The 144,179-nt window shown below is 35.9% G+C and overlaps 9 protein-coding genes and 1 long non-coding RNA gene across 14 annotated transcripts in view; 4 read left to right on the top strand and 6 right to left on the bottom strand.

The window, feature by feature from the left end:
* LOC105051574 (monooxygenase 1) overlaps positions 1-7,731 on the bottom strand; it is an 8,462-nt gene extending 731 nt beyond the window's left edge. Inside the window, exons 1-5 of one of the 2 annotated variants that reach the window (XM_010932083.4) lie at positions 7,442-7,727; positions 2,875-3,021; positions 2,325-2,375; positions 1,640-1,808; positions 489-717 (exon numbers count right to left, since the gene is read on the bottom strand). In XM_010932083.4, the coding sequence (XP_010930385.2) occupies positions 489-717; positions 1,640-1,808; positions 2,325-2,375; positions 2,875-3,021; positions 7,442-7,524 (679 nt within the window). In that variant the 5' untranslated portion in view covers positions 7,525-7,727. Of the gene's footprint in view, positions 1-488; positions 718-1,639; positions 1,809-2,324; positions 2,376-2,874; positions 3,022-7,441 lie in introns of both variants that reach the window. The other variant, XM_073243816.1, reaches the window with a different exon arrangement.
* A 3,151-nt stretch (positions 7,732-10,882) lies between these two features.
* LOC105051573 (monooxygenase 1) lies at positions 10,883-18,780 on the bottom strand. The gene is made up of 6 exons (XM_010932082.4): positions 15,329-18,780; positions 13,722-13,868; positions 13,499-13,549; positions 13,173-13,341; positions 12,126-12,354; positions 10,883-11,712 (listed from the first exon to the last, which is right to left on the bottom strand). Exons 1-6 carry the CDS (start codon positions 15,409-15,411, stop codon positions 11,183-11,185), a joined length of 1,209 nt encoding a protein of 402 aa, XP_010930384.2. The 5' UTR covers positions 15,412-18,780; the 3' UTR covers positions 10,883-11,182.
* Positions 18,781-19,255: 475 nt separating this feature from the next.
* LOC105051572 (chlorophyll a-b binding protein CP26, chloroplastic) lies at positions 19,256-24,426 on the bottom strand. Its single transcript, XM_010932081.4, has 6 exons — positions 23,966-24,426; positions 23,739-23,823; positions 20,949-20,999; positions 20,483-20,603; positions 20,080-20,214; positions 19,256-19,677 (listed from the first exon to the last, which is right to left on the bottom strand). The coding sequence occupies exons 1-6, from the start codon at positions 24,189-24,191 to the stop codon at positions 19,417-19,419; spliced, it is 879 nt and encodes a 292-aa protein (XP_010930383.1). The 5' UTR covers positions 24,192-24,426; the 3' UTR covers positions 19,256-19,416.
* A 1,542-nt stretch (positions 24,427-25,968) lies between these two features.
* On the bottom strand, positions 25,969-32,016 carry LOC105051571 (uncharacterized). Its single transcript, XM_010932080.4, has 3 exons — positions 31,776-32,016; positions 27,675-27,849; positions 25,969-26,382 (listed from the first exon to the last, which is right to left on the bottom strand). The coding sequence occupies exons 1-3, from the start codon at positions 31,903-31,905 to the stop codon at positions 26,292-26,294; spliced, it is 396 nt and encodes a 131-aa protein (XP_010930382.1). The 5' UTR covers positions 31,906-32,016; the 3' UTR covers positions 25,969-26,291.
* A 3,809-nt stretch (positions 32,017-35,825) lies between these two features.
* Positions 35,826-43,028, bottom strand: LOC105051570 (peptidyl-tRNA hydrolase, mitochondrial). Its single transcript, XM_010932079.4, has 8 exons — positions 42,704-43,028; positions 42,531-42,615; positions 42,369-42,436; positions 38,121-38,171; positions 37,945-38,018; positions 37,227-37,285; positions 37,062-37,138; positions 35,826-36,440 (listed from the first exon to the last, which is right to left on the bottom strand). The coding sequence occupies exons 1-8, from the start codon at positions 42,836-42,838 to the stop codon at positions 36,309-36,311; spliced, it is 681 nt and encodes a 226-aa protein (XP_010930381.1). The 5' UTR covers positions 42,839-43,028; the 3' UTR covers positions 35,826-36,308.
* A 179-nt stretch (positions 43,029-43,207) lies between these two features.
* LOC105051569 (uncharacterized) lies at positions 43,208-51,048 on the top strand. 2 transcript variants are annotated; one of them, XM_010932077.4, is made up of 6 exons: positions 43,208-43,409; positions 46,564-46,617; positions 48,178-48,251; positions 48,918-49,035; positions 49,134-49,192; positions 50,528-51,048. In XM_010932077.4, the coding sequence occupies exons 1-6, from the start codon at positions 43,275-43,277 to the stop codon at positions 50,604-50,606; spliced, it is 519 nt and encodes a 172-aa protein (XP_010930379.1). In that variant the 5' UTR covers positions 43,208-43,274; the 3' UTR covers positions 50,607-51,048. The 2 variants fall into 2 exon arrangements, with proteins under 2 accessions (XP_010930379.1, XP_029122448.1); XM_029266615.2 differs by lacking the exon at positions 46,564-46,617 and having other exon boundaries at positions 43,224-43,409.
* Positions 51,049-61,058: 10,010 nt separating this feature from the next.
* LOC105051567 (uncharacterized protein ycf45) lies at positions 61,059-81,616 on the top strand. Of its 3 annotated transcripts, XR_012134247.1 has the most exons (11): positions 61,060-61,296; positions 76,546-76,608; positions 76,785-76,862; positions 77,179-77,399; positions 78,103-78,175; positions 78,267-78,551; positions 79,674-79,817; positions 80,645-80,695; positions 80,789-80,922; positions 81,019-81,119; positions 81,220-81,616. XR_012134247.1 is itself a non-coding variant. In XM_010932073.4 (10 exons), exons 1-9 carry the CDS (start codon positions 61,096-61,098, stop codon positions 81,088-81,090), a joined length of 1,188 nt encoding a protein of 395 aa, XP_010930375.1. In that variant the 5' UTR covers positions 61,062-61,095; the 3' UTR covers positions 81,091-81,119; positions 81,220-81,616. The 3 variants fall into 3 exon arrangements, 2 of the variants coding, with proteins under 2 accessions (XP_029122446.1, XP_010930375.1); XM_010932073.4 differs by lacking the exon at positions 80,789-80,922 and having other exon boundaries at positions 61,062-61,296; XM_029266613.2 differs by lacking the exons at positions 76,546-76,608; positions 80,789-80,922 and having other exon boundaries at positions 61,059-61,296.
* A 1,111-nt stretch (positions 81,617-82,727) lies between these two features.
* LOC105051566 (uncharacterized) lies at positions 82,728-89,723 on the top strand. The gene is made up of 2 exons (XM_010932069.4): positions 82,728-83,097; positions 89,331-89,723. Exons 1-2 carry the CDS (start codon positions 82,850-82,852, stop codon positions 89,536-89,538), a joined length of 456 nt encoding a protein of 151 aa, XP_010930371.1. The 5' UTR covers positions 82,728-82,849; the 3' UTR covers positions 89,539-89,723.
* On the top strand, positions 83,104-87,099 carry LOC140851533 (uncharacterized). The gene is made up of 2 exons (XR_012134248.1): positions 83,104-84,811; positions 84,951-87,099. It is a non-coding gene; the product is annotated as an uncharacterized lncRNA (long non-coding RNA).
* A 1,873-nt stretch (positions 89,724-91,596) lies between the features above and the next one.
* On the bottom strand, positions 91,597-112,268 carry LOC105051565 (CLP protease regulatory subunit CLPX3, mitochondrial). The gene is made up of 15 exons (XM_029266611.2): positions 111,411-112,268; positions 109,396-109,457; positions 109,103-109,203; positions 108,865-108,944; positions 106,606-106,656; positions 104,547-104,621; positions 104,385-104,462; positions 101,521-101,577; positions 99,513-99,583; positions 99,322-99,421; positions 99,100-99,204; positions 92,699-92,761; positions 92,502-92,624; positions 92,201-92,359; positions 91,597-91,775 (listed from the first exon to the last, which is right to left on the bottom strand). The coding sequence occupies exons 1-15, from the start codon at positions 112,206-112,208 to the stop codon at positions 91,704-91,706; spliced, it is 1,995 nt and encodes a 664-aa protein (XP_029122444.2). The 5' UTR covers positions 112,209-112,268; the 3' UTR covers positions 91,597-91,703.
* Positions 112,269-144,179: the final 31,911 nt, after the last annotated feature.

Here is a 144,179-nt window from a genome sequence, read left to right on the forward strand (position 1 = left end):
ACGTAAAGTTTTTAAGATACTATCAGATTTAGAAAAGAATTATAAACACGGAATAGGAAAAAAAAGAATAGAATATTGACATGAGATCAAGGTGTCTAATTATTGCCCTAAGTTGTAATAATATCTTCATGTGCATCTGATATTATTATTCACAATTTCACAGTATAATAAGCACTACGCCAACAGATAATTCTCAAAGATCATAGGTTGAAAACAAACCGGTCACATAATAAAAGGCATAAAGGACTAATTTTGGAGAGAAAAATTTAGCATATGGATGCTAATAAGCAGGAAAATGCCTCGGCTATGACCGGTACTTATTTTCTGCTTGGGGTTTCTGCGTTTGATGATGTGATCTCTAACAAAGTTCTGGCTGCTCCTATTTGGGACTCTGCGGCAGTCATGATAGAGTGGTGCAGCTTTGACAAATTGCAGAACTGAAACTGAGGTAAAGACTCATTTAGATGTCACAAATGTAATGTGCTTACCTCTGTTAGGATATGGCCAATCTACAAACCAATGCACTAGGTTGTCATCGATGGGAATTCTTCCAAAAGCCATATAGCCATCCAGATGCCGAAGAAAACGACTTTTGAGGTTGTGACCATTTGGATAATTCGTAAGACCGCGAATCACACAATTTGGTAGCGAATTTAGGGATCCTAGCCCTAACGACTTAGATATGACTGAGTTTGATCCATCACAGCCAATCAGAACCTGCATTAGCCATTACAAAAGTTGATACGAGTCATTTAAGATGCATACCATGAAACAATTAATTCAATACTTGATTATCAGGTGCACATGATGGATGGTAAAGCCTGGTCAGCTGGGCATTATCACAGTAGGCACACCCCTTCTCTCCTTTGTGGAGGTTCTGCATTTGAGTCTTTAGTGATGCATCCTCAAGTATTTGTATTTAAACAACTTATCTCAACTTATCTCAGTTGGATCTCCACTAAAGACTCAAATGCATCAACCCCCCCCCCCCCCCCCCCCCCTCTCTCTCTTCCTTTTTCTCAAAAAGTGAATGTGGAGCCGAAGCTCCTTCGGGAGAATTTAGAATTGGCAATCATGTTCTCTGTTCAATTAATCATTCCCTTTGTTGAACAAGCTCGTGCCAAGGACAAGTGCTGAAATGAAGCATAAATGCAGCTACATAAGATCCAATTCCCTTTTTTTCATTCTTAGTTCCTTTATCTAGTAATGCGACATGGCCTTCTCAGTTATTTCATCAGTTCCTTGTGTTGACATGGCACAAGCACATGATTCATAAGGGATTGATTGAATCACAACATGCCATGTCAGCACCATATTAGATGTAAAGAGCTAATAGAATAATTTAGCCATGCCATGTAAAATTTTTCTTGTTTATTTGCTGGTTTATGTCCAGGTAGTGCAATCTTTTTCTTCAATTTCTGTCAGTGATAAGAGAAGGATCAAGCACACAAGCAGAATTTGTGCACCCGCCTATGCTCCATTTCTTAACTAGAACATTCTGTCTACATCTAGAGTACTTGAGGGAGAAGACTAACTTATGACCGTCTTTTTTCTGAGAAAGAATTTATGACCATCCTTTTTCTGAGAAATTAATCTATGACCATGTACAGGAAGTCAAGCTTTCAAATTTATCAATCACCTTGGCTTTGATGATGATCCCATCATGAACATAAAGAATAGGGAATGACGTTGATGGATCCCTTTCAACTGCTACAATTTGGCACCCAAGTCGGACCGAGTCAACAGGCAAGTTGTCAAACAACGCTTGAATGAGATCAGTTCTCTTTAAGCACCTGAACTCTTCTATCCTGATACAATAATAAACAAATAAATAAGCAAAACAAAAAGACTAAGCAACATGACAATATGATAGATAGGAGACCATACAATCCAATATGCCTATTTCACATTGCAATCATGTTAGTGATATCTAGGAAACATGATGTTACAACTAGCACTTGAATTTTCTTTTCAAGATTGAGAATTTTTCTTCTTCTTCTACTTCTTGTCTCTTTTTTTTTCCTTTTTTTTTTTTTTTGGTAAGACGACAGTTAGGGAGCTCTAACCCAGTTCATTGACACATAGCTTTTCCTTTTCCTGTTTTAATCCCTTCCCCAGCAAAATTGTAGGACCATCAATAATCATAAAGAAATGATTTAAAAACTACTTTTGCTCAAGCTGGGCAACATCACCCAAAATTTGAAGCCAGATTCACCTCCCAATTGAAGGAGGGGTGCAACCCATGGCTGTACTTCCGTAATGATTTTTGTCACAGCATTTTATATCCAAGAAATCAGATGTTTACTGGAATCTTTCAAACATACCTGGTTGATTTTACTTGCATTGCAGACTTGCGATGCCATACTTCTTGAATCCTGGATAGAATTTACATTGAAAAGAAGTAAAGAGGTGTACAAGTCTTTAAGTGAAAGATATACAGAAGTTGGTTCTTAGAAATTCATTATCAGATTAAAAGTAAACATTATGTCAAGTGCATGGACTACATTCTGGATGTCGTTACAAGTTATGCTGGTGATAAAGGTGGTATTGTGTATCGTGTAATTGAAGCATGGCTGAGTGCCCTAAGATGTACTTTGAGAAAAGGTCCACCTGGATTCTTCTTGTGTATCCCAGAAGGTTGGGGTGTTTCTTGAGGTCAAACTGGTTAAGCAAAAAAGTTGGTTCATACTCATATTCAGGTACAATTTGGGATATGTGGAACATTTTCCTTGTGTCAAATATCATATCCTACCCAATATCTTACCCAAAGTATATTTCTGAAGGAGAACTTGATTTGAAAAGGCAATGAAAGTATACTCCAGAAAAGTAGATCTTTGAAAAAAAGACTTGACCTTAAAAGGCTAGAAAACATACTCTGGAATGGGGATAGTTTTATCCCTAAGCACGGCACCTACACCAAGTCTATCAAGTGCACACCAACCATTCATGAAGACACCAATTGCTGCACCAGTAGCTCGTATTCTATCAGATCTCTCTAATACAAGACTTTTTACTCCTTTCCTGGACAAACAATAAGCAAAATGTAATGTAACAAAGATAGCCTTTTATCATCATTCAAAAATTATATCCAAATCTACATTTCAAAATTAGGTGCTATTAATCAATTAAGGCTTTCATCTACTACCAGATATCAGTTTTGTATCACAATGGGGCACCCACTTATAGAATTGATGTAAAACTTGGCTCTTATTATCTTGGCTTGTATAACCCAATTTTTCTCAAGATCTCAGCTTATATAATATCAGCTGATACAAAATCAATATAACAGCCAAGGTTTTTAATCTTTCTTTCTTCATCTTGATTTACAAGTAGTTTAAAAAACAAATATCCAAAATGAAATCATAAAGACAATTGCAGTGATGCAGTCTTGGATTTATTATGTCAACCAAGAAATCAATATCTTGGTTCTCATATATCAGCTGAAATCTTGGTTCTTTCCAAAATTTCCCCCCACCTTCCAAGTTGAGATGAGCCAAGATCTCGATTCGTAGTATTATCCATCACTCAGCAATATGGTTGATATCTTAGCTTTTAAAAAGAACATGGTAAGGGCATTTATCAAGAAAAGTTCCCTCATTATCTTAGATGGCACGTTAATTAAGGATTTGTCTGGTTCAGGGATAAGAATTGGAATAAGCCTTAACCCTATGAAATGTGTTCAAGGAAGCAGAAACAAGGGAGGAATAGTTATTCCAGTAAAGCATGTCTATTCTTGAAGTAACTAGTATGGAGAGGCTGGAATAAATATACTCCTGCAGTAAGGCCCTCTTTTGCTATTTATTTATGGAAAAAAAAAATTGCCCTCAACCAGAGATAATCAGAAATTTCAGCCAAATATAAACAAGAATAACTCGTGCGATAACTATTTCAGGAGGAGCAACTATTCTTATTCCATGTTTTCTTATTAGTGAACCAAACACAGTCTAAAGGTGTAAATATCTGTTATTTGATTAGACTCCTTAAATTTTCAACAACACACTGTTTCTACATATGAATTATGACCTTTAAGGGAACGGCTACATAGCCCATATCCGTTACCACTTACCAAACTTGTTCTGAATCCAATGTGGCAACCCAAGAATGGTCAATTCCCCCCAAGTCCCACCGAACCCATGGTGAGTTGCACAAAACCACAAATCCCTGTCGTGTCATGTGAGATAGTAAACTAATATGGCAACTCCATAGGGCCACATAACAAGGTTATATTTCATATGATAATATGATGAGTAATTCCACCAACTTCATTACAATGACCAGCCCAGATGGGTCAAAATTGGTGCCTGAAAATCCATTTCCGTGATAGTCAAAATATAAGCCACCCAGGAAAAGGGAAACCTAAAACTCTAATGGACCAACCAAGACATCCCCAATGGAATTATGAGTTACAACTTTTATTAAAATCTAATGTTAAAAATTTCTGACAGTAATAATTTCAGACCTTCTCTTCAATCATAACCACAACATATATGATGGCAGAAAGAAAAAGGGCAATTTATGATTGGAAATAAGCATTGGTGAGACAGACCTCTTTTCTTTCCTTTGTTTTGAGAAAGAGTGTGTGAGAGAGAGAGAGAGAGAGAGAGAGAGAGGAGGGAGAATTTCCATTCAGAATTTCAAGCATAATGATTTCACACTCCCCAAAAGCAAAAGAACAACTACTTCAATCGATTAACACCCTTAAAAAATTGACTGCTGCCTAGTCTTTTAAATATAGGAGGAATAAATATGTCCTACCCCCGATCCGAGATCATAAGTTTAGGGATCATAACAACCGCTACATACTTATGAAGAACTCTCTCCACAAGCATGTAAGGTATCTTATCACGATATTACAAAACAACCGTAGAATAAAATTTAAATAATTAATGTTCAATTTTATTTCAAATAACTAAATCAAATGTTTTACAAAATAAAATTTCATAGTCTTGCATCAAATTTCAATAAATCCTAATCTAAAACAAAATGTCAAAGTCTGCATCTAATTCACTCTCCCATATAGAACTCTTAAATCAAACTAGATCTCTGAATACGTAAAAACAGTAAAATAGAATAATAAACTAGACATCCCAGTAAGTAATATACACTTTAGCTAGATAAATTCAACAATAATAATATACTAAAAATAAGCATGCAATATGCATCAATTCAAAACACACAACACTAATAAACCCATGCAAATTCAGTCTTTTCAAAATTTATGTCCAAATTCATAAATCGATTTCCTTCAAAATATCACGTTCGTCTCAACGACCATGAACTAAATCAAAGTACCACTATATAACCTCTAATGACAAAGTATCAAAGTACCAGTACACAATCCCCACTAGCAAGATATCGAAATATCGGTATATAATCCTCAATGGCAGAGTATCAAAGTACCGACGCACATCAAAGTACCGGTGCACAACTTTCACTGACAGGATATCGAAATACCACCATATAACCCCCACTTACAGGGTATCGAAGTGCCAGCGCACAACCCTCACTAGCAGGGTATCGAAATACTAGCGTTTAACCCCCACTGGCGGGGTTCGAAACATAGTCAAGATGCGAGTCGAAATCCATATAAGATCAAACACAAATTCACATTTTAATTCGAAAAATCATAAACCAGACGGCATCAAAATCAAAAGATATAATCGATATTAAAATTAATATGATCAATCACAAATCATTTAACATATCGGAAAAAAAGACATATTCAGTAATCCAAAATATAATGCATCAAATTTATAAACCATGAATAATTCAAGATAGAAAATATTTTATAATTTGTTAATGAATCTAGAAAAAAAGTTGCATTACTTACATCACATGTACTCCAACGAATTCACATAATTTCAAAAATTTATCTTTCAAAACCTAATAACCAAAATCATATTTTTATTAAATCATCATAATTATTTTCAAAATAAAAATCCTAAATCTTCATAAGGCTAGCTGGCTATACGGTAGCACCCAACATTCAGTCGGTCTAATCTAAGGCATCAAATCGATCCACTATAAGTCAAGGATCAAGATAGGATAATATGATATAATCGACATTGAAATCTTATGATGCATGGCCTGATTAAGGTGAGGATCGACAAACTATCTGACAGTCAACGGATTAGATCCCCTCATGAGGATCTATCAGGACTATTAGAGGGTTTTTCTAAAAATCTAGAAAATCTTAGAAGAGAAGCACCATCTGAAAAGATACACTTTCAGAGAGAAAAATTTGTAGAGAAAGAAAGTATTATTTTTCTAGAGAGAAACTAGAGAGAGAAAGTCAGACTTTCTCGAGAAATAAAGTGGACGCCTAGAAAGAGAGAAGGGAAAGAGAGAGAGAAGAGAGAGAATCTCTCTATTTTCTTTTTCTTTTTTTTCTTCCCTTTTCTTATCTTCTTTTTCGTTTTTTTTTTTTTTTTACTCGGAACAGAGGACCCGCGCGTCCTCTTTTTGTTCCTTTTCTTTCACGGAACAGGGGAGCTCTTGCTCCCCTTGTTTGCGGGCTAGAACAGTCTCCCCCCCCCCGCCGGCAACCTTCATGACCAGAAAACCAGGCCACGCCGGCGACAACCGACGACGGAAAAAATCAAAACAACATGGAGAAAACAGGGTATTCGGAAAACAGTGATTTTTCGAGTGATTTTCGACAAATAAATTCAGCAAGAACTTAAGCTTAAATCTTATGGAAGAACAAGGGAAAGATGCTTAAAAAGATTAGTTGGTTTTGGATGAGATTTTATCTAATTTTTGGCAGCCAAAGTGCGTTTAAACCACCGGTAAACAGGAAGAAAAGAGAGAAGAACCAAGCGGTTAAACGGTGATTTTTTTTTTTTTTGGTGATTTTCGGTGAAGAAAAATCAATAGTTTGAGGGCCTTTAAATAGGATCTCTCCTAGAAGAATTTGAGTTCGATTTTAACTCGGATTCTCGAATGTTTTCGGGTTTTCCAATCGGAAGAGAACTCCTTCGGGAGTTCTCCATGTGTTTCATGCGATCCAGCTTTCCTAGCACGTGCTAGCCTTTTTTTTTTTTTTTTTTGAAACCTGCTTTAAGATGCGTCTAGGTGGGGTTGGGGTATCACGAAATATATTCATCATTTTGATGTAATTGGTTGCTAATTTGCCAAAATTCAAATGCAATAAACCCCTTTTCTCCATGATTACTATAAAGTCTTCTGTCTATCGTTAATCCTGTATCACAGAATCCATCCCCATTAAATTCAAACTCATAACCCGACCAAATTTGTTTTTGATTATAATGAAGCTAGGATATTGGCTTTGGTTGTTCCACCAACTCATAGTACAAAGGGGCACAAAACTACTGGGAATCACTTGAATAGTGAGCGATCTACAGACACAAATCTATGGAATCGGACGAGTCTCAAAGAAGGGAAAAATAAGAGGAAACAATGAATGAAAAGAAGGAGAGACCTGTGAAGAGCCAGAGCGGTGGCGAGCCCGCAGATTCCTCCACCCACGATCACTACGTCGTGATGTTCCTTTCCGCTCCTCATGCCTCCTCTTCGCTTCCTTGCTCTCCCTCTCTCTCTCACATGCAAACGCGTTCCACGCCTTGTTGACAAATGCTCTCCGGTAGGATTGATTTTGCATTTTTTTTATGTAAAAATAAAGATTGGTAGCGGCTATTTTTTAGGATTTGAAATTTTTTTTATTCAAAAGAAATTTGGATCGTCTCTTGGGTGTTTGTCTTCTAGCTACGGCTGTTTTTTCTCGGTGGTGGGATGAGGTGGGTAAAGAATAAAGATAAGTGGGTAAGGAATAAGCTTGCACGTGCCACGATAGCCCAGCATGGACGTTAACAAGACAGGAAAGGTGGTGGAGTCATGGGAAAATTCTCTCTCACAGTCTGTTTTAACAAGATGATGTATGCATTTTTTTTTTTATATATATATATAGCGTTTCTATACGACCACTTGTAACAATAATAACAATATTAGATATAAAAATAAAAATATATAATAATAAATTTTAAAAATATGCTCTAAAATCTTACATATCTTAAAAATTTTATGAGAATCTCAAAAATATTCTATGTTAATATTTTAATAAAAAATATATAATAATAAATTATAAAAATATACGAAGTGATAATCGAATCGGATCGGATCATAAACTGATCAGATTAATGTGGATCAGATCAGAAAATCATCAACCTAAATTTGATCTGTTTATTAAACGGATCAAAAATTTAAATTCAAATCTGATCTGATTATTAAACAGATACTCCGATCCGATCCATTTAATTTATTTATTAAATAAATTAAATTAAATTAAATAGATTAAACGGATCGAATTAAATGAATTAGAAACAGATTAAATATATTTTAAACAAATTAAATAGGTCTTAAATGAGTTAAATAAATTAAATAAATTAAATAAATTATCTGATTCAATCCGATATAAATATTAAATAGATTAAATGAATCAGATATCGAAAATTTAAATTTAATTCAATTATTAAATAATTTAAATGAATCGATCTATTTATATTTTAAATTTATTTAATTTAAATTTAAATTTATTTATGATAGACTGAATACAGATTAGATTGATGGATCACATCATATTTTATCAGTTTTAAATATATTTTAAAAAGTCGTAAATGGAGCACGCACCACGTACTGGGCTCTAATCTAAGAGTGAAAAGTCAATGACAGAATAGACCTTTGGTTATTATATTAGCGATCCGCTTTTGAGGGGGGATGAATCTTATATACAATTGATTGAGATCTATTCGTTTGCGAATAAAATGAAGACAATTTCAATATCTTTAGCAAGAATATGAAAATGGGATTGACTGCTAAATAAATTATAATTAAATTGTCACACCAATATACAGGAGAAGAGAGAAGAAATACACTTAACTAATGCAAAAATTGTTAAATCTATATAAGCTCCGCCGTAGCATTAGCCAATCCTTTAAAGTGAAGCTCTATGATAGGGGTCAGGGTGTGCTGCTTGTTTAAGCTCCATGAAATAAGAATAGAGTTGAGTAATATAATATAATGGCTCACAAATCATTGATCATCAAAGTCTTCGGCCCAATTGGGCCACATCTGAATAGGGATGTAAGGCAATCTTAAATAAGTTATTGAGTTTGAGCCCAAAATGAATAGAGTATTTTAAATAATGTAGAATTTGTTTAATGGCATTCCGGTGCTCAGTTGGTGGTCCATGCATGAATTGATATATACCTTATAGCATAAGCAATAACAAGTCGAGTGAGAGTAAGGTATTAACGGGCCCAAACTATATGACGATAATGAGTTAGATATGGATGCATATCACTTGCATGGTCTTGAAATCCTATATGATCTTGAAGATTTTATTAATATACCAAGAATATACTACGATAATTTTTTAATAAAAAATATATAATAATAGATTCCAAGAATATACTATGATAATCCCTTAATGAAAAATATATAATAATAAATTTCAAACATATGTTTTAGTAATTCTTTAAATATTCTTTAGTGATCTTTTGAATATTTGGCCACACAATTTTGCAAATATCTTGAAGATTTATGCTAACTGGGCTAATAGTTAAGTTCCATGAAATGTGCATTTTCTTAAAACTTCACATATAAATGCAGATGAAATGGTAGTCAATGGTCAAATATACAATGACCATAATAATTTTAAAAAATAAATTATATGCACTGCACAAATAATCTTGACATGATCTACCAAAACCTAATCCATAAATGAAAAAGGAAAAGATATATATATATAGTCATAAATTATTAAATATTTTAGCAACAACTAAAAATGGCATCAAACTTAATTCTTGCAAAAAAAAAAATAATCTTGGTATGAGTGCATGATCCTAAGATGTTTCATATACCTCTATGTTCTTCCACTCTCTTCTCATCTACCCAATCATCAACCTCTCTGGAGATGGAAACATATTTACATGATTTATAATCCCAGATCCTTATTGAATAAAAAGTATAGGAATTCACTCAATCAAGATCTGTAAATAACTCCAAATAAAAACTAGTCCAGACAGGAGTTGAGATAACCACCAAACCCTATCAATTTGACATAACAGACATCGTTGTAATTTTTGAAGAGGTCAAATTAAACAGTCACATAGCATCCATTGGTTTCAAAGTCTAATGATCAAAGTCCAAAGCTGAGAAGAAAGTATGAAAAGACAATCTTCGTCTGAACTTTAATCCTCGATATGGAATTATAAGGTAGCATTGTCAATGGATGCCCAACTACTCTATCAACATAAGCAAGACAACATCTGGATACAGAATGCAGTGGCCTGAAGCCTTGATGTCAGCTAAGACACAGGGTGGCATGCACAAAAGATTAGCCCAATTGGAAAGCCTGTTGATCGCTTAATCCAAATCTCTGTAAAGCATTGATCACAATCTTTCAGTTTCATATGGAAGTTAATTCTCCCAACATGAATGTAGTTGGAAACAACAAACTCCAATTTATTCACCGAATAATTTATCTTATATAACATAAACCATTCAATTGGAACATGGAAAACATCTGCAAAACAAAAGCAAAAGCAGAGGATTGAGGGCTAGACTGTGTCAAGTTGAGAAACAGAAGTGTAATGGTGATGACGAAGTCACTCGTCTCCAAACAGAAACTAAAAAGTTGGGAAACAAAAGCCTTGCTAAAAAATACAGGAGCATAGAAGAAACAAATGAAAAATGAAAAACTAGAGGAAACCAGCATGAAATTAGTTACCTATAGTTTCTTGGGATACTTTTTTAGGAAATACAATTTTAGTGTTGTATATTGTATACAATGTGATACGTCATGAATCTTGAAACAACTGACAAAAATTTAAGTACGAAAATCTCCAAATCAATTCAAATTGGATTGAGGGACAAACAATAATTTTATTGTGTCATAAGAACTTTCATTCACAGCTAAAAAAATGTTTGCCAGCATGCCGATTACAAGTGCAAGGCCATCAGCAAAACATGTCACTTCACTGCATCCATGGACCAACAGTTTCTGCCTTCAATCTGCTGAAATGAATCATAAATCTTAACACACAGATATTATGATTTCATAAATAAAGTGATTTGCAGTCCAACAACATATTGGCTACTATTTCTTTAAAAAAAAAACACATTGGCCATTATTTGCAGCGAACAGACATTGATCCTTGACTCCTTAGAGATGGCCACAATCAAACTGAGTATGGCTAAGCGCAGGCCCACCGAAGAAAAGTATTAGGAGAACAAGACTTACGAGCCTTTTCACCTTGGATGGGGAAGACATCAACAGTCCCACAAGCACAGATTGCATTGCCAACCTCAGCACCCTCAGCTTCCGTTCCTTCACATAATTCTTCAGTGCTGTCTCAATTCTCTTTCTCAGCTCCTCATCACTGGCATTGGCTTCAAAGTACCCCATCGGCATCATCTCTGCTAAGCTTCTTGCAAGCACCACTGCATCCTCCAAAGCGGCACCGCCACCTTGGCCAAGAAATGGGCCCATAACATGCATGGCATCCCCGGCAACTGTGATTGTGCCTCGACAGAAGTTTCCAAGCACCAAGTGCCATGGAGTTTGGTATCGAATACGTGTGAAGGTCAGCGAAGCAGGATCACTGTTCTTCACCATCTCGATCATCTCAGCTGGATAGTCCTTGATCTGCCTTATAGCCAACTCAATGATGAACTTTGGATCTTTTGGACCTTCTGTACGTGGCAAAGCCATTCAAGAGGTTGGTGCATTTCACATCGTCAATATCATCTTGTTAGGCCCCAAACAGTAGATAATATAGTGTGATGAACTTGCACATAGGACATAGCCTCATAGACCATTCTACGATACAAAAACTCATGAGATACAACAGTGGTTTCCAATCGATTGGATTCATGGCAGGCTTTGGTTGATCTATGTTTTTGTTCTAAAACAAGAAATGACTAATTTTGTATCGGTTGTTAAATCAGCATTTTCCTTTTAAAATCTCCCTACCAGCAGCTAAATCAGATGGCAATCTACAGTCACACATCCAAATAAAGCCTCCATCTATTCAAACAGTAAGATCATAAAATTACAACTGAACTAGAAACATAACCAGATACCAATAGACTAACAATATACTCACCTTTGTCAGGATATGGCCAATCTACAAACCAATGAACTAGATTGTTGTCGATTGGAATCCTTCCGAAAATCATGCAACCTTCCAAATGCCGAAGAAAATAGTTGCCAATGTTGTGGCCATTTGGATAATTCGTCAGACCTCGTATAACACAATTTGTGAGTGATTTTGGAGGCTTCAGCCCTAATGACTTAGATATAATCGAATTTGATCCATCACAGCCAATTAAAACCTGTAGCAAACCACTTGAAATGTTGGCAGGAGAACTTTGAGTTGCTTCCACAAGACCATTAATTTACTCTTGAACATGAAGTGCAAGGGATGAAAAATAAAATTCTACAACTTTCATTAAACGATCCAGAACCTTATCCAAAAAGACGAGCTAGAAGGGGTTATAAGTACCCAAGATTTTCCCACAACGGTAGACCCCTAGATCTCCCCAACACACAACCATTAGCAGTCGGCCTGTGGTCAGTTCCAAGGAGGTCCATGCTGCAATGTCCAGAAGAAGAAGGAAGATCCAATTTTTCCATGTCAATTATTGATCTTCATCCTAATTAAGTGGATAAAGAGCCTCGAGTACTAGATGAAAATAATTGTAGACATGCAGTACATGTAAGTTATTCCATATGCTACATGTGCCCCAGAGTCATCCAAGTTATTCCATGCAGTAATAAGGGTTCAATAATTAGAGACAATGCTATCTTCCGTATGAAGATACTAGACAATGCTATTTTCTAGATAAAGACAGGTGAACATGCATGATCCACAGATGCACTTTTCCATATCAACTATCGATGTTAATCGTAATTCATACGCCAGCAGCAGAAAGCAATAACACAAGGAATAAACAAAATAAATGGATTATGCCTGCCAATGCACTCCATACATCATATTTTTTCCCATGTCAGTTATTATAGTCTCTTGAATTGGTAAACTTGAACCATCATTAGCAAGACATGCTAAACAGTGACCAAAATACCCTCTCCTAGCAGATCAACACATGTAGTTTTATAAACAAAAGAAATAAACTTCCAAAAACTTCAGTACCTTGGCTTTGATGATAATTCCATCATGAGTATAGAGAATAGGAAATGAAGTCAAGGGATCTGTTCCAACCGCTACAATTTGGCACCCAAAACGAACTGAGTTGACAGGCAAATTGTTATATAATGTTTCAATAAGATCATTTCTTTTTAGGCACCTAAGCTCCTCTTTCCTGGGAAAGGAAAGGAAAAAAAAATGGAAATTGATGGATAAGCTGTGTCATACAAATGATAGCTAGGCAATCGCATCATCCTATATTTGTGTATCTTATACAGAAATCATTTTAGTGATATCCTAGAAGACTTTTGATTAGATTCGGATGAATGTACCTGCAAGAATTAAGTCGTGTTGCATTTTTGTTGCGCCATACATCTTGGTTCCTGGATATAATGTACATTAGAAAGAAGCACACATGCAAAGACACACATAGTCTGGTTCTTGGTGATAATAATAAAAGTGATATATGATGATCCTCTTCCCATAAATTAAAGAAAATCTAAGCCAAAGAATTGAGGCAACAAAAAAAATTATAGGAAGGCAACAAAGGCATACTCTGGTACCAAGACAGCTTTTGTCCTGAGCTCTGCACCAACGCCAAGTTGGTCAAGTGCACGCCAAGCATTAATGAAGACACCAATTGCTGCCCCTGTAGCTCGGATTGTGTTATATTTTTCCAAAACAAGACTTCTTATTCCTTTCCTGTGCATGTGTTGGAGTCCAATTAAATATAATGAAGCTGTAAACCAAGATATAGCCAAATGCTTACACCCTCCTAAATACAGAAGGAGGTTCTATGTTGGAATTTGAGTGTTGTAACCTATGTAATACTAACAAGTACCAGAATGAAGTTAAAACTTATTTCATAATTCAAACCACTGAGAGAAACTTTTTTTTTCTCAAGAAAAAAAAGAGAAACTTTATTTTAACATTTCAAACATGGCAATCCCATAATTTAATTTTCTTGATGTATTTAGTTATTCCACTGTCAAATTTCAGTCACAATGGAACCAACTCCTACTTTAATTCATTCAGCTTTATATTATATCTTTCATATGATGTGCATTGGTTGTCTCTAAGGATTGCCTAGACCAAGCAAACAAATTTGAGTTTTTGAGCATAAACAGAGCTAAATGGAAAAGAAAAGTTGTAAACTTGTCAAATTGATCAACACAGTGGTATTATGCACAAGCCTTTTAACATGTAAGAATACATATGGTGCTAACTCATTGTATAATTAATTGGGACTAGATCCATAAAATTGTCAGGCTTCTCTTCTCATAAAAACACAGCTAGAAATTTGATAAAGAGATTCCCTTTCTTGACTGCTTTTATCCTTTGTCGCCATCCCTCTCCACAAAAAAAAAATATTTGAAAAGGATAAAGCGATGAAGAGAGAAAGTGGCCATTTTAGTTTTGGAGTGCCATTATCTGGCAAGTGTTTCCTTGTGGATAGGGAAGAAGCAGGCTGAGGTTAAAAATCTCTCAAAAAGAAAGGAAATGACGCAGGAGTTTTGGTCTCATAGTATAGCTAAACAATGTGGACAAATATATCATCAATAATCTAGATGAATCAAAATTTCCAACTGACCTTTCGTACATATGAACATTTATTTTATAATAAATAACTAAACTTCAGTAGGACCTTCCAAATTCCAACAGTAGTTAACTTCATTAATACAGAATATGGCTTATGGGCCGGTGTTATACAAGGTGTACTCAGGTAACACAAGCATTTAGAATGTAAAAGGCAAGTATGAGGGTATTTAAGGTGAGAGACATTCTCCGAATTCCATTATCACATAAGTGGAGCTCATAGACAAATCACAATCCATTAAAAAATAAATAATAATTTTCCTGCATAAATTAATGAACTCAAAACAAGCATTTTGTTCTTCTAATCTTAGTTAAATACTTTGGTCATGGTTAGCACAAGAGAGGAGAAAGGATGACTGGAAAAGAATTTTTCTTTCTTTTTTAAGAAAAAAAGTAAGCAACAGTAATTGACATAAAGATATGAATCCTGTTTACAGAAAGCAAGACACATGAATAAAACTTGCCAGCGTTGACATAAAACCAAAGGAAAAACAGATTGAGGAAGAATAAATGATGAAATAAAAGTTGGGGGAAACAAAAAAAAAAAAAAAAATAGAGGATAGGACCTGTGGAGAGCCAGAGCAGTGGCCAGCCCACATATCCCTCCACCCACTATCACAATATCATGGTGCTCCTCCACTGATCCCATATTCACTTCCACCTTGCCCACCTTCTCTTCCCCTTCCCAAAGATATATAGCCGTTGTTGGGCCGGCCGTCTCTGTTCTTCTCTGTGATTTTGAGCTGGTCAGCAAGATTGAGTGATCACGAGCCGTGTCAACGGTGTATACCAGTTGTGGGTCCCGCTCCCACTGCGATTGCGTGCGGGCTATAGAAGGCCAGTATACGTACAATGGGCTAGGTACCTATAATGATATTTATGCGTATTTTCCATGTACACTCACATCAGATTCAAATGAATGTATGCTAATTACTTCTCTCCTTAACTAGGAAAATATCAATTATTAAAATATATATTTTAAAAATGTGAACTATGTATAGAGTGTCTCATACACGAGCAAGTGATGATATTTTCATGCAAACAACAATCTAGATCATAAAAAAAGACTGAAAAATCTTGCAGTATGATAATAAAGATTTATTGAGCAATGTTAGATAACATAAAATTCTCATGAATGTCCTCAAAGAACCCATTCAAAATACCTTAAAAATCATTACTCCTAGGAGAGGATCACCCACCAATGTCGGGTTTTTCGCTGTAAATCTTGAATTTTTTTGGGGGATAATTATTACTAGTTGACATTGAAAATTTTATTCTTATTTTTTGATTTTAACAGAAGCAAGTCTGTATAAAGCACTGATGTAAATATATATAGAATTAAATGTATAAAAGTTGGATGTAAAATGACACTCAACTTAAGTAATGGGTGTTATTTCTTTTTTATTATCTATCAATTTAAAAAATCGGACCCTAATTCTTTTTTTGTACATGTGAGAAATGTATGGTATTATTTTTTGCTGATTATTATCAACAAAACAATGTATTGCCTTGCAAAGTCACATAAAATACATAGATTCAAGCGCATGTATTGATCTAAAAAGCTTTGGCAGCTGACTTTCTATTTGAATTTAAATTTTGAAAAATATTTTATCAGACCTTTCAGGCTATTATAGAATGCTAGTCCGATAAGATAGGCTACCATTGAGTATACTAATATGGCATGAGGAGAAATACTTTGTGCACCACAAGTGGTGCAACTCCGCGCGCATGACCGGCGGTGATTATTGACTCCCGTACGGAATCAGTAAAAAAAAAAAAAAATTTTCGTGCTACGTTCGGCCGCATGAGTGAACCAGTCACTACGGATAATGCGCGCGAGCTACACCGCCTCAGTGCACAAAGTATTTCTCATGGTATGAGATGACTGCTATAGAGCATACTTATTCAACCCCATCAGTGATGGAGTTACGGTCATGTTGTATAATTACAAATACAACAATCAATAAAAAGTTCAATGGGAACCTCTTCCCCAAAGTATTCTCATAAAACAATTACAGTTGTTTACTTGTTTCTAATTAGCAGAGGTCATGATGAGATGCTATCTCCATAAAATATTTAGCATCTTTTTAGGCCTCCCATGAGAGATATCATCTAATGTCCTTCCCACCCTCAGCCAGGGGAGTAGCCAGCTGAGGTGGACCCAAAGCCTTGTACCTTGGATCCCACTTGTCCAGCTAATTAGAGATTGACAACTAAGCTACAAAGGCTACGATTCAATCTAATGGCACTGCGCATGGAAACATCTAACAAAGATTTGATGTTTTACTTGTAACATCAAGACATCATTCACCGGATCACTACCATTTTCGCCTACTTTAGTAAATATCTTATTTGATGAATGCTTGCTACCACCCTTCTTTGTCAATTTAAACAGCCTATACCGGTTACCATTATTTCACAAAGATGAAATATGTGATATAGAGAAAGCCAGAAAGCAAAAATATTTCAATCTGAATGAGTCTATAGAAGTTTTTACAGCTGCATGGTTCTCACTAGCAACAATTGATACAAATACCAAGAGGGAAAAGAGGAATTTATGGTGGGAGTGATGACAGGGGAAATGTCACCCATCTAGTTGCCAAAAAATTTGTCACTTTTAAGCATCACTTTAGCATTTATAAGCAATTCCACATGAATTTTGTCAAGAACAGGAAAAGGATAGGCATGGTCCCAGACTGCAGGTTAACAAAGTAAATGAGTTGCTTTATTTACTTTTTTTTTTTAATCATGTATTATGATAAATTAATTCGAAAAGCATGTCAAGGAACCTCCTACTATACTCTTGAACATTTGGCTACCATATCTCTGATTCCAAAGATTAGGTCCATATAGGAGGCTCTTCAAAAATTAGGATCAACAGTCAATCAATCATGACACATTTTATCATTACCTTGGCAAATCTCTTTGCTGCAAAAATTGCCAGTCTGTAGTCATGTATTTTGATCTAGTTCTCAAAAGTTCTGCTTTTATATTTGAACTCAATCCTCATTGTAATTGTCTTCATCAAGTCCTATGTATTCCAACATATTTTCCCTGCTTGTAGTGCAAATAATTCCCCATTTGCCAATAATATGTATCAATTTGCCAAGCAAGTTCCCAGAATAACATTGATGATACTGTGCAATGAGTTCCTTGCAGTTATAGGTTGATCCATCCTGAACGGTTTTGTTTTTTTAATCTTATCTTTTTTCTGTTGATGGGAAATGAAGTATAAACTTTCCCCAGCTTTTCTGATCATCACTGATTTTAAAAAATTTTATAGTCAAATTAAAATGAGAGTGCTTTCTTTGCATAACCATGTTAGGCTGAACACTTGCTCAATATAAAGTCCATCAAGCAAACAACAAAAATCTTGCACCTCAAGATGGCACATCTGACTTTTTTCTAAGCGCAATGCATAACTATATGCTGCATCACAGGCTTTCAGACCATAACAAGCTTTTGTACCCAGTTTGCATTGTAATACATTGCAGATACATGCCACAAGGGCACGGAGTGAGATCTAATGCCCCTGTTTATCACACCATCCCATGCTCAAGACAACCAAGATTAGCACGATTCTGGGAGGGGCATGATGTCCTAAGGGGCTGGCGGCGATATTTGGCTAGTATTCTAGGACACTACTAAACAACTAGATCTAGCCTTTCTCACAGACTCTGATCTAGGAAAGTTTTCATCTTAATAGCAGAACCAGTAGATGTTCAGCTTGATCTTGTAATATGACCTGACATTAAGAGGATGTTTGATTCACAAATGGAATCAAAATGGGAATGAAAATCAGAATGGCTGAGAATCGGAATGGCCAAATCTCTCAAAACGTTTGGTTCATGATCGGAATCGGAATTGAAATCAAAATTAGAATGAAAAATTAAATCCATATAGGAGAGTAGGGATTGAGTTCTATATAGATTGAGCCATTTCCATCCCATCCCGAAATCAGAATCAAAATAGGACTTCTCCCAATCAAACGGTTAGAATGGGAGTTACTCATTCCGATTCCGATTCCAGACCCCCACTCCCTCCAACTAAACACCCTCTAAGATTTATGTGTTAGTAATTCATATTGAATTATATCAACATGTTTAAGCTCAGGATCGTGCTTTTCAATATACCAGAGGTTAACATGGGCAGAACATAAAGGCCTGAATTGTTAAGCAAACAAGATAAAGCAGTCTGCATGCATTTTTCCGTACGGGTGTTTGACAACCAAGGGGCACGTTTGGACAACTAATCACTCCACACATCTCTCCAGTGTAGCTGAAACTTGCTAAGCAGAGATGGAAAGGGAGAAGTAAGAGAAAATAGCCCTGCTGCACTCGCAATTCTAAGTTTCTCAAACCATATGCAGTTCATCAAAAAAGAAAAAAAATTAAGAAAAAAAGGCTTCAATTCATCCTGATGGCCCCTGTGGAAGATAATTTACCTTGTTACTTAGAATAGAACGGACAAATCAAACAGGACTCCTTAAAAGCTTGATCCAAACCACATGAGATATAAATCATGATCACTGGTGCAAAAGTCTCGTAACATCAAGCATGGTTTAGGAAGTAGATTGACATTTTACAATGCCCTGAATAATGTCATAAATTTACATGGCGTGGAATTCAAGAGTGGGAAGGAGGGTAGGAAGAAGTTACAGGGTTGGAGCTCTTTCAGCAGATCCTGAGATCACAGTAAGCAAATTGTTTCCAAATGGGTCACTTAAGTGCTTGGCAAGATTCTCCACAGGGCCTTCTCCAGTCACATAGGCCTGCAGGAAGAAACCAAGCATCGCAAACATGGCCAGTCGCCCGTTCTTGATTTCCTTCACTTTGAGCAGTGCTGCTTGGTCAGGATCATTAGCTAAACCCAAAGGATCAAATGGACCTCCTGGGTGGAGCTTGTCCTCCAAATTCTACAAAACAACAAGTTAAAAAACAAACAAAATGAGTGATTCAATCTCATTGAAGTACTGTGACAACTAACAAAAGAAAATTGAAAGGTCCCAAATCATTAATAGTGTGATTACATGGTGTTATTCAATCTTATTATCAATGGAAATAACAGCCAGAGGAGGAGCTTAATGGTAAAGAGTAAAGACTAAAAAGTGCTTATTTTGTTGTTAGGAGTTGCAGTGATTTTATTAGTAGTATTAACATGAACTATTTATAATTTTTATTAAATGTGATAGATGTTTCCGTAACTCAGCCAAAACTAGCAATATCTGGAATGAGGTAAGATGTTTAGTCATGATGGTAATACATGAGAGCAGTAACAAGTAACAAGAAGGTGCACTGAAAGATGAAATTTCTCTTACCAGTCCATTGGTAATTCGGTAATATTCAGCACCTCCTACAAGCACAACCTCAGCAATGACAGCAACAACAAGATTGATAGGAATGTTCTTTCCAAAGTAATTCAATGTGTTTCCATCAAGGAGAAGAGCACCAGTCTGAGGACCAGATGAATGCCAAACCAGATTTAGTCGAAGATACGAATATTCACAGGACTAATAAGAATTATGCAAAAAAACTACCTGAAGAACATCATGTAAAAGAACATAAAGACCACATAGCCCGTTTAAACAAACACTCTTCGTAGAGATCATGGGAAAGTCTTTTTTTTACTTTTTATAATATACATGGAGGAATACACTGCAAAAATTCACATGCCAGAGATGAAATTGAATTGCTTAATATCACGAGGCATATTTAGTGTACCTTGAACCAAACAGCCTCAGGTCCACAATTAGCACCAAATTTGTTGAAGGCCTCTGGAATAATGAAACCAGCAGCACCAAGCATGGCCCACCTTGCATGAATCAGCTCGTAAGCTTGGTATCTGCATCACAGTATGCAGCTATCAGTGTATATGTAGATAAAGGGTGTATCATCAAGTTTACACACTGTAATATTAGCAATGGCTTAGCCCAATAGAAAGAAAGCAAAAAGGCATATATGCCACGAGAGAACCAAAATGCCTAGATGCCACAAGAGAGGTTTTCTTCTTCCCAAAAAGAATGTCAAAGAATTTTACTAGTTGGTCTCTCTAAGGAGTTATTACTAAGAAAAGAAATAAAGTAGAACATTTTAATATTTTAAATAGGAAAATATCCAAAATATGCCTACAACAATCTGACGGGGTCTAATTACTGGAAATAAAAAATTTGCAAGATTGTTCACGTACTTGCTGAAATCTTCCGGTTTCTTGCTTAGCCCAAAAGGATCATAGCCATAACTGCAAGGAGAAAACAGCACAAAAGACCATTAGCGTATTTCATAACCTCTACTTTCAACGTGGCAAATTCCAGTGAGTAATTCTCAGCATCCAATTAAGCATATCATGAATTAACACATGGTCTTGGATTTCATGACTCTTCGACAAAAGGAAAAAGCACCTTTGGCTCCTGAAGTAGTGCTTTATATATTACACGTTAATAGCCTTTTGCTTTTGATTTTCCAAAGCATTTCCCAAAGTCTAACAGAGGCGCAGGTTTAGTATTCCTTTAATATTCTCTTTTTCATGGTATTCCACATACTATCTTGACTATTGGAATTGTACACATCTCTAGTATTAAATTACTTTTTCAAACAGCATAGTTGCCCAATTAATTTAAATCACAAATATGTAACAAAACAATGCATATTGATCTAACATAGAGAAGCACAGCAACTTTCAATATCTTCAAGATCATTGGTACATGGAATCTTTTTGATTGACAATTTTAGATTATACAGAAAATCACAGCAAAACAAGCTAAAGTCAGTTTTCGGGCAAGACATGAAAGTTGCATTCCATTTGTTAGACATAAGAGAAAAAGTTATGATATCTCAACTTAATTTACTGAATTAGAATTTATTTCATTATAAGATATGTAAATATATATCTCTTCATGATTGTTTACTAAAGGTTTATCATACAACTATATGAGCATTACTTTTTATCCTTAATTTATATTCCTCCATCCTAAGCAATTATTCCTCATTAATATTAGATTATTCTTCACTTGAGTTATTTCTAGAATGCATTTTCATAAAATTATGGATGTAAGATAAACCTGCACCTCAAGTGATTGCAGTACATATAAAAGGAGTCACATTATAAGCATGATAATATCAAATGCACTGGCCTTCAGCCTTCTTTCTTCTTTCTTTCTTTTCTTTTCTCTTTGATTTTTGAAAAATCCATCTAGGGATGCTGATTCCAAAACAGTTTGGCCAAGGCTTGATAGTTATGATTATAAATCTATCTATAATGGATGGAAGATTTATTTTGGCAAAATCTCACCAGTTCATCAATAGAGGAAAATTAGGTATAAGGCATACCTTAACCATTATCAACTGAGGATCCATATAACAAGCATCTTTAGTTTAAGTTGTTAACATATAAGGTTTATGCAAAAGACAACCTAGCGAAATGTTAACATACTTTCACACTTAACATGGATACTTGACTGCGAAGTATAGACAATGTTATTTGTATTATGTCAGCTTGCCATATATATTTTTTTTGACTTAACTATCCATGAACCTCATATTGATATATATTTAGATTTGGAAGAATTAGTTAAGATAATGATGTCTTTTGATAACGGTTGGAGACAATGAGGGACCCTCTATGTAACACTCTTAATCCTTCAAATCCCAACCAAAGAAGTATTTAATGTTAGGTCACCTACCCAAATACTAAGAATTTTCACTTATATGATGGGATTATTTTCCACTACCCCTCTATCTCTCTTAAAAAAATATATTCATCACCTACAACCCTGGTCAATCTCTATCTTTATCTACTATGATTTTTTTAACCATATAGATTCTATGCAGTCAAAATAACTTTATAATTTATATAATAATATATAAATCAAATGCCATGTATGGAAGCTACCATCCCAATGCCTCTTTCCTAGTCTTCCACTCTTCCCATATGTATATATGAAACATTAGGGGAAGAGAATTGGGATTGGAGGGAGGGGGGTTTGCATCAGGATTTTTGGGGGAGTTGGTGAGGCATGCAGGTGAGGGGAAGCAAGCAAAGGTGGAGAGAGCCCTCCCTCCAATCCCAATTCTCTTCTCCTAATCTTTCTATTAGAGATTCATATGTACATATGGGAAGAGTGGAAGACAAGGAAAGAGGCATTGGGATGGTAGCTTCCATATATGGCATTTGATTTATATATTATTATATAAATTATGAAGTTATTTTGACTGCATAGAATCTATATGGTTAAAAAAATCATAGCAGATAAAGATAGAGATTGACTGGGGTTGTAGGTGATGAATATATTCTTTTAAGAGAGATAGAGGGGTAGTGGAAAAAATCCCATCATAGTGACAATTCTTGGTATTTGGATAGGTGACCTAACATTAAATACTTCTTTGGGATTTGAAGGATTAAGAGTGTTACATAGAGGGTTCCTGTCTCCAACTGTTATCAAAAGACATCATTATCTTAACTAATTTTTCCAAATCTAAATACATATCAATATGAGGTTCATGGATAGTTAAGTCAAAAAAAAAATATAGCAAGCTGGCATAGTACAAATAACATTGTCTATACTTCACGGTCAAGTATCCATGTTAAATGTGAAAGTATGTTAACATTTCGCTAGGTTGTCTTTTGCATAAACCTTATATGTTGCATATGAGAAATCCTTAAAATAGTTTAAGTTGTTTTTCAACAAGAAAACAATGCTTCAAATTTTGCTTGACTATGAATATTTAGAAATGCTAGCAGATGAAACTTAGCGATCGAAATCAAGCATCTTTCAGAACACCAACAGAGCAAACTATCAACTAAAATATGAATCTTTAAACCACTAACAGGGCTTTGATAGTGTTCAACTGATTGATAAACCCAACAGTTCTTAATTGAAATGTGATGAATTAAGTTGTAAGTGAAAAAAATTAGGCCACCAAGTCACTGTACAAGCATGCAACCATTACATATGTAAAGCAGAGGCTAGCAATGACTTACTCTCCTGGTACTTCTCCGGTGAGGTACTCCGGGACCTCCGAGCGATCCAACAGGCCTTCCGGCAAGAAAATTCTTCTGTCAGGACCTGCCAACCATATTACCACATGCACCATAACGAGTATTTTTCCAAGTGTAGTTTCACCAAACAGCTAAAGAAGAGTATGGATTCAGACACCAACGGAACCCAAAACCAAACGTAAGAGAAGGGAAGTTAAAGAGTCACTCACCATACCACTTGGCAAGCTCGTCGCTGGCCGGAGAGACAGCGGCAGGCTTCGTCTTCGGAGGGGGGGCAGCAGCCTTCTTCCCGGAGAAGAGCGCAACAATCTTAGAAGATCCAGCGTTCGATGGTGCCGGAACTGCGCGAGCTGCAGCCTTGGAGTTCAGTGGGGCGCCGAGCATCTCAGACACTCCCAAGAAGGCTGGAGCGGTTGCCGCTGCGATGGATGCCATGGCCTCTTGGCCCAAGATATCTGGCCAGCAAGAACTCAACCAGGAGAACTAATGGCTGTTGAGAAGAATGCAATGTGCGTCGAGAGAATGAGACGGTGGCGAGAGGGACTAAATGGTTGGAATGGTGGATGTGGTAGGGCCACGTGGAAGTTGGACTCCATGGCTACGATTGGTTGGGATTCCAGGGGCGCAATCTATTGTGAGGATTTGATTGGGTTCGCCGTGATGACGTGGTAGATGATGGTGCTGACGTGGAACAATTTTGGCCTCAGGTCTTCCTCCTGTCGGATAGAGTGGAAAGTGATGAGCAAATAGGGAGATAACAGGGAGACGGGCCAGAAAGCATAGTTGAATAACCGCATCGTTGATGTCCTCTATCCAACTCCTAACATGTCATCTGCCCATAGACTAGATAGTATTTCTAGTAGTTTTTGGCTTGTTATCTTTAGTGTCACTGCTACCGCACCCTCTTGCAGTGCTGAATTTTTTCCATTCACCTGCAGACAATACTAATTCTTGTTTTGGTTCATGTTGAATCTTCTGATTTTTAGATAGATAGTTTATGAGTGAGACAGAATACCTCCATTGCAAACCATAAAACCAATTGAAATCAAATAGTTATTTGCTAACTGTTCACCACAACATCAAGAACTCTAGCTTCAGTCAAAAGAGAGAAAAAGAAAACCACCAACGAGTCTTGCTCGTCTGCTGCTAGTCCATGGAAATATTCTATGATGGTCGCCCACATACACATGGTTGTAATCAGAATGAGACCACATGATGAAGTATCAGCAACCCTTTGCAAGATCATATGATAAACTAGCAACACTTAAAAAATTCTAATGGAAACTATATACTTGCTCATTTGGTTAGCTTCCAAGCCATTGGTGTAATAATGTAAAGCAGAATGTTCACTCAAATTTCCTTGCAAATAGCGCCGCAAAATCACCATCTTCCCCTATCTAGTTAGCAAGAAGTAATCCATCTGCTACAACCACAATGGCGCACTTGCATGCAGCACCAAAGCTGATCACTCGACTCAGATACCCTCCGTCAAACAATCTACTGCCCTAATAAATAGAATTTTAAATGCTCCTCTAATAAATTTCATGCAAACAGTACAGCCACCCAAAATATGTTCTTGAAACAATTTGCACACCAGTTATAGCAAAGAATAATAACAGAAGCAAGCACAAGCATCCACATTGTTTAAGACAATACCTCAGTAAATAGTGACATTAATGAATATTAAAAATAATATGGAGCACAACTGACATATATTCACAGGCAATGCATAAAGATATTATCTAGGGCACCTCCGAAAGCAAGTACAGCAATCAATATGCTCCCAAGGATCATCATGTTACAATGGTATTATCATCCTGGAGCTGGTGATCTCAAAAGACTGATAATAGAAATATGGGGTAACATTACTAACCATGGGAAATATTGCTCGGTTGGAATTGATGGTAAAATGCAATTCCGATTTAAATCACTTAAATCTAACCCTTCCAGGAATTAGGAGGAGAAATTAAATGGGCGGAAGCAGAATCAAGAGGCAAAGATGGGATAAGAAATTCATCAAAATGATGCATTTCAGGGCTTCCACTTCAAGTACAATAACCATCGAGCAAACTCTGGATGGATGCTTGCACAGGAATCTTGGGCAACAGGGTCACTTATTTTTCAGATTCATCATTACAGACCCTGTCATGGATGACTAAAGAGGCCAATATATTGAACGTAGATTTAAGAGGTACGATTCTGCTTATCCATAGATTTTATAATATGCGCCCTGCTTCATTAAGAAAAATAATAAGCCAAGCATCAAGTTACTATCTGGTATATGTTCACCAAATTAGGTTTATATGCAGCAGGAACTAAATAAATATACAGGTCATAAATCCTAACCAACCATTAAATGTATCAGCTAATAAGCTAAAAGCTAACTATATAGTGAACTGCAATTAACACATATCTTTGGCAACATAAAGGATCCTAGTGTCTTCAACCCACAGCTGCAGTACATTTGTATGTCCAAGATAAAGCATTAGTTCGAATGCTGGTAACACCTAGATATTCCTTTTCTTCAGAATTGATTCATCTCCACTTCTCAATCTCTCTTGAAGTTGCTTCAATTAGCTTTTTGGTATTTACAACAAGCTCATCAACCAAAGCACCAATATGCTCTCTGAATTTGTAAAGGAAAAGAAAGATGTTACTATAGCTTGAAACACACATGAATGTGATCATGACAACAAGAAATGCTGACAGTTTCATGGAAACTAAAAAAATTACAGCAACAATGTACATGGATAAGATCTACAAAAGATGTAAATCACATAATAAACATGAAAATATGAAATTTGCACTGAGTAATCACACATTGAATCATTGATGATAGAACTAGATGAATGCCTTCACAATGCACTAATACTGAGTGGGAGAAAATTTTTTGACGATGATAATTAGTTAATACAACTTACTGACTTCAGAAAAGTGGTAGAAAGTGGGAACAATATATGTGGAGCAGAGCAGGCATGAGAAAGCAAAAATTTGACCTTCGAACTTGTTGCGGAAGATTCCCGATCGCGTACGGATACCGTTCAAGCGGATTGGAGACCACCAGAGCGGTGTTCCTACAAAACAAATCCTACGTGTGCCCACTATACCTGTGCCTTCTTGTGATTTCCTCTCCTTCTCTTCTGTTGCGCCAGATTCCTGACTTGATCGTTGGAAGATCCTCGCCGGAGCCAATTCCGGTCGAGACTTGCTTTGCAGGAACGCCGCTCTGGTGGTCTCCAATCCGCTCCAGCCGTATCCGTACGCGGTTAAGAATCTTCCGCAACAGAACTCATCTAGGAGTAGCAAGTACCTTGAAAGCATCTTCATAAACTAATATTGGATTTAATCGCACAATGTAAAACCTGTTTTACTGTCTATTATATGAATATAGTTTGACACCAATAAGCCTTGTCCGATCCAATAAGGCTAATTTGACCCAAGTACATGGCATCCCCTTTTCTCCCCATTATTCAGAGTATCTGTTATATCCACAAGAAGGTTAAAGATGAACAAGAAACAAAAAGATTCACAAATGTTGGAGACAACCTATATGGCATCCCAAGTAACAGTGGCATATTAACATAAAAAATCGTAATATTAAACTACATATCATCCAAAATGCAAATTGACTGAATGTAGGAAAGATATAGGTCCATATGCAATTTTTATTCTTGATTGAGTTTACTTTGGATTTTTCAATTGCTGATTTTGTTCAAGATAATTATATATAGCAAGGAGTAACACTAGTACTAGAATCGAACAAAAGTGAAGACAAATAGTGAATAGGTAAATCCAAGTCACAATGTTCTCCTTGGGAAACATGATCATAAATTTGAGAGAAGAAATACACATTAGCCAATAAATGAAAATCATTATGATGCCAAGATAAAATGATTTCCAGGTTAGGACAGTACTTACTGTGCTGGGAGATTTTTCGTCCCTTGAAACAGCTTGCCTACATTTGTGTATCTTTGGTTCTCGTCATAGGCAATTCCTTTTCCCATTCCATAACCAAAACCCAGACCTATTCCACATCCAGCACCAAGTCCAAAGCCAAACTGTAAACCCGGAAATCCAAGCCCTAACCCTGCACCTGGTTTTTCAAATAAATGGAAAAAGGAAAATGGAGCCACCCACATCAATAAATTGAGCAAAATATTGTTACAAAAGCATTTAATCTTATCCAGCTCTCAGACATGATAGTCTGTCAAACCAATTTCATACAAAACTTCCTGAAAAGAATAAAAAGCTCTTCAACTTTACCATATAGTAGAGAATAATCATTTGCATGGATTACCTATATACTTAATTTAAAAAAGAGAATTTGACATTTAATCTACACTTCTTCCTATTGCTTTTAGTCAAGAATCATCTACTTTTTAGCTTGTATTATAGGCTGCAAAAATGCAGCAGAGCAGAAGCAAACATGCAGAAACTAAGCAACACAGGATTTGCAAGAAGACAGTTAGGCTAGGAAAGGGGGAAAGAAAGGTCTTCTCGATGAAACTTTTGTAGTTTATGGTTAATAGGTGGTACTTATGGGAAGACCACTCCAGTGAAAAATCAAGTAGCTCCGAGCCTCAGATAGATGTACCCATGGGAAAAAACAACCAACCAATGCATCATAAGCATGTAGACATCTTAATCACATGCGTGCTCATCCCATGATTAGCTCTACAACTTTTGCTGAATCCTGGGATACAGGGACGATCCCAGTGTTACAGGACATGGTTATGGATAGCAACAAGGAGAAAAACAGCACCAAGTGTCATGATCCCCAGGACAACATCATGAATGTCAGTGCCAGGTGTCATGTCTCAATAAACATACATGTATAAGCACCTATACAGGAATATTAAGGTTTTAAGGAGTTAAATATACAAAAGAAGTAAATGGAGAAACAGAGAAATAATGAAAAAAATAGTATTCCATGTTACCATCTTATAGTAGTCAAACAGTCATGTCAAAGGTATTCGGCATTCCAAGTAATAAACTCTAAAAGCTTTTGAAATGATACCGCAGTATCATGTATGAGCCCAGACAAAATAAATTGTAGATACAAGATATATATGAAGAGCATAAGTTGAAAGACAAACTGATCAGAATGTGATGGTTTATTGGTTTCATCATTTTATGTTGAAATCAAACAAGCATGAATCTAACATCTAGAATCTATATAAAGTTGTTGAAAACTTAACAAAGTTATGCTACATATGGAAATGAGCCAAAAATAGTTAGGAAATGGGTCAGTTTTGTCCTACAAAATTTTTGGGATAGAATTCGCATGTCAATATAAAAGCAACTGCCATCTTTTTTTTTTTTTTTCCTAAGAGTGAATGTTTTCTACTAGAAATGTTTTTTGAGAAAAAAATGATAGAGAACTCAACAAAACAACAACAAGGATAAAATTTCCATACCATCATTTTTATTCCTAATCTAATTTCAGAAAATGGTAAACCATACCATGATGTCCCATAGTGACCCAATTGGCATCGCATCACCTCAGGTTTGAAAAATGAGTGTTATAAGATACCATTAGATGCCAGGGAGAATCATTAAGTGTCTAGGACAAAACTGGGAGTATCTATTCTTTGTTGGTTTTGACTCATCACTCCAAAAGTGTGATAGACTTTACAAAACCAAATGCAATACGACAACACTCAAGAGACAGCAAAATAGATGAGTCATGTATGCTTTTATACTTGAGCAGAAACGGCATTACCCTTTACCAACTTCAAGCTTGAGTTCAACTAAAGATATGTAAAAATGAAAAAGAAAAGATGCCATTTGGAAGCCCCTTGGTTCAATTCTCAAAGAGCTTTTCCTGCAATATAATTAGGGAAACATAGTGCCAAATCCTGTTGGTCTTAGACTTTGGCACTCATAGGATTTTCAGAAGAAGTAAAAGTGACAAATAAATGAAAGAATAACCCTGAAAAAGTGTATCATTTTGGTCAAAAGTGAAGTCTCGCACTTTTTTGCTGATGCATATGAAGTACTCAATGGAGATATGTTCTGATATTATTGGGAGTCAAGAAGAAAACTATAGGTCAAGATTGAAAGTCTAATGATTGAACTAATAAATTTGTGATAAATTGTTTAGATTGTAAGAACCATCACTTGGCATTTATCACATCCATCATGTCACACGGTTAGAGAGTGATCACTTACCGATCTGGAGCACCCACTTCACAAAGAATATAAAGTTTTTTAGGTGCACATGAAGGTGGAGAACAACCCCATGAAGTGGGGAAGCAATTAATATGGCAAAGATCAACTATAAAAAGACAAATGGGTTAAGGTAAATAAAAGTAGCACATCATACCATCTGATGAGCAGTTCAAATGAATTCTTGTTGGTCATTAAAGAGATAGCTTATTCGTTTAATATCAAAAGTATAAAATTAAATGAGATTCAACTGTTGTGCAGCCTAGTAACTTGAACAAGGCTTCAAGCACTCAAACAGCTTTACTGAATAAACATTTGAAATGAGTTCCATTTAAATCTATGCCTGTATTCCTTTTTTTTTTTCAGTGATTTCTTATTGATCATTTCAGAGATGGACTCTTAGTCCAAATCCAAAGTATAAAGATTCATGCCTCATAAATCTGAAGAAACCAGCAAACTGAGTTACATTTGAATCTATGCTTGCATTCCTTTTTATAAAAAACTCGCGATATAGCGCACTAATCTTCAAAAGACGTAGATATTCTTGTCGTTGGAGTCAAACATCAACTAGATCTCGAAAAGCCAGGTTGAAAGAACAAAAGCAGACTGCTGAATACAAACATGTAATGGTGGTTGCAATACAACAAGTGGAATAGCAATATAGGTAAAGGGCATTTGAACAAGAGCTGCTAAGAAAAATTAAGCCTTTTCCCCTCTCCGACTGAGATATAGAAACATAAATGACAAGGAACTGTCTATATAGATTTAGATCATGAGTTAGATATTCAAATGAATAAATTATGAAAAATTATTGTCTAGGGTCTTTGCCCTTTAACTATATTAGACTCACATGACATCCCATACTATATAACACACAGATTCCAGCATGTCGCACTCTAATATATAAGTTCATGGTCTGTTTGGGCGCTCAGCAGTGATGTCACCATGATCTCTCCTTCAACGAATGAGTACAGTAAAATAAGGAAGAAGTTTGAAGGATTAGGGAGGTTGATTGCACCAGCAATCCATACAATTTTTGGAGATTTAAAAAACTGTTCTCTAGGTGGCTCTCAGCATTATCAAAATAGTAAAATATGGATTGCTGATGACCAGCATCACAGTTTCAGATACTTCATCTTTCCTCGGCACGCTCTTCTCAACCATTACCCAATTGTCACAATATGTGGGAGCCATCTTGCGTGCTCAGCTAGTCATGCATCCAAATAAGCCCCATAAAAATCCCAAGATGTAGCATATTGTTTAACTATCTTCTCTCCCTAGCTGATGTAACCTCTATTTCTTGATGAGTCTATGAATTATGATGCACGGAAACCATATAGATGACTTGCCACACTGCATATAATACACACTCGTTAGACGCAAACAAATGTAAAAATCCCAAATTGAAACCCGAAATATCTCCAAAGTCAACTTTAAAGAACAAATCAAACTTGAGTTGTGATCATCCCCTTCTATAGCAATCAATCCTAACAAACTATCTCAGCGATTCCGTAACCACTCTACTTCTTGCACAATCGTCCATTAGGGTTTCTGCAGAAAGCAATCTACAGCTTGCTAATGTTTGAACTACCCAAGTTCGGACGACTAATTTTTCCGTCAATCTCGTGAAATCATGACATGATTACCCTCAAAGCCCATGATCACTGATCAAACCTTTCGACTCCTGAATCCTTTTCAAGAAAAAGCATCAAAAAAATATTTTTTTTCCCCAGAATCCGTACTTAATCCTATCCAAGCATCCGTCAAAAGCAAGAGAGAAAGAGAGGAGGTTATTTTTTCAAGGAAAAAGAAAAAAAGAAAAAGGAGAGGAGAGAGGGGTTGGGAGCGGACCACCGAAGAGGCCAACACCGAAGCCGGCACCGCAGCCGGCGCCGAAACCGAAGGCGGGACCGAGTTTGCCGAGATCCTTCGACTTGACCTCCGGTAGCTTCCACAGGATACCCTTCTCTCCGCCACTCATCTTCGCTTTCCTCCCCCGGCGTCTCCTTCTCGTCGCCTGGCTTCACTTCTGTCGGAGAGAAACAACTAGCAGCCTCGGAACCCACGAAGCACGTTTATTGAAGAGCACGGGCCCTTAAATTTTGGTTAAAGCCAACTCGTTTTAGAAATGGTTTTTGTTTCTTGGGAGGAAAAAAAACGTTTTTTTTTTTTTTAATTTTTTTGATTGTTGGATGATTTGTTTTTTAAGACCTACTAACATAACAACCGCAACGGGGTGGAAATTAGATCCTTGCTAATTTACTAAATAAAATACTAGCGAGAAACAATTAACTAATTATCACGTGAACTTCCTTTTCTAATGAAAAATAAATTCACGTGTGTAGCCAATGAGAAAACCGGATTTTTAATATTTTTCGACATCATTTTGAGGGAAAAAAAAAACCTTGCAGAATGAATTTTAAATATTTTCTATTTAGATGCCATATTTAAAAAAAAATATCATATGGATAATCAAATTTTTTATTTTTTTATTTAAGTATTTTATTCCAAAAAAAATTGTGAAAAATTCAATTTTTTTTTTTAGGCGTCGTTATTCAAGAAAAAAGATGCAATGTAGAAATTTTTTTAATATTTTCTATTTATGCATTATATTTCAAAAAAAATATCGTAAAGAGTTGAATTTTTCCTCTTTAGCCCAATGAAACTTATATTCTTTGAACTATTTTTTTAATAATTCAGATTTAAGCTTTATGTTTCAAAAAAAAAAATTGTAAGGAGTTTAATATTTTTGACGTGTATAGAAAAATTTATATTTCAAAATATTTTCCTTTATTTCTGGATTCATTAGCTGTTTTCTATTTTTTTCTCAAAGATTCGTACGGATTTAAGAAAAAATTTCTTTTTTATACGCCAATCAGGGGGTAAGAAAAAAAAACTCTCCATATTACATACTTGTGCTTGGACTTTTATTTTTTTTTCCTAAAGTCATATATTTTCCTTTATTTGCTTATCTTTTCTATGAGTTTTCCAATTTTTATTAAATTTTGGAGAGGACTTTAGCTTCCTCAATCCTCCCTGTTGAATATACAGAGAGAAACAGAAATAACAGTAGTTAAATGTTGATCATAATATTATATTAGTCAATAATAATACTATCAAAATAGGTTAGCCTAATCCGATCCGGTCTGCCTACAAGGACCTAAAATTTGATGGGCCGAATCGGACTAGACCCAGCCAAAAAATGGAACACAATATAGCTGATCCAGCCCAACCCTTTAAAGGTCGTAGGTCGGATCGGGCCAGCCCATGAATCTTGAACCTCAAATAACTAAAAAGTGAATAGTAGCAGAGAGCCCGAGTGAAGGAGAGCCTCGAGCGGTCGAGCCTAAAGAGTGGAGAGAAATCGGGAGAGCCTGAGAAAAGGCTGGAGGCGGTGCGAATTTGGCTTGGAGAGTGGAGAGATCAAAAGAGCATGAGGAGGAGGAGCCGTGATCGAATTTGACTCGGAGGTGGCGATGCCTCGAGCAATCGAGCTTGGAGAGTGGAGAGAGATCGAGATAACCCGAGGAGAGGCAGCGCGGATCTAACTTGGAGAGTAAAGAGACCGAGAGAGCCCGAGGAGGAGGAGTTGCGATCGGATTTGACTCAGAGGTGGTGGCGCCGACGATGAGAAGGAGAAGGAGGGGTTCGTCCGAAGGTTGGATGGAGGGGCATCCGTCAGCAGAAGAGAAAAAGGGACCAGCATATCTTGATTCGTGATCGGACTCAAAGGCTGGAGGCAGCTGCACCGGCGATGAGGAGGAGGGGGATCTGTAGAGTTGGGAGGTGAAATGGAGAGGAACCGGCAGAGACGGTCATCCTGCTGGTCTGCGGCAGCGGCCGACGATGTGGGGTAGCAGGGCTCATAAGTCAGGGATTAAAAAATAAATATTTTTTTTTTAAATTTTTTTTAAAGTTTTCATGGTTCATCTGGACTAGTCCGGCCCAACTCATATCGGCCCTTGGGCTGATGTGGGGCAGGCCAAACAGGTCTGGTTGTTATTTGGACTATTCATATGGCAGTCCAGCCCATCCTATTTATAGGATTGGATCGGGCTGGCCTTGTGGGCCAAGCTCATTTTGACAGTCCTAGTCAATAACAAAAAATTTTATCAAAAAAGTAATAACAACTTAAGTGCCATCTTAATATAATAATCAGTGTAAAATGAAAGATAATAGTTGATAATTGATATTATATATTTAAAGTAAGTAATGAAAAAAAATATTTAAAGGATGTTTGGTTGGGGTCTGGAATGAGAGTGAGTGATTTTTATTTTAATTGTTCGATCAGAGAATTTTTTTTTCGATTTTGATTTCAAGATAAAATGAGAATGATTCAATTCTCTTAAAATTTAATTTTATTTAATTTTTTAAAATTTAAATTTAAATTTTTATTTTAATTTTAATAAAAAATTAAATAATTTAAAAAATATCATCATTCTAATTTTTATTTTGATTTCAGCCGTGAACTAAATATTTTGAGGTGGCGCCATCATTCTAATTTTTATCCTGATTTCGGTCACGAACGAAGCACCTGTCAAGATTTACAATTTATATTATTGAAAATAATTTTTATCTAACGTGCAGTGGTTAGGACATATGATAACATTATCGTCTATCATTGACCAGTACTCTCCATTATAATAAAAAATAATAATCTCTCTAAAAGTAACTGCTATTATAATAGTTTTTAACATTTTTTAGAGGTTAAAAATTTTTTTTAGACCTATCATATGTGGTAGGCTTTCTAAAATGTCCATCCTTTGCAACTACCCTAGTCCTAAACTTGTAGGAGACTTTTACAATTATCAATTTATATCTTAGAACCACGTCCGGACCTACTCGCTTCTCTTTATCAACCGCCATCCATCTATGAAAACTACATCTGATTTGTAAGACTAACCTACCAACTTATCAAAATCTTCTCTAATTAGATTGTGGAGAATCCATAACCCACAACACTTTCTCAAAAGTACTGATTATCCATCACTCTATTTATAATAAGGTTTGTCTATCATTGCAACATCCAACGCTCGCTTTAAGAGTTGTGCAAGTGGATGAGCAACAAAGTTGAAAGCACTTTGAGATGTGTGTGGTGGCTGATCCGATGGTGGATGGGCACAAAGTTAGGGGAATCCTTCTTTCACATGAAGGATACAACCACAATCCATATATGTGTCAGTTATTAGAGTGGGTTCAGGCTTTGGAAAGAAATATGATATGTGAAAAATAAGCAAGGGAAAGTTAACATGGGCTCAAGATCATCATATCATTTTATTTAGTCATTCTTAGTTCTTACCAATTAACAACATTTAGGTACTAGAAATGTAGAAAAACATGATGACAATGTACCTTCTCCGCATTGCGTTTCTATGTTAAAATTTAATCAATATCTGGACCTATAATAAAGACTAAAGCATCACCCAGTAAGGGAACATCAAAGAAAACATAGACAGAAGACACAAAAATACCTCAAGTTAATGCGTGCCTTTTACTCTTTCTATCAGAGAGAATACAGAATATGAAAATAAGAAGAAAAAAAAAAAGGCTATAAATTGGAACTTTAGAGGTTTTTCTGTTCTTTCCATCTTTAAATTTATCCCACTGCCTCAGAATACCAATTGACAATTTATCTTGCAAGCTAACAACACTGCATGTTACATTATGATGTTTTAAAGCTCGTGTAACCTTCATCATGTTGGAAGAATTTCAAAGACTAGGCAAACACAAGATGACAAAAATCTTCCAGTCAATAAAAACAAAGAATGGTTCATAGACCTCGACTCATCTTGACTAACTCAAACTTGGTATTCAAGAGTATCAAGCAGATGGTAAATGAGATATTTCATTCATTAGCAAAGTGATATGTAGTCAATGAAAGACATTTGATAACACTCCAGGTAATTTGGAACGAGTTTCATTGAACTTTCTAGCATATATAGCAAGCCGATCAGCAAGTTTGTTTGCTCGAGGAGATATAACAGAATAAAGACTTGGCAAATCTCCCACAGATTTTTTCCATTGTACTAAATGGTGCTTCTGATGTGCCATCGTGGAGAGGTTTTGTCACTGATCATGATGCACAGCATATGACTATCAGTAAAGAACATTATATTTTCACTCCTGCGCCTAGCACTACCTTTATGCCATGAAGAATAACTTAGTCTGTTTACAGAGGATACTAAGATATAGCAGGTTCTGCATATCCTTGCACAGTTGCATTTTTTGGGGATGTCATTCTAAGTTTGCATCAGCTGAGCAAAGAGTGAGGCATCAAATATCATGTTGAACAAAGAGAGAACCATGTTTCCTTTGCTTCAAACTTCACAGGAAACAGTGAGGATATTACTGGCAAACATAGCCTGCCTTCTTCTACTGCACTAGTCACTCCTGTAATGTTTGAAGTCTTAAATGCTTGTACTTCTGCTCTATATTGGCAGACCTTGCACATTCTGTTAAGCCTTTGGCTGCAAGTGTCTTCAGGATTTCAACCCCTTCTTGCAGAGCTGAATCAATCTGGCTCAAGCAAGACAATGCATTAAACAAAATAAGACTCCATTAGGTAGCAGAACGAAGAAATCAGTTGTCAAAGTTTACAATCTGGATTTAGCAAAGAGACGCTAGCAGAGAATCTGTGAGACACTGCCAAAGAACTTTTACCATGGATAGAACTCTTGTTTTCACTTGCCAAAGAAGACCATATTTTTAATGTATATTAGATATGAAATATACATCAAAGTTTCATGCGGTAAGAATTATAAAAGGGTATTTCACTAAGCAGATATCGCAGAAAAATTCATTTCATAAATGCAGTTTCAGTTCACATCAATGCAATCCATGAAATTTTATCACTCGAAGCACCAAGAATCATCAGTTTCTGTGAACTAGTGCATGCTTTACACAAAGTAGACTCTAAGTCAAGCCATCCCACAAAATCATGCTTTAGGATCAAATTCTAAAGTCGAATCAAATTAAGGATTTACAATAACATAATTATAAGCTTATTACCACCATGCAAAAAGGTTATACTGGTTGAGGGAGACTTGACATAGAAACTTTTTTTTACAGATAGCAGTAGCAGGATATAAGACCCATTGATCAATGGTATCTAACAAACAAAACTAGTGCTGAACTTACTCTCTCACGGGCTGTTCTGTTGAATTTCTGGAGCAGAAAAGCCTTAGGATCCATTTGTCCTGGTGGTCTTCCAATTCCTTAAACCAATGAGGTACCTGGTAAGTACTCCATCATCAACATAATTTTTTTCAAACAGAAAAGATCATTTGCAACTAGAATACCAACCGATTCTTAATCTCCCAAATTCTCTGTTCCCCCGAAAATGGTAGATGACACTCCTCAGCCTGACAAATGAAAAAATTTATAGGCCGCAATTTTATATATATACTTTCCACAAAAAAATTGTATGGGGGGTGTGAGAGGCTACCATCATTATCAAAGCATTTTACAACTAAATGAAGTTTTATATGTTCAATTATAGAAATAAAAATCAAAATTAATAAAAGGAAGAAAAATAACAAGTTGATCTAAGGGTTCCAAACTGCAGAAATTTTGCTTTTAATCTGCTCTAAACATCACCACTAGTTGTAATGTCAACTCCTCAAGCCTCTGACGGTGAGGCTGCCAAGGAGGCCCTCTTCTTAGATGTCTGTCCCCAAAGAAAAGGTTTACCAGTGCACAATCCATCGCTTTGCTTCTGACCTGACCTAGATACCTGATGTGGATCTGATCTCCTCTCCACTGCATATTTACTAATTGCAACGTGCTTGTTATGGTCATTGCTATCGCTTTTATCACAGGTTGAGAAGATGCATGACCAGTTGTTATATCACACTACCAGAGAACGATGGTGAGGATACAAAATGAGGGAGGATGAGAAAATGATGTCATCTCAATGTCGCAGGTTCAATTCCTCATCTATGTGCGTACCATACAACATCTTGCAGGGAATTGTTTGCAGCATGAATATATGAAAGCAACTAGAAGTTTGCTGTGTTGGTACCCTTTATGGCGTCCATGTCCTCCTCTTGGTTGTATACGTAGCACTCCGCATGGCAAGTCCATATCATCATACATCTACAATTATAGGGCAGAATACATTATTCTTCCGTATAGCATCACAAACATAGATAAGTTAAAACTGAATTTTAAAAAAGTATGTCAAAGTTAGGATATTACCACAATAACACGATTCAGAGGCAGTTTATAATATGCTGCAAGTGGTCCAGTCTGCAATAATTGCAAACAAAATGAAAATTAAAAGTAAGTCACTTTCCTTTTCTTTTGAGGATACAGTGGTTATCACCACCACTCATCTCTGAATCCGAGACCTCTCGCTAGGAGAGATGGGTGCCAACCAGCTGCACTACCAACTGTTGCCCACCTTCAAGAGGTTGTTACAAGCCTAAAAAATATCTTTTTAGGTGATTTAATTATATTTATGTAAATCTAGGATTCTAAATTGCATACATCTAGAATAATTCCAGAGTGATCAAATATTAATTCTCAATCATCTTCAAGCTCTATACATGCCAATTTTATATCAAGAAGGGACAGTATCTCTTATCTCAAGATAAATAATTAAGACAGCCTCCAAGCATGTTCAAAAATAAAAGAACTTGAAAAATAAATGATATAAGAAAAGCATATATCAATTCAGTATCTTTAGAAATTCCACTCGTGATAGAATGAGATATTGACATCCGCATAATAATGTGGACGATGCTCTATGCATAGCTAGTCATGTGAAATTGCTTTTTCCTTCTAATTCACTCATTGCTTATAAAAGGATAACTAGAAGTGTCTTTCATCATGCACCTTGCATTCTATAACTCTCTTATAGGGAGATCAATAATTGCGTTCCACAAGTATATAATTGGAACCAAGGTTTATCGTCTCGATAATGGACCCTGTACCAATACCATGCTAGTACAATATCGATAAGCATGATACAGAGGTTGGCCCTGCATGCCAAGACTTTGTAAAACCTCTATACCAAGGCTCGGTTTTGTACCAGCATGATACACCCAGTACAAGGTGGTCCACACCAGTATAGTGAATTTTGGTTGCAACATTATTGACACTCAACCCAAGGTTGTTAAAAAGGTTTAACAGTCACCTAACACCCTTTACTTCCCAAGTGGTTAGTTATTTTTATGCATTTAAACAGAATACTAAATGTCCGCAGAAAAGTAGTGATGCAAAAAGTAATCACGAACGTAAAAAGTTAAAAACTATTAAATCTAATAACTTGCCTTGTTCGAAACTACTGGATCATCATTATGGGATAACCTTATATCAGCTCAAGAAGTAAATAAGGAATGATAAATTGGTATGTGCAAGGACAAGAAGATAGAGCAGGTGGTAGTGGTGGTTGTGGTTGATGGTGGTGGCCTTAGAAGTTGTTGCAGGGAAGTAAACAAGGAATGATAAATTAGTAGATAGAGGAGGTGGTAGTGATGATTGTGGTTCATCGTGGTGATCTTGGTAGTAGTGGTGGTCATAGAAGAAGAGCTATAGGTTACAAAATAAGGGAAAAAAAAGAAAAAAACCAAGATTTTTCAAAATAGATAGAGAAATGGAAGAAAAGCCTATCTTCGGTCATTTGGACATTGCAATGGCTTGATTATTCTCACAATCTATGTCAGGTTGGATGCAATTCTTAGAATAAGGATCACTTTTTTCATCATCTTCCTGTACTTAGGTGTACTTGCATGGCATATGTTCGAGCTTTCTAGGTTGTGTGACACCTTGAATGAAAACATGTCTACTTAAGCTAAAAGTACATTATAATTCCTAGACCCTGTTTATGCTATATAGATTAATCTCTAAAACTATAATTAGATATGTTAAAATTTTAGATGAAAATTTATCGACATGAATGCTTGATAACTATAGACAAGGTTAAGCAGCAAATTAAGCATTTAAGTATATAAGAGAACATTTAAACAGCTAAGTTGAATAAATAGCCGCTAATAATTTAAATAGGCACCACCAATCAACATCTGCAAAATTGATATCGAGAACAATACTGGCATGTTACTAGTTTAGTATGTTACGGTGTGCATCCTATACTGATATAGGTTCCCAATATTTTTTTTCTCACTCTCAACCATGGTATCGCCCGTAACCAGGCGGTACAGGGTGATTCCGCCCGGTTCAGATTGTTATGCACCAGTTCAACTCATATCCTGAACCAAACCTAAAAATTGTCTCGATCATGCACCAGTATGGTATGCCTAGTAAAGGCAGTTTGAGGCAGTTTGGCAGATCATGTCACAAATACAATTGCCATATGACATTTCCTTTAGGATGAGTTTTGATGCATGAAATGCCACAATGAAAGTTATATGTAATTAAGGTTCACAATGCTCTTTGTCCATCCTCAACATCTTTAATGTATTAAAGCAACAGCAAGGATATGAGCTTTACTTTTATGCTTTTGATACTTTGAGCAGAGATAAGGAGCAAACGACCTATAAATTTTTAAAATGTGACAGTAAAAGTGCTACCTAACAGAGGAACTTGTCTACAAGCACAAGAAGCACAAGCTCTAAAATATACAAAAAGCTAACAGACATTAAGTATATGATCATAGTCAGAGTAGAAGGTAACCTCCTATTAACTGTAGCATACAGTCAGGAATCTGTTTGGTTGTATGGAGGTACACTAAGGTCCACAGTGGTCAGATTTAGGTTTAGGTTTCAATTAGGTCCACAGAGGCCCTTGATGCATCCTCTACACTTTCCAAAATCCAAAGCATCAACAAAGATTGAAGCTTAATCTTTATTTCTTTTGTTTCACATTAAGAGGCTCGAGTGATGTGCACACTTTGCATATTTAAGTTATAATTTTCTTGTAGGAAAAATTACTAGGCTCTGATTATTTCCACATCCACTAGAGAGAAAGATGAATCTTTCTTCCACATATTTGCATGGTAGTGTATGTGAACTCAAATCCCAACATAAGTATGGCAATAAATTTATCTTGGCAATGATAATTGCATATATGGACCAACTGCTTCGGGTTCCACAAGCAATCTGCAACAGTTTGGTAAATTCCTCCTTTTTTGGGAGCCCATATAAAAACAGGGTTCCAGGAGTTAAGTCACCATCATTCACTCACTCACTCTCAATACTCAGTCAGAAATACACATTGTTAACCCTTTTATGAAAGACAACAGGACAAGAAAGCCATGACAGGGGAGAGGCATGAAAACATGCAATAATGCCAAATTTCACCGCACATAGAACAGATTGAAAGACTTTCAGAATATCTCTACGACCTAATAAAATGTATTAACATTCCAAATCCAAATATCACTGCAGGAAGTATTTATTTCTCAGCAGGGCATCCAATATCTTTTTGTGTTTTCCTAGCAACTTAAAGAATCACATGTCCTAAGGCATTCTCATGTGCTTCCATAGAGCATATAACCACCATGGCACAACCTTCCATTAACTTTGATTTGACTTGGCCCTAAAAAAACTAAAAAGTGAGCCTCTCTCTCACATTATGTCCATGCCTCAGACAATACATTCCTGTGGATTATCTCAGTCAGAAAATAGATCAGTAGTAAAGACTAAAGACAATTGATAGATTACAACACAGAAAGAACAATCTACCTACCAACAACAAAGTTCACTTCAAAACAACTAATTTTATTTTTAATTTCTCAGTAATTACAATCAAAATGATGATGTTTAAAAAATGAAAAAGAGGCATTGCAAGGAATTCGTAAAACTTGTCAAACTAGGCACCCTCAATTTAGCGCATTATTTAGCATCCATACATACAAATTTCTTGCAACTTATTGAATACCCATAGTATACAGGCAGCTGAAATATGCATAGCACGCATGCAGTACATTTGTGCACATGGGATTAATATTTTAAAATTATTTTGAAAATAATAGAATTCATCAAATATATAAGAATGTAGTTATTAAACAAAGTGTAAATCTACATATGTTATATATAAAGTCCAGGGAAAAAGCCAAGGATACATTTTGATATGTACTTCAGAGCCTGTTTTGGTACAGCAATGACCTGTTGACTTAGCAAATAACAACATGCCCTAAGAACTATGCTCAGATTTCAAGCATGTATTGCAATGCACAGGTCTACCTGAACAAAATGGATATTCAAAAATACAAGCTATAAATTGCATGGTTTAAAGTGCCTAACTAATAAACAAAAATGTAGTAGTTAAGCTTCTAATATTCAAAATAATTGGGGATGTACTAGCATTATTGATGAATTGAAATGTTATAATCCATAAAAAAGCCTTCAGTAGAGGGATCGACTGGCTTAAAGAAAATGTGTTGCTAATATACACATCTAACAAAAAGAAAGTAATAGAGTATAGAAAATTCAAATCCAATACTTGGTAATAAGTAAACAAATCATCGGTTTTGGAGGTGCTTACGGATTCACCACTGAGATTCATATATGTTTGTGGCTTTACAAGAAGAACTGGCGTGCCTCCCACCATTCCTGAAGAAGGAAGAATAGAAAAAAAAAAAAAAAGGAACTGGTATAAAAAGACAAAATTTTTACTCATCCATCACCCAAAACATGGATGATTTACCTTCGCCGAAGAGGGCTTTGCAGTGGACGGTGGTCATCGGAATGCCCTGTGACTGCGCAAATGCGTCGATCATATCAAATCCAACCTGAAATAGAATCAAAAATACCTCATAGTGGTGCTTATCGTGATAAAAAATTTTCCTTTTTGTTGGAATGCGAGGGAGGAAGAGATACGTTGTGTCGTGTGGACTGGTACTTCTCGCCGGGGTTGCCAAGGCCGATGAAGAGCCATGGCTTGGGGAACGAGGAGGATAACGAAGAGGAGGCCGTGCTGAGGAATCGCCTCAGAAGTCTGGGAGACGAAAGCATGGACCTCCAACTCCCGTGTAGGGCAGGCGGCGATGGCGGTCGTGGTGAAGGGATGGGCGAGAAGTGAAAGAAAGAGAGAACGAGAGAGAAGTGGAGGCGGCGGCGGACGGCTGTCGGAGATCGGCGGTGAGAATTGGTCCGGCGACAGCAGTGGGGCGGGGAACAAGTGAGGAGAACTCTCCGAACCAGAAACGGGTTGAGTTGGATTAGAAGAGGCTCAGTCCGGGTCCGAACGAGCAGAGACCCTCAGATCTGCGTCAGAAGCTGTGTAAGGCACGAATCATGATGTAATACTTCTGGTGTTACACAGATGTCCGTGCGGATCCAACTGTCCTGGATCCGATAACCGTCGGATCTTGATTGCTAATTCGCTACTAGTCCAGGGCCGACTCCACCACCTCTTGCCGCAATCTTGGCTCGTCGAAGGCCGGAAGCCATGGAGAGGATGAGGGGAGCGCTGGAAAAAGCCAAGATGCTCGTCGGCATGGATGTCGACGAGGAGGCCACCCCTCAGCAGGAGCCTTCCTTTTTCGACGACTTCAATCGCGACTGCACCCTCTCCACCCAACAGGTATAACCTTTCTTCTCTCCATCTAGTCTGCCTTCAAATCCATCTCAAAATCGGTTCTTTCTTCAATTATTTCCTTAGATCAGGTATTTTCGGTCAAATATGTGCTTATTTTGTGCAGGGAATCTAGTCGTGAGAAGATTTAGGGAGTGGAGGTATTGTTAGATCATTTGGTGGCTTTTTAGATTGAGATCCGGTGGAGCATTGCATAGATCTAGTGTTTTTCGTAATGGAGTGGTGCATTTGGATGAGTAGATCCACTTTGTGGCACGATTAGTTCCGGCCGGTCTCGTGGATCAGTCATTAATGAAAGAATCGAGCTACATAGGCTGTAAGAAAGAGATCTTGAGCTGTTTAGTCATTACTGTGTGTACCCAATTTGTTTAGAAAATAGTAAAGGATTTTGTTTGGTTTTCAGGGTATTGGAAAGTCCTTTATTTTGTAGCTATGGATTGTTACATGTTGAAGCCTTGGGCTAGCATATTAATAGTCTTTGATTTGATGTTTAAACTTCTTAGTGGGTAGGCCTTTGATTTATTGATGGATGACTAGGGAGATTTTATGCATGAGTTTGTGTGGAGTGGCTAATTGTTGTGTGGTTGCTTTGAGAGGCCTTTTTGAACTGGAGCTGGTAAAGAGCATTGAAATAGTGGTAAACATGCGGGATGTATATTATGTAGGAATAATTTTGTCAGATGGCACCTTTAGTGTGGCATCCTGGAAACATAGGCACATTTTTATGTTCGTTCTGCAGTTACATTGTTTTTGTTTGGAGGTATTGCTTTTTGCAATGTGGTATAGATTGATTGAACTTTTAAAAGGAAAAGAGAAAAAGAAAGAGGAATTCTTGGTCAAGCATATGGGAATGTTGACTTAGTCTGCAATTTTGTTTCTTGGTTTCAAAATCAAGGAATGCCCTTTATTGTAGTTCAAGAGCTCAAAAGTCTAGGGTTTGAATCTCTTTTTTTTTTTTTTTTTTTTAATTTGGATATCCATTGTTTAGAAGGTATTATATTTAGGGCATTTACTTCTTTTCTTAGGGACCGCAGTCTGAAGGATTTGGTGGTCAAATGTGGGGGAAAAATGTGATTTGTCATTAAAAGTGAGGGTTCATTTCTTTAGCAACATAATTCATTTCTTTCCATGAAGATTTTGAGTTGCTTTAAGATGCTGTGGTGGCACTTTTAATATTTCATGTTGGTTGATACTGCTCTCTTGACAGCTTGTGATTTCCATTGATGTCATATGCTATTATCATTAAGAAGTTTTTTCTGCAATGCTTGATGCAAAGTGTTCTAATAAGTACTTATGGTCATTTAGGTGGGACACCCCCCCCCCCCAACTCGTTTTTCCCCCCAACTAAGAATAATCATGACAAATCTTATTCTTTTCTGCTTCCTCCCTCTAAGAATAATGACCACAACAAAAGGCCTGGTTCACAATTAGAATAAAAATTGTTGCAACAGTTTACATGGATGTATGCAATGTGTTTTGGGCCTTTTTAGTGTAATCTGAAAAAAATACAAAATGATTATGTTTGCATGTAATAGTTGATCCATTGGAAGACATCGTTCACTGCAGCTGCCGCATACTGATGATATTGTAGTATGCTTGTGCATTCTTTCAATTCACAGATCTGACAGATGTAGAAACATGTATAAGTAACAATTTATATAAATAAATAATTTAAAGTTGATGTACACAGGAATTTGTGCACACATCCATATGTAAGTGGATACATACATAACTACACACATAACTACATACAATCATCGTATATACATGGTCATGTACTCACCAAACCTATGAGCTTATTCAGAACTTCACACTAACTTGTTTAGACATAAACTGGAAAAGCTAAAAACTTGAAATGATAAAGTTTGAAAGTAAACCATAAAAAATCTGGAGCATTAGCTTCATGATGGAAAAAAAGTCAAGAGAAGTGGCATGGGAGACAAAAAGAAAAGCATTTCGTTACCTCGTAGATGCTTATAACACCTTCAGTAGGGTTCAGATGATTAGCTAGGCTGGATCAAAACTTAAAACTTTATCCAAAAAAAAAAAGAGTTTGAACTCAACTTCAGCAAACAAAACTTTGCTACACATGATCTCTTTAAAATTGATCAAAAGTCATGTCGAGCCAAAAAAAGTCAGACACCATATGAACTTGGCCTGAAATTGGATGACTTGCTAGAACTCAGTTTAAATGCACAACCTAGGCCCAGGGCTGCACCTGTAACCATTATGGGCCAATTGTGGATCATGCCAAACCCATAATTAACCTGAGTGGTTGGCACTCTTAACTGCTTGGTTTTAAATATTGAAGAGATAGAAGCAAAAGGAGAGGGAAATATTAAAGTGGTTCTAGGTAAGTGGAAGAAAAAAACTAGAATAATGAAGTCAATAAATTTCAGTAATATGGTATTGGCATAATTGAGTCAGATAGAAGTAAACAAAACACCTAGTGAATATGCCACACCCAGTCTGGTCAATAACCAAAGTTACTTGTTTTAGACTATTCATTGACAAAAAACAATACTTCTAAAGAGAGCAAGTAAGACTTTACATTTCAAATTGCATAACTTGGTCAAAGTCCGTAACTAACTCAATATCAATTGTTAATAACTTTTGTGATTCTTCCATCATTTTAATAATACTAAAATACAAAGAAAAGATCCTGATTATTTAGATTTAGTTACTAAAATGATGTCTCCAATTGTACATAGTTCATAATTCATTCTCAAGTTAAAGTTCTTGGCAAGTTTAACTAGCTATTTACAATTTCGAATTTACATTATGTAATGTGACAAACTTTCATGCAAATTTATGTGATGCTTATTACATTAGATCTTTGTTTTTTCTGTCTAATAGTGTCTGTTTATTTCTGAACTTTTTTTTCTGAGACAAGATAGTTGATATAATTGGTAACAAGATTGATGAAATTTGTATCTACTTTGATAACTTTCATTTCTATTATCATCAATAGTTTGTTTGCTAGCTGTTGTCCAATATTAGCAGACTCTTAAAGGTTGGGTTAGATTTTTTTCCAAACCAATTGGATAAGCATATAGGAAGTTCATGATTCCTTCTACTGTTTGTACTTAAAGAGATTGTCCTTGTTCTATAACTGATATATGATTTTTATCAATTTGATCAGAGATTATATGGCTTTGTAACATGTTTGGTCGCAGGTTTAGCCTGTACTTTCCTGGTAAGCTCAGCATCTGAATATTTCTCTTCAGGGTTTTTACACAGTATTTGGAATTACTTATTCTAATGCTTTTATAATTGAATTCTGAGTTGCATGTGATGCTGGTCCATGCTTAGATTGACAGAGATTTCTTCAAATTGTTTTTACCCTCATGCACTTCATAATGTATTTGTTCTGTCGGGAGATTTATTACCAAGAAGTATTTTTTTCCTCTTTTATTCATGTTAAACTGTTCCCAATGATTAGGTGTTTGAAGTCATTCTTCTGGAAGCTTTAGCAACATGATTTTCATATGATTTTTAACATGAAAATATTCAGTTAACTATTTCTTCTTTTTAGGGTATTTTCTCTTAATGATCCTATCTATATATTTCTATCAAGACTATTTACTTAGCCATCATGATCTTTTCGAAATCTGTTATCACATCCTTCATCCACTTTTACTAGGTCATCCTAACCTTCCTGAACTCTCCACACAAATACACTGCATTCTTCTTTCTAGAGTCTTTAGTATCAACTTGGCATTCTAATCAGTTCCTTACTGCAATATTGCCAAGCAATGCAAGTATGCAACTTTTGAACTTAATGCTACCTTCCAATATATTTTCCTTAATCTTTTTCTTATATCTTCCATTGAGCTTTCTTATGTCATCCTCTCCTTTTTTTACTAATCCGCTTAAGTTCATCTTTTCCTACTGGGCTTCCTATAGTTTTCACCGTGCATTAACTTAGCATCTGAATCAGTTTTTGACCATTTTATCCTCTGTCATTGTGACTCTTCTCAACACTGCCATTACCACTATATGTACTCAACATTGCCTTACAGAATTTTATGTAATTATAGCTTGAAATTGCACACTTGCTACTTTTTTAGCTTGTTGCAAGTATCTTTACATATGAAAATTTACAAGTAAAACATATAACACATAAATAACTGAAGTGGTCTATTGTCAATCTAATTTTGGTTGGGTTCATTTACATTTCCTACTGGAAATATGTTTCATATATATACAGATACGTACATATTAGTTTGATTCATGCCTTGCATTTTGCTTTGGATCATAACAATATATATATATATATATATTAGTTTGATTCATGCCTTGCATTTTGCTTTGGATCATAACAATAAATCAACCAACTATAGCGCAATATATATCATAGTCAGTTGTCAATGCTTCAACTCTAAGAGCCCCTCCCGTAACTTCATAATGTAAATGATGAACTCTCCATGATAGTTTCAACTATAGTCTATGGCACCTTCTAGATATGTAAATCTATAAATAGAATAAGTAGTCATTGTTCCACTTGTTTTTTTTGAGCCATTTAGTTTTGGTGATGTTGTGGATGATTACTATGATTTTGACATCTCTGTGCTTCTCTGCCATTGTGCATGCAACTTATCTCATTTTACCAAGTGATAGGAAGAATATGTACTTGGAGTGCTTTTTTATACATCTATATATATATATATATATAATATATATATATATATATATTGAATAGTGCTATGATTTATTGATGTTTTCTACTTATTTTTTCTTCATTTTTTTGTGGCAGTCAATGCTTGTTTTCTTCAGGCCAATCAAATTTGGGATAACATTCACTTTTGGGAATCTTCTTGCTCTTGGAAGGTCCACACCCCTTGTTCAGTGAAAGCTCCTTTTCTTTTTTTGATTGTATGATATAAGTTGCTTCTTGTTGTTTGTCTTGTTACATTATATGTGATCGAATGAGAAATATATCTGTCAAAAGAGACACTTGTCTGGTAGGATGATTCCATTCTGTTATTGCTAAATATATCTTCTTTTCTTGCATTTTTTTCGTGCAAAATGGTGAGAAACTACTATTAATTGGAATTCTCTGTATAGGAGGAGACTTTCAGTCAGAACTAGCTTACAAAGAAAAAAAGAATTGTTCATCCATGTTTTCTCAAAAAAAAGGTTCATGCATGTCAGTAGAGTTTACTTTTGTGATTCTAACAATAGATTCAGGGAAGTTTGCTTTAGGTTTCAGAGACAGCTAGAGGTTTCATATTTTATTTGATATATTGTCCTTGAAACATTTTGACCTAGGATCTACTTTGTATTTTTTGAATAGTTGCATCATGTGGTTTTCATTTATCATCCATCCTATGTACGTTAAGAAATTTTCTTTACTCTTTTACCATTGTTTTTTTTCCTGAGTTATTAAAGCTTAAATTTTTGTGTTTAATTCTTTTTCGAGGTGATACCTCAGTTACATTTCCCCCTTAATCTTTTTTTCCCTGGATGCTAAACTTGAAATTTTTTGGATGGCAGCACAGCATTTCTTATAGGCCCCAAACGGCAAGTTGACATGATGCTTGATCCTGTTCGTATATATGCAACTGCTATATACATTGCAAGTATGATAATAGCTTTATTTTGTGCTCTTTATGTAAGTATAGCAGAACCTCTTTGTGAATTGAATTTTCCATTTCATGTTTCACCTGTATGCTGTATCATGTGGTTCACTATACATTTCAAATAACACAGGTCCACAGTAGACTCTTGACACTCCTGGCTATAATTCTAGAGTTTGGTGCTCTTGTGTGGTAAGTTAGTCTTTGACATTCCATACATGATATTTCAGTGTCTTGTTTCATGGATATTCACTCCTTTACTCACTTATTTTGTTAGTTTAATTATCTTTTTTTTTTTTTTAACGGCATACATTCATTGACATGTTTTTAAAAAAAAAAAAAAACTTACAGTTTAAAGATCTTTTTTTGTTTTTTGTTACTTAGATCTTAAGCTCATACATTCCATTATCGGCACATATTTATTTATGCTTTCTATTCTCAAAAAAAAAATAGCTTTTAAGTGATAATTTGTTGTGATATCAATGTCATATTGTGGTTAAGGATTGTTTCCAACTTACCAACAAGCCTTATCCAATCTATATGATCTATAAGGTTTTAGAATGTTTTCTTCCATCTCAATTGGTGCCATTTCTGGCGAAAGCATCTCTGAGAAGGGAGGATCTTTGGGGTAAAATGTGAAAGGCCATTTGGCGGGTAGAGAGACCTGGCTTAGGCACTCTAAACTTATACAACTGGGCAGTAACCCTAAATTTTCCCAAGACTTCAGAGTAGTCAGATGAAGAAGGAAGAAAGCTAGATTATATATGGAAAGGAAGCTTGGTTATGTCTGCAGGGCTCAAAATTGATGGGAGGAAAACCCATGGGACCCATAACATTAGTTGCCAGAAGTTATGAGCAGCTATCCCTGATAAATTATGGAACCCTTGATGATCATGTGCTATGAGGACAGATGCTGTGCTGTCAGTCTCATATGTGTAAGACTTGTCAGATCGCCTATTTGTATGTTACATTCATACATATGTAAAAAGTTATGAATACTGGTCTAGGTGGTATGGTCATGCCAGATGAATGCTAGTGGTGATCCCAATAAGAAGGGGCCACAAGGGGAAGACTAGCGGAACCGGTATATAAGTTAATTTGAAGACTGGATTTGCTATTCATAACAACCTTGGTAGCAATTGGTAATGAATATTTGTGAGACCAGTTTCAAGTGCTGGCGTTGTTCCACCTCATACTTGCTTCTTTATGTGACATCACATGTTCCATACTGTCCGTCATCATGATGGCTGCATTTTCCTCTAAATGATATAATGCACTTGTCATAATACTTCAGTCAGTTAGTTTTGCGACGGCATGTAGAATCATCCTATAGACTCAGAGATACCTAACCTGTTTGCCATCATCAATATGTGATCCTTGTTCAGCTTCACAAAGTCCTCGCTTCCAACTTTTCTTGTCTGTGGTGTGAAAAATCTTAGAATTTCGTTTAGATTCAATAGAAACCTTAGTTTTCTTGTTTATTGCATTTGCTTGATCATGACCCAACAGTTCATTTCATGTTTACAGGTACAGTCTCAGTTACATTCCATTTGCACGATCAATTGTTTCCAAAATTATGGCATCTTGCTTCGACACCGAGTTTTGAGCTTGACTTCACCAACACTGAAAGAGATGGCACCTTGCTCACAGGTTACCTGATAGCTGAAATGTGCGCTCAAACACAGAGATCAGGCTCTTGTTGTAATTCAGAACGTGGTGAACAACTTGTGCAGCTGACGTCAAAAATTGGGCTTTGCCCTGATTGCATGTTGTCTATTGTTGCATCATTCTGTCAACATGGCATACAAAAATTGAGGTATAGGTTAGGGTTCGGCATGGTTTGAGGCATCGGATGACTGTTTCGATAACATATATATGTTGTCGTGCAAGGACACCGTGGTTTGATGGATAATTTCGCAGTGTAATTCACTTGTGGTTTACCTGGTTTTATTTTATTTTTGTCATTGGGGTCAAGTCTGGAAAGAGCTGCTGTAAAGCACTGTGCGGCTTGTTTGTTATAGCAGGGAGCTAGTCCTCCTTTTCTTCTTTCTCCTTTTGCCTGTTGTGTAAATGTGAGATGGTGTATTAAATTCTCAATTTGCCAAGTTAGTTATCTTGCATCCCTCTGATACAAAAGAGGGTCAGGTGCCTTCTTGACACTGCTTGACTGCAGCATGTGGTGTGACCTACAACCTTCAATCTCCAGGTTTAAGAATTTTTCCTGAGACCACCATACAAGGAAGGAAACAAAAAGATTTCACCTGCAGAAAATGGAACAAAATCAACTCCTCCAAGAGTACAATTTTGGATTCTGATAAATGAGTTATTCCTTATTTAAATAAATTGATCCAAGGGCAAAACTGTCAGGTTGCTTCGTTAAAAAAAAGAGAGATCATTTGTCAATTTTACTTTTGTTGGATGATAATCTTATCTAGGTTCATGAAGTTGGTGATATGGTGCAAAAATTGGAGGAATGAATCAAAATAAATATATGATATCATTTTGTTGCATTTTCAATCAACAAGGGAAATTTGCAACCATGACTTTATTCCCTTCTTTTAAGGTGATTTTTTTTTTTTTTTAAATCCTTGCAGGACCGTTCAAATTTGAAATTTTCATGTTTTATTCCCCTAGGTTGCTTGAATAAGCTGCAACTTGAGATGTGCATTGCATGTTTAAGATATGCATATGATTTGGTATTAACAAAAAAACATTTGTAGAAGGAGAAAACGTTAACATTCACCTTCCCTTGAACAAGCACTTCCAGCATATCTGTTGGAATCAGAGACAACCATCCAAAAATTTTACAACAAGGCATTCCTTAAGGTAACAATAAAACGATAAAAGGTTTCCAAAATTCTTAAATGTAAGATTATTTAGTAAGACAAATTGGGAGGAGTTTGTTTGCTCTCTCTAAATCCAACCCCCAAGAATATAATGATGGTATCCTCCTACTTATTAAATTATTTTTTGAATTTACAAATAAAAAATTCTTCTCTCCTACACAAATTATTCTCTATAGTCAGTGGAGAACAACTTATTCCAAAATTATTAAAAATATAACATTTGGTTATTTAGTTGACTGTCATTTTATGCTTGATCTTCCGCAATCAGCATTTAATATCTACTCCGGTGAACCATAATTTGAGAAATTTATAAATATTTCAAACCAATAATATCAAAATTTGTTGGATTTTTTGCTATTATTTATATTATTTTTAATCTTTTATACTTAATTATACATATATATATATATATATATATATATATATATATATATATATATATATATGTGTGTGTGTGTGTGTGTGTGTGTGTGTGTGTTTTAATCTTCTGTACTTAATTATATATATATATATATATATATATATATATATATATATATATATATATATGTGTGTGTGTGTGTGTGTTTCAAAATAAGAGTACTTTTTCAAAATAATATAAAAAAAATTATTTACATAAATAATGTAAATTTGAACTTATTTACTGGTTTGATGCAAAAACTTGAAAACGCCATTCAAAATGGTATTTTATTGTCCACGTCACCCACCTCCAATTTTCATGTAGACCACGCGAAAAAAAAAAAAATAAAAATACCATTTGATATGGCGTTTTTAAAAATGCTATTCCAAATGGCGTTTTTAAAAATGCCGTATCAAATGGCGTTTTTAAATTTTTTTCAAAAAAAAAAATGATCAAAAAATAAAAATTTTAATTTTAAATTTTTAAAAAAATAAAAATTATGATTTTGATAAAAATAAAAATTAACTTTTTATTTCAAATTATCTTTTTAAATTATCTTTTTAAAAAATATATGAAAAAATTTATTATTAAAAAAAATTAAAAATATCATAAAAAAATTAAAAATAAATAAAAATTATAATTCAAAATTTTAAGAAAATAAAAATTTTAATTTTAATTCAAATAAAAATCATCTTTTCAAATTACAATTTTCTTTTCAAATTAATTTTAAAAAAATATCATAAAAGAAGAAAAAAATTAGAAAGAAATAAAATAAATAAAAATATCAATTTTGAATGTATTTTAAAAAATAAAATTTTAAATTTAATTAAAATAAAAAAATAATTTTAAATTATTTTCTTCATTCAAAATTAATTTTTTTAAAAAAATATCTAAAAAAAATCTTAAAAAATTTAAAAAATAAAGAATACCATAAAAAAATAAAAAATGAAAAAAAATAAAAATTATAATTTTGAATATAAAAAAATAAAAATTTTAATTTTAATTCAAATACAAATCATGATTTCAAATTAATTTTTTTTAAAAATATGTAAAAAAATAAATAATTAAAATAAAATAGCATAAAAAGTAAAATATTTTAAAAAATAAAAATTATAAAAATTATAATTTTTAATTTAAAAAAATAATTTTTTTATTTTATTTAAAATAAAAAATATTATTTCAAATTATTTTTTCTATTTCAAATTATTTTTTTAAAAAAAAATTTCAAACAAAGAAGTAAAAAATGAGAAAAAAAAGAGAAAATATCCCTCACTTGAAATAACTTTAGCATAACTTTATATTATAATTTCTATAGCCCTTTTAGCATAACTTTTTTCCTCCTAATGTTCTGAGACACATTCGAGTATGTGTATCCATATCCACAAAGCATAATATCCGATCACTTAAAATTAAATAATATAAAATAAAATTAATATTTAATAATATTAAATAGAATAAAAATGTCAAGGGTATAAAAAATACTACAATAAATGTTACGAAAATACTAAGTACAAATCTAAAAAAGACTAAGTCCCACAAGGACGTCGTGGTGCCCGTGGTCGCTTGGACCTTCTCAGGAAGGTCCTCGCCGGTTGCTCCTGCTCCTGCTGTGATGGCTCCTCCCTTATATCAGTGGAGGAGGTCTGCTGGTCATGCTGCTCAGAAATAACTGATGTTGTCGGATCATCTACGGACTGAATGATCCGCTCAACCCTCTCATCTGGATACACGGATGGGTCTGAAAAGAAAGTATCATACTCATGTGGCCAACTGGTACCCGGTGATGTCATCTGGAGGATGTAGGAAGAAGAAGGCGCTGCCATCTGTGGATCAAAAGGCGGTGGCATCTGTGCAGCATCTAATGATGACATTTGCAGAATATGCAGTGATGGCATATGTGGAACATATAGTGACGACGTATATCTCATATCTGGCGCATCGACTGCTCCATACCAAGACGCACAGCTATATAGATCAACACCAATCGTCATCAATGTTCCAGAACTTATTCTCTCTATCTCATGCAGTATCCGAATCCGTTCGTCCTCATCAGTCATAGATAAAGCACGACAAGCATCCAACACAAGACCCGACATAGAATCAATCTACAAAATAAAAATAAAACAGTCAATATACTATAAAATATAAAATAAAAATATAATACAAACAACATAAACTAATTTTTGTAGTCTTACCAAAAGACGCACAGCAGAACTCTCATCCTCATATCCGAAAATTGCATACCGAGAATGTCCAATGACTCACACTGTAATACTAAAAAATCAAGCCATGTAGTCATCGATATATGAACGGCCTCTCAAAATGGGATCACAATGAACAATGTGATCTCGACGTGCATCCCAAATATCGATATACGCTGCATGTCTGATACGCTAGTCAATACGAGCTCTACCTCGTCGATCAATACGATGAAGTCTCTGATTGGTATCAAACTGCTCTGGGATGCCCTGAATCTGACCAAACTGTCGCAGGATACGATCGAAAAGATACCACTCTACCACATCAAAACAAATAAGTGGCACCCTAGCAGTCCATATATCATATCCAACTGTACACATCTGCGGCAATATAGCCAATATCTCATCTGTATATGGCTCCCACAAAAACTGATAGAGTTAAAATAAAAAAAATTAGTAAGCTAAAATTTTAATAGATTATGACAACTGTAAAATGATATTTATAAAAAATTTAAAATTTATCCATCTATATTTATCAACTAATATATCCAACTGACACCTATAAACCCGTGCCACTCTCGTCGATACGTGATGAACGTTGAATGCAACGTTCCATTTGTTTCACAATCTACTCATGTTAAATAAATTTTATCGAATTTAAAACAGTAAGTTTTAAATAATAAAAATAATATTTTTATATCTATATCCCAATGGTCCGTCTAGTCTGAATGGAACATCAGGATCATGCTACTCTGATGGCATCTCGAGCAACTGATGTCGTAATGGATTGATAGTCGGCATACGCTCCCATACCCAAATCTGTAAATTTCAAAAAAATCATACACGATATACCCAATGTGAAATATGAATATTAAAAATAAAAATTTATAATTCACATACCTGTAATAATACAAGATAACCACCAATCTCGCTTTGATCAGCATAAGAATTCCGACACATAGCTCTGTATAGGCAAGCTAGTACTGCACTACCCCAACTGAGTCTACGAGCGAAATCTAAATCCTCTAATAATGGCAAAAACATCAACTTCATCTTATTCGATGAAGTATCGGGTAACAGGACACCACCTAACAACCATAGCACCTGACCCCTAACATATTGCTGCATCTGATCCTCTGGTGCATTATCCGCAATATGAAAATATCGATAACGATCATCCAAACACTCAATCCTGAGTCGTGAATGATCGAAAAAATATGCGTCGGGCTCAAACCCTAACAATCGCAAGCACAAAGACTGCCACTCTGGAATGGTAAGCGTGGGATCAACTCCGGTAACTGGATCACCATCAACTGGTAGTCCAGTAAGGATGCTGACATCCTGTAAAGTGATGGTTGTCTCACCAAATGGAAGATGTAATGTGTATATCTCTGGACTCCATCTCTCAAGCAAAGCAGTAATAAGACCAACGTCCATCTGTATACGACCGATCCGATATACTTCATAGAATCCAAGATATCATAAATAATCCAGCACTCTATGTGAGATGTCCTATGACCTTCAAAAGTCAGCATCGGATCGTCGTAGACGAAGGTGTCTGGACTCCTGCAATAAAATATAATAATTAGATAATGTATATGACTTTTAAAAAAAAATTAAATAGTAAATAGGATTTGAATGCTTACGCCGCCATCTAAAATAGTCTGTGATCGATGGTGCTCCTGTAATGTAAGAATACTGCTGTCTCGAGGACCGGGATACCGCGGATCGTAAGCCATAATACGCTAATGAATCTAAAATAATGATATTATCACAATTATATTAAAAAATAAGAAATATGATATGATAGCCATTTATTTTATGAGAAATATATTTTAAACACAATATTATCACACAATACAACTTAAACATAAAATTCAGTTCATCTCACAGAAATACATAAAACAATGACGAAAATACATCTTCGGAGCCTTTAATTTCTTCCAATACTTGAAGTTGAAGTGTGTTGAAGTATCCTAGGATAATGGTGGCAGTCATAACCCTGTTCTTTATAAATGCCATAGTGGTTCTCGACTTAACCTCGTAAACAAACAAGTGTGAGGACCCTCATATTTTATGATTTAAAAATATCCATATTTTTTCAATAATACAGCACAAAGCCTCCATTTATAATTTTGAGCATTATCTGATGATGCGCATCGTACAGACCATAATTTTGAATACGACTGAACTACATTGTATGTCCGATGCTTCATAATGTGATAAAGATCAACAGCTCTCCTTACATAATTTTTACTCTCAAACATTAAACCTTTAGAAAATTCAGTCATCGAGGAGTCTCAAAATTGATAGTCAGAGTTCAATCTTCGACCAGCACTAACACAACCACTATTATCTAAATTTATATCATTAAAAAATTATAAGGGTTCGTGCAAACGAGATTGAGGTTCTTCCACATTAATATTAGCCTGAACATCTTCATCATCATTCTCATCTTTACCATCATTATCATTACTACTACTGTCCTCATCCGTCCAATAGTCTTCATCTCTGCTTTCATCTGACTCAAAGCTTAGATTATCAAAATTTATTCCACCGACTATCCAGTCATCGTTTTCTATATGAGTGTCGTCTCCCACACTTACCACTACTTCCAGCAAAGGAGAAGTCACCATAGCAGAAGACACAGGAGAAGTCACCATAGGACTCTGAATAATTGGACAACTAGGACCGACAATAGTGGAATATTGTTCTGCAAATACGGCCTCAACACTATCGGTTTGCACCATAGGAGTTACGAAAGGTGAGGAAGGCCCAACATTATTGTTTGCTTGAGTTAAAAGCCGACTATAGTATCCAAAGCTCGGTACATCTTTCTTTTCAATATATAATTCTAAAAATCGACATTCTGCATATTTCAAAGGAAATGTCAACATTTCTTCGACATCTTCATCGTCATCAATTAGAACTAAGATATAATTGCTCTGTATTAACTGTCCTGACAAATTAGGAGATTTTCATTTCAATTTTATTTCATATTTTTCTTTGTCTATAGGAATACTGTTGTATAAATGGTCCAATAATTCTTGACGTGATAATGATGACGATACTCTAATCATCCAATTTGCAGGATGACTGTACTGCACATCAGTTTCATCATTCTGTATCATGCCATCATAATACAATAATACACGAACTCGAGTACTAGCCATTTTTTCAGAGAAACCTATGACAAAATCAAAATCAAAATATTTAGTATTACTAATTATTTTATTATTTTAAAAGATTTACATGATAAATACATCATATTATCAATAAATAGGTACAGATAGATCTTATCCCATTCGAAAATTGTATTAATTCTATAGGTTAACTACATTAATCAAATGATACACAAAAGGGACTGAAAAAAATTTTGACAGTATTTTTTCTTAGTTCTCCCTACATGACTGAAAATATGTGAGAAGAATTAAAGAAAAATACTGTCCAAAATTTTTCTCGAACCCTCCGCATATCATTCGAATAATGTAATTACCTATAGAATTAAATATAATTCTCAAACTGTCCAAACTGGATAATCAATTGACCAATGTATATATTTTACGGTGTCCATACAAAAATATATAATCAAATATATATTTTATACGAATATCGTAGAATATCCTACATTGCTCAACTGACAGGTCTACGTTTTCATGAAATACTTAAAATTTTTAAATTATGATTGAATCAAATTTTAAAATTAATCTAATGAGATAAAAATAAAAAATAAAAAATAATGAGATAAAAATAAAATTAAAAAGACTGAAATAGAAGGGTGCCGTAGGGCCGCACGGACCCACCGCCGAAGGGCCGTCGGGGCCGGTCGTCGGGGCCCACCACCGGGGCCTGCCATCGCAGATCGAAAGAGAAGGGTGCCGCAGGGCCGCACGGACGCACCGCGGGGCCCGTCGCCGTCGATCAAAAGAGAAGGATGCCGCAGGGCTGCACGCGCCCGCCACCGGGCCTGCCGCCATCGGGGCTTGCCGTCGGGCCCGCCACCGCCGCCAGGCCCCGACCGGCCGTCTGTCGCCGACGGCCAAGGAAAAAGAGGGACAGAGAGAGAGAGGAAGAGGGAGAGGAGGGGCCGGCCAAGGGAAGGGGACCGTCGGAGCCCACCGCGGTGGGCTGCCGTCGGGGCGCGTGGGCCGCCGCCGGCCGTCTGTCGCCGATGGCTAAGGAAAAAGAGGGATAGAGAGAGAGGAAGAGAGAGAGAGGAAGAGGGAGAGGAGGGGGCCGGCCAAGGGAAGGGGAGGGCCGGGGCTCGCCGTCGGGGCGCGCGTCCCGTCACCGGCCCTCTGACGCCGGCGGCCAAGGAAAAAGAGGGAGAGAGAGAGAGGAAGAGGGAGAGGAGGGGCCGGCCAAGGGAAGGGGACCGTCGGGGCCCACCGCGGGGGGTCGCCGCCTGGGCACGTCGGTCGTTGCCGGCTGTCTGTCGTCGGCGGCCAAGGAAAAAGAGGGAGAGAGGAAGAGGGAGAGGAGGGGGCCGGCCAAGGGAAGGGGAGGGCTGGGGCCCACCGTCGGGGCGCGCGGCCTGCCGCCGGCTCTCTGACGCCGGCGGCCAATGAAAAAGAGGGAGAGAGAGAGGAAGAGAGAGAGAGAGGAAGAGGGAGAGGAGGGGCCGGCCAAGGGAAGGGGCCCGCCACGGGGGGCAGCCGCCGGCCGTCTGTCACCGGTGGCCAAGGAAAAAGAGGGAGAGAGAGAGGAAGAGAGAGAGAGGAAGAGGGAGAGGAGGGGGCCGGCCAAGGGAAAGGGAGGGTCAGGGCATGCGGCCCGCCGTCGGGGCGCGCGGCCCACCATCGGCCCTCTGACGCCGGTGGCCAACGAAAAAGAGGGAGAGAGAGAGAGAGGAAGAGAGAGAGAAGAGGGAGAGAGAGAGGAAGAAGAAAGAGAGAAAAGGCAACTCACCGTCGTCGGGAGCTCGCCGTCGTGCCGTCGGAGAGAAGAAAACATCGGAGATTGTCGGAGAAGAGGGAGACGAGGGAGAAGGGAAAAGAGGGAGAAGAGGGGGAAGAAGAGGGAGAAAATGTCATTCTCTTTGGCATTTTCTCCTTTTTTTTCTCTTTTCTTTTTTTAATGGTTTTTTATATATTTTTTAATTTCTTTAGTTATTTTTATGTGATTTTTTAATAAATAAAATTAATTAAAAATATGGATAGTAATTTGAACGATAATTTTTTATTTGAATTAAAATTAATTTTTTAATTTATAATTATAATTTTTATTTTTTACCATTTTTTCCCTTTTATTCACTTCTTTTATGGCATTTTTTTTGGAATTCAAATTAAAATTTTTATAATTTCAAATTTTAATTTTAATTTTTTTCCATTTTTATCTTTTTGACATTTTTTAGGTATTTTTTTCTTTTATTTAGAATATTTTTTAAAAAATTAAATTTAAATTAATTTAATTATTTGAAATGATATTTTTTATTTGAATTATAATTAGAATTTTTATTTCTTAAAATTCAAAATTCAAAGTTTTGTTTTTGAATTAGAATTATAATTTCTATTTTTTTTAATTCTATTCTTTTCCCTTTTTTCTTTTTTTTATGGTGTTTTTTATTTTTTTCCACCAATTTTTTTTCTTTTCTTCAGATATTTTTTTTAAAAAAATAATTTGAAATAAAGAAAGTAATTTGAAATGATATTTTTTATTTGAATTAAAGTTAAAATTCTTATTTTCTTTAAATTTTTAATTTTTAATTTTTTTTCACATTTTTTCTTCTTTTTTTCGCTTTTTTATGGCATTTTTTTCTTTTATCAAAATTAAATTTAAATTAAAATTTAATTTTTTATTTAAAATTATAATTATAAAATTTTTCTATTTTTTCTGTTTTTATGAAAATTTTAATTTTTTTTAAATTCAAATTTATAATTTTTATTTTTTTCATATTTTTTTCTTTTTTTCTTTTTCTATGATATTTTTAATTTTTAAAATTTTAAATATTTTTGTTTAGATATTTTTTTAACAAAATTAATTTGAAAAGAAGAAATTAATTTAAAATTATCTTTTTAATTTGAATTAAAAATTTAAATTTTTATATTTTAAAATTCATTCAAAATTAAAAATTTTATTTATTTATAAATATTTATTTATAAATTTAAAATTATAAATTTTATTTTTTTTATTTTTTTTGAAAAAAATAGAAAACTTCATTTTAAATGGTGTTTTTAAAAGCGCCATTTAAAATGGTGTTTTTAAAAACACCATTTTAAATGGTGCTTTTAAAAATACCGTTGAAAATGACGTTTTCTTTTTTTTTTTTTGATGACGTCTACGTGGAAAATGGAGGGTGACGTGGTCATAGTAAAATGCCATTCAAAATGACGTTTTATTATTTTTGCATTAAACTGATAAATAAGTTAAAATTTAAATTATTTATTTAAATAAAATTTTTTTTGTATTACTTAGGAAAAGAATTTTTCAAAATAAGGTATCTTTTATTTAATTATTTAAAAAGACTTTGACAGAATTACCGGATCTTTTCCAAATTTCGAATCGTTTGACAGAATAGGTTCGCATCCAGCCACGTATTCGAACCATTTCTTGTCGGTGTCGGATGAGTCGGGCCTGAGTCGGCCCCGTCCCGGAAGATGGATCGATAAAATATTATTACACCCCGCAAAATTCTCCGGCCAAGAAGAAAGCATGGGCGTGCTCTCAGTTTATCCTCAGCTTATTCCACCTAAAATCCTTCACCGTTTCCTCTCAGCGAAGCCTCTGAGATCGAGATTGGTTTCCCTCCCTCCTCCAAGGAGAAATCCTCGTCGAGTTCGGTGCTCCTCGTCCTCCGAAGCTACGGAGGATGGGTTCGTCGTCGTGGAGGATGACCTCCACGCGCTTCTTCAAGTCAGTATCTTCACTACTCTACTCCATGTTTCTATTAGCGTTATGCATTCTCTCTATTCTTTTCTTTTCTTTCCTGTATTGCCTCTTTTCCCCTCTTTGAATTGATGCAGCTATTGTTATTTTTTCAAAAACAAAAAGGGTTTTTGATGGACTATATGCTATGACGAGGATGTGGGGGAAAAAAGAGACTTTTTTTACAACATCTAGGTGACATAAAGCCAAAGGCTTTTTTTACCAAATATAGAACAAGATTGGATGTCAAATAGAGTAGGATTATAAGGCGAATTGGAAACAATTACTAGAACTAACACTGGAGCATATAAAGATGCGATTTTTGGTAAAAGATCAAACATCTGTCATTTGACTCTATTGTGTAGCTCGCAGCTCTGAAGTAAAAGCTCATCATTCAAGCGGGCTACGTCGTATCACTAATCATGTGCTGCTCTACAATGTTCTGATATTGTTGGCTGTATTCTGTTAAATTAATTCTGTGCTAGCTAGATGTTATGGCCCAGCCCAATTAGGCCTTAAACCCAGCTCACAAAGCCCGAAAAAAAAAAAAAAAGAAAATCGAAGAAGACTCCTTCCTCCCGACGGACTCTTAATCAGAGTCGGAAATTGCCGCAGAGAGAAGTCAAACTCCTCCCCTCCGGCTCTATTTAAAGGGGAGACCCCTTCTTCCTTTTTTTCACGAAGAAAAATCGGAGCCAAACGGCGAGGATCGTTGGAAATCACTCGCAAGAGCCCGTCACCGTGCTCCCCTCGATTCCTCACCACAGCGGTCACCGGAGCTCAAGGTAAGCCCGATTTCTCTCCCTTTCTTCTCTTCCTTCCTTTCCGTGCCCGTGTGCACGATCGTCGGCGACCGGAGTCGCCGAATTTTGTTGCATAAGAAATCTCTTTTTTTATCCTCTTTTCTTCGGTTTTTTGGGCGCTGATGGTCGTTGTTGGCCACTAGTTTGGGTCCCTCCGAGCCGTCGGTCGTCGCCCTCTTGTCGCCGGCCAGTCTCGTGTCGATCGGCCGTCGGTCGGCCGACTAATCGAGGGGACTGTGAGGTCCCCTATTTCGGCCCAAGGTAAGCCGTGGGAAGAAGAAAAGAAAAAGAAGAAGAAAAAGAAAAGGAAAAGAATAAGAAAAGAAAAAGAGAAAAAAAGAAGAAGAAGAAAGAGAGAGACTTTCTCTCTCTACTTTCTCTCTCTCCCTCTTTTCTTCTCTCTACTTTCTCTTTCTCTCTCTAGTCTCTCTCTACTTTCTCTCTAGATTATTTCTCTCTCCTAAGATTTTTTAGAATTTTGAGAAGAAGGATGATGAATTTAAATGATCTTAGTGATAGATTTTTGATATGTTATCGTCGGACGGTACACCGACACCCACTTTGATCAGATCAGATATTTTTAGATTTTATTTTTCATGATTTTATTGAATTATCCACATTATAATTTCAGCATGATTCGATCTGATCAATCGAATTTGTTAAATCGTATCGTCTAATTAGTACAGATTCATCTTCATGAATTTCTCTCTCTAAAATTTATATCTCTCTAGAAATTTATTTTTTTAGAATTTATTAAGAAAAAAAATTTTTTAGTGATGATGAGTTTGAATGATTCTAGTGAAAGCATCCTGATCCGTGATTGTCAGGTAGTATGCCAGCACCTTGATCAGACCATGACTCTTTAGATTTGATCATCCATTATCTCAATCTAGTCATGATTTGATTAAATCACGTTGATTTCACCAATCGAGATATTGGACTAATCGTAATGATGGGTTGTGTCACCTAATCAATTTGGATTGTACCTCAAGAATTCTCTCTCATCTGATTTTCTCTCTTTACTTGATTTTATGAAATCAATGAAGAAACCTCGGTCCTATCACTTCGAATCCGATTTGATCTGATAGTCAAACTTTAGATCGTTTATGTCCTAATTAGATTTTGAGTAGATGAAATTAGATGATCGGACCCAATCTAAACCGTTGAAATGTGGTATTCGTATTATTTCTGATTATTGAATTTGATCTCGTATAGGTATCGTTGACACCTGATAATCGGATATTATGATATGATTTATGAACTGAAGAATTTTGAAAGAAAATTTATAGAATTATGTGAATTTATTGGAATGCGTTCGAGGTAAGTAATGTTTCACTTTTTCTAGATTTATTGATAAATTATAATGTATTTTTCTTATATGATTTGTGAAACGATGCTTGAATTGGATGAATGATATTTTGTTATGAAAATATCTTATTTGAAATGTTATGATGAAGCATGATTGAACATATTAATTTCATGATGCATTATATTGATTGATTTTGATACTATATGATTATATGTTTTCTTATCGAAATTAGAATATGAAACATGATTTATGAAGAATTCTGATATAAGAACAATATGAATTGACAACCTGACTATATAAAGGACCCCGCCAATAGGGGCATATACGTTGGCAATTGATTTGTCCTTAGGGTTTATGTCGCCAGCGAGATCAGCGACATATCGCCAGAGAGATCAGCGACAAACCGCCAGAGAGACCAACGATTTCGAAGGACTTTGCTGTCAGATGATTCGCAGCTCACGCAAGAAGATACGCGGTATTATGACCCTACCATAGGAAAAATATGGTCATAGCTCATGGTTGATGAAAAGAACTTAAGAATGAAAGAAATTGAAATCTCGAAAGAAACTCGAATTTTTGAAAAAAAAATGAATTTGGCATGAATTATATTGCATAATCAAAATTGATTTCAAATTGATGAACTCTATATGCTTATTTTCTATAAATGATTATTTACTTTAATGCCTGATAAAATCTGTTGAAAGTGATCATTGTTTACTGGACTGTCTAACTCATTACCTTCTATTTTACTGTTTTTACAGATGTTGAGGAATTAAAATGATACAAGATGTGAATGGAAGAGTGATTAGAAGCAGAATCTTCATACTTTTATTTTAGGTTGAAAGTCTTATTGAATTTGATGTAACGCCTATGAAATTTTATTGACTTTATCGAAATATTAGAGTTGAAATTTAGATTGTTATATTTTTTATTTAAATTATTGATTAATTTTTTCGCTGTGAAGCATTGATATCGTGATAAGATGCCTTGCATGCTTATGGGAAGAGTTTCCTATGAGTATGCGGCGGTTGCCATGATCCTCGATTCATAATCTCGGATCGGAGACGTGACAATTAAAGTGGTATCAGAGCATTAGTAGATGAACTAAGATATGTATAGAATGAGTGTCAGTGGATAGACACTGGAGACATTATGGTATAGATCTTTGATGATTGTAGTGGAAAAAATCTTTATAATTTTTGGTTAAACATTGAGATTATGTATGAAAAGATCACAAGAGATTATGACATATAGAATTTGAAATATGATGGATGATCTATTGATCATGATATGATTAGTTAGATTTTGATCGAAAGTAATTACAAAAGGATTGATATGAAATTTTATTGTGCATTGTGGTTATTAATTTGATCATTAGTTATTCAAGTGAATCGTAAGTTCAAATTCGATGTCAGAATAATACTATGATATTACTTCTAGTTGAGAAGTTGACTATTATTGGCAAGATAAAAATTTGATAATAAAATGTTGTTCCAGGATGGACTAAAAAAGTCTTTTATGATGCTTGATTGGAATATTTATCGAAATTGAATTTGGTATGTGAATCATATATAAAGTGGCATATTAGGATGAATGCATATTTGAGGATATTACAAAAAAGCCTATTTCTTATTGATGAAATCGATTATGAGATTATAGGATATTCATTGTACTGGAATTTTTAATCATCATCCTTGGATCTAAATAATAGATTTTATTGTGTCTCTTGGAGACTATATGATGTGTATAAAATTTTAATTTAAAGATTTCGTATCTAAGTTGATCAAAAGATTTTCTGATATTATTGTTGAGGTTGTTAATAAAAAATTGATATCTTTAGATTAAGATAAAAGATCTGATTTATATTTATTCGAGATTATGGGATTCATGTGAATTTGTAATTTAAAATTTTTGGATTTAGAAATTGATATGGAGTTCCTTTATTTTTGTTAATGAGGTCCTTGATTGTATCTATTATTAAATAGAGATTTAATTCTTTGAGGCTTGTATGATTATTATGAGAGGATACTTGATAGATATTAAAGATCTTGATGATAGAAATTTTAAAAAAAATAATGATTTAACATTTTTATATATTCTGATTATGTCCTAATTTGGTGGAGCATCGAAGGATTTTCTCGTTGATTTGACTTATAAAGATTTTGATTTGAAATTTATCGAATTAAATTGATATGAAAATTAAGATTTGATTCATATCGATTATAGTAAACCTATATGATGGTTTTAAATATGATATTGAACTCAAGGGTTAATCAAGATTATTGTACATCAGTAAAAGAATGAATGAGAATCAGAAGTTAATCTTTGACTTCAATTGAAATATAAAATTTTAGATCTTTTCTATTGATAAGATAAAGAAATAATTTGATCAAATTTTTTTGGTGAACCTAAAAAATTTTGATTGTTAGAACAGAGTGCGCAGCGGAAGCATGGTGTTCTGGATTATTTTGAGTAAGTCAGGAATGTTGATTCTTTGAGTTAAAGAATCATAATAGATGATATGGTTTGATACAAGAAATTTATTGATATTAGAAAGAATAATATTTTAAAATTTTAGATTGTTTTAGATATCCTAATGTGATTTTCAAAAGTAGCGCTTCCATCTACTATGCTAAAAAAAATATATTTAGCATCCTAATTCTAGGATGAGTGGATCCTTGATTTTTGATTTTAGATTTAGAATATTTAGAGATAAATTTTTTCTATCCTATAATTGAATTTTATAATTCTCTATTTATTAGAAAGAATTTGAGATTGTTTATCGAATAATGATTTTGATCTTAGATTATTATACTCAAATATTTATCTCCAGGATATAATAAAATTTGAAGTTTGAACTCTTTTGATCGTTATTATTTCTCTGACTGAATGAAAAATATTGAGGTTATCTATTGATATTGACGATTGTTCTACAAAAGATGGATTGAAGTTATTTATAATTTAATTTGATAATAAATTGATTAATTAAGAGTAGTTAATATTTAGGTAAAGAAAATTGATATACTTACTTAGAATAGCGACATTGATTTTGATTATAAGAAAAAAAAATAGTTTTGATTTAGATCAACTTTTGAGTTATTGATTTTTCTTATAGAATGACTTAATGATAAAATTTGCTTCAAAAATTAGAATATTTAAGAGTTTGAGGGTTTGAATAAGAAAATTTTGATGACTAGAAATAGTGGTTTTGATTCTAATCAACATCGGTGATTTTGATCTTTTCCTATGAAATGACTTAATGATGAAATTACATCGAGAATTAAAATATCAAAAGTTCAAGAATGAGATTGAAATGATAAATCTTCAACTTTTGAAAGTACGAATAAGAGAAAATATTTTTGAATTTTGATTGACTAGGATGTCATCATATGATTCATAGAAGTATGTTTTCTTATCTTATGACGAGTTGAAATTAAGAGTGATTAATATTTTGAAAAAAAAATGATGATGATGAATGAAGTTCTTATTCAAGAATAGAGACATTGATTTTCTTCATTTACAAGAGATAGGTTTGATTTTAATCTAGTCATGAGGTATTGAACATTATTTTACAGCGAATGAGAGCATGATTTTGAAATCTTAAAATATTGAAAATCTTTGAGATGTTGATTTTGATAATAAGAAATGAATGATTCTGTTTCAGATCGATATTTAATGTATTGACTTTGTCTTTATGAAATGATTTAAGAATGAATTTATATCAAGAATTAGAATATTGAAATATTTGAGGATAAGATTCAAGTAAGAAACTATGAAGACTCAAGCAAGAAAATTTCGAGGATGAAATTTCTTTTAGAGAAGAATGTTATGGCCCAGCCCAATTAGGCCTTAAACCCAGCTCACAAAGCACAAAAAAAAAATCGAACGGGAGTCTTCTTCCTCCCGACCGATTCCTAATCGAAGTCGGAAATCGCCGCGAAGAGGAGTCAAACTCCTCCCCTCCGGCTCTATTTAAAGGGGAGACCCCTTCTTTCTTTTTCCCACAAAGAAAAATCGGAGCCAAACAGCGAGGATCGTCGGAAACCACTCGCAAGAGCCCGTCACCGTGCTTGCCTCGATTCCTCACCACAGCGATCATCGGAGCTCGAGGTAAGCCCGATTTCTCTCCCTCTTTTTTCATCCCTTCCTATGCTTGTGTGCACGATCGCCAGCGACCGGAGTCGTCGAATTTTGTTGCGGAAGAAACCTCTGTTTTTACTCTCTTTTCTTCGATTTTTCGGGCGCTGGTGGTCACCATCGGCCACTAGTTTGGGTCCCTTCGAGCTGCCGCTAGTCACCCTCTTGTCGTCGGCCAGTCTCGTGCGATCGGCCGTCGGTCGGCCAACTAATCAAGAGGACTGTGGGTCTCCTGTTTCGGCCCAAGGCAAGCCGTGGGAAGAATAAAAGAAAAAGAAGGAAAAGAAAAGAAAAAGAAGGAAAAGAAAAAAAAAAGAAGAAAGAGAGAGACTTTCTCTCTCTCCCTCTTTTCTTCTCTCTATTTTCTCTTTCTCTTTCTCTCTCTAGTCTCTCTTTAGATTATTTTTCTCTCCTAGGATTTTCTAAAATTTTGAAGAGAATGATGATGAATTTAAATGATCATAGTAATGAATTTTTTATCTGTGATCGTCAGACGGTACATTGGCATCCATTTTGATCATATCAGGTATTTTTAGATTTTATTTTTCATGATTTTATTGAATTATCCACATGATAATTTCAGCATAATTCGATCTGATCAATCGAATTTGTTAAACCATATCGTCTAATTAGTACAAATTCATCTTCATAAATTTCTCTCTAGAATTTGTATCTCTTTAGAAGTTTATTTTTTTAGAATTTATCAAGAGAAAGAATTTTAGTGATGATGAGTTTGAATGATTCTAGTGAAAGCATCCTGATCTATGGTTGTTAAGTAGTATGCCAGAATCTTGATCAGACCATGAATCTTTAGATTTGATCATCCATGATCCCGATCTAGCCATGACTTGATTAAATCATGTTGATTTCACCAATCGAGATATTGGACCAATCGTAATGATAGATTGTGTCACCTAATCAATTTGAATTGTACCTCATGAATTTTTTCTCCTCTGATTTTCTCTCTCTACTTGATTTTATGAAACCAATGAAGAAATCTCGATCCTATCACTTCGAATCCAATTTGATCTGATAGTAAAATTTTGGATCGTTTATGTCCTAATTAGATTTTGAGTAGATGAAATTAGATGATCGGACCCAATCTAAACCATTGAAATATGGTATTCGTATTATTTCTGATTATTGAATTTGATTTCGTATTGGTATCGTTGACACCTGATAATCGGATATTGTGATATGATTTATGAACTGAAGAATTTTGAAAGAAAATTTATAGAATTATGTGGATTTATTGGAATGCGTTCGAGGTAAGTAATGTTTTACTTTTTCTAGATTTATCGGTAAATTATAATGTATTTTTCTGATATGATTTGTGAAACGATGCATGAATTGGATGAATGATATTTTATTATGAAAATATCTTATTTGAAATGTTATGATGAAGCATGATTGAACATATTAATTTCATGATGCATTATATTGATTGATTTCGATACTACATGATTATATGTTTTCTTATCGAAATTAGAATCTGAAATATGATTTATGAAGAATTTTGATATAAGAACAATATGAATTGATAACCTGATTATGTAAAAGATTCCGCTAATGGGGGCATATACGTTGGTAATTGATTTGTTCTGAGGGTTTATGTCGCCAGAGAGACCAGCGACAAACCGCCAGATAGACCAGCAGTTTTGAAGGACTTTGCTGCCAGATGATTCGCAGCTTACCGCAAGAAGATACGCGGTATTATGATCCTGCCATAGGAAAAATATGGTCATAGCTTATGGTTGATGAAAAGAATTTAAGAATGAAAGAAATTGAAATCTCGAAAGAAACTCGAATTTTCGAAAAAGAAATGAATTTGGCATGAACTATATTGCATAATCGAAATTGATTTCAAATTGATGAACTCTATATGCTTATTTTCTATAAATAATTATTTATTTAATGTCTGATGAAATCTGTTGAAAGTGATCATTGCTTACTGGGCTGTCTAGTTCATTACCTCCTATTTTACTATTTTTATAGATGTTGAGCAATTAAGATGATACAAGATGTGAATAGAAGAGTGATTAGAAGCAGAATCTTCATACTTTTATTTTAGGTTGAAAGTCTTATTGAATTTGATGTAACGCCTATGGAACTTTGTTGACTTTATTGAGATATTAGAGTTGAAATTTAGATTGTTATATTTTTTATTTAAATTATTGACTAATTTTTCCGTTGTGAAGTATTGATATCGTGATAAGATGCCTTGCATGCTTATGGGAAGAGTTTCCTATGAGTATGCGGCAGTTGCCATGATCCTCGATTCACAGTCTCGAATCGAGGACATGACACTAAATATGTATCCATTTCACCTATTCTCTGTGTTTCATATTGCAGTGAATAATGAAATGATTCCATCATGCTTGTCATTTAGATGAAATGGTCTCCAGTTACTATGGTGATCATTTTGCACATTATTAGACAATTACAGCAATCTCCTCTGATTAAACATACACCATATGGTGTTATAAAAAATATATGAAATAATATATATATATATATATATATATATATATATATAATGTAACCACAGAAAAAATAAAATTACAAGAAAATGAACTAATTAAAAAAATATTGTATTGAAGAGTAAGCTTAAGATGGAAAAATGGTGAAATAGGTTCCAAAAAAAAAATTTATTTGTAATTTAGATGCCAATCAAAAATATATATATATTAAAATATTTTTTTCTGTGATATGTGTGATACAATTAAATATGATGTGACAAAAATAAAATAAATAGAACCTAGCTTGGGAGGTGGATAAATTACTGTCCTAAAGGAGATTCCGGCCCCTTCTCGTGCGAAGATCTAAGCCGCACACCCTCCTCCAAGGTACAATTTGGAAGCCAAATACTCCAACGTTCGTCGGTGGCACGATTTCGAACGGACGCCGATCAACTTCATCCTCAGCCCAATCAACAAAATGAACGAAAGAGAGAGAGCACGAAGAGAGAATTTTTGAAGATGGGAAAGAATTTTTTGAAGGTAGAAAGACTTTCGATATTTTTTTTTCGTTCGGAAATTGAGAAAAAGGGGGCATCTTTTATAGGCGCAGACGATCGCGGAAGCTCCGTGTGCGAGAACGGCATGTGGAACTGCCGCCCGCGCGCGGAGAGTTCGCAAAATGGCCGCGGAACGACCGCACGGAATGTTGCTGCGCGATCCTCTCGCGGAACGGCTGAACAATAGAATATCCATGCGCACTCGACGCAGACGTCCACGCATGTTCGACATTCCGTGCGAGAGGAGTTTTGAAACTCCGAAAAGGTCCCGAAAAGTCAACAATCCCCCACAAGTTTCAAAACTCATAAAATATTTTAATTTAGCAAATATTTAAAAACTTTCATTGGGTTTTTACTATGCTTAGTACAAGTACCTTCTAGGTTTGAACTTGTATTTAGTATAAAATACATACAGTATGAAGACAATATGATCAAAATGCAGGGTAGCGCTATTTAGGCCATGCGCTTGCTTTGATTTTCATGAGAGTTACTAGGAATTCGCCCTAATCTCATAGTTGCGACCTCACGACTACTCTCACTAAGGTAGATCCTCCAATGGTACGTGTAACGAAATCGTACCTCGTTAAACTTTCGATCTTGGATCTATTAAGAGCTACGTTCCGTCTAACCGTTACATATAGAGCACTACACCATAGGGATAGGTTGGAGACAGAATAAAAAAAAATGTTGCTCCCAGAGTCACCTCAGAGGTCGTTTTTCTTTGAACCTTGATTCTGGAATCTCTAATCGCAAAGGTAGGGGTCCACTCTAATGACTAATATATGGGCTTAAGCTCCATCCCCCTCGATGTCTCAAATATCAAAGCCTTTGAAAGATCTTTGATTAAAAGATCAGATAGATTATTCTTTGATCTTATAAATTGAAGTGATATCACATTTTTCATTTTATTTCTCACAGTTTTATATCTGATCAAAATATAATTGTTTATCTTTTTATTTGATGTCTGCTGATTTAACAAATCTATTAGAGCTCTACAATCACAATTTATTGGTACTACAGATATTTTGAATGGAAGAATTTCAATATCATTAATTAAATCTTTTAGCCACTGTGCTTCAGTGCAAGTGGTGTCAAGAGCAGTTAATTCAGACTCTAACGTGCTTCTTGTTATTATTGTTTGTTTACATGAACCCCAAGATACTGCACCTCCTCCAAACATGAAGAGATAATCTGTGGTAGACTTAACATCTAAATTATCTGTCAACCAGTTAGCATCACTATATCCTTCTAGTACTTCTGGATAATCGGAGAACAAGAGAGAGTAATCTAGAGTTCCCCTCAGATATCTAAAGATTCTTTTAAGGGCTTTCCAATGTTCTTCACTAGGATTGCTAGAATACCGATTTAGTCTGCCTACTGCATAAGCTATATCAAGACGGGTTCTATTTGCTACATATAACACTGATCCTATCCTCTAGGAATACTCTAATTGTCTTATAGGTTCTCCTAAATTCTTAGTTACATGTGAACTATGATCATATGGGGTACAGACAGGATTTAGATCAAAATATTCAAATTTTTTAAGTATTTTTTCTATTGAATGTGTTTGGTTTATGGCTATTTCGTTATTTGTTCTTTTAAGTTTCATTCCTAAGATTATATCAGTTTCTAAGTCTTTCATATCAAAATTAATTGACAAATAATTTTTAGTTTCTTGTATTATTTTTAGTGATGTTCCAAATAATAGAATATCATCTACATACAGACATAAAACGATAAAATCTGAGTTATTTCTTTTATAATACACATTTATCATGCTCGTCAATCTTAAAGTTATTACCTAGGATAATTTCATCAAATTTAATATGCTATTGTCTAAGAGCTTGTTTTAATCTACAAAGTGATTTAATTAATTTACATACCTTATGTTCTTGTCCTTTGGCTATAAAACCTTAAGGTTGGTTTATATAGATTTCTTCTTTTAATTCTCAATTTTAGAATGCAGTTTTTATATCCATTTGATGAATCATTAATTTATGAATTGATGCTAATGCTATCAAGATTCTTGAGGTGGTTATCCTAGCTACAGGAGCATAGGTATCAAAATAATCTATGTCTTTCTTTTGGCTGTATCCTTTGGCTACTAACCTAATTTTATATCTTTCTACTGTTCCATCTGATCTTAATTTTCTTTTGAAAATCCATTTAGTTTCTATTGCTTTATTTTCAGGAGGTAAATCTGATAAAATCTAAGTTTTATTCTCTAGGATTGATTGAATTTCGCTATTTATAGCTTCCGTCCAATATGATGAATCTGATGATGACATAGCTTCATCATACGTGCAAAGATCACCCTCTACAAGATATATAAAGAATTTTTTTCTAAAATTCTTTTCAATTTTGATCTTTTTATTTCTTCTTAACTCAGTTTCAGTTTCAAGTTCTAAGTCCATAGATCTAGAAGAAGATGGTTTATATTCTAGGAATCTTGAAATTCTAGTTTTAAAAAGAAATATTTCTTCAAAGAAAGAAGCATCTCTAGCTTCTAGGATTGAATTATAACTTATATCACTAATATCTGATTTAATCATTAAGAACCTATAGGTATTACTATTTTGGGCATAGCCAATAAAGACAGCATCTACAGTTTTAGATCCTAACTTTTTCTTTTTGGGTTCAGGAATATTTACTTTAGCTAGACACCCCTACACGTTGAGAAAATTTAAGTTAGGAGCTCTACCTTTCCAAAATTCATAAGGGATCTTACCACTATCTTTAATAGAGATTTTATTTAGGATGAAGCAAGAAGACAGAAGAGCTTCTCCCCACAAGTTCTCTGGTAGGTTTGAGCTAATCAACATAGCGTTCACCATATCCAAAAAGGTACAGTTTTTACACTCAACCACACCGTTGGACTATAGAGAGTAAGGAGCAGTTACTTCATTAATTATTCCATATTCTTGACAGAACAGGAAAAAGTTATTTGAATTATACTCTCCTCCTCTATTAGTCTTAAGAATCTTAATTTTCTTTTCTTGTTGATTTTCTACCTCTCTTATAAATTTTGAATTTATTAAAGGTTTCATCCTTAGATTTCATTAGGTACAGTAGCAGTATCTCGAATAATCATCTATAAAGGTTATTATGTATTTATTGCCACCACAGGTTACAATTTTAAAAGAGTCACATACATCACTATGTATCAATTCCAAGATTGAAGAATTTCTTTCAACTGATTTGAATGATTTTTTTGGTTGTTTAGATTCAGCACATATTTCACATTTAGATGTATCTAAGATTGATTTGGGAATTAGCTTTAAATCCATCACATGTTTGATTTTCCTTAAGTGTACATGACCTAATCTATCATGCCACAAATTTTGATTAGATTTATTCGCAAAATAAACTTGATTCTCAGTTTTATTAATAAAATAATTTATTATATTTAATTTGAATAAGCCTTCACTTGCATATCTTCTTCCTATGAAAGCATTATTCTTAGTTATTACAACTTTATTACAATCAAGAACAATTTTATATCCCTTCTGAACTAGCTGAGACCCACTGACTAGGTTCTTCCTAAGGTCTGAAACATACAATACATCCGTCAGGATAAGAACTTTTTCAGAAGTCATCTTCAAATTACTTCATCCTTGTCCCTTGATCTTGACGGCTGTATTGTTCCCAAGGATTACATCTCCTCCGCTTGAGTCTTGAATAGTAGTGAACCAGAAGCGGTTAAAACAAATATGAATATTAGCTCCTAAATCCAACCACCAATCAAAGTTAGAGGAAGTAATATTAACTTCAGAGTTAAAGCTTACTGACCTAAAGGTGATATCTTCTGGACCTTCAACTACATAAGTTTGAGGTCCTGAGGAAGTAGAAGACTTGCGAAAGGGCTTTCTTCCGGTGATAACAGTCTCTCGCAAGATGATTGGTCTTTCCGCACACAAAGTATAACTTATTACTTGAACCTTGGGCAGGTTTGATGGATTTAGTATTATTGGCCTTGAAGTTTTTTTCTTAGGCTTGAACTTATTTGAGTAGGGTCGGTTAAGATGGTTTGTCTAGTGTTGGTTTGATTGAAAATTAGGTTTTGATTTGGATTTAGTAAGGGTCAGATTAGCTTGAGCATCTGAAACTTTGGTTTGTTGGGTTTTAGACCTATGTTGGTCTTTTATCCTAATTGAATTGAGAAGTTGAGTTAGAGTTAGTTCTCCTTACTTATGGAACGGACCTTTAGCAAAGCCATCCCAAGAAGGAGGCAATTTATCAAGAAGGCTCGAGACCTTAAATTCTTCAGAGAGAGAGGTTCCATTGGTTTAAAGCTTCTTAAGATATTTTTGAAATTGGTGAAGTTGGTCATTTATAGGTTTATCATCTACCATAACATATCTAAGAAATGATGCGATGTTGAACCGCTCAACACCAGCATCATCCAAACCATACTCAGACTCTAGGTTATCCCATAATTCTTTTGCACTCTTTGCAGATAAATAAACATCATAGAGTGAATCACTAAGGACACTTAGAATTCTACCCTTACAAAGATAGTCTTTTTTAGGGGTGGCAGGAGAGGTTGAACTAGAGGAGGCAGAGGATTGATCAATAATCGATCAGAGCCCCAAAGTGGTTAGCCAAAATTTCATTTGGCTTTGCCACCTCCTAAAGTTGGTTCCATCAAACTTGTCGGGTTTAAGACTAAAGGTTTCATCTCTAAGAGTAGCCATTTGGTCCAAATAAGGTTCAGAGAAAAAAACTGGCATTTAAAAAAAAATTATTAGTTTTTTTTTTAACTAGTGGACTTAATAAGTTTTATTAAGGTTGAGCATGCAACAATACAAGTTTTGAGGAGATCTTTAATTAATTTGTATAATACAAAACTATAGAAAATAATGCTGGCCAATTAAAAACAATATATAAATATGCAAGGAACATAAGCCCTAAATATATACAAACAATTATATTAAATATGTATGCACTACAAAAATATTTTTTGGAATCTCCTTTAGACTGTTATAGAAAATATATGAAATAATATATATATATATATATATATATAATGTAACCACAGGAAAAAATGAAATTACAGGAAAATGAACTAATTAAAAAAAAGTTGTATTGAAGAGTAAGCTTAAGATGGAAAAATGGTGAAATAGGTTAAAAAAAAAACTTATTTGTAATTTAGATGCCAATCAAATATATATATATATATATATTAAAATATTTTTTCTGTGATGTGTGTGATACAGTTAAATATGATGTGACAAAAATAAAATAAATAGAATCTAGCTCCAAAGGCGGATAAACCACGGTCCTAAAGGAGATTTCGGCCCCTTCTCGTGTGAAGATCTGAGCCGTACACTCTCCTCCAAGGTACAACCTGTAAGTCAAGCACTTCAACGTCCGTCGGTGGCACAATCTCGAATGGACGTCGATCAACTTCGTTCTCAGCCCAATCAACAAAATGAACGAAAGAGAGAGAGAACACGAAGAGAGAATTTTTGAAGATGGGAGATAATTTTTTGAAGATAGGAAGACTCTCGGTATTTTTTTTTCGTTCGAAAACTGAGAAAAGGGGGATGCCTTTTATAGGCGCAGATGACCGCGGAAGCTCCGTGTGCAAGAATGGCACGCGGAACTGCCGCCTACGCACGGAGAGTTCGCGAAACGGCCGTAGAACGATCGCACGGAATGTTGCCGTGCGATCCTCTCGCGGAACGGCCAAACGGTGGAATGTCCACGCGCACTCGACGCGGACATCTACGCACATTTGACATTCCGCGCGAGAGGAGTTTTGAAACTCCAGAAAGATCCCGAAAAGTCAACATATGGCACTTAAGATAGGGTGTAATAATTTAAATTGAGCCTTGAAAAGACTGGTTATTCACAACTTGAAATCTCAAAATGGCCAACAGCATGGCATCAAATGCTTTCAGTGTTGACACTTTTGCTTTGCAAATTTCAAATTTTCAACTAGCTTATCAACACTGACTCATCTTTTGCAGATTTTACCCAAAGATTTGCGAGATAATCTACAAAATGAACCTAGAAGAGCTCAACTTTTAGAGGTAAGTTTAGATGCAAGTCTCATCCTTCACTTGTTCTAACAGACTCATTTGACATTTACCATATGCATGGCACATGCACAGACATATTAATGAGTAAAGAATGAAACTATCATAAATCATTTGGAATTATCATCTATCTGTCTGCGTAATGCTTATTTTTGCTCACCATTTATTAGGTTATTCTGGATTTGGGTCGTAAGCCTGAAGCACGTTTCCTTGGTGAATCTGGTGGGCAGTATCTGAGGAATACAGAGGTATAAATAACTTGAGATAAAAATTTTACCTTTGGTTCTCTTTATAATTTTCTTTGCTCAATGTAGGTTATTTTCCTTCCATTACAATTGGCATTCTCAATTTATGAATTTTCACAATTGTCTAACCATATTCTGTGGTTTCTGTACACTTATTTTTCAGTTTTATGTGCCAGATATGGAACTTTCTTGACTTGGATTTTGTTTTTGCTGATCATCATGATTTTTCTATTATAATGAAATTTCCTTTGCATGGTTGTAGTTTTTTTTAATAAAAAGAATAAAGGAAAGAAATGTTGACTTCTTTTCCACATTCTAGATTTCACTGGAAGAGTTGGAGAAAGCTCAGAAAGCAGTTGGAGAATTTGGAGGAGACAACCGTGCAGGCATTGAAGGTACCTTACACAGGATATCTGCAATAAGGAGTAGGAAGGGGCTTATTGTTGGGCTGACATGTAGAGTTGGACGAGCAGTTACTGGTCATGTTGACATGGTCCGTGATCTCCTGCAATACAATGAAAGCATCCTATTTCTAGGAAGGTAGTATCGCCTTGGAGAAGAAGCATGATAGAGATCATTTCTGTAATGCCTTTTAGATTACTTCCAGTATAATGCATCCGTTGTTGATTAACTGTGTATCTTGTCTGTCAAGCAAAGTATCCAGGCAATCCCCATGATTTGAGCCTAAGTTGTTGATATAAGATATGTTCAGTGTGGTTTAGTTCTATATATAATAGCAAAGGAATTTGTGCTGAGCTCATCTTGATAAAACCATCTTCATGTGAATGATTTAGGAGGACACTCATATAGGTAGATTGCTATAAAATATCGACAAAATACCTGCCACCAAAACCTTTTCCAAGATGATAAGTGCAGAGTTTGTTTTATAGACGATTGTTTTTCTCTATGATACCATGTTTTTCATTTCAATGATTAATGCTTATGCAATAATTAATACAAAGTACCATATAAGTTGGTTAATATATAAATATGTTGGGCCTGCCATATGATATTATTGATGGAATTTTCACTCTAATGTCATGCCTACAATGCTTGTGTTTTTAAGCATGTTAGAGTTCTGAGATTCCTTAATGATTGTATTCAATATTTGTATGTCTTAGCATGTTAAAGTTCTCAGATTTCTCTGTCATGAGTAATTAATGTATGTTTGCCCATCTGCATCTTGTGGATTTTATATTTCTTGGGTTTAATTTGCTATAATTCCTTATTTCTGTTCCACCAGGCCTGGAGTAGGTAAGACTACTGTCATGCGTGAGATTGCACGTGTCTTGGCTGATGAACTTCAAAAGCGAGTGGTATGCTAATAACTTTTATTTGTGTAACTTCTTCTAATCTATCACTTAAAATGCCTTACATTCTTCATCAGTTCACTGATGATTAGGATAGGTAATTGTGGATACTAGCAATGAGATTGGAGGAGATGGGGATATTCCTCACACAGCAATAGGGGGTGCAAGGAGAATGCAAGTTCCAGAACCATCCATGCAGCACAGACTCATGATTGAAGCAGTTGAGAATCATATGCCTGAGGTGGTAATTGTAGATGAGATTGGTACTGAAGCAGAGGCACTTGCTTGTAGATCAATTGCAGAAAGGGGACTGATGCTTATCGGTACTGCCCATGGAGAACATTTGGGAAATATAATTAAAAACCCCACTCTTTCTGATCTGGTATACCATCATCCAAGTTATATACATATGAGTCTTTTAGCTTCACTGTTATGGCATAAAATGCTTTATAGTTTCAACTGCTTCCATATTATGATTTTATTTCATGACAAATGTCTTTTTCAAGTTATAATACGAGTGGTGACGGTGGAGATCTGATAAGCACAACAGAAACAAGGTTGCCACAGGTGGCCTCCTAGGCACTTGGGCAGTCCCACAGTCTAGGTGTCTGATGCTCTCCAGGCCGCTAGGTGAGGTGGCCATCTGGGTGCCCATGTTGGCACCTAAGCCAGGTGCCTGGCTGCTCATCAGCTGCTTTGTTTCCATTTTCCAAGCAGCATCTACGTCTAATTTTATTGATCACTTTCAATTCCAATCATCTTTGTACATATATTCTATGAAGCATATTTATTATCTTATAACTTTGGGTACATTAATGAATATTGGAATGTATTTCTCAAATCACTGAATGCAGCCATCAATATTGGTTCTTCTGTTATCTAAGGACAATGATCATTCAAGCTGCCTCTCTTAACTCTAGACCCTCCTTTTCATCATGAGTAGCAAGAGGATTTGGGACAGTGAACAAGAGAAAGGGAGAATCTGGAGATCATGATTGCTATATTTGTGATAATTTGATTATATAAGGCTATCTATTAAATTGTAATAGTTTTCAGGAATTGCTAATTCCAAGCTCCTGCCTGTCCACCTAGGCTTTCCGCCAAGGCATTTAAGGGAGCCACCACCTAGGACTGCTTAAACTTGAAAGGAGAGAAGGTCGTTTGGGTTTTTATGGATCAGCAGCTTTGTTAAACATGATGTTCATGAAACCTGCATGTTTTAATGCTGCTAGGGGTCCTATCTCCTTTAAGATTTTTTTTTTTTCGTTTTTCTTTTTCTCTCTTTCTTTTATTTTCGGGTGGGGATGGTTTCGGCATGGGGATGATGTGAAAGGGTGGGTTGGGGGGTGAGAGTGAAGAGGTACTCTTTAAGATTTTTTTGGTTTATGTCATCAAGTCAAATGCTTGTTACCTGCCTACAGTTTTATTAGTTTTATGTTGGAGGAAGTATTTTCTTAAGATATATTGCTCTAATGGCTTCCACTTGATTATTTGTTAAAACCAGGTTGGGGGAGTGGAAACTGTTACTCTAGGTGATGATGAGGCTCGAGCTAGACGTAGCCAGAAAAGCATTCTTGAGAGAAAAGCTCCTCCAACATTTCCTTTCCTTATTGAGATGAGGGAACGGAATCACTGGGTCGCTCACCGAGTAAGTTATCTTTTTTTGGGAATGAAAAAAGCATCGAGCAATACAGTTTCTAAGTCGAGCTTAGCTTTGGTATAGCATTGCAGATATCTCTGGGCCAAAATGGAATAAAATCTGTTATGACCTCAGTTTTCCTTTTTTCCTGTTTAACTGCATTACTGTTCAGATTTGAACTCGGAAAAAACAAAAAACAAAAGTTGGATTTGTCATATGAGAGCACAATCTTGGCACCACACCAGCATTTGGGGGATGAAGCATGATAAACTAGTGATATATTATTGGAAGAGCTGATCTAGAAAACAAGAAAAGAAAAGCATAGTCTGACTGGATTTATTTTGTTTGCAATCCTTTAAAGCTTTGGTTAATTTTTTTTATATAGATCAGCAGCATTGGTTCTTGTGGGTGAATTGGAGAATGCTCTGTAACCAAGTGCATGTAGCTAACTGGCTGGTCTCCATTGGAAATGTTATCATTCAAGCTCAGTACATGTTAGACATTTGTGGCATAATTAATTAGCATAATAATGCTAATATTAAGAACTCTTTTCTAATTAAATTGGATTGCAATTCAAAGACTTGTATTTTGGGGGAATTAATATTTCAGATGGTTCTTATCGTTTTCTGCACGTAATATTTTTGTCGTATTTACAATTCTCATCACTGTTCAATATTTGCACAGATGGGCATATATTTTTTTCATATATTTTCATCTTTATTTTATCAATTACTTCGTATTCATATGCCCACTACAGAAATTCCACTGTGGTTGCATAAACGGCACCTTTTCATTGTTAAAGATCATAGCTCTCTGTTCTCTCTTTGATTGTGCAGACCGAAAGGAGCGTTGATATGTTGCTCCACGGCAAAAAGCCGTTGGTAGAGGTATGGTGCTTGATAATTTTTTTTATCAATCTTTGATTTATGCTTTAGGCAATGATATTTCCCGCATGGCAATCTTTTCATAATTTGCTCCAGTCTTTTTGTTGCATGTTTTTGTGGACTAGCCCTTGAGATTAGGTGGTGGAATCAGTTTGCTGAAGATTTATCCTCTGAAGAAAGATTTTGTTGTTTTCACAATATTATTAGAATAATAATCCAAATGATAAGAGGTTCTTATAGACCGCCTGCATTTCTAGCACTCAGATTGACAAAATTCTGCTTCAGCTGAAATGCGCATCTTCATTATTGATAGTGGTGAACTGCAGGTGAGAAAGAGGGATGACCAGTTCAAGGTTGTAATTGAAAGATGGATAACATATGATGGAGAGGCAATATAGTGAGATTTTGCTCCATCGGTTATACCAGAGTATGACCCGATAGAACTATAACATGTGTAGCTTGTGATTTAATATATAGAACTAATAACACATGCATATTTTTTCACTTATCTCTATAAACATATGCAGATTTGCACTTACCAAAAAAAGGACTGCTTGGCCTTGACAATGGTGTCAAAAATTTGCAAATTGTTGATTGGATTGCCCAGCTCAGCTCCACACCTGCTGATTTCACGGCCTAAATTTTGTCAAACATCTAGTGAAGGTACTATTGTGGCTGCTGTATCTTCCCTTGAAGGAGATGTAACCGGCATCTCAGAAATGCATTGAAAATGCCTTCTTTGCTCTTATGTATCAGACTAAAGGAACTCATCATGTAACTTTTTTCTGGTCTCTCTTTTGATCAAACTGCACAAGCAAGCAGGTTTAAGAAGCAAAAACTAAAGGAAAATGCATGGTGGTGGGGGAAGATGTTCTCACTTATGGTTGAAATTAAATCAAATATTAATATATCCATATCTATATCTATTTTGTTTGACAAATACAGATATGAATATGGGATTGATATAAAAATTTATGTTCATATTTAAATGGGATATCGAAAGTATGAATATACATATAGATATAAGTCGGATAATTAAATTTTTTGTTCATAGAATCAAAGATATTACTTTGTGGATGGTAAATCAAATTAATGATAAACTAATATGGTGATGTATTTTCTTTAAAAAAAAATTATGAATGTTATATAGAATCAGATGTTCGAATATGGATTATGTGGTTGTTTGTTTATATTCATATCCTTTTTCTAATAGATATATATATGAATATTAATCAGATTTTTAAATTTTTGTCCATACCTAGATAGTTTCGGATGTAAAAATGAATTCGAATAGATAATATCTGGTCTATTTTCAGTCTTATTGTCAATTCAGGTAGTAAGCGGAGGTTCTCTTAAAAGTTAAAAATGCTTGCAAATGTGTAATGGAAGCCTAGAGTTCTTTGACAAGCTGAGCACAGAATTTAGCGGTTTCTCAATTTCTACTAGGATATTATCTTAGTCCTTGTCTGTAGTTCAACTTGCTTAGTGACCCAAAACATATTACCATCTTTCGGTTAACTAGTTTCTTTATGTGTCATTGGTTTTTTCTATAGTTGTGAAAGAAATATTGGATTCACATGATAGCAATTCTTGCAATCAAAGATTGCAATCTGATCTTATAATAATTATAAGAAAATAAATTACAACAATACCTTAGAGCTCTATATTTATCACATTTACATCCCATGATTTGTAAACACTGCACTTATATCTAAGTAAAATGGACAGCATCAATGAAATCATTTATTTTATATAAAAAATTGAAATTGCTCTTGAGTGAGGAGAATGTGTATGTATATATATATTCTTCTACCCTTGGATGGTTATCGTGTCACTTAAAATTATTTTGATCATTTTTATAATTTTTTTAAGATGATATTTAGATTTATTTAAAATTAATAATTTGATTAATATTTTATTAAATTATAAATTAAAATATTGAATAAAAATAAGACCGACAGGGATAAACATAAGTTTTCTAATTTATTGGACATAAGTATAATTTATTCAAGAGTTTTTGTAATTTGCTTTAATTAAAAATAAAAATAAAATAATGGCAAACTAAAGTGGGCATACTCATTTTTTTCAAAAATAAATAAATAAATAAATAAGATAGGCGTGGCACCATTCTTCTAGAAGGTTTCTACCAAAGTGCCCATGGCGAGCCCAATGGCAACCAATCGAACTCCAGTTTCGTCCCCGCTTCTGTTTCGAGCCTCCTTCCCTTCTCCTCCTACCCCACCTCCTTCTTTTCCCTTTCAATTCCCGGCGCGAACACAGAAGAGGAGGGCATTGGGTTTAACGATTAGAGCCGAGACGATGGCGACGGAGAAGCTGGGGATCAAGGTGGAGAGGAACCCTCCCGAATCCAAGCTCGCCGAGCTCGGTGTCCGTCAATGGCCCAAGTAAGCATCCAAGCCTCCATTCCATATCTTTTCTCTCTTTTCTGGGGAGATTTCAGTTTTCGTTTCTTCTCTCTCTTCATTTGCTTTGAGGTGATGGGTCTCCGTGTCGATTATTCAAAAAATTTGTTTTAGGGCATGTCTAAATCTGAAAGTTAGAAAAAGAAAAAAGGTTCTGTGTCTATTGTTAATTTGTTTAAAAAAATCTGTGCGTTATCTGATTAATTATTAATTCGTTATATATAAAAATTGTATTGAAATTTTAAATCGTTATAGTCTTTTCCTAATAATGTTCAGCACTCTGTCAAATAGCATTGTAACAATGCATGCCATCAAATAAATTCCATTTTTTACGAAATTATAAATTAGGTTAGAAGTAATCAAGATTTTTTTTTTTATAAATAAAAGCATATTATTATGTTATTATAGATTCCAAACAAGATTTATATCTACATTCTCCTGGAACACTAGATAAAATTCATAGATTCTTTTTCCCACCAAAGAAAAGAATAAATCCTAATGCACCACAAAAACTTGGCATAATGCGTATGCATCTGCTCATGGTTTCTAACACTTTCCAGATTTGAGATAATTTAGTGGAAACGTAGATTTTATAAAAATTTTCCAAAAAACAATTAACTTGTGATTATTTTTCTAATGCAATAAATCTCGCCTAGAATTACTCTTCCTCTCTTAAAAGTTTTGAGTCTAGATATTTTAGAAACTCCTGAATTCTTTGTTGCTAAATCAATTTTTTCATCACCTGTTGATTAGGTATATCTTTATGCTTTTTCTTACTCTCAATATCCAACAATTTTAGAAGTCCTTATACACAAATCTTGCATGTTTTATTAAAGCTCCAAAGCGAAATGACTAACTGGAATTTATATAGGAATATTTTGAAGTTCTAATGGAATAATTTGATTAGGATTATTTTTGACTTGAAATTTTGAGAAATTAAGACTTATAGTTTAAGGATTAAAGTAGAAAGGAGTCTTCTTCTGAAAGAAAAAAAAAGGATTGCCCCAAAAGCCCTAGAAAAGATTTAAGGTCATACCTAAGGAGATCAGCAACCCTCCCTTCTCGGGGAAGGTTCGTAGAGCTCTCTAGTCCTTAGGGGAGGATAAGGCCTAGGGCCGGATGGGTTCTCTCCCTTCTTCTTCCGTTGCTACTGGTCGATTGTCCAGGGGGAGGTGATCGAGGCGGTTCAAAGGGTCTTTGCAGTGAGAGGCATTCCGGAGCAGTGGAAGCGGACTTTGGTTGTTCTTATCCCAAAGAGATCTGATGCTTCTGCCTCGAGGTACTTCTGACTGATCATCCTTTGCACCACTCTCTATAAAGTGTGTGCGAGGATCTTGATCGAATGTCTGAAGCCGATCATCCTACACCTGATTAGTCAGAAGCAAGGAGCCTTCCTCAGCGGCCGCAGCATCACTGATAACATCTTGCTTGCCCAGGAATTTATGCTTGACTTGCGGCGTGCCCTTGATACGCATAGAGCTTGATACGCACAGAGCATGATGGCGATCAAGCTGGACATAGAGCGGGCCTATGATCGGTTGAGTTGGTGGTTTCTTTGCCAGATTCTTCAAAGATTCGACTTTCACCACAGATGGATTGAGTAGGTTATGGACTGCGTGGAGGCTCCGAGCTTCACCATCCTGATCAACGGCTCCCCCATCGAGTTCTTTCACTCTATCGGCGGACTCTAACAAGGGTGCCCTCTCTCTTCCTATTTATTCATTTTATGTGCTATGCTCTCTCTTGTGCCCTTTGGGCGGCGATCCAGGAGGCAGAGCTGGAGCTCTACTGGCCTCACCCAGGGATGCAGTCCCTATTGCATTTTCTGTTTGCAGATGATTGCTTCCTTATTGGTCGAGCCTCCATTCGAAACACGAGGAGCTTTGCTTCCATAGTTGAGGCCTACTGTCGAACGATTGGTCAGCGAGTGAACTTGCAGAAAGTCCATCACGTTCAGTCCTAAGATGAAGATTCAGATGAAATAGGTGATTCGGGATACGCTGCGCATCTCCAAGCAGATCGGGATCCTGACTTATCTTGATGTTTCCATCACCGGATGTAGACTTCGGAGAGCTGACTGCAGGCACATGGAGCCACGGATCAGAGAGCACTTCGAGGGCTGGGAAGCCGATGCCCTCTCCATGATGGGGAGAGCCACCTTAGTGAGGTCAATCCTGAGTTCCACCTCGATCTATCTTTTAGTGAATACTGTAATGCCATGCTCTTGCCTCAGGACTCTAGAGCAACAGTTCCATGACTTTATCTAGGGCTCAGAATAGAGAGGCCGTGGCCTACACTTGCTCTCCTGGGAAGTTGTTTACCAGCTACTGCGGGATGGGGGACTAGGGATCTAGTCATTGATGGTTAGGAGGGAGGTTATGATCGCAAGACATGTCACTCGATTTCTTACCCAGCTCGACTGTCTGTGGAGCAGGGTGATGAAGGCTTGTTATGGTGACTGGAGTCAGGGTTTCCATATGAGCATTGGGCGCGACTGCTCTTTTATCTGGAGGAAGATCTGCACATGCGTCCTGTGTATTGGCCCAGGTCATGTAGTTGATTGACGACGGGACTTCGGTTGATGTGAGTCGCAATGCCTAGATCTCCGACCTCCCCCTCTCATGTTGGCCGACCTTCATCAGCATGGAGTTGCAAGATGATTGGTGGGTTCACGAGCTAATCACTGATGACGTTAGAGGCTGGAGAACTCAGGTTGTTAGCCGTCTATTTGGAGGTCAGCTTGCTGATAGGATCTTATCTATCCTGATCCCTATCCATCAGAGCCAGGACTTGAGGGTTTGGGGCCGATCCTACTGCCTTAGAGTACCGACTGAGGAGCTCATCGGGATGTACAGACCTACCCAAGTTAGGAGTATCGAGGTTGTTTGGATCTGGAGAGTAGTAATCCATCCGAGAGTCAAACTCTTCCTCTGGAAGGTTGTTTGGGATCGGCTTCCAACCTGATCTCTTCTCAGGGAGAGAGGCATAGAGCTACCGACAGCTTGTCCAGTGTGCGGGATGGAGGATGAGACGACTGAGCATGCCCTGATTCGTTGCCCTAGGGCGTGCCTGATCTGGAGGATGGCGGGTTGCCCATCTTAGGGAGCTTCTGGGTCGTGGCCCTCATTCTTAGATGCAATCTGTCAGGTCTCGTCCAAGGATCGGGAGTTTGGTGGTAGGATCGGATATATTGCTTATCAGATGTGGCTATCCAGAAACAGGTTGATTTTTGAGGTTGAGGTCGTTCTGATGCAGTGAGTGCTGGAGAAAGCCTGTCATTTTGTGGAGTATTGTTGTTTTGATGTTGCTGGACAGTCCCTTGCTTCTCCGACCTCTTGGGGCTCCCTTGTTGCACATGCAGCGACTCGTAGGATTTGTCTCATTTCCTGAGAGCCTCCTCCATCAAGATTTGGCAAGGTCAACTTCGACGGTAATGTTAGAGGTGATAGTGGCATAGGTTATGTCATCCGTAGCCCTGACGGCAAGCTACTGGCTATTGGGGGATCTCCTCTCACTGAGACGTCAATCCCTGGTGTGGAGCTACGGGCGGCCTAGGTGGGCATCATCCGTGCTCGTTTGAAGCTTTGTGCTGAGAGAATTTTTGTGGAGGGTGATTCGGTTGCAGTTATCGGCTAGATTCATGCAAATACGAAGCAAGCAAGAGTTCATCTGCTACTTCATGACATCTGAGAGTCCCTTGGCTACTTTTCTGCGGTGACTGTCCGTCACGTCTACTAGGAGGCTAACAATCTGCAGACTGGATTGTCTCTTTAGTTGCTGAGCACACTGATGACTGGACATGGCACCATGGAGATGTATGCTCGAAGATATTACGTGACATTTTGTACTCTGATCTTTTGGGCTGTACTCACATTAGAATAGTATAATCACCCGGATGTATTGGAAAAAAAAAGAGGAGATCAACAACCCTCAGCAAGGTACTCATGATAAAATCAAAGCTTGCAAGAGCTTCATTTCATATGATCCATTATTCCCTTGTCAACTGTTAATTCCAATCTCTAAATCTGGGGAAAACAAGTGTTGAATGATCTCTACCTATATTTTGAACTTTTTTCTTCCTTCTTAGACAGAGAGAGGAGAGGAGAGAGAAGCCCTCATGCTGGCTAGAGAGGGGACTCTATTAGAGCTCAAGAAGATGCCATGAAACATGTTTTTTTTCATGCACGCGCCGGGTGGGGTGTGTGTTGGGGTGGGGGGGGAGGTTGTGGGTTATGGGGGGAGGGGCACCCATTCTTGGAGCTAGCATTGACCAGCAAAAACTTGAGAATCAAGAATAAGATGGAAAAAGAAAATGGTCAAATAATGGGTTCTCGTCTTAAATGAATTACTCACCTCCCAAACTGATGGCCAATCCTGATAGAATGCTTTTGTTTAAGAAATAAAAATCTGGGTGCTAAACATGAACTTGTAATAATTCAAATAGGAAGCATGGATACTTCGAATCAGATGCCTTGTCTGTATTGTTTGCAGATCAAGCACCGATACTCATCAGATGCTTCTCAGATACGTGTTTGGTACTCATATTAAGCATCCTGTTTTTCAGTATTAAAAAACACTCTGGATACTTCCCAGATACATGTTAAATACTTGACATCTCCAAAAATGAGAGTTAGGGTCAATTTTGTAGTCTATGATATTAATTTTAGAATATAAAGTATGGACTATAGTCTATAGAATAATGATGAAATAATTAGCTTGTAAAGGTTAATGCTTCCATAAAAAAGTATGGACTATATTATTTTGATAGTTTATTATTCTTTATGAATGCTTTTTTTTATGAATACATGTATGTTTCTTATGCATACATACATATTATATACATTAATAAGAAACATATATGTTATACGTGTTAATGTATCCTAGTCATATTGTATCCTACATTTTCCAGATTTGAAGTATCTATTTATTCTTATCGAATCATATTGGTATTTCTATCATATTTGTGCTTCATAGTTTCAAATGATCTGCCGATTCAACTGTTTGTGAAAACCATGTTGGTTTGTCTTTTGGAATAGTTCAGGCATATTGTTCGGACTGCAAACATAGCTTGTTGATTGTTCAACTGATTCAACTGATCAGTCTGGTCCAGTTTTTAAACATTGATTTTATATCCTTAAACTCATCTACATCTTGGTGGATGACCAATTTCTAGGCCCTTTTTTTGGTCTCTCTTAAGATTGACTAATTGTAGCCACAAAATTTGAAACTGGATCTTAAGGCTGCTCTTAGTGGAGGGGATAAGTTTTGGACGGACAACCCCTGTACTATAGAAGGAATGGGCAATTCCATGAGATAAGTCTCTTTTTGATGTTTGGTTGGAGGAATAATTGTGGGGAATAAATGAGTGCATCTAGTTTTTCAAGAATTCGGATTTCATCGTAATAGCAAAATTGCCCTTCCATTTTTGGTATGTTTAAGGAGTGGGTAAGGGCAAAATAGTAATTGGAAGGGATAAGTTTCCCCTACCATATAGGATTATTACATTTTGGCAAAATGGTGGAATGGTTTTTGCACTTAATTGAGTAAGATTATTCCATGGCGTTTTGGGGGTGTTTGGTAAGATAATCCCCATATGAGAGGATATGCCTCCATTTATCCACTTTACCAACACAGCCTAAAAGAAAAAGGCACCAAATAACAGGGTGCAAATCACGAGGCACAAACATGATTCATATTGGGCACTTTCTCCATCAATTTTGGCCTCAGAGGAGAAAGCATACCTTTGGATGCCTAGCATATAAACCACCTTGGAGGAATGTTTTGAGCCTAGGATTTCACCTTGGATCGAGTGTATAAAATCAAGCATGCCTTTGGATGGTCTATATAAACCACATTGGACTCCCTTTCTACGTATTATGTCATTTTAATACAAGCTTTTGGAAACTTATAGGTGTGCCATATGTAATCTAAAAAGAAGAAAACTTGAGTTCCTAACAGAGTTTGGTGATGGATATTTGGGAACAAGCTTCAAGATCCATATCTAAAACTTGAAACTTGAGTTCCTGAAAGAAAGTTTGGTGATTTGGGAACAAACTTAGAGATCCTCCATCTGAGAGCTAAAAAGAAGAAAACGTGAGTTCCCCACAAAAAAGTGTGGTGATAAACATCTGGGAACCTAAAAAGTTTTCTTCTTTTCAGTTTTGATATGATCCAGTTGGTGTTACATTCCTTTTTTATATGCTTTTTATATACAGGTGGGGATGTGCTCCAAGTAAATTCCCATGGACATACACCGCAAAGGAGACATGCTATCTACTGGAGGGAAAGGTGAAAGTTTACCCTGATGGGCATGGTGATGAGTTTGTGGAGATTGGTGCAGGTGATCTAGTGGAGTTCCCTAAAGGCATGAAGTGCACCTGGAATGTCTCTGTTGCTGTGGATAAGCACTACAATTTTGAATAAAAACTTGGAATGATAAACTAGCAACCTTTTTTGTGAACTAACATCTGTGTGAAAACTGGGATTGCTCTGCATGTTTTGGGGGATGCCCATGGTTTGCAGACCCTATTGACTGATATAATTAGTAGTGCTTTAAGTGCAGAGATGGTCTTGAAGTGGTTAATTCTATCATAAGGTTGTTCATCTCATCCCTCTGATCTACTGCTCCTGTCAGCTGTGCATGCCTGTGACATTATTCTGAGAGCAGTATCATGCAGGATGGTTATTCATTTTGTGGGCATACCTATTATTATGCAGGATGATAATGTGATTCTTAATTACTTTTCTTTCTGTTTCTATCATATTAATTGAGGCCACATTTCTCTTTGAGAAAAAGGAATAGTATAGAGTGTCATTGATAGAAATCATCTCACATCCACACGTTAACCTGTTATAGTGGCACTTGCACTGGCGGCCGTGGCTTGAGATGATAATGTGGGTGACCTCCACATCACAAAGAGCTGACAATTTACAGGCTTTCTCAAATCATTCCCCTGCGCTTGCAGTAGGTTGCTTGGTGGTTTGTGGTGTTCTTAATTGTCTTGATTATATCTGACACCTTCCATTCGCCCCTTACTCCTGATGGTGTCCAGAATGAGAAGAAGAAATAATTAGGTTTATCACATGTAGATAACCAAATCAGAACTGAAGACAAACCGGGGGAAAAAAAAAGGAAATATTCTGACCTCCTTTATAACTCATCCAGATGCTGGAATGTAAGAATATTTATCCTGCCGCTTTTAGCTGAATCCCATGACAGGAAACATGAAAAGATAAAGGATGGTGAGAGAGAGGAGGCAAGAGCACAGAGCTCGAGTTGGTACCGAGCTTGACTGGTTTTGTTTAGCTTTGGAGCTGAGCTCAGCAGCCTGGTACCTGGTTCGGCTTAGGTCTATCTCATCCCTATATACTTCCCCATTGTGGAAGAGTTCTTGCATGATGCCTCGTAAGCTAGTATATATTTTAGCATTGCCTGAAATGCTCACGAAGTGGTTGGCTTCTTGGTCCTTGCATGAAACAAGGTTTTTAAAGGCTGGTATCTCGGCCATCTTGATAGGTGTCCGATGCGGAGATGAACCTTTATTTTGGATGAAACATAGGAAGCTTAAAAAATAACCAAATCATGATTCTATGGAAATTTATTAGGTTCAAAACGTGATAAAATATTGAGACATGGAGATTTCGGTGCTCTCTCTCTCTCTCTCTGGCATAGGCTTGGATCTTTCAGAAAAGGTATGCTATGAAACCGTGGATGAGCAAACCTATCAATCCCTGAGACAAATGACTGCTACCATCTACTACCATCCAACCTTAGTACTGGCCTAGGTTCAGCAACTGAATTGCCGTGTATCCAGGCAAATGTGGAAGTGAGCTAATCTTGAGAAAACAAGCCTATTCGGGGAAATGTGTGTGGTTCATTTAAATATGATGAAAGACAATTAAACGCGAGTCATTCTTAACATCATGCGTCTCGTATCCTTGCCGTAATTGCTTCTGACACTTTGGCATCAATAATCATTTACTGAAGAATGCATTGCACATATTTGCGCCACAAAAATTTTGCAGATAAAATTCTCCTCATGGTGGAATAGAATATCGGCATTCCCAACCCATTTCCAAAAAGAAAAGGTTTTTAATCTCAGATTTTTTTTTTCTCAAATAACGTATGATTATAGAATGCACACACAAGAATGGAATCCTGATTCCGTTGATGGTAAATCACAAAGGAATTATAACAGAAGCATCTCGCATCCTTGTACACGGAGAAAATAGAAGTGTTATATGCCGAAAATTGAAAGAAACTCGGCTATTGAAAATTTGAGGATGACAATTTCCTGTATGAATCCAGATCGCCTAACTAAACCTTTTTGAGAATTAGACCACATAATTAAAGTTTCAGCTAAATTGTCTTAGATCTCTAGTTTGACAGCAAAAATTAGAAGAGTACGGCACCATAGTTTCTTATCTGCAGTGCACGTTTAGAGAACAGAAAACAACATGATGTCTTGGACAAACGTTGAGTGATGCTCAAATTAGCATGGAATATCACTAACTGAAAAGTAAATTTTGTATACATAATAATTACATCAATACAAATGGAAATTTACAATACTTGTAGGCTCCTAAAATTACAAGCTCATGGCTCTAGATGAGAGTTCAGATTCTCCTTCCAATTCACCCTCAGACCCATCAACAATTGCCTGCGGATTTCATCAATTACAATATTGGGCATTAAAAACTCAAATTCTTTGTTTCTATTGTTCTTCAACAGAAGTGATTAATATGTGTAATCGGATCAGCTGTTCCACCCAAACAACAGTAATCAATGCCAGACGGTGATTGCTGTAAAAGTGGAACAGCTGGCAGGAATTTTAAATATAAGGTCAATTTCACCAAAGCCAATGGTGTGGTAGAATCTTATCAAAAATGATGTGGTGGAAATCGTGCAACTTCTGTAAAGTCAAAGCTTCAGACATGCACCAGAGTTTAGCAGAATCCAGGGCATAGGTTGTGTGTGGCTTAGAAGATGTCACCACCCTTGTTGAGTTACATTTTGTTCCAACCATGATGTAACAACGTATAAATATAGAATTTTAGTAAGTTTCATAGAGAAACATGCATGTACCTCTCGATCCTTTGTTTTGTTTTCTTTAAGGTACCGTTCCAAAGCTCCCTCGCCGCAAAGAATTTTAGCTCCGCAACCTGATCTGTCGATAGAGCCAACGGCCTCTTCATCCACCACAACTGCATCTATTTGCCCATCACCCGTCTTTACATCTGGGATCTGAAAGCAAGTGCACCCAGCATTCAAAATCAGTAAAAATTTGTGACTAGAAGAGAGATGGTATAAAAAATTGGATACTGGAATACACCGTATTCTGGATCATTTTTCTGGAGATTTGTCAAAAATAGGTCAAGAAACATACCTCATACATGGCATCGGTAAGAATATTTTCCAATATTGCTCTTAAACCTCGAGCACCAGTATTCTTTGACATAGCTTTTTTAGCAATCAGTCTAAGTGCAGGGTCTGTAAAATGTAGCTTAACCTGGAAGAGGCATAAGCTGAGATACAGTTCCCAGACAAAGGCACGAATATGATCAATAGAACAGGGATACTCACATTGTTCATGCTAAATAATTTCTTGAATTGTTTACCAAGGGCATTCTTTGGCTCCATCAAGACCTGAAGTTAGCCACGTAACCTCACCAAATGTCATAAAAATTAAGTAGCAATTTAAAAAAGGAGTTTCCACCAAGTCACATGATTGTTCCATTCCATTGAACTTGGAAGTTTGAGCTAGATAATTTTTAAATTCAAGTTAATTTGAGGCTATCACATTGAAACACAAGTATCCAAGTAAATTCTGTAGATAAAATGACATGTACTAAAGTTTCAACCAAACCTCTATCAGTGCAACACCCAAACAAGCTTGAGCCTGTTAGATATATACCTTAAAAATCAGATTGGCTGATACATGTACACTTTCTGGGGCATAATTTTATAATTAAATTTTTAAAATTAATAAAATTAGGTTATTTTTTTATTCATATTGTGTATTTTTGTATCCATGAATCGTCCGAAGAGTTGACCTGATAATGACACATATTCTCAAGAATTGAGAATTTGAAGCACGTATCATTTGGGATCAATTTTTAAATACTCCCAATCGATGGATCATCACGGGGACGGTAAATGATCCGGATAGATTGGTGCATGGATCGTCTTCCTTCTCGGATAGACGAGTCTCCAGTTTACAGTGTGGAGACACTGGAGTAAGAGTGCAGGTGCTTGATAGAGATCAAAGATAATGAGCATGACCAATATAAGAAGTCACTTGGATGGCTGCCCACTCGTCAGTGACTTACTCGATGTTGCAGTTGTGTAAATAGTTCTTTAATCTGCGGTGCCTCGGTTGTTTACAGTGGGATTGTTGTAGTTTAACTGTACAATCACTTGATTACCTAATCATTCGAAATCTTACGTTGTATGTTGGCTACAGTAGGTCCATTGTAGGAATAAGATGTGCACCAAGATGGGATCTATCGATCCTGATAGACAGGGAAAGGTCCTGTGCAGTTCATAAGACCAAGTCCTAAAATCCATGACCATGGTAGGTGAATGATGGAAAATAGTTTCTATGAGGTTTCACGTAGACTCGAGTCGATTGAATCTACATATGACGGACAAATAAATTTGATGAGTTATTCTTAACCTACATCTTATCGGGACTCACGACAGAAGAATCAAACTACACAGTAACTGCACCTAGATGTTCATTTTCAATTTTGCTGGGTTGCCACTATATACTGCTAAGTGTCACTGGTGGATTATCGGATTTGTTGCAGCCAATCCCCTATTGCGTCCGTCGTCGGAGAAGTGCACCTGCAAAAAAAAGTCCGCACTGACTGAAATTGTATTCGATAGGGATCTTCCGATGCTTAAGTCAGTGGGGGTGATGAACAGCAGATAGAATATTCAAAGTGACAGAATAGCAGCCCAGAATTGCCTTACCAATGCTATTCATTTATCTTCCTTTTATAAGTGATTCAGGTGTAACCGTCGAGCACGTGGTCCCACTTTTTATGGCACTAAGAGGTAGTTATCCCGATTATCGAGCCATAATCATGGAGTTAATGGGTAGTTTATGCCCATTAATGATCGCGGCATGTAGTTATTATCCACGATTATAGTATCATATGTATATATTTGGCAGTCAGCCGTTTGACAGTCGGTCATGAAAATGGTCAGTCGGCCATGACATGAAGATGGTGAGTCGACCATGAAGACGGTCAGCCGATCATGACATGAAGATGGTCAGTCGTTATGAAGATGGTCAGTCGGTCATGACATGAAAATAGTCAGTCGGCCATGACATGAAGATAGTGAGTCGATCATGAAGATGTTGCTTCAGCCATGATGACTCAAGTTCAGCCATGATGACTTTGCTTTGGTCAGATGATTCTGGTTCAGCCATAATGACTCCGCTTCGATCAGATGACTCTGCTTCGGCCAGATGACTCTCATAAGAGCTGAATTCTGAAAGTTTCTTCCCTTCTAGAGCCTCTCCTCTTGGGATTTCTTGGCTCTTCTTATATAGATATGAAACAAAGACCGATCTCGAATATGAGAGCCGACATAGAATCGAGAGGAGCAAATCCGATTGTCCCAATAGTTGCCCCCCACTTCCAAGTCCAAGGTGGCTTGATGCGTTGGACAATGGGAGTCAATGTATCTTCTGCCATGACTTCGAGTCTTGATTCTGTGGTCATTTCAGTTGATAATGAAAAAAAAAATTTTTTGTTACCGGACCTTAATCCGATTTTGTAGCCTTTAGTTCGTAGTGAAAAAAAATTTTGTGTTGTCTCTTTGAATATGATCATCATTCGTCATAGATAATCATTGAATATTTTCTGACTGACCGGAGTTGAGTTAGCATATTCTTCCGTCTGACCGTAGTTGAGTCGGCATACTATTCCGTCCGACCATAGCCGAGTCGGCATGTGTTCCGTCCGACCGTAGTCGAGTCGGCATGTTCCGTCCGACCGTAGTCGAATCGGCATGTTGTTCCGACCAATCATAGTCGAGTCGGCATATTGTTCCGATCGATCATAATCGAGTCCGCATATTGTTCCGTCTAATCGTAATCGAGTCGATATGTTGTTCCGTCCGACCGTAATCGAGTCGATATGTTGTTCCAATCGATCATAATCGAGTCGGCATATTGTTCCGTCTGATCGTAGTCGAATCGACATGTTGTTCCGTCCGACCGTAGTCGAGTCGGCATATTATTCCGTCCAACCGTAGTCCAATCAGCATATTGTTCCATCCGACCGTAGTCCAATCGGCATATTGTTCCATCCGACCGTAGTCGAATCGGCATGTTGTTCCGATCGATCATAGTCGAGTCGGCATATTGTTCCAATCAATCATAGTCGAGTCGGCGTATTGTTCCAATCGATCATAGTCGAGTCGGCATATTATTCCGTCCGACCGTAGTTGAGTCGGCATATTGTTCCGTCCGATCGTAGTCGAATCGACATGTTCTGATCGATCATAGTCAAGTCGGCATATTGTTCCATCCGATCATAGTCGAATCGACATATTGTTCCGCCCGATCATAGTCGAGTCGGTATATTATTCCGATCGATCGTAGTCGAGTCGACATATTGTTCCATCCGACCGTAGTCGAGTTGGCATATTGATCCTCTTGGGACTCATTTCGATTCGAAGATCGATATTTTCCTGCTTTGGCCATTTGGGGCTTGAGTTGGAGCTCGTATTAGTCGTTGAATCATCTTGAGCTGGAGCTCATTGTATCACATTTCAATTGAAAATATGTTGAAAATCGAACATGTCGTTCTAATATATTACGTCGTAAGGATAACTTTACTGAAGATACAGTCATAGATTGTTGGTATTCCATATCCGAAGGGCGATCTTCCACCGTAGAGGAATATTATTGTAGATTGTTCTATTGATCCGGAACATGATCGTAAATCGTTCTATTATAAAGTGGAAGAACTTTCCAAATCATCGATTAGAATCGATTCGTCGTTTGGAGGGAGCTTTCCATATCGTCGATCTCGATCGATTCGTCATTTGAAGAAATTTTCAGAATCGTCGATCGCAATTGATTCATCGTTTAGTCACTTTGTAGCTTTTTTAATTTGATGATCGAGCTCCTGGAGCTTCTACTCATAGTTGTTCACGCACTGAGAATCCTCTCGGAGGGAACACCCAGGAGTAGAACTTTTGTTAGATGAGGAAGGAAAAGAACATCGTCTTTTCTCCTTATCAGCTTTGTGGGGGAAAGGGAATAGGTGGCGATTGGCATGTCGAGAGTGATGGGCTAAGTGGCATGGTCCATGCTGCCGATGAGACTACCGTCGAGATTGCACCGCCATCGATTGTTAGCTGTGTTTGCTGGAGGCTATGAATTGCCTCCATTAATGTCTTTTCCTACTGCACTAAGGCTGCGAATTGCGGAGCGACCGCAATGATGACCGGACGTGAGGATTTAGGCTCTACAGATGGTGGTGGAAGATCTTTCCGATGGGAAGATTACCAGACGGAGCCGGTGGAAATATTCTGGACTCTCATTTTCGTCATAATGATTAGATTTTCTCCTCCTACCTGGCGTGCCAATCTGTTGCGACCAATCCCCTGTTGCACCCGTTGCCGGAGAAGTGCACCTGCAAAAAAAAATTCGCATTGGCCGGAATTGTGTCCGACAGGGACCCTCCAATGCTTAAGTCAGTGGAAAGTAGTGAATAGCAGATAGAATATTCAAAGTGGCAGAATATCAGTCCAGAATTGCCTTACCAATGCTGTTCATTTACCTCCTTTTTATAAGTGATTCAGGTGTAACCGTCGAGCACGTGGTCTCGCTTTTTATAGCACTAAGAAGTAGTTACCCCGATTATCGAGCCATAATCATGGAGTTCGTGGGCAATTTATACCTACTAATGATCTTGGCATATAGTTATTACCCACGATTATAGTATCATGTTCATATATTTGGCAGTCGACCGTTTGATAGTCGGTCATGAAGACGGTCAGTCAGTCATGAAGATGGTCAGTCGGTCATGCCATGAAGATGGTGAGTCGGCCATGAAGATGGTCAATCGACCATGAAGACGATCAGTCGGCCATGACATAAAGATGATCAGTCGACTATGAAGATGGTCAGTCAGTCATAACATGAAGATGATCAGTCGGCTATGAAGATGGTCAGTCAGTCATGACATGAAGATAGTCAGTCAGCCATGACATAAAGATGGTCAGTCGGCCATGAAGATGTTGCTTCAGCCATAATGACTCAAGTTCAACCATAATAACTCTGCTTTGGTCAAATGACTTTGGTTCAGCCATAATGACTCTGCTTCGGCCAGATAACTCTCATGAGAGCTGAATTCTGAAAGTTTTTTCCCTTCCAAAGCCTCCCCTCTTGGGATCTCTTGGCTCTTCTTATATAGGTACGGAACAAAAGCCGATCTCGAATATGGGAGCCAATATAGAATCGGAGGGAGCAAATCCGATTGTCCCAATAGGACCAATGAGAATTATTTTGGTAATCAATAAATCTCAATTGATTGAATTAGAAAGAATTCCAATCCATTGAAAGGAGTTTCAATGACATTGTTGATAGAGATCATAATGTATCCCACTACCAGACAGAATTGGACCTATGGGGTCACACAACAAAGGGATTAGATCTTAAATTGATCAATTGGGCTTATGAAGTTCCAATTGAGTTAGGATTTGAGAAATCCTGTTGGATTTAGGTGTACCATACTAGCATATGGTTAAATCCAAATCCTCCTTGACTTGATCAATCTATTAGATAGGATTTAGACCAAATCAAAGAAAGAGTCCCATCTTTTCTTCTTTCCCTGGACTGGATAATGATGAGAAGTGGGGCGCCAACTTCTCTAATTTTGTGTGGAGAAAATTTGAGAGAGAGAAGGGACGCACGCCCTCTCCTTCTGGATAAAATCCAGAGGCACACGCTCCTTGGTATTTGGATTAGGAGGGGAACTCCAAAGGGGGCGCACACCCCATCTGATAAGGCACAGAGGGCGCCAATAGTTGGCGTCCCCTTACCCTCAGAGTAACACATGAGTTTGCGACAGAAATAGATCTGAGTGTGGGTGCTAGGAAGGAGTCTTTTTATTTTAAGCTATGAAAAATTCAATGACTTAAAACAGGACTCTAGAATTTATTTAAACCTTTTAGAGAAATCTGATTTCTCTTAAGCATAAGTTGTACGTAAAATATTTCCTACGCCATATCCTATGCCCTCTCTCTGTGCTCATGCCACCCCTCTTCCTCTCTTCCTACCTCACGCCTAAAGGAATTAGGCGTCTCCATTGTTCACACGCCCAAGGTGTTGGGCACACAAATCCAGGCAAATCTATGCACAAATCCAAGGAGATCCAGTAGATTCAAACAAATCCAATCAAATCCGAGACGTTCTGATTTTGATCTACGTTCAGAAAGAAGAATAGAAGGACGATCCACTGATCCAGAAGCTGATCATGTGCTTTTAAAAGATCCGACTTGAAGAAGAAGGATCTAAAGGAGGAGCATTCGAGATCGAGTTCCGAGTGAAATACCCGTAGAGGTCGAACGCATGTGCGGCTCTGCAGGAACCTCATCGGATTACCACGGCAATCGGATTGCGGTGAAAAGCTATCCGCGCAAGATGAAATCTCTAATCTGATTTTTAAATTTTAGAATCTTAATTTTAGTATGTAAACGCTCCTGGCTATGTGTAGATTAGATCTATATTTTGTATGCATGCTTGATTTAAAAGAATTTTAAATCTTGATCAGTTTAATTTTTGCTGCAATCTAATTTCTGCATGCGTATCCCAAAAGTTGAATTTCCCTCAAAACCACCAACCAAATAAAGAACTAATATTAAGGCAGGAAATTACTGAATTAACATCATACAAATTTGCGAAGATTGAACAGCTCTGTTGATTTAACAAAAGAGAGCAAATCCACACTAGGTTCTACCTGAACAAGTTGGTCCTCATTCAGCGCCAACAAACTAACCAGTACTGGAAAGCGTCCAATAAATTCCGGAATGAGGCCGTATGCTATAAGATCACTACTTTCAACCTGTGAAAATAATGTGCATATCATGTCCATGTCCCTCCGCAAGGTCAGCTTATTATGCTGTCAATGATAGAAACTAGTGGTTTGCCGGTCACAGCCTTTTAGTTCTTTGATGCTTACCGATTCCAACAAGGATGATGTCACGACAGCATTTGTTAACCCACCAGTTCTCATGTTTGCACGTACTGGTGCTCCAAAACCTATAGAAGAATCTTGTCGTCTATTCCCAAAAAAAATCGGGTCACTCTCAAACAGCATGTTCAGCAATAACTATTTGGAGGAAGATTATTACAAATATTTGACATTGTTACCTTTCCGAAATTGTCTTTTCCAAATCAACAAAAGCTCCACCACATATAAAAAGAATATCTTTAGTGTCTATCTGCATAGTGCATACCAAGCAAGCATGAAATTAAAAAAAAAAAAAATCAAATTACTAAAAACTACTATAAGTCCATAACCATAAAAGTCAAGTAAGAAGTAACTTTATATTATCTGCTAATTCAAAAACTTACACAGAGTAGCCAACAAAGGGTAAATGTGAGAGTAGACCTACAGAATACCCAAAGAAAAACATATGCCAGAAAAGACTTCAGATGGAAATGGTAGCCCACTCGATTTCTTAAACCAGTTATTACAAGAACGAGCATGCCATAGCTGAAAGTTAAGTAAAATTTTTAATACTAATTTTTCTTACTCTCCGTTATGTTTTAAGATAGTTTCCATATTGAAAATTTTCACAAATCAAGGATTTTATTCTAATTAGTCGGGGAAGTAAAGTGAATCTTCTAGAACAGTCAGCATGAACAATAAATATTCCTTTCAACAATGCTCTCTGTAAAACATAATACAAGTCCATGCTCAACAGCTCAAGTGGCAAGGAAATAAGAAGATTTTTATTCTTCAACAATATAATTTGCATGCGCTCCAAATTTGCAATAGAGCTACTTGAAAAGGTTTTATATTTTGAATATGTTTACATTACTAGTTTATTTGTTTAGTTGGTTTTAATTTTTACAGATAATTTATATGCAATTTAACCAGATGAATAAATATGCAGGGGATGTTAAAAGGATTCCATTAATTGATCTATGAAGAGTAAATTCTTAACTAGAGCCTCCTTTGGCCATAAGGAATCTGGAAACCACAGTGTTATTTTATTTCATGGTTTACTTAAAAGACTTCTTAGGTAAAGTTTCCTTTTTTTCCCCAGATCTTTAGATCCAAATCTGCTGAACCATGCCGAACCGGCTTGTTCGAGGTGTACCGAACTGGATTAGTCTGTTACCGGCATGATTCATTTCCTCAATTTAAAACAGAGGGAGAGGAAGAATGAGAGAGACAGAGAGAGAGGGCCCTGGGAGGGAGGGTGGGAGGGGGCAGTTGAAAGCCCAGGCCCTGTTTTGTTTCAAAATAGAGGAACCCTTTTTTAATTTGCCTGTTTCAAACTAAAGTCAGTTTGAAACATAAGGCGAGGAGGAAGGAGAGTAATAGAGGAGGGAGAAACAAAGGAGCCTTTTTTAATTTGCCGATTTCAAACTGAAGTCGGTAAATTAAAAAAGGGCTCCCCTGCTCCAATGAGGGCTTTTGAGCCATCCCTCCCTCTCTCTTGGCCTCTCTCTCTTCCCCTCCCTCTGCCTCCTTCCCTCCTCTATCTCTTTCTCTCCTTCGCCCCTCCCCCTCCTCTTTCTCTCTCTTTGTTGGTTCATCCCGGAACGGTATCATACTGACTCATATCATGCCAAATCAGTCATCGACCGATATGCCCTTCGGTACCGGTTCGGCAAACTTTGCTTCAACTTGTATATAGATATCACAAGAATAGACTAACAAAATGAAACTAAAATGCACCTGTGCTTTGTCTTGTGTCCTTGTGTATGAAATAATTTTGCATGGTCCACCTACTTTTGCTAACATACATGAAGCATCAAGGTAGAGGGAAATAAGATGACTGAAACTCTAGCAGCATAAACTTTCTGACAGGACTAGAGTAATGATATGGCCTAAAAAACATGGCATATCTGACAGAAGGAAAAAATAAGGTTCATAGGCTGTCGTTACTCTATAAATCGAATACTCTGAGCTGATAAACTTTGACAGGTTAGTCATTACTCATTACTCATTACACTTTCAAGATCATACAACGTCACAAGCACACAAATAACTGAAATCCAAAAGATGCGGCAAGACAAGCATATTACTTTTGAAATTAATAGGACCATAACAAGCAATATATTGATTTTTAGTAATTATGAAATAAGAAAAAAGTTAGGAAGGTAATATCTTATGTATTTGAAAGAAATTCCATGTCTCTAGTACCTGTATATTGTCACCACGAGGGTGTTTTCGAGCTCCCTTCTCTGGAACATTGACTATCTACACAAAAAAATATTCAAATTGCAATTCCCATTAGTTTGACAACATACTTCACCTGACGCCATTAAATCCCCATAACTGATTAGATTTTAAAAAAAATGTATTCGCAATGTTCAGCACAATATAAAACATTCACCACATGAATAAAAATATTTTCTCCATATGCAAATGAAAGATTCCACATGTTATTCAATATAGGAAGCCTAAATGTGGCCAGAAATATTAGAGGTTAAGCAAATAGGGGGAAGAGATCAAGATAGACAAGAAGAAAGAAGGAGAAGGGAGATAGCAAGTGGAATCCACCACTAACTTCAAATAGAAATAACTCAAACAGTCCAAATCTTCACTATTCACTATCACTCATTCTCCACTACATGATTTTAATATATAGCACGTGACCCTTCATATCCCTTAGTTAATACACAATGACTTTCTAAAAGACAAACAATAATCTTTTTCATAAACTCTAGGAGACATATACATGAACAATAATTAAAAGCCGAGAAACACCGTAACACATTCCACATTTATAAACATGTAACTAAAGCTTAACAAAAACTAAGTACTAAGAGCATAATTAATATTTGACTAGACTTTTGATTGTAAAGTAGGCAATGAACTATTCGAATATAGGAGGTTGATCCACTGCTCCTATGTTACTAAAGATCTGTCATTAGAAAAATTTTGTTCAACGACCTACAATTCTTGAAACATGTTGATTAAACAAGAGATTATCAGGAAGCTGAATAAATAATTATATTATTTGTTAAATATCAAGTCTCTGGTAGAATGCTTTTAAATACAGCATAGGCAAACTAAGTTTAATTTCTCTATAATTAAAATGATAAAAGAAAGGATTGCTCCACCAATTATCATTTGGTGAAAACAGTTGATACCACCTGCCAAGAATCAACACTACACAGATAGCATTTTTTATATTTTAATGCAAGTCAGATAATGGACTCAGAAGCATAAAGAGTCAAATCATGAATGCAGTGTGTTCCCATTGCTGAGATCAGATGAATGAAGACATCTATCCTAGGATTAAGGGAAAAGTTTAGATCTAAGTACCTGACTAACTTGTTGAAAAGTTTTGAGTGCTTCCATGGGCAGCATCTGTTCTAGGGTCGTGGACATGTTTTCTTGCATGTAAATTTTTGAACACCGTATGACTCAACATGGACTAAGATCAAATCTACTACTCACAAATTCTGTTCTACTTTTCATGACCATTGTTATTCTAAACTAAGGAAAGCACAAAAATGAGGTACTACAAAACACACTAACATAATCAATTATCGTCCTCAAGTAAGAACGACTATGGCAGTTTTTCCTTCTAAGGACAGCACTGGAATCCATACCTCAAAATTCAGAAGTTCTATTTGTTCAGATAAAAAAAAACCCTATTATATCCAAATTCAAACTTTTACATATAAGCAGTATATAGATCATGTTAGTGCTTAAAACTTGGAAATTTCGTACAGAAATAATTCCAATGAAAAATGATATACTTTAAATCTTTAATATGTTTGTCTGAAGCTGCAGAAAAGTGACTTTCTAATATACATTCTAATGAATGTCTTCAAATTCATTCAACCTGAAGCACCTATGCAACTCCCTATCCCTGCTATGGAACTGTCAGGACTTGACTCTCTAATTATTTATAAAATCAAAAAAGGGAAAAAATCATGTCGACTGGCACATGCAATGTAAACGTCTAGTATATATTTAGTCAGCCTACAAAATTCAGTCATTGGAGGAGACAGACATCCAAGATCACATGTTGAGGAGCATCATCACCACCATTAGCCAGCACAAAGAGGTCATATTTTTTGTGCTTTTTAATTTCCTGCCCTCCAGGCACAGCAGTAAGGTTGCTCCAACATGACCTTGGTGTCACATGTACGAAACACAAAAACAGCTTCCTCGTGCAGGGGTAAGGCTGCATCCATCTGACCCTCCTCAAACCCCTCATTGGCAGGAGCCTCGTGCATTGGGTGCCTTTTTTTCTTAATTTCATGCCCTCAAAACCATCAGTTATCAACATACATATGCTTATCACTGTAGAGCTACATCAAATAACAGGAAAGTAGGTTATCTAATCTTTCTTTTCTTTTTTTTATGTATCAACAGTCTTCCAAAATCATATCATTCGATTCATTCCTATGCTTCCACCAGTCAAACATACTTAATCATCAGGACAGAGTCCTCTTCATATGCTTATAAAGAATACATTGTGATTTATAAATTTTTTGTCAATTTCTCATTATCTGCCAACAATATATCCATTTAATCCACAAATATCTGAATCCAAATATATAGGTCGTTTGTTAACTATGATTCTTAGTATACAACAATGAACTGAATCAAATGCAGAAAAAAAGGAAAAACGAAAAGAAAAAAGTGAGCCTGCTACTCCTTTTACAATGTTAATAAGTAAAATGAATAAGCTCACGGATCTGCAATTCAATCAAAGGGCACTACTTAAACGGACCTATTATGAATGCATAATAACTTTATAATATCACACAACCAACATATATGAAAACTTTACTTCTATTTTATGAGACATTGTTGGGGATAGTATCATGCAAATATGGAAAAGATGAAATCATTTGTTCTTATGCTATATGATGATTGCCCAACAATTTGCTATATGTTTAATGGATAGGAAGAGGAATACTGCAGAAATCTTAAAGACGGCACCAAAGGTCTCAAACACCATGCACATTCACATGAAGTACAATTTATTAGTGATAAATACATATGAAACTAAAAGCAGTAATAAGGCATGATATATGACTTACAGTTCCTTCTAGCATTTTCAGTAATGCCTGCTGAACACCTTCACCAGATACATCTCTGCTGATATTTAGGCTCTCAGCCTTCAAAGTTAACCATTTATAAATCTAGTTAATAAGATGTAAATGAAGATATAAGTAAACTGATAACTTAACAAATGCGAATACCTTCTTAGTTATTTTATCAACTTCATCAATGTATACTATGCCTTGCTGAGCTGCTTGCACATTGAAGTCAGCAACCTAACACATTTAAAAGAGAAGGGTGTAAGTCTGAAGGTTTGAAGTGCATTTGCAAAATACATAGGATACAAGAAAGTCCAAGGACTCAGCATATTCTTCAAGCTTTTAGGATAAATAGTAGCACCATATCTAAAGCTAGATATGGGAAAGTATGAAGTATGAACACATGTTTTCCGTAATTAGCTATTAGATCACTAGCCACAAAATATGAAAGTATTAACAGCAGTAAGTGATCACCTTGGCATGCCACAAAATGATAACTGTTGTTGCCTTAAGGATATGTTCAAATAGAGAGAGAGAGAGAGAGAGAGAGAGAGAGAGAGAGAGAGAGTTCTACCAGAAACAGAATAAGACAAATGAAATGGATGCTTGCTTCTAGAGTAACATTCCAAGATTTCACTAGTAAGGTACACATTGTTGGACAAACTAAAATGTTAAGAAACAATGAGTTTGAATATATAAGGAGACTAATAGAGAATAAAGTGAGAGAGCACCAGCCAAAATATCATGCATATGTCCAATAAAGACCAAGGGTTGCCAAGAAAGCTAGATGCTCGGATCTATATGGCAGGGCTAGGAATAAGAATGATAATATCTATCGAAGCATGTATGATAACTGCAAATATTTATTTGATTGAGTTGCAGTGGGCTTAGGACTTAGCAAACAGCAAGAAAGAATAAACGAAAACAACCCTCAATTAGATTGGATGTAGTTTGTTGGCATGTTTAAGAAGAATGAATCCGTTAAGAAAAAAATAAAGCTGAGATAAGATGACAATTCTTAAAATAAAAAAAAAAGGGGAAAAGAAGATTCGTGTCAACAGGATATGTTGCACAAGATAACCAGGGCTAGCTTGTGTTACGGAGGGAGACTAAATCATGTTCCAAGGGCATCATAATAACAATAATGAAGGGAAAGCAGTATCTCAATCTGTATTCACTTGAAGAGATTTTAAGGTGCAATACACAAGAAAAGACAAGCAAGTAATTAAAGACAGAATGCTAACATATTGTACAAGAAATGATACTTCGCTTATAGATAGATATAACATGAGGAAGGTTCAAAAATCAAAACTGTCCAAGTACTATTTCACACATATTTCTGCATTTAGGATCATTATTTTCTTTGACAATCTCCTACATCCTTGTGAGTACACATACAAGTGTGTTTAGTCCCACATCAGCTATGCACTAGTTAAATTGTAGGTATTTATATAGAGCCAAGGAACCCAAATAACATCTTCCACTAGCCTTTTTGGATGAGGTCTTGAGTTGTTACAGTACTTCGGCAACATCCTTCACATATGTTTAGCATGATTTTCATATAACCAATTTATCAAGGAAAAAGCCTAGCAACTCAAGATGCATTATGTACATAAACAATTAAACAACTTCCATCTTTGGAAAAATAATTGCAGAAAGCACCAATAACTGGTGGAACAAACTATTACTGTAGTAGTCCAGTCAATTGCATTGCATCAGCAAGCCCAAGAGTGTCCAGGTACTGTTCATACATTTCATAGGAAAAGTGCCTTAGAAAAAAGCAAAATCACATATACAGGAAGAAACAGAAAATATCCTATTCAGGACCTAATAACTGCATTTCTTAAATCTCATTATGTTATACAACTTCAATTGCATAATTGATTGACCAATTGATTTTTTTTTTTAGTAAGGCATACAAGTAGAAACATATTTTTGAAACCATTAACAGGAAAATCCTGATACATTCATGAGAAGTGTAAATATCTCAATATCTCCAATAGAATTATACAGGCTAGATGTCAAAAAACTAATGACAGCATTCTTGCAAATGAAAAAGAATAATGCTGAGTACAGATTATATTTACCATACTATGCAATGGTAATAGTTATCACATTTTGCATTCAATTCTCTTCAATATCATGGACGATCAGATAATATGGTTGGATCACCAAGCCAGCAATATAAAGCATCTGAATAAGGGAAAATCCAAAACCATACCGTAAGCAACTTGTATAATATTGACTCAACATCCTCTCCAACATAGCCTGCCTGTACAAATATTTGTCCATTTTCAGTTTTTAGTACTGCAATACCAAAAGCAAACAGCAAGACATGCAGAATAAGTTAACTGTGTGATAGCAAAATATGTGCCATGTTATTATATAACAAGTAGGAATTGCTTAGTTACATCTTCAATAAACAAAGCATGTAATCCAATATGCAGCTACAAGTCCACAACAGTTCAATATTCCTTGGTTACTTTGCTGTTAAAGTTTCCAGTATTTCCAAATAATCAGCTAAGTTATGTTATTCTTCATATTCTAATTACTTCACAACCTGCAATTTCACAATTGACAGGCAACATAGAGACAAAATAACACATGCAAAAGCTCACATTCTGTTTATGACCAGTAAAATTTGTTTCCACTTCTCCTTTTTTTCTTATTCTCCTCTTCTTCACTTACCTTTTTAATGTTTTATTATGTTGCTCAACAGTTACCACAAATCCTTGATCTTTGTTGACTATACTTTTTGTCCAAGAATTCACAAAGAGAAGGGGAAGATATCGAGTAACATAGATAGAAGTTGCGAAACTGCATATGAAAAGGCTTGAACTAACACCAAACCCTTGATAGGAATACTTGCTAACTTGATATTCATAAGGGTGACACCAAATTATTGGCAAAATGTTTGATGGTTAAGATTATGGATTACAATTGCCACCTTCTTCTCATTTCCTATCCCACCAGGGGAAAAAGCTTTGAGATCTAGCAAGGGTTGTCCATACATAACTTGTCTTTTTGCTGTTTTTCTTTACAAAACCTATAAATGATCAGGGCCTCTTACTTTCCTAAGCATGTAAAAAAATTCTGCCCACCTTCAAAACCTAGCAAGGGCAAAGGTTCTGTACATAGCTAATTTGTTTATGATCTTTTTTCTGTATCAATAGCCAGGGCCTATTGGTGCGCTTAAAAGGCAGTAAGAGATTAGTGCAAAGTATATTACATGAAACTAGTTACCACTGTGCAATCAAATGGTCAAGTAAAATTAAAATTAAATTGCTCTTTATCAATACAAAACCTTTTGTAGCGCATATAGCTACCAATCTTCATAACAACCCACATCATTTCTCCCACCAAAAAAATAATAATAATAAAGCATACAATGGAATGCTCCATAATTTAATTCAAAAGCCTTCAAAGACAAAAATCATACAGACCGCGATATATTAACATGCTGGAAAGCAAATCATCTAGGTTAGGCAAAGATCAAAGAACCATAAAAAAAATCCAACTAACCATTGATATATACTTTGGAGTTTGGACACTCAAAACCTTGTAAAATATTTGGATTATGTACTACCAGAGCCATCTAACGTTGTCATAGGCCTTACATATATGAAGCTTGGACACTCCTCACCTAATATCTAATTGAAAAAATTCATGAGCTCAAAATATGTTTTTAAAGGTTCCACCAAGGAATACTTAGTGCCATGCTAATAATAAATAAATAAATAAATAATTCAAAAGCTACCTATGCTGAAGTATGCTGTGAAAGAGATTTAGGCTGAACGATAGGCTATGATCCAACTTTGACGTCAGGCAAACCTTAACCAGAAAGAATTTTCTTTTCATTATTGTTTCATTGCATCCTTGCAAAAGTATCATTTTTTTTCAAACTAAAAGTTTGAAGCTCAAACATAAATTGTTTAATAAAATGAATAATGCCTATGATTGTCAATAAGAAATAGTGAGAAGATGGCAGAATTGATGCAAAAATTGTACTCTTTCTCTCAAAGGATCTAGTTCAGGAGGATCTCATAGATCAAAGTGAATTACTCATGCATTACATAAACTAGCCATGACTCTAATTTCTAATTATTTCATCAGATGGTTATATGTTTTCTTCCCATTTACAGAATTTTCTTATGATACATGCATAAAGCACAAAAGTAGACCAAAACAGGCACATCAAAATGTGTATGGAGCAGGTTTTGAATTTTCTCTCAGCTTTTATGCTAAATATGAGAATTTTTAAATAGAGGGATCATTTAGAAGTTAATTTAAGACCATCAGAGAATAAAAATATCGTAAAAAAATCATGAATGCATACTGCAAGAAAAATGAATTAATAAATCTAAAAACCAGGAAACCAGAACAGTATAGATCCTGAGGCTACAAGATTACACTATGAAAATAATATATAATTTTTTATTTTCAACATAGCAGGTAACTAAAAGAACTTAAGTGCACTTACCTGTGTCAGTGTTGTTGCATCTGCAATAACAAATGGCACATGCACAAAGCGAGCTAATGTCTTTGCAAGTAATGTCTTCCCTGTCCTTACAGACAATACATCAATTTATACATAGGCCAGACCATCAAAAAATAAAATACAGTAGATAATTCCTTGTTACTTCTCATGATGATAGATAGGACATAATAACTGCAGAATGTTCAGCAAAACCATCACATCAGAAAAATGTAAACTGTACCTGAGCCAGTAGGGCCCATCAAAAGCACATTGCTTTTGTCTAACTCTACATTATCGTCGTCATCATTTTCAGCCTCAAAGTTCGTCGAATCAGCTCCAGATCTGTGTATTTTCAGTAAATTCAACTCAGCATGAGCCATCAGAAAATATCACCAAGAATGAGCAAGTTTTTGATGCTTATATATCATCAACATATACTTGAACTTAAAGAAAAGATATATAACAAAACAAACATGTGCCATAGGATTAGAGCATAAAATGAAATAGATAAAGGAAGGTTAAATGGGAACAGACCCTTTCTGCAAAGATGCATGATAGATTCTCTTATAGTGGTTGTACACAGCAACAGATAGCACCTGCAATTTTTACGTGGATTGCCAAGAAAAAAAAATCATGAAACAAAAAATCTAGAAAGACATAAAATCTTGAAAAAACAAGTAAGACAATTGTTATTGAGATGGAAAATCTCTCATTGTTGGTTTAACAAGATAAGCACAATATCCAATAAAAAGAATAAAGAAAACAAAGATGAGACTAGGAATCTTGAGAGACAAAACCAGATATTATGGAATTTTCTCTTAGATCATGATAACAAGGAAGGTTAATTAAAAAAAGAAAGTAGACTCATGCAAAGCACTTGGTACCCAAAAAAAACAACAGTAAATTACAGAAGAATACATATTGCATGAACTGACATCCTGCCATCTACAATCGAATGCTCACCAGCCTATTTGATTCTTATAGCTCGCTTGCAAGGGAGAAGGCTAGCTGTCCTAAGTCATAGTTACCTTAGGACTTATTTTACTCCTACATACAAGTTAAAAGGATTGGCAGCACATTCTCTTGCAAGAACCAATCAGTTTCGGGTTATACTAGGAAATTCGCTGAAACACAGACATACTGCATAATAGAAACATACTACCAAGGCTGCTCTGGGTAACTTTGGAATTAAAAAGGTTGTTCCAAAACACATGCTCACGGGAGCAAGGGTAAGTGAGACAGAGTATGAATCTTGCTTTTTGGAGGAACCTAACTTGAAAAGAGAACATTTTAAAAAATAAGAAAGCTACCAACCTTTATTCTAGGAATCTAAAAGATGATAACATGATGTATCTTTTTCACAATGTCTTCATGGAAAGTCTTGATTCTTCATCCCTCATTGTCCTTGTATTCTCTTCTTCTGATCCCCTCTTTTTGATCTATTTAGAGGACCTCTTCTTCTTCCCGTTTTTTTTTCTTTTTTTTTTTTTGGTTGGGGGGGGGGGGGGGTATGTGCTAAACTGGGACATGGAAGAAAGATGAGCAAATTGATGCAAGAATATCAACTTCAAGACCTTGAGTGAGAATTGGTGCTGTTGGGTGGAAAATGAGGTTATTTGGTGAACTCTTCATGGCAGAGAGATGAAGACAAAATCTGAAATCTTTCTCCATTATATAAGTCATTTTGAAAGGTGGGTGTAGGCCCCAAAGAAACTTTTGGAAAACACAACAATCCTCCACCATAGAATCATCATTTACCTGGTAGGGATGGGGTATATTGTCCGCGTTATATACTATGGAAAAATTGGAAAAGAAATGGAGGGGAAAAGTCCACTTTTTCAAGAACTTCATGCTTTACCCTGAAAAGCTTGCACTTTGCAGGGTTCATAAGTGTACAAGTTCTCTTCCTATGTCAAGAGTGATGACATCATTATATATTATGACTTGTTTTCTGTTTCAAGATGCAGCACTTCTTGGGGGTGTTTGTTACAACCCAGCTCACATTTTTCTTGCTGTGCTCACATATAGCCTTTTGTATTCCTTGTAAAGGAATGCCTCACCCTTTTGTCATCACTTCTTGGAGGTGTTTGTTACAACCCAGCTCACATTTTTCTCGCTGTGCTTGCATGTAGCCTTTTGTATTCCTTGAAAAGGAATGCCTCACCCTTTTGTTATCATTTACTTGTACTTTCCCATCTCTGGTTTCACTATTCACATATCTGTTAATTGCCTATCAAAAAAGATGTTTATACACCGATAGATTTGATGATTTTTGCAGCTACTGATCGTGCTCAAAGACATAGATGGTGGAAAAAAATCCTTGAAACATGTTCAGTAAATAGACACAACTATAATTAGAAAAAAAAATCTTTGATCAGAATGCTCGCTAGTATCTTCCAAAATCTCTAGACTTTGTGATGGAAATTATTAAACTTACATTCAATAATTAAAACCAAAGAATTGATTTCTTGTATTTAAATTCTCTTATATCTTCTATTGCTGAGAACCAAGTTCCACGAATTTGCAAAAGAAAGTGATAAAAAAGCTACCTTTTTAGCACGATCCTGTCCGATCACGTACTTATCGAGCCCCTTGCAAATCTCCTTGGGGGTGGGCAAATCCTTTCCCAAATTAGACCCGCCCCACCCCTCTTTTCCCCTGAATCCAGCACCACCACCGGTCTCCCCTCCTCCCCCGCCCCCACCAGGCCCAGCCACCCTCACGACGTTCAAATTTGGCGGGAACGGCGGCCCGGGCGGCGTGTGCACTGCCAATCCATTACCCTCCGGGAGGCCTGGCATGGGCGGCCAGTTCTCCGGCGGCTCCCCGCCATACGAAGACCGCAGCGCCTCCCAAAACGAGGTCTTTAAGCGATTCCCTTGCTCCCCGTCCTCTCCGGTGCCGGAAAGCCTCTCCCTCTCGGGGTCGGGGCCCCGCACGCGGCCGATCTCGACGAAGGTACCCTGGAGAGGGACGAGCTTGTGGGGGCGGAAGTAGTAGGCGGTCTTGCAGCTGGGGCACATGTTGAGGGCCTGGTAGCCGCCTCGATCACCGGCGCCTGCGATGGAGGGGGGGGAGCGGTTGGAGAACAGGATGTCCATGTGCTTGGAGCAGCGGGGGCAGTTGGCCTCAGCGCGGATGCGGCGGGTGTGGAACTCGTCGGCGCCACCGGCCCACTTGTGGCGCTCCTGCCTATGGGGGAGGCCGGGGGGGCGGCGATGGTGGCAGCCGGAGTGAGGGGCGGCGGAGTTGGTGAAGATCGGACGGCGGTGGGCGGATGCGGCGGCAGCGGCGGCGGCGCGCGTCGCAGGCTCTCTCAGCTTCTTCCATCGGAAAATTCCCGACATGATACCGCCCACGAGAGCGAGAGCGAGAGCACGGGTAAAGGGGAGGGAGGGAGAAGAAAAGAAAAAGATAACGTAGACGGGTAAGTATGGTGGGAGGTGCGGGTGAGATGGGGTGATCAGGACCGTTCAATCAGTGTGTTCGTGTGACGCACTTTTCTTTTCTGCGGCGTTGGAGTCGTGCCGGAAAGTTCATGTTAGGAGTTATCGGCAGTCTCCTTGTCCAAGACGTAACGTGCACCGTTGGAATCGGCATTCGCTTCCATTTGCGGTGTTTGTGCAGGCAGCGCATTTGCTTCTAATGTGAGTGGAGGCACGCGCTCAAGTGAGTGATGTCCGGGTCTTTGGTTTTTCTTTTCTGTTTTTTTTTTTTTTTGCTACGCTAGTCTTTAATTACCGTATTAGACTAGTGATGGAGTGATGAATAGATGGATGACTGATAGCATTACCTGTTTTTGTAATTTTAAGATATTTAAGAACATTAGAAATCTTGTACCTGAATGAAATGTGCATTGATTTTATCTATCATTTGTATTATTCTGTATCTAGCAACGCTTACACCACCCTGATTTCGTGGTTATGGTAGATGTGTACACCGGCCATGGGGTTTATGAGATGGCTCCATGAGATTGAAGGAATAAAATTTCATGATTAAATTATAAATTTATTATTTATATTGCATATCTAGGGCAATCAGATTTTTTTTAAAAAAAAAAAAAACTATATATCACGTATATTTTTGAAAATTTTTTGTGATAAAACGTTTCATTCAAACAATTCTCGTATAGATACAACTAAAAGAATCGAAAAACAAAAAAATCTCGAAGTTGCCCAAGAACAACCCCCATCCTGATCCAAAGGATTTTCCATGTATGCTCAACCATATAAGTTGCTATCCAATCTACTGTAATATTCATCTCTTAGCATACATGCCTAATTACCAAAGCAGCACATCTCTCTAGCAAGATTGAGACATCGTGGAGTAAGGGTTGAGTGGCTCTTCGGATACAACTCTATAATCAGGTCATTACCATGGCAGTCATCCTCAACAATGAGTTGGCATGCCCCAGGATCCATCTCGCACACATAATCCGCGCCCAAGCTGTATGAAGCTCCACACCAAGTATCATAGGCTCAAATAAGTGATTCCCTCCAGCCATCACTATACTACAAGAAAACTGATTATTAGCGATGGTTAATTACTGTTGCTAATAGTCAATTTGCCGTCGCTAATGCTATTAACCGTCGCTAAAAATTCGACGAAAATATCCTAGTCACTAATTATCATTATTAGCGACGATAATTTTATCATCGCTAATAATGATAATTAGCGACGGCATTAGCGACGGCTTATTATCACTAATAATTTTTTATTTTTTTAATTATAATTTTAAAAAAATTATTAGCAACAGTCTATCATTGCTAATAGTTTTTTATTTTTTTAATTTATAATTTTTAAAAAACTATTAGCCATCGCTAATAGTTTTTATTTTTTTTAAAAAAATTATAATTAAATATTTTAAAATTTATTTTATAATTATTTTTTAAAATTTATTATAAATAAAATAATAATTATTTAACATAATTATAAATAAAAAATTAATTATATTATATTAAAAATTTAAATTATTTAACATAATTTCTTGTAGGGAACTAAATGAGCATAGCTGTTAATAGTGGATGTCTGTTAAGTCATTGGAATGTAGAATAGATCAAAATAAATTATTTTTCATATTCATATTGAAGTGAAATGACTGAAAGATCACAAGGATACCCAGGAGGAAAGGGTGCAAATAAGCAAGAGTTAAAAAAAAAGTGAAGTATGCAAGATTTTTAAATATTTTAAGACGATCGGTGGCACTTTTATACTTTAATTTTACAATGCATTCCATTACTTTGTTCATTGAACTATAGTGAGCTGATTTGCTCCATAAATTATGCTGGACAAAAATTTGGACCATTATCAAAGTGTAAAAATTATTCAAGTATTAGAATGAACAACCGAAAGCCAACCATTAATTGAGGGCACTGCTTGCTTAAAGTTAATAAGAAAGCATGCATATGGCAGTAATAGCTGAAAATACTTTTTGATGTCCTTTCTTATTTTAAATGATCAAAACTATCATTTTTTATCAAGAAAAGCTCTAAAATAGATCTAATCTTATAAATATGGATACAGCATATTCTTGACTAGATATATTTCTTCTTCTTTTTTTTCATTTAAGTTATCTGAGGTCAAGACAAAAAAATGTCAAATAAAATTACAGGCTCATTATCAAAAAGTAAACCCTATAAAAATGAATTTTCTTTGAAAATGTAGAAATTCTCCTTCAAAAATTTGACTATACAAGAATTTTCATCCTTACATTCACAAATTATTTCAAGCAATCCAAGATTGTTTTTTATTCTGGTCATCATGCATATTAAGCAATCCAAAATGCAACCAACATTAATTGATATTAGCGAATCAATCAAACTGAACATACAAAAACTAATATCAAGATATTTATATTTGGGAAGTAGAAGACATCAATGCATAATAAGTAAAAATTTACTGTTTAACAACATCAATCTATGATCAAGTAGGATGAATCAAAATCTTGACACTAACTTATTCATAAAAGGATACAAGTTCTACTGTAGCATCAGACCAACAAATACAATTCATATTCTTAAACACTAAAAAAGTAGAGCCAGTGTAATACAATATGTATCTGATTTGCTTTACGACCAGACCCTTGAATGTATGTACTTAACTTGATTAATCTATAAGAATGAGAACTATTTTCAGAATCATGGATAAGCAAATATTAATCTAAACCCTTAGATACAAAACAAGATCTGATAACATAAAGAAGATAGTGTGCACATGAAACTAGCTAATGGATTAAAAAAATAAAAAATTAAAGCATACACATGTGAATAATAAAAATTTAAAGGTAAAATACTACATCAGATTTTTAGAATTATGATATGAATGGACAGTATGAAATTACCCAATAACTCCTTTGACTGCAATCTTACTATGTTATCACTATAATTCTCCACTCTGTATATTAACACTTGGAAAATAATAAACCACCAAACAAAATATCAAGAAACCACCAGAAATAAAGATCCAAAAGATTAAACCATCACATACTGATAATCAACAATCCGATCGGAGAGAGGTGGGCCAAGGGCTTGGGGAGGCGACCAGGACTCGTGGAGGCAAGAGACGACCGAGGGGCTTGGGATCCGATGGACGGAGGCTCGAGAAGGCGATCGGAGGCTCGAGGCTCGGGGAGGTGGTTGGGAGGAGGCGGGTCAAGGGCTCGGTGCTTGGGGAGACGGTCGGCAGCTCGAAAAAGTTGGATCCGATGGCGAAGGAAAGAGGGGACCGAAGGCAGTCGGGAGGAGGTAGGTTGGAGGCTCGGGGAGGCAGTCGAGGCTCAGAGAGGAAGTCAGGGGCTCAGAGTCTCAGGATCCAATGGACGAGAGCTCGGGGCGACCGTGGGGTCATGCTGGGGACATCCGGGTCGAGGCAGGGGCTCGAGGGCCGATGGGGTGGGGCCACAGGCTGGGGGCGGTGGGGCTGGGTGTTGGAAAATGTAGGCAATTATATATATATATATATATATATTAAAAATTTTTGAAATAAAATACAGTAGAAGATTACTAGATTAATCATATTAACCTAACATGCATATAATCTAATCATCAAATCAATCTACTCTAGGATCTATGACATGATATGTTGCATATAAAATCTGAAAAAATTAAAAAATAAAATCTATATGTATGGATATAAGCAGTAGATCAGATCTACTTCTAATTTGAGTTCAGAATTCGATATCTGAGCATGGATCGATGATCGTCGCTACTAAGAGATGTAGTGAAGATGATCCTTGCTGGTCCCTCGCAGTCGCATACATATCCAACCTCTACGAAAGTCCACTCGAAGTCTCGATCTGATCGGTCTCCTAAGGAGTGCTAGCTCGTGTGAAGACCATCTTCTTGACTGATCTGGATTCTTTCTTCAAATCTCTCGAACATTTTCAAAGGTTGAAGATGAACATCTAGAGGAGATGAGGATCTGAAAAAATATAGAGAAGAGACTCTCTTCTCTTTTTCTTTTTCTCTCTTCTCAAAACTATAGGAACAAAACCCTAGAAGACTAGGTTTTTGCGCACACCCAAAGAAAGACTCTCCTCTTCTTTTGCATGCCAAGAACCCACACCCCATAAGTCTTCACCATGAAGACTACTTTCTCTTCTCTCTTACATGCACAAAAGAAAAAATAAATCCCAATTTATTTGGCATGTAAGGATGTGGGGTGAAGAGTCCAACATTGTTTGGACTCTTCCTTACATTGTCGCACATTTCCACAATTCCACGCCTCCAAAAAATATGTGACACCCCTCCTCTTAATTTTTCATGGTAAATCAGATCTTTATCTAATTTACCATGCTGAAAACTTCCTCATTTTGATCGCACAACATAAAAGAATAAAAGGAATGGCGTGGAGTGTGATTTGGATAAGAACAAATACCACTTGATAAAGAATATTTTGAAATTCAATTTCAAACCTTTTCATTTATCAAAATCAAACCAGATTTGGCGTTGAGAAAAGAGCATCATCAAATATTATTAGCATGGAGAAACCTCATGCTAAACATCTTTTGGCGTGAGGAAAAATGGCGTTAAAAAAAAATGGCGCATGGGAGGAAGAGTCCAACATCTTATAGACTCTTAGTTTCTTTATTTGATTCCTAACCAAATCACATCTAGTTAAGCCCAAATAAATAGATGAAATCTAATCTAATTAGATTCATAATTATTTAATCAAAATTTAATTAAATTAAAAATTTATTGAACTAAAGTCCTAATCAAATCAGGGATAATTCTCCCTTAGCGATTACGTCATCTCATAACCTAATCAGGTCAAATCTAATTGAATTAAATTTTATTTAATCTTTTTTGCTCAATCAAATTGAACTAATTAACAATCTAATTACTAATTAATCTTCTATTAATTTATTAATATTTGGTGAATAAATTTATTATAATTTTTGCATAAGGTTAATCATCAATCGAATTGATGATTAAGCCCTCGAACGATTCTCAATCGTTGATCAGCCATATGATCAGTTAGAAACTTCTTTTGAGTGTGACACTATAGGTTCAAACCTAAGTTGATAGTATAGAAATAAATTTTTGAACTAATCGATGTAACCATCTAGCAATGAGATCCGACGTCCGGATAGATCGAATGATGTCAAAGCAACATTCAAAAAGCTACTAACGTATGGTTATCATATAATTTATCTCTTTAACCCTAATGCTCAAGGACGACCTAAGATTTAACTGTCAATCCTAGATAAGTTATCCACATTATATTTTAATCTTTCAAATCCATCATATGGATTATCTGAGTCCAGATTTTGCTAAATTAAAATATATTGATACATAACTCCTATTAATTCGAAAGGGTCAATCCTAGTTTGACTCACGCACCGACTTGACTGCATCCAAAAATTTTTCATCACTGAATTATAAATTTAGATAGTCTGGTATCAAAGTACAGTGAGTTGCTTGTAAATCACTGTGGTGATCTCAGATCGAAGGGACACTTATACCCATACCCTTTGCGAGCCACTCTTGATAGCAGAGTGCTCCGCAGTTGGTCATATTCAGTGACGATGTACTCCTATATCTTACTTACATGTCATATCAGTATCTTCACACTATTTGGTTGCGAGGACAAGCAACGCATATGGCACACAACGACCTACATTTGATATCGCTATTGTCTTAGTAATAGTATATCGTTTGGTCGCGAACCAATTTAAGGATGACGTAATAAATCCTTCTTTATCGATCAAAGTAGTCTTAAGGACTTCATCACAACTCAAAAATTTTTTAGAAGATGTAATCTTGTAATGAAAAAGATCAAATAACTTTTATTATTGATCAATTCATATATATTTATAATTAGTATAATCATTAAATGATTGGTTTTAGAACATATTTTCCAACACTGGGGCTACGGAGTTGGGGCTGGAGCCTCAAGGCCAGTGGGGTCGACTTGGGGTTAGGTCAGGGTAGGGGCTGCGAGGTCGGATGGGGCAGGGGCCGTAGGGTCAGCTCGAGGTTGGGTCGGTGCGGGGATGGGGCCAACAGTGTTGGAGCGACCTAGGGACGCCGAAGAGATGGGAGGAAAAAGGGGTTGTGGGGGTGAGGGCACCGATAAGAGGAGGATGAGGGGTGGGAATGAGAGAGAATGAGCACATGAGTGAAAAATTTTTCTCCCACGTGGTTTATATGGCGGACTATTAGTGGCAGCAAACATGCCGTCGCTAATGCTATCGGTAAAGATATTAGCAACGACATATTTGCTGTCGCTAAAATCCATCACTAATAATCATGACTCCATTTCTAAAAAATTATCTAAATATGGTATAAATTTGAAATTTAAAATTTATCTTCACCATTCATTATCTAAATAATTATTGTTAGAGCATCATCATAAAAAATCATTTCGATCCGATAGCTATGTCGATCAATAAAATTCGATTTTGATGACCACGAACAACTGTATAATGATTTGATAGATAGACCACCAATGGGTTTGAAAACTTATAACATTGATCTCGATGATATTTATAGTACATTATCAAAATTTTACTTAAATCAGATATCATTATCATGATCAATTTAGCACGGAATGATTTCAATCGTTAAATAAAAAATAAGTCATCAAAAGACCAAACGACATCCGATGAAGATGATTTTTTAGATAAATGATCTTTGCTACTATTTTAATTATTTATACAGCGATGATCATAAAATCTAAATCGTGTATATATGAACTATCTATGTTAAGCAGATCTTATAAAAGCACAAGTATAATTATTTACAGATTTTAAAAATGAGTATGGAGAGACATATAGTTTTGGATCATTCATACATGCACAATTTGAATTTTACGATCACCACCATATAAATGATCAAAGTAGTAGCAAAAATTATTTATCTAAAAAATCATATTATAATCGGATGCCGTTTGATCTTTTGATCACTCGATTTTTATTTAACAGTCCAAATCATTCCGTATTAAATTAATCATGATAATAATATCTGATTGAAGTAAAATTTTGATAGTGTGCTACAAATATTATAAAGATCATCGTTGTAAATTTTTAGATCCATCGATGATCTCTATCTATCAAATCATCATGCGGTTGTTTGTGACCGTCGAAATTAAATTTTAATTATTGACATATCTAGGACCACTGGATCGAGGTAGTCTTTTGTGACGATACTCTAACAATAATTATTTAGATAATAAACGGTGAAGATGAACTTTAAATTCTAAAATTATATCATATTCAGAGAAAAATAAGAATTTTTTTTCTTTTTGCATCGAACGTTCCGTCGCTTGTAGTTCCATCACTAATAATTATTAGCAATGGCATTTGCTGTCTCTAATACTTTTCGCACCGTCACTAATAATTATAATAAATAATTTTTTTTATTTTTTATAATGGATACGTCGTCCCTAATAGTGCTGTCGCTAATGGTTATTAGTGATGGCACTTACCATCGTAAATATTTTTTCCACCGTCACTAATAATTTTAATAAATAATTTTTTTTGATGGCTAATAATGTTAAAAAAATATTTTTTATTAGCGAAGAGAAAATGCCATTGCTAATAATTAAGAATCTATTGCTAATAATCTTTAAAAAAATTTTAAAAAAAAATTATTAGCAACATCAAAATCGCCATTACTAATTGCCATCGGTAAAAATATTTATTAGCGATGACTGATCTGCCATCGCTAATAGCCGTCATTAATACTCATTTTTCTTGTAGTGCTATCTTGGAATCAAGTCTATGGATCACAAAATCTACTCCACCATACTTACCTTGGGCACTCCCATCGAAATTGATTTTGAGATATGATGGACAAAGGGGCTCCTAGATAAGGAACATTTGGTGGGTCACTGCATAAATAGAATAGGAGTCCCAGATCTCTGAGAGCCTAGATGTCACATCGGTCGACTCCATTGCCATGGTCAAAGCTCTTTTCAGAACGAACCTCACCAAATACTACTTGGATTCAAATATCAGGTTATCTTAGCCAGCCAAATGTAGAGGATCATATAGACCACACGGCTGTCTGTGGTCCTGAGAGTGTCACCTTCAGTACTACACTCCAAAAACTCAAGAAAGACCTCGATTAGCTCTTTCGCCTGAACTATCTACAGATGCATCCTCATCAAGAACCAAACATGTCTCGCCCTCGAACACCGAAATTGAACATGCTCCAGGATCTCCTCCTCCACATTCCTTTCAAAATCTTAATTTTTGTAGGCTACAACTACAAGTTGTTATAGCATGACTATAACAAAAATGATGAACAGCCCTATCTCATAGCCCATAAAGCATCCATATGACAAACATATATACCTACTTAAGCTACTCATAGCTACTAAAGTTGGTTCCCTATCCTTTACTAGAATGCTATCCCTGCATCCAATGCAACTAAGATGGGATCCATATACTTCTTATGGGATTTTTCATGGACAAGAGATTAGAAAACTATATATATATATATATATATATATATGAGTGGAGTGGGAAGTAGCCTTATTAGTTGTGTTATTGTATCCTCCTATTATAGCGCTCATTAACCAAATCACGTCCACACTAATATCCACTACACCATATAACTAAGGCAATAGAACTTAAATTAATCATAAAATAATTATGAACTCCTAAAACACTAATTTAGATGACAATTTAACCCGTATTACATAATAAATCAAAATAAAATCAGTCCATAATGAATAAGAGCCCATGTTCTGAGGAATTCCAATACTTCTACATCTTTTTTTTTTTTTGCATTTTTGTCTATTAAACACCTCTTGGTAAGATTTCGAGGTTTATCTCCTTTCCTTCTGATTTTATAGATGACTATATATATTCTTGCTATTAATTTAGGTGCATTAAGAGTCAAGATATGATATGTACTTCATGGTGGAACGGCATTGCTCAAATTCACGTTATAGAAGCTTCATGATTCTATACTAATGTTTATTTTGTCAACCTAATTGCAGTTTGCACATTACATGGCCAATAATTGGCTTTTCAAAGTGAGCTTAATGTGCCACTGAGGTGGCATCCCAACGGAATAGGCCTTTATTTTCAATGACATGATTTGGGTTTGAGTCATGGTGGATACTGAACTGCGATTAAATACGAGGACGCGAATGACTGTCCAATGAAGATTGAATATTTGAACCAGCAAAATAAAACATGCATTGATTAAAATCTTTGTACCAGATTATATTTGTTGCAATTTTTTTTTTTGCATCTGTTAGATCAATTCCTTTCAATCATAATAAACAAAATACTGTGTATATAATTCTATCAATGACCGTCATTTCAGATGTGTTAGTAAAAATGGATATGCAACAAAGATAAATCAATTATAAAACATGGAGCATTCTTTCTATGACATCTCTTTTCCTTTTTACTCTTTATAAATCAATTAGTAGAGTTGTCATCCTTTACAATTATTTAAATAGCATGTAATTTCATGCTACTTCTCTACTTACCTTCCATCATAACCAGAATTATAGCACATAACACGAAGAACATTACATTGAATAATGACTAATGAGATGTACCATACCCTCTATGCAATTTATTCTCTCTTGCCAGTGAGCAGGCTGTTGGATTGTTTCTTCTCTTCTAACATTAACCATCTTATAAATTTATCCATACCTTATGATATTTCTGCATTATTATGTAAATGATTTCAAATTGAATATGATAGTTTCAATTATGTTCACCATTTTCATGATGCTTAAAATAAAGAAAAAAAAATACTCTTCGTTCTTCTTTGCTCATGATACCAAACATTCTGCTAGTGATTTAGGCACTGCAAGCACATTTTTCGTATAGTTCACCAAGTCAACGTTTGGAATAATGTTTGTTTGTGCTGCATTGAGACCCTTAAAGTGTAATAATTTGATCATTTACTGTCGAAACCTATATACAAGAAAATGATATGAAAAAAAGAAAAGAAATAAAATTATAAGCCTCTAAACAAAGATACAATGCATCTTGATAGTGAAACTTAATCCTTCAAAAGTATGAGAAAAATCACATGCGCCAATCAAATTATCATTGTAAATAGATATTCTAAATCTAATAGACATATAGAATAGCTTGATATACAGATACAAACATTGTGTACGTGAGATGGTCATCATCCAACACAGCGTAGCCTATATGTTATGCATGTGCAATGTTTCACTACGCTCAGGCTAGATGGATATAGATGCCAAAGCACGATCCATCTCATAAGTTTTAATGCATGACCATCGCTAACGTAAAATGATTTGACTAGTATTTGACCACAACTACCTTCGAGAAATAATGAGGTTTAGCCATGACATCATGATAAAAAAAAAAAAAAAAAAAGAACATGGAAAGAATTTAAATGACATCACAACACTAATTGTGATGGCAACTAGATGATAGAATTTGTATTTTGAATGGAGTTTGGTTTCTACCAAAAAAAAAAAAAAATGGAGATGGGTTAGATGATTCCTTCTACCTTTGATAATATCAATCCTAGATGGGATAAGGCTCTCTTTTCTGCTGTTTTATGGTACTTTAAAAGTTTGAAACTTATACTCTTTTAAGGATAGGATAGGGTCCAAAATAATAAATATTTCAAAAACTTAATGCAATGCAAATAGGTGTTTTAAAACCCTACATCATGAAACAACTGCAAAGCAATGTGTGCAATGGGTAAGATGAGAAGAACCCGATCATGCCCCAAATCCAACATTTGGATCGAACATATGATGGCCACATACTCCTTAAGATATTATCCTAAAGAATATGCAAGGCCTGATTTTTTATCAATACACGATCCTATGCTTCTCACTGATTGGTCCCATGCCCCCACTGTATCTTCTAGATCTTAAAAAAAAAAAAGTAGGATGAACTTTACAAACTCAGTAAGTTACTAATATCTCTGAAGAACCGAGCATAATTAAATTTTTTTTTCTAAATATAGTAATAATAGATGCATGAATCAATATAATCTTAATTTTTAAAATAAGCCATGTGTAATAGTAAGATTTAAAAATCTCTCTCAGTCTTCGTCGACTATGGCTACGATCAGCCTCGTGATAAAGTCTAGAAGAGACTAGTCTCTAATTACAGAACATCTGATCCATCGATGTATATCAATGATCAGTCTCACTGGCTAGGTGCAGAAGAGAATTAGCTCTAATCTATACGACCACAATTAGCCCTGTGACAAGACAAAGAGATTAGTCCTGAAAATAAATACAGAAATACATCAATGTGTGTCAGTGATCAGCCCCGACTGGCTAGACCTAGAAGGACTAACTCTGCCAATAATTAACACCGACTAGCTAGGTCTAGAAGAAACATATTTTTGACGTATGACCAACGATCAATCCCGTTGGCTAAATCCAGATCATAGTCTAACTAAAGAATTTTTTTTATAATTTCATCATAACCAATTTTTCATAAATAATCATAGATATAGCATCAATCCAAATTTTCACATCCTTCAGAAGAGTAACAAAATAATTTTTTATTTAAAAATTCATACAAAGATGAATATATATAATTTTCTTTTCACAAATCATATAATATTAAAATAAAGAAATCATCTCTTTCCAAATTTTGCATCATACAGAGGTGACATCAACTTGATCCAACATTTTAAATTATTTTTCATGCGTAAATATATACTTTCAAATTTTAATAATTTTTAAATATTTTATGCATAAAATCTATTTTTAAAGATATGAATACGTACAAAAATAAATCCAAAGATAAAAAAAAAACTAACAAATAATCGAATCCAAATATCATGATTTTTGATATGTGATCTGATCATCAGATTTGTGCTTCTCCCAATAGATCAAAATCCTGGATCAAATATATTTCGTTAATCAATGAAAAATTAGACTAGTTAGGCTTGATTTGGTAAGTTGGAAGAGGTACAAAGGAAAGAGCAATCATGGTCCGATCTATTTGATCTGATTCAACTTACCTAAAAAGGAGAGAGAGATGCTCGATCTAAATTACGATTAGATTGGATCATGGGCAAATCCATAAGTCTCGAATTGATCTAAATCTAATCAGAATTGAAATCCAATCAATAGGATGGTTTCATAAAAAATTTGGATTTTCCTCTGCCCCTCCTTTTTCACCTTTGTCCTTTTCTTTTCCTTTTTTTTTCTTCTCTCTCTCTCTTCCTCTGGTTCTCTTTCCTTTTTTTTTCTCTCTCTTCCTAAGCTGAAGAGGGTTTTTAGGATGAGGGAAAGGGCAGAGGAGAGAAGGAAATGAGGTCGATGGCGGTGATGGTGTGGCAACGATGACCACGAGGTGCAACCGATGGGTTAGTTCTGACAGTTACGCTTTCTAGAACTAGAGAGATGGAGAAAATTTGGGAGGAAGAGGGTTTCTAAGTGACGGCAACTAGATTGCGGAGTCTGGAGATAAGGAAGGAGGTGGGAGGCAAGGGAGGCTATGATGGTGGTATCATCCGAGGAAGGAGGAGATTTATAAAAAGAGAATGGGAAGGGGATGGCTCGATCATCTTCGGATAAAGCCGGTCGTATTAGAAAATCAAATAGGCAGCATGTGTAGATTTTAAAACTTTAAAAATATACAGTGAAAAATAAAATGGATTAAACCCTTTAATCCCACATGCTAAATATCAGATCTAAACATATCCAAGCCCAAGAAAAGCACATATTATCAATCTAAAATTTAAAAAAAAATTATGAGATCAGATCTCATTACCTTTGTGCAGGTAGAAATTCACCGCTATTGATGATCTCAGATTCGTAGAAGGTTGAGCTTTACACGTGTTTGGCCTCTACAGATATCCATCAGGATCGATCTCAAACTTTTCTTCTCGTATGAGATTCTTCTTCTCAAGAAAAATCTTAGCCTTGAAGATTTTGATCAACTTTTTTGATCTTAACTGCGAGATCAACTCCTTGATCTGCAGCTTTCTTCTTCTCCTCCTCGATCCTTAATCTCTAAGTCACTAGAACTTCTTCTAGGCGTATGGAAGAGAGAGCACCCAATTTTTCGATATAGAAAGGAAGAAAATGATGAGAAGAGGTGTGGAGATAGAGAGAGGGAGAGTTTTTGTTGATCAAAAATTCATCCTATGAAACTCTAGAGACCATCCTTTATATATAGACACTGTCCTAACACATATTAGGAACCCAATCAACTTAAAAAGATAGATTCTTATCTCATAAGAATCCTCTACCTTTTAAAGCTGATTTATACCAAATAAAATCAAATATAAATGATAATTAATCAATCTTTATAAGTATGCACAATAAGCATCTATGGAATACATGTCAAATGGTTGGGGCGCCAACTTTTTGCACCTTGACGCCCCACAAAGAGATCTCTAGCCAAAAAAGATGGGGTATGGACCCCACTATCTCTCCTTCATACCATGACACATAAGAGAGGGTGGGTCCCTCTAGGATATAGTACCCAATAATTTTCAAAAAAAAAATATGTGCCACATATTTTTCTATCTATTCTATATGCATACTTAGAGATAATTAGGAGATAAAGAAGAGATAATGTTAGGATAATTATGACAACTAATTGACTTAATCAAATCTTCTTGGGCTCACAATTAAGAGCTCAATTAAATCTAAATGAATTTAGGTTAGATTCCAGGCTATGAACTTGATCAAATCAAAGTCCTGAGAAGAATTAGGTTTAACCGTGTGCTAGCATGGTTCTCATAAACCTAATAAAATTTTAATAAACTCTAACCCAATTAGAACTTCACGAATCCAATTGGTAAATTCGAGATTAAATCTCTTAATGTGTAACCTCATAGGTTTCATTCTATATGGTAGTAAGATATATTATGATCTTTATCATAATATCATCGAAACTCTTTTCGATGGATTGAAATATTTTCAATTCTATCCTTCGAGGACCATCGATCATCAAGATGATGCCCGATGAGTCTCACAATCCATCAGTGACACCTAGCAGTATGTAGTGACAATTCAGTAGAATGAAAGTATGAACCTCTAGATACAGTTATTGTATGATTCAGTCCTTCTATCGTGAGTCCCGACTTGACGGAGGTCATGGAGAGCTCGTCAGACCCCGCTTAACTCGAGTTCATTTGTAAATTCTGTGAAAACTCTTTTCTAATATTCACACTTGCTTTGGTCAAAGACTTTCTGAATTCAGTCTCACAAATCGCATAGGACTTCTTCTTTTCTACCAAGATTGATAGATCCCATCTAGGTGCATCCTACTTCAAACAGCGAATCTGAACCTACTAAAACCAACATACACAGCAAGAATCCGAATGGCTAGGGATCAAGAAAATATGCAGTCAAACTTAGTAGTCTCACTGTGAATAGCCAATGACACCACAGGTCAAAAGATCACTCACACCACTGCAGCATCGAAAAGATCACTGATGAGTGAGTAGACATCCATGTGGTTCTCGTATTGGTCACGCTCAGTGTAAGTTGTTCTCTAATAACTACCTGCACCTTCACCCCAGTGTCTCTATACTGCAAATCTGAGATTCATCTGTCCACAAGAGAGATGAACTGTGCATCGATCTCAAATAGATTGATCACTGTCCTCCGTGATAATTCATTGATCGAGAGTATTTAGAAATTAATCACTAATTAATGTATGTCTCAAATTTTTAACTTTTTATGAATATACGAAAATCATCTTTATTAATTTCTAGGACAAACCATGGACACATAAACATAATTGAAATGAAAAAGTCCTTTATTAATAATAAAAAGATTACAAATACAAGTATAGGCCTTAGAATTACATAATGTGTCAGCTAATAATTGGCTTCTAGGACATAAATCCAACAAACTCCCACTGACCTAAAGCCAATTGGTCATATACCTAAGACCCATTTTCTCAAGGTGATCTTCGATCTTCTGCTGGCTGAGAGACTTGGTCAGTGGGTCTGCCACATTCAGCATGGACTCGATTCTCTGCACCTCAATGAATTTCTTCTCGAGATATTCGCGTATGATGTGAAACCGCCGCTCTATGTGCTTGAACTTCTGGTGAGATCTGGGCTCCTTAGCGAGAACTATAACGTTGTTGTTATCGCAATATAGTGCAATGGCATCTGATGGCACCACACCCAGCCCTGTAACGAATTTCTTAAACTAAAAGACTTTCTTAACAGCTTCAGAGGCGACGATGTACTCGACTTTCATGGTCGAATCTGCAATGATCGGCTGCTTGAAATTTTTCAGCTAACCACACCACCATTACATAACAAGAGACACACTGATGTAGACTTTCTATTATCGACATCAGCCATAAAATCTGAATCAATATATCCCTTAACTTTCAGCTCTGATCCTCCACTAAAGATCAACATCAAATCTTTAGTTCTTCTCAAGTACTTAAGAATATTTTTAACAGTAATCTAGTGCTCTTCATCTGAATTCACCTGATATCTGTGAAGAAAAAATGGATAGTTCAAAGCATGTATTTTTTAAAATTTTATAGCAGAATAATAAAATATTAAATATTTTAATCTTTTAAATATGTCTTAGATCAGATCTAAACTATCATTAAGTATCTATGATATAAAAAATTTATATATAAAATCTAAAATAAAATAAAAAACTGCATCGATCATATTGATGTCCTGAATTTGATCTAACGTTTAGATTATGTCGGTAGAGTTCAGAACTCATCATCTTTTTATGGGTTGATGATCTCCGCTACTGGTAAATATGATATAAAGCTCTTACTGATGTCGAACAGCTGCACAAGTGTCCGACCTCCATGAATGGTCCACACAAAATTCCTCGGATCGATCAGCCTTCTGTGGGAGTGCTAGCTGATGCAGTCGGCTTCTGATGGCAGATCTGACTTGATCTCCTTTTTTGATTACTTCGAACTTTTTTAATATCGAAGATGGATCAGAGAAGGATGCTGGATGGTAGAAAAAATTTAGATAAAGACTCTTTTCTCTTTGATTTTTTTCTCACCCAAAAATCTAAAAGAGTTCTAGATCTCTCACCCAAAAGGAGAATGGTCTCCTCATTTGTTCATGCCAAAGAGAAGGAAACCCACCCAATCCTCACATCCCAAAGTAGTGTTTTTGACCCTATTTCTCTCTTATATCTCGTGGTGAAGAGCTCTCTTCTTTTGGCACACAAAATTATGACTTTTTTATGGTTATCGCACAAACCAGATAAAACAGGATAAGGACTGGAGTTTGTTATAATTTAAACTCTTTTGAATTTCAATTTGACTCCAACTTTTTCTCACCTTTATCTAACTTATATAGAGACTTACCAAAAAAAATTAGACATGAAAATCAATTGTAAAGACCTCCTTTTCTTGTACACAATAGACCCCTTCAAAAGCAGCCAACGTGTGGAAGGATATGGATAAGGTTTTAAGTTGAAATTCAAACTAATTTGAATTCAAATCAGAACCAACTAATTTCTATCCTTAATGAGTGACAAAAGAAGAATTATTTTCTAGTTTTCTCATGTACAAACTGATTTTGTGTGATGAGAAAAGGTGTGAGACAATTTAGGTGGTGCAAGGGATAGAATCCTACTCATTTGGGACTCTAGGGTTCAACCAATTAGATTTCTTTCAAATCCAATCCAATTAGATCCAAATAAAATATGATGAATCTAATCTAATTAGATTCTTATAATCTCAATTAAATTTAATCAAATCAATAAATTAATTGAGTTATAGATCCAATCAAATCAGGATCATTTCTCCCTTACTGATTAGGTCATCTCATAACCTAATCAGACTTGACCTGATTGAATCAAATTCAATCAGACTTGATCCAGACTTTAATTCTCTATCAAATTGAGCTAATTAGTGATCTAATCATTAATTAATCTTTTATTAAAGATAGAGTCTAAGTCTAGTGGGACTCTTCTCTAGAGTCTCCGTCTAATGGGACTCTTCAGCGGTCTCTGTCAAGTGGGACTCTTCATCAGAGTCTCCGTTGACTGGGACTCTTCAGATTAGCCAAGTGATTGGAGAAAAACTTTTAATGTGTGTGACCGCATAGGTTCGAATCTAAATAGATAGCACAAGAACTGATTCTGGAATCGGTCGAAGTAACCATCTAGGAATGGTACTCGATATTTGGATAGGCTGAATGTATGCTCAGCAACACTCAAGAACCTATTTGAATATAGTTACCGTATAATTTATTTTTTTGATCCAAATACTTAAGGTGACTTAAGATTTAACTGCCAACCCTGATATGGTCATCCACATTGTATTTCAATTTTCAAAATCTATCACATGGATTACTCCGGTCAAAGTTTTACTGAATTGAAACATACTGATACATTAAATTCTACTTATTCGGAGGGATCAATTCTATCTTGACTCACACATCGACTTCATAAGTACTTGACTATATCCAGAAATCTTTCATCGCTGAATTAAAAATTCAGGTAGTCCGACACCAAAGCATAGTGAGTTGCTTGCAAGTCACCGTGGTGATCTCAGATCGGAGGAACACTTATACCTATATTTCTTTGGAGTGACTCTTGACAGTAGAGTACTCTGGAGTTAGTCACGTTCAGTGAAATGTACTCCTATATTTCATCTGCATGCCATACCAGCATCTCTATGCTCTTTGGTTAAGAGGACAACCAACCTATATGGCACACAACGACCTACACTTGATATGTCTATCATCTTAGTAATAGCATATCGTTTGATCGCGAACTCATTTAAGGACTAAACGATATATCCTCCTATATCGAATCAAATAATCTTAAGGACTTCATCACATAACAGGAGTTCAAAATGAGATGTACACGGTGATGAAAAAATTAAATAATATTTATTAATTTAATAATTTATATATAATTATAATAATAAGCACAACCATCAACAGACTGATAATTGACTTTGGAATATAATTTCTAACAACTCTCACTTGGACTAAAGCCAATCGGTGCAGTATCGTATATCTATTTTTAATTTATAATCTTCAAATTTCTTAATGTCGAGGGCTTTAGTAAATGGATCGATCATATTCTTCTTTCTGTCGATCTTCTGAAGTTCGACGTCACCTCGATCCATGATCTCTCGGACCAGATGGTAGGGGTGCAGAATATGCTTGGTCCACTGATGTGACTTTGATTCTTTTGCTTGAGCAATGGCACTAGTACTATCATAGTACAATAAGACAGGGGCATCAAGAGAGGGTGCCACTCCGAGCTCGTTGATGAACTTTCGTAGCCACACAGCTTCCTTCATAGCATCGGATGTCGTGATATATTTCACCTTACAAGTAGAGTCAGCCACAGTGTGCTGCTTGAAATATTTTCAGCAGATTGCTCCACCATTCATGGTATAAATATATCCCGACACGTTTTTGTTGTCGTCATGATTCGACTGAAAACTGAAGTCTGTAAATCTCACAACTTTTAGGTCAGATTCTCCATTGATAAATCACTGATCCTTAGTATTTCTCAAATACTTAAGGATGGTCTTTATGATCTTTCAGTGATTCTCATCTGGATCGGACTGATATCTGCTCACTACTCCTAATGAGTATGTCACATCCGATCGCGTACATATCATGGCGTACATAATAGATCTCACTACCAAAGTATATGAAATTTTACTTATACGCTCTCTCTCTTGAGGAGTTGTCAGACAATCACTCTTCGAGAGAGAAATTTTTTGACCTATCGGAAGTTAGCTTTTTTTGAAATTCTCCATACTGAACTTTTTCAGCACAGTATCAATATACGTCGATTGGGATAATCCAAACAACCTTTTAAATCTATCTTTATAGATTTTCATTCTAAGAATGAAGGATGCTTCTCCCAAGTCTTTCATAAAGAACTGTGATGACAACCAAACTTTTATTCTCTGTAATGCATGGATGTCATTTTCGATTAAGAGAATGTCATCAACATATAAAATAAGAAATACTATCACAAAGTTATTAACCCATTTGTATATGTAGGATTTCTCTCTATTCTTAATGAAGCCATACGTTTTGATCACTTTATCAAAATGCATGTTCCAACTCTGAGATGCCTACTTAAGTCCATAGATGGACCTTTGAAGCTTGCACACCTTAGACTCATCTGTGGATATAAAATCTTTAGGTTGTATCATATACATCTCTTCTTCTAGCTCTCCATTTAGGAAGGCTGTTTTCATATTCATTTATCAGATTTTATAGTCTAGATGTGCTGCTATCGCAAGCATAATCCGAATAGACTTGAGTATTGCTACAGGAAAAAATATCTCATCATAGTCAATACCATAATACTGACGTTAATCCTCGACAATCAGATGGGCTTTATAGGTCTCCACCTTTCCATCTATGCCCCTCTTCTTTTTGAAGATCCACTTACACTCTATGGATTTTATCCCTTCAGGTAGGTCAACCAATGTCTATATATTGTTGATTTTCATGAACACCATTTTGGATTTCATAGCTTTCAGTCACTTATCGGAGTCAGACCTCTGCATCGCATCCATATAGACGATCGAATCCTCATTATTCTCATCTAGTTCAACTGGATCCTCATCTCGGACTAAGAAACCATAGTATTTATTCAGTTGATGCGGTACTCTATCGGATCTTCTTAAAGATGTTTCTACAATAGATTCTGAATTTGATCCAATCAAGTCTGACTCTATGGGTTTACTAGATTGTGTCGGTTATTCTACTGATCGAACTTCATCAAGTTCAATCTTTGAGGCATTAGTTCCTTCACCAAGAAACTCTTTTTCTAAAAAGACAGTCCTATTGCTGACAAACACCTTCTGTTCATTAGCAAAGTAGAAGTAATATCTCTTGGTCTCTTTTGGATACCCTACAAATAGATATTTGTCGGACCTAGGTCTAAGCTTGTCATGTTTCAAATATTTGACATAAGCCGGACATTCCCAAATCCTCAGGTGAGAAAGTGCTGGCTTACGTCCTGTCTACATCTCATATGGTGTTTTACTTACAAATTTATTCAAAACTTTATTTAAAATATAACAAACCGACTCGAGTGCATATCTTCAAAAAAAAATTGACAGACTTGCAAAGCCCATCATGGATCGAATCATATCTAACAGGATTCGATTCTCTTTTTCGATACACCATTATGCTGTAGTGTTCCAAGAGAGATCCATTGTGAGAAAATTCCATTCTCTTCTAAGTAAGTCAGAAACTCACTAGAGAGGTATTCTCCTCCTTAGTCGGATCGAAAAGTTTTAATACTCTTTTCAGTTTATTTCTCTACTTCATTACAGAATCATTTGAATATTTCAAATAATTCTGACTTATGTGTCATTAAGTAGACGTGCCCATACCTCGATAGGTCGTCTGTAAATGTAATGAAATAATAATATCTATCTATGGCACTAGTGTTCATCGGTTCACATACATCAGTATATATCAGACTTAGAACTTCACTGGCTCGCTCACCTTTTTCAGTAAAAGATGATTTGATCATTTTTTCAAGAAGACAGGACTCACAGGTTGGGAGTGATTCACAATCACTGATTTCGAGAATTTTTTTTTGTGTCAACCTATTTATTCTGTTCTTGTTAACATGGTCTAACCTATAATGTCAAAGGTAGATATCAGAGACATCACTAATTCTAGGATGTTTGTTGGATGTGTACATTACACTAATAGATTGTGATAATATGTAAATATCATTGTTCAGTTGTCCATTCATCATATTAACACCATTCATAATGATATTAAAATTATTTTTTTTATTAAAATTTTATAACTGTACATAGTCAAAAGGCTTACAGAAATAATATTCAATAAAAAAGATAGACAAAAATGATATTCACTTAGAATAATTATATTAGACTTGAATACAAGCTTAATAGTTCCTAATGCTAGAATTGAAACTGATCTTCTATTTCCAACATTAAAAAACCTTCGTCTTCTTCAAATCTCCTACTGACCTGTAGACCCTACAACGAATTGTAAATATTAAAAGAGCTTCCGATATCTAATACCCAGATAGTGGAATCACAAATTGAGAAATTACAAGGTGTTATCATATAATTATCTTGTCTAGCAACAACTTACTTCTTTCTCGATCTGTTCGGATCTAGGGAGGAAATATATTGAGGATAATTTCTTTTTCAGTGCCCCTACTTCTTGCAGTAGAAGCATTCTGCCTGACTCTGATCGGACTTGAATTTTTTGTCTGACTGGGCTTGGGTGCCCCAGCACTTTACATCATTTTCTTGTTCTTCTTGTTCTTCTTTTCTTTCTTAAAGGATTGACGTCCAGAAGAAGACCCTCCCACAACATTCACCGACTCCTTTTGGAGTTGGTGATCCTTCTCAAAATTTTACAGTAACTCCAGCAAATCGTGGTAGTTAACTGCAGGCTTTGTCATTCGAAAATGAATAAAAATAAGGAGGTAGGACTTGGGCAGAGAGTTCAGAATAGCATCTTTTTCTAACTGCTGATGCGGAGGAAAGTCGAGCTTGCTTAGGCACTCAATCATCTCGATCATGTATAATATATAATCAGTGACTGATGCTCCTTCCCTCATTCGAGCATTGAAGATGGCACAACTAGTCTTGTGCCTCTCAACGTCGTCGGGTGTGCCAAAGGACTCGTTCAATATTTGTAACATATCCTGTGGCTAAGCATTCTCAAAATGATGACTAAATTCATTATTCATCACCATCAGTATAATACAATGAACCATAGTTCGATCGTTGAACCACTTCTGATAAGTATCTCTGACCGTGCTATGCGCATTCGAAGTTGGCTCCTCGGATGTCAGATCTGTCAATATATACAAGATCCGTTCGTGCTCCAAAACTATTTTGAGCTTTCGATACCAGCTATCGAAATTTGGTTCTATCAATTTATCACTATCTAATAGTGATCGAAGCGATAAAGTGATGGTCATAACTGCAAAAAGAAAATCAGAACCTAATTAGTATATGAATTGATTAAGTCTAAAGACATAAATTTTAGTCTAAAGGTTCTCCCACTGATAGTCTCTATCTTCAACTCGAGGAATTACACTAATTCCTTAGTGGGTACTAGAATCCATATGGATTGCATATGGGCTCGAGTGTGGCTCGACCAACTCTTGTGTGCCCATAGATAGGTTCTTAATCAATTATTTCATCAAATAATTTTTAGTATTCAATTTTACCTCAGACACCTCTTCAGCAGGCGTATGGCACCTCCACTGAAAGTTCTGGTTAGGTCCAACCATTAACATACCAGAATTTGGTGTATTTAACAAATGACTAATCAGGCCCGAGTGTGGCTCGGCCAACCTAACCATCATCAGAAAGACACAACTAAAACAATATATTATGAATGATAATTCTGACAGCCAGATGAGCATCAGGCGTGTGGCGCCTCCAATGATCATCTAAACCATTGGACTCATTATCATCTAACTTAATGGGAGGCTATGATCTAGTTATCGCCATAACTATTTTATTTTAGGGACCTAATAATTTTAGAAGATTTAATTAGTTGAATTGAGAGATGAGATGAGACTTAACCAGTTAATCTTAATCCTTCTACTGACTTCACCAAGTCAAATTTAAGAAGATCAGACATAAGCTGTTCCAGCTAACTAGTCATGAATCTTCCTACTGACTTCATCAAATTATAAAGAGGACTCAAGATAAGTTGAACTAGGGACATCTAAATCAATCATACTGATTTTTTAGTTAGCATGTGTCAACTCTAATCATTAAGTGATCTAATCAAAATATGATTCACTATATTGATCAGGTAAATGAAATCGATGGGAGGGATATGTCATTAACTTGACATAGACTCAATTTATGCGAGTAGCTCTTAATTAATGATCATTGATTAAAACTGCCATACTTACCTTAGACACCAACTGGTTAGTCATTTTCAATTTGATCAACTTATAGACTTAGATTCGACTATGGAGCTACGATCAAAGTCCATATTGGTCTAATCAAAAATATGGATTTGACCAACTACAACTATTGAAATTGATCAAGAGAAAAAATTGACCCAATCAGAATTAACTTTTAATTAGATTTGATCAATCACTAACATGATCCATTATCAAGATTTCTAACCCTAGGTCTAATCCAGTTAAATGGACTTGACTCGAGCTAACCCATTAACTCATGAGTTATGAAATTAATGCCTTAGATTTTTGATTCTCAAATCTAGATTGCTTAATTCTCAATTAAGTTTTGGACTGATATGGGTTCGGATTCGGTGTTTGAAATTTTTTTTAATTTTATAAAATATTTTTACAATCAATCATTTAATGATCAAAATTTTAATTTCAGATCTAATATATATTATTTTAGATCTAAAATAAATTTTTTAAATTTTTTTTATTATTCATCATCATGGAAAAGATCGTGCAGCACCTCTACACGCCACAGGAGATCCTATCGAAAGGATAAATAGGATAGTGAAATCTTGATTTCTCCTATGATCGGATGGCTATGAGGATCTATCCGATCAGATTACTATACTACTCAGATTTAAAATTAACTATTTAGATCTAATCTAAATAATTAAAATCAGATTATCTGTAAAAAAATTTATGTCATAAGAAATCTGGCTCTGATACCATTTGAAGAAAAAATGAATAGTTCAAAATATGTATTTTTTAAAATTTTATAGTGAAATAATAAAAGATTAAATATTTTAATCTTTTAAACATGTCTTCGATCAGATCTAAACTACTATTAAGGATCTATGATATAAAAAATTTACATATAAAATCTAAAATAAAATAGAAAATAGTATCGATTACATCGATATCCTGAATTTGATCTAACCTTTAGATTATGTCGGTAGAGTTCAGAACTCATCATTTTTTTATGGGTTGATGATCTCCACTGCTGGTAAGCATGGTATAAAGCTCTCACTAATGTCGAGCAGCCGCACAAGCGTCCGACCTCTACGGATGGTCCACACGAAGTCCCTCAGACCGATCAGCTCTCCGTGGGAGTGCTAGCTCGCGCAGTCGGCTTCTGATGGCAGATCTGACTTGATCTCTTTTTTCGATCACTTCGAATTTTTTGATGTTGAAGATGGATTAGAGAAGGATGCTGGATGGTGGAGAAAATTTAGATGAAGACTCTCTTCTCTTTGATTTTTTTCTCACCCAAAAATCTAGAACAGTTCTAGATCTCTCACCCAAGAGGAGAATGGTCTCCTCTTTTGTTCATGCCAAGGAGGAAGGAAACCCACCCAATCCTCACATCCCAAAGAAGTATTTTTGATCCTATTTCTCTCTGGTATCTCATGGTGAAGAGCTCTCTTTTTTTGGCATATAAAATTATGGCCTTTTTATGATTGTCGCACAAACCAGATAAAATAGAATAAGGACTGGAGTTTGTTACAATTCAAACTCTTTTGAATTTCAATTCGACTTCAAGTTTTTCTCACCCTTATCTAACTTGAAACTTACCAAAGAAAATTAGGTATGAAAATCAGTTGGAAAGACCTCCTTTTCTCGTATACAATAGACCCTTTCAAAAGCAGCCAACATGTGGAAAGATATAGACAAGGTTTTAAGTTGAAATTCAAACTAATTTGAATTCAAATCAAAACCAACCAATTTCTATCCTTAATGAATGACAAAAGAAAGATTATTTTTTGATTTTTTCATGTACAAACTAATTTTGTGTGGTGAGAAAAGGCGTGAGATACTTTAGGTGGCACAAGAGATAGAGTCCTACTCATTTGGGACTTTAGGGTTCAACCAATTGGATTTCTTTCAAACCCAATCCAATTAGACCCAAATAAAATATGGTGAACCTAATCTAATTAGGCTCTTATAATCTTAATTAAATTTGATCAAATTAATAAATTAATTGAGCCATAGATCCGATCAAATCAGGATCATTTCTTTCTTACCGATTAGGTCCTTACCGATTAGGTCATCTCATAACCTAATCAGACTTGATCCGATTGAATCAAATTCAATAAGACTTCATCCAGACTTTAATGCTCAATCAAATTGAGCTAATTAGTAATCATCACTAATTAATCTTTTATTAAAGATGGAGTCCAAGTCTAGTGGGACTCTTCTCTAGAGTCTCCGTCCAGTGAGACTCTTCAGCAGAGTCCTTGTCAAGTAGGACTCTTCACCAGAGTCCTCGTTGACTGAAACTCATCAAACTAGCCAAGTGATCAGAGAAGAATTTCTAATGTGTGTGACCTCATAGGTTCGAACCTAAGCTGGTAGCACAGAAACTGATTTCTGTACCAATCAAAGTAACCATCTAGCAATGGCACCCGACGTCCGGATAGGTCGAATGTATGCTAAGCAACACTCAAGAACCTATTTGAATATAGTTACCATATAATTCATCCCTTTGATCCAAATGCTCAAGGTGACCTAGGGTTTAACTGCCAACCCTGATATGGTCATCCATATTGTATTTCAATTTTCAAAATTCATTACATGGATTATCCCGGTCAAGATTTTACTGAATTGAAACACACTAATACATTTACTCCTACTTATTCGGAGAGGTCAATTCCATCTTGACTCACACACTGACTTCACAAGTATTTGACTGTGCCCAGAAACCTTTCATCGCTGAAATAGAAATTCAGATAGTCCGACACCAAAGTATGGTGAGTTACTTGCAAGTCACTATGGTGATCTCAGGTCGGAGTGACACTTATATCTATATCCCTTCAGAGTAACTCTTGACAGCAGAGTGCTCCAGAGTTGGTCACGTTCAGTAAAATGTACTCCTATATTTCATCTGCATGCCATACCAGTGTCTCCACGCTCCTTGGTTAAGAGGACAACTAACCTATATGGCATACAACGATCTACACTTAATATGTCTATCATCCTAGTAATAGCATATCATTTGGTCGCGAATTCATTTAAGGACTAAATGATATATTCTCCTATATCGAATCAAATAGTCCTAAAGACTTGATCACATAACAGGAGTTCAAAATGAGATGTACATAGTGATGAAAAAATTAAATAATATTTATTAATTTAATAATTTATATATAATTACAACGGTAAGTACAACCGTCAACAGACTAATGATTGGCTTTGGGATACAATTTCTAACAATTTACTCGTGACACTCACGACATGTGCTATATCAGGGCATGTATATAACATGTCATACATGAGACTCTTTACTGTCGAAGTATAAGGGATCTTATTCATGCACTGGATCTCCTCAGGTATGTCAGAGTACATCTTCTTGAAGAGATGAATGTCATGTCTAAGGGATAAAAGACCCCTCTTAAAGTTTTTCATGCTGAATCTCTTCAGCACCTCCTCTATATATATATATACTGTGAGAGTCCTATCATTCTCTTGGATCTATCTCTATAGACATTTATACTAAGAACGTAAGAAGCTTCTCCTAGGTCTTTCATGGTGAACTCTTTCGACAATCACATTTTGATCGAGTCAGTGGGAATATCATTTTCAATCAGGAGGATGTCATCCACGTACAATACGAAGAATGTGACAGCACTCCCATCGATCTTTTTGTACATACAAGGCTTCTCCTTATTTTTTATGAAATCAAATATTTTGATCACATCATTGAAGTGAGTGTTCCAACTCTAAGATGCTTGCTTGAGTCTATATATGGACCTTTGCAACTTACAGACCTTGTAATCACTATCACTGGACGTGAAACCCAGAGGCTGCTCCATATAGATATCTTCCTCAAGATATCTATTTAGGAAGACAGTTTTCACATCCATCTGTCAGATTTCATAATCATGAAATGCTGCTATCACAAGTAGGGTATGGATGGATTTCAGCATGGCTACGAGCAAAAAAGTTTTATGATAGTCAATGCCTTCACGTTGATTGTAATCTTTCGTGATTAGCCTTGCCTTATAGGTCTCTACCTTACCATTCGACCCAATATTTCTTTTATAAATCTATTTACACCCAATAGGTATAATATCTTCAGGTGGATCTACTGAGGACCAAATCTGGTTGGAATGCATGGAGTCAATTTCTAACTTCATCGCATCCATCCATTTCTCGGAGTCTACATCTAGCATTGCCTCATCGTAGGTTTTGAGATCATTCTTAATATCTCTATCTCCCATAATGAACGCTTCCTCTAAATTCTCTGTAAGTATACCTAAGTATCTTTGGGAGGATGGGAGATCCTATTTGATTTACGAGGTGAATGAGGTATCACATCTACTGACTCATTATTGGGTTCAGGTTCTTGGACTTGATGCATTTTAGAGACTTTCTCTTTGAGCTCAATCTTCCTCCTACTGCCTTCATCTTGGATAAACTCTTTTTTCAAGAAGACGGTATGGCGGCTTATAATCACATTGTGATCCTCAAAAAGATAGAACTAGTATCCCATGATTTCTTTAAGATACCCTATAAAATGAGCCCTAAAGGATCTAGCCTCTAACTTATCCACCTACTATCGTTTGACATGGATTGGACATCTCTAAATCTTGAGGTACCCAAGAGTTGGCTTCTTACCATACCATAATTCATATGGTGTGATAGGAACGGATTTAGAGAGAACTCGATTCAAGAGATGAATCGCAGAAAGCAAAGCATGTCCCCAGAGAAAATCTGGAAGGTCTGTGAAGCTCATCATAGATCGGACCATATCTAATAGGATCCGATTCCTCCTTTCAATACTCCATTGAGTTGAGGTATCCCTGGAGGTGTCCACTGTGAGACTATGCCATTATCTTTGAGATAGATCTGAAATTTTTCACTAAGATATTTTTCTCCTCGATCTGATCGAAGAACCTTTATGAATTTTTCAATTTATTTTTCTACTTCATGTCTAAATTCTATGAACTTTTCAAAGACTTCAGACTTTCAGTGTATCAAATACATGAACCCATACCGTGAATAATCATCAGTAAAGGTTATGAAGTAGATATAGCCATCCCTGACTTGTATATCAAATAGACCACACACGTCATGTGTACCAGGGCTAATATCTCAGTGACCCTTTCTCCTTGTCTCACAAAGAGCAGTTGGCTATTTTTTCTTGAAGACACGATTCATAGACTGGATAAGACTCGAAAGTCAATGGTCCAAAAAGATCATCTTTCTCTAGTTTGATGAGTCTGTCTTCTCCAATATGGTCTAGCCTAAGGTGCCACAGATACTTTTTACTGATCCTATTTCTAGATCTCTTAGATCCTATGGCATTCACTATTTGCTCGTTAATGTTTACACTTACATCTGTATGCAAATGGTAAAGACCGTCAAGCAAGAAAGCACGTGCCATAAGTTTATTTTCAAAATAAATAGAACATATGTCTTTATTGAAATAAAAACACAGAGATAGAAATCAAATTTCTATTGGCTACAGGTACATAGAAACAGTCTTTCAAAAGTAAACTAAATTCTAACGATAGTCACAGAGAGTAGGTTCCGATGACTACAGCAGCAATCCTTGCTTCATTGCCGACTCGGAGAGTGATCTCACCTTCCCTCAGGCCCCTAACTTCTTCAAGACCCTATATTGAAGTGTACAAATGAGCACTTGAATCAAAATTAAGAACTCACTAAAAGAAAAAAAATCATTAGATTAGTTTTAATAACAACAACTCAGACGTACCTTCAAAAGACTCATCTTTCTTCCGACTTTTGACAGTTGCTAGGTAGGCCGGACAGTTCCTTTTCCAATAGCCTTCGACATGGTAATAGAAATATTTTTCTTTATCGTCAGCCTTCTTCGGAACCTGTTTCTTGGGCTTGGCCTCATTCTTCTGCTTCTTTGCGGGCTTTTTCTTCTTCTTAAAGAAGACTTCCTTTTGGAGGAAGTCCGCTCCAAAGCCAGAACTATGCCCCTTGAACTTTTTAAGGTACCCTCTACAGTCATCAGCATATTCAATAACTTTGACAAAGTAGCATCAATCTTATTCATATGGTTGTTCATGATGAACTGTCCATATGAATCAAAAGAGATTGGAGGATCAGATCCACTTACAATTCTTTATCCACATTCATCTTGAGCTTCTGAAGCTCCTCTATGTCCTTGATCATTGTCAAACAATGATCATTGATGGTTTGTCCATCACGGATCTTCACTCTGAAAAGTCTCTGAGAGATCTCAAATGAGCTGTGCGACTTTGTTCACCATACAACTCTTGCAGATAAACCAGCATCTCTCTGACAGTCCTCATATCTTCATACTGCTATTGAAGATCATTGGACATGGACGCTAAGATATAGCACTTCATCTTGTTATCTTCATCTATCCACTTCTTAAGTGCAGCTCAATGATCAGTGGATGGGTGAGCAGGTAATGCAGGCACTTCCTGATCGAGGACATGGGTGAATTTTTCAAAATTGAGAATAATTCTCAAATTCCAAAGTCAGTCTTTGTAATTGGTATCGGTCAACCTATTTGTATCAAGGATTCGGACTAAGGAGTTTGAACTCGACATGATTATCTGCAGAGAGAACAGTTTCTAGTTAGATTTTGTACTTATAAAAATATTTATTCTAGAGACTTTAAAAATAAATAAAGGCTCCCACTATTTTCTCGAATCTCCCACACTCCTCGAGTGGAGAAACAGAAATCTATACACGATCGATTTCAAGTGGGTATTGCAGTCTCATTAATCTATACATACCTCATCTAACAGTTATTGATGAGTACAGACCGATGAGCGGACAATACTTTGTCCATTGCTTCAATAAGCAAGATGCAGTGGGCTTTGTCTCTAAGTCCTGTGACATCACCTAACAGTTATTGGCACATTCCTTAGTTAAGTCAGATCCATCATTTACTAGCGAGCACAAACCGTCATTGGGATCCTCACTTAACATTATTGGGCTCAACCCCATCTCTACCCCGAGACATCAAATGTCAATAGAGTGGTTGTACCTTTTCGATGCAATCAAACTACTGTAACCAGCCGAGAACAGTCAATGCTAGGAAGGTACCTGCATCTCTATAACGATGGAAGACCTCTAGATTTAATATTTAATGAGAAGATTTAAGTTGAGGTCTCTTCTAAATTAGCAGATCTGACATCTAACTGATTAAATTAGATCAGCACATCAATATGTCTAACCATCCTAATTGGCATGGATGAATTTGAGTCAACAAGTAACCTAACATAAAACTGAATCTCTCAAGATGGTCAGGTAAGTTAAGATGCATGGGGTCCCCCCATTGCTTTTCTTAGACACCAATCAAAATTGATTAGATCAGACAACAGAATCAATTAAATAACTACCATCTAAATATTTGTTTTAGACACCAAATTGATCGATTAGAATCGATTAGATTAACCTATTAAGATGGACCCGAACCATTAAGTCAAATTCGATTTTAAGTCAATCAACTCACATCAAAATGTGAATCGATGCGACCAACTACAACTAAAGTCGATTTTGAATCCCTTTGATCTAATCTTAATCATCCATCAATTAGGTTAAATCAACTACTCAAAATTGAAGATGGGTTCTAGCCTGATCTAATCAATTAGATCCTAATTGTAGTTTGTTCACTTAGATCTAATTTGTTCAACCTATATCCACATACAATAATATAATTTCAGATCTAAAAATAATTTTTAGATTATGCTTCATTGCATGTAATTAATGGCTTATGATCTTGAAACCGTTTTAGATCTAAACCTAGTTTCAGATATCGAATATATGTAGTTTCAGATCTAAATCAAATATGCATTACAGATATATTAATTTTAGATTTAAAATTAAATACATATCAAATATATATAAAATCAGATCTAAAATAATAATTAAAATATTTTAAAAATATCTTTTCAAAAACTAATTCACGTCAAACTAGGACAATCTTTACAATATAATGGGTAAACCCTATATCAGGATAACCTTATATCAGTTTGATGTAAACTTTTAATTATTCTAATTTTAGATCTAAATATAAATTAAATATATCACTATATTAATTTTTAGATCTAAAATATTTGATTTAATTATTTTAAAAATAATTTTTAAAATCGATCAATTTTGTGCTAGGACAACCTTTACAGTATAGAGGTAAACCTTATACCAGGACAAACTTATATCAGTAAAAAATTAATTTTAAATCATTAAAACTTTCAGATTTAATTTAAAAATTAGATCATATGTGTTTTCAAAATCTGTGGCTCTGATATCACTGTTAGAAAACCAAGTAGCAGCATGTGTAGATTTCAAAACTTTAAAAATATGCAGCAGAAAATAAAATGAGTTAAATCTTTAACCCACATGTTAGATATCAGATCTAAACCTATTCAAGTCCAAAAAAAGTATATATTATTAATCTAAAATTTAAAAAAATTTATGAGATCAGATCTCATTACCTTTGCATAGGTAGAAAGTTCATCGCTATTGATGATCTCGGATTCGTAGAAGGTTGAGCCGTATATGTGTCCGATCTCTACGGATATCCACCGGGATCAATCTCAAATTTTTTCTTCTCATATGAGATTCTTCTTCTCAAGAAGAACCTTGACCTTGAAGACTTTGATCAACTCCTTTGATATTAACTATGAGATCAACTCCTTGATCTGCAGCCTTCTTTTTTTTCTCTTCGATCCTTGATCTCTAAGTCACCAAAACTTCTTCTAGGCATGTGGAAGAGAGAGCACCCAATTTTGAGCATGAAAAGGAAGAAAATGATGAGAGGAGGCATGGAGATGGAGAAAGGAAGAGTTTTTGTTGGTCAAAAATTCATCCTATGAAACCCTAGAGACCACCTTTTATATATAGGCACTGCCCTGACACATATTAGGAACCCAATCAACTTAAAAAGATAGATTCTTATCTCATAAGAATCTTCTACCTTTTAAATTTGATTTATGCTAAATAAAATTAGATATAAATAGTAATTAATTAGCCTTTTTAAGTATATACAACAAGCATCCAGGAATACATGTCAGGTG

This window comes from Elaeis guineensis, chromosome 9 (genome assembly GCF_000442705.2).
Source record: "Elaeis guineensis isolate ETL-2024a chromosome 9, EG11, whole genome shotgun sequence".
Classification (NCBI taxonomy): domain Eukaryota; kingdom Viridiplantae; phylum Streptophyta; class Magnoliopsida; order Arecales; family Arecaceae; genus Elaeis; species Elaeis guineensis.

Bases quoted from the DNA above. Each gene is read 5' to 3' on its own strand.
- LOC105051573 (XM_010932082.4), bottom strand. From the start codon at position 15,411: ATGGGATCAGTGGAGGAGCACCATGATATTGTGATAGTGGGTGGAGGG. The intron at 13,869-15,328 runs GTCCTATCCTCT...ACACATGCACAG, and splicing joins ACTGCTCTGGCTCTCCACAG to GAAAGGAATAAGAAGTCTTG. The intron at 13,342-13,498 runs GTACATTCATCC...TTCCTTTCCCAG, and splicing joins ACACGACTTAATTCTTGCAG to GAAAGAGGAGCTTAGGTGCC.
- LOC105051572 (XM_010932081.4), bottom strand. From the start codon at position 24,191: ATGGCATCCATCGCAGCGGCAACCGCTCCAGCCTTCTTGGGAGTGTCT. The intron at 23,824-23,965 runs GTGAGTGACTCT...TATGGTTGGCAG, and splicing joins CGAGCTTGCCAAGTGGTATG to GTCCTGACAGAAGAATTTTC. The intron at 21,000-23,738 runs GTAAGTCATTGC...TTCTCCTTGCAG, and splicing joins ACCGGAGAAGTACCAGGAGA to TTATGGCTATGATCCTTTTG.
- LOC105051571 (XM_010932080.4), bottom strand. From the start codon at position 31,905: ATGAGTGGCGGAGAGAAGGGTATCCTGTGGAAGCTACCGGAGGTCAAG. The intron at 27,850-31,775 runs GTCCGCTCCCAA...TTGAAAAACCAG, and splicing joins CGGTGTTGGCCTCTTCGGTG to GTGCAGGGTTAGGGCTTGGA. The intron at 26,383-27,674 runs GTAAGTACTGTC...TTACAAATTCAG, and splicing joins ACGAAAAATCTCCCAGCACA to AGAGCATATTGGTGCTTTGG.
- LOC105051570 (XM_010932079.4), bottom strand. From the start codon at position 42,838: ATGCTTTCGTCTCCCAGACTTCTGAGGCGATTCCTCAGCACGGCCTCC. The intron at 42,437-42,530 runs GTAAATCATCCA...TTCCTTCTTCAG, and splicing joins CAAAGCCCTCTTCGGCGAAG to GAATGGTGGGAGGCACGCCA. The intron at 37,139-37,226 runs GTTGGTATTCTA...CATTGGTTTAAG, and splicing joins ATTTGGGAGATTAAGAATCG to GAATTGGAAGACCACCAGGA.
- LOC105051569 (XM_010932077.4), top strand. From the start codon at position 43,275: ATGGAGAGGATGAGGGGAGCGCTGGAAAAAGCCAAGATGCTCGTCGGC. The intron at 46,618-48,177 runs GTAAGCTCAGCA...TTTTTGTGGCAG, and splicing joins GTTTAGCCTGTACTTTCCTG to TCAATGCTTGTTTTCTTCAG. The intron at 49,036-49,133 runs GTAAGTATAGCA...CAAATAACACAG, and splicing joins CTTTATTTTGTGCTCTTTAT to GTCCACAGTAGACTCTTGAC.
- LOC105051567 (XM_010932073.4), top strand. From the start codon at position 61,096: ATGGGCGTGCTCTCAGTTTATCCTCAGCTTATTCCACCTAAAATCCTT. The intron at 61,297-76,545 runs GTCAGTATCTTC...CATCTTTTGCAG, and splicing joins ACCTCCACGCGCTTCTTCAA to ATTTTACCCAAAGATTTGCG. The intron at 78,552-79,673 runs GTATACCATCAT...TGTTAAAACCAG, and splicing joins ACCCCACTCTTTCTGATCTG to GTTGGGGGAGTGGAAACTGT.
- LOC105051566 (XM_010932069.4), top strand. From the start codon at position 82,850: ATGGCGAGCCCAATGGCAACCAATCGAACTCCAGTTTCGTCCCCGCTT. The intron at 83,098-89,330 runs GTAAGCATCCAA...TTTTATATACAG, and splicing joins GGTGTCCGTCAATGGCCCAA to GTGGGGATGTGCTCCAAGTA.
- LOC105051565 (XM_029266611.2), bottom strand. From the start codon at position 112,208: ATGTCGGGAATTTTCCGATGGAAGAAGCTGAGAGAGCCTGCGACGCGC. The intron at 99,205-99,321 runs GTAAGCATCAAA...TTATTTTCACAG, and splicing joins CATCATCCTTGTTGGAATCG to GTTGAAAGTAGTGATCTTAT. The intron at 92,762-99,099 runs GTAGAACCTAGT...GGCTAACTTCAG, and splicing joins ATGAGGACCAACTTGTTCAG to GTCTTGATGGAGCCAAAGAA.